Below are 144,179 nucleotides of genomic sequence, written 5' to 3'. Positions count from 1 at the left end.
TTCCCTCGTCCTCCAAATTGATTGGCTCAGCTGGGCCAAACAGAGTCCATTCCATGGGGATTTAGAGGGAGGGGAAGAGAGAGGGCCATCTACACTCAGAAGCCTTCAGTGGTCTTGTTTTCCTCCCTGGGACATACGAATGCAGAGGAAGCCAGGCTTTAGGTATAAAAGGAGGGTGAAGAAGATGAGAGGAAAGAAAGGAAGAGGAGGGACAAAGAGTACTGTCTCTAATCTCTTCTGAGCCCCAGGCCCCCTGCCCTGGGTTCTGTCAGACACCACAGGACCCTGATCATAAAGCCCCCATTTTGCCTAAATCAACACCTGGATATTTCTAATACAATTAAAAGAATTCTAAGAATTAAAAGCATTCTAACCACAGGGTCCTACCAATTCCAATCTGGTAACATGTCTTAAATCTTAGAGTTTATTTCCATCTTAATTAGCTACCCAGTCGGGATATCACCTCTCATGTTTGCGATAATTGCCGAGCTGGGGTTCATTTAGTTTGTCGCTTTTATGAGATTATTATTTTTGTAAAATAAATGTAAGGAAAAGAAACATAAGACATTAATGTCAGTTTCCTACTCAAACAGAGCCCTCATTCCTCAAAGTTAAACTCTGACTCCTTCATCTAATATTCAAGGCTCTTTAAGACTTCCAAAACATGATCCATATTCACTACTTGATGCATAAATTTCAAGTAACAGAAACCCCCACATAAACTGGCTTATAAGTAACAAATAACAGAGCAGAGGCTGCAAACTGGCTCACTCCATCATTCTAATCCTCTTCTTGGATCTTCCATTATTGAAGATGCTGGAAAGTCAAAGACCGCATTTCCTAGTCCTCCAAGTGCTGGGAAGGAAACGCCCGGCCTTTCTGGAAGCACCTCATGCCTCAGTCATTCCCTCTGTACCTCATATCCTTTGCCCAGCCTCCCCCCTCACACATATCTACCTTGGGCATCATTTCTAAGGCCGCATGGCCAAGGCCATAAATCTGTGCCCTTGTTTAGTGTGGCATGTCCTCTACCTCTAATCCAATCTCCCCTCTGTGTGTTCTCGGTACTCGCTCATTCGGCTTGACAGCTATTTAATAAACCTATTTGCTTTCCTTTGACATGAGGCAGAAGTGGTGGGTGTTGAAGAGCTGTGAGGCCCTCGTGGACAATGAAACCCTTTCCCACTCAACACTCTTCCAGCTCAGCACAGATAAATGGTGGAGAACTTGAAATTAACCCAAGCTATCTTCTTTTCTTAAGGAAAAAAAAATCACTGGAGACCCAAGAAGCAGGGCAAGTGTAGTAAGTGAAAGGGATGGCAGGAGAAATCACATTTCCTGGCTCCAGGGGCAGGGGTGAGCCCAGATCAGGGGCCTGTGAGCCTTCCCTCAATCTAGCTTTTATCACTTCAAAGCAGAAGGTCTTAAAGGAATGCCCTTTATGACTGATTCTGTCTTCAAAAGCATGAAAGAAAAAGCATATTTTCTTAAGCCCACTTGCTGGAAGCCAAGCAGTTTCTCAAAGGTGCTTGAGACACAAACCTGTGCAACCCAGATACAGTTTGATGTGACAGGCATAGCGCTGGAACCACAGTCAGCTGATGAGGCTGGGATTCTCACTCTGCTGCCTATGAGGTTTATGACTCTGGGCCATTTATCTCAGCTCTCTAAGCCTCAGTTTCCTTCCCGATAAAATGGGCATGCTGTTCACCTCACAGGGTTGTCATTAGGATCAAATAAGAGAACAAATGTGAACATTCTTGGCATATAGTAGTTGTTAAATGAATTGTAGCCCACATTATTTATTGCTGTTTATAATAATATGTAAATTTGCTCTCCATCCCTTCTCCAAATAACTGTCTATCCCTGCTTTTTATTGGTGTATTGTCTAGAATGTGTTTATTTTGTTTTCACTTGCACGGGCGGAGCCCAGGAATTGTTTCCTTGATGTCATCAGCCTTGATCTCAGGGTACAATATCATTTCCTACATTCCAATATCTCTTTAAGCAAAGCCAGAAGATGTCCATGCCAGGTTTGGGTTGTCTTTGTATAGTAAGGTTGGACTATAGGGCTGAAAAGTGTACAATGTCTCCTGGGGCAGGTGAGTCCAGCTGAGTGGGCCAGAGTCAGGGTTGGGGTCTCAGGTCCACAGCCAGATAGATTGAGCAGTTACTCAGAACAGCTAAGACTGGGAAGAGCCTATGGATTTGAGTCTAAGCTGGTCTTCATGGAGCAACAAAGATCTAAGCTTGAAAGTAGAAGTTTGGATGGCAAACCCACCCCACCCCCACAACAAAACAGGGGTTATGTCAACTTCCAAGAATGATGATTCCAAGTATACATTCAGAGACTGGAAGAATAATACTGAATGGTACCATGGGCCAGTGATCCCACTGTTAGCTGGACTAGGTTCAGGGCTTCAGTTATTATCTGGCTTCCATATACTCCAATTCTAACAGGCAGACTATAGTTGCTTTTGGGTTCTTAGGCATCAATGTCAACTCTCTAGATCAAGACCCTACGGTATCCAACAGTTTATACATATTCCCCTTTGTTCAATGCATGGCTATCTGAATAAATAGCCATAGGAAAGGACTAGGGAAATTGCCACTGAGTACACATGCTGTAGACTTGCAAAATTGTTCCTCCTGGGAACTTGGCCCATACTGAGTCAATGGGTTCCAGGTCTGAGAACAGCCAGGAATCTTGCATTTTTCTGTGGCTGCTGTCCACAGGCTCTGACCGTTCATCCTGGATTTCTTTTGATTGTACATATTAACAATATGTTAATATTAACTTTTGTTAATAGTTGCCTTTTGTTAATGGTTGCCCAAATATCTCTGCCTGAGGACCAATGTATTCTATCAACCTTCTCCATCTCTCTGCTTGTCCATCATGCTTGGTCCAGTCTCCATTCTGACCTTGCTGCTTGTTGTAATAATTGTGCCACCTGGCCTCTATTATTTTGGGATCTTATTATCCCCATTGCTTTCAAAGCCCAGTTCTGTAGTAGCATCTTTTTCTGGAAGCTCTGGTCTATGAAGACAGCCACCACTGAGCTACTCAATAATTCTAGTACACACTCACCAACCAGTACATTCTCTAGGCCCTCCTGCAAAATCTGTCAGTTGATGAATTTTCTGGCCTTATGAAATATATGTTCCAACATGCCCATTTCTCAGAATCTTTAGATGATTTCCTCCCTGTCTGTCATGGCAGTTCTGCCATTTATACTTCACTTAGTGGTGGCCATCATTTTTTTCTCAAGCATCCAATAGCTATTCCAGGAGCATATTAGCCCCATTTCCAGGATCCTTGCCATGATGTTAATGTTGGATCCTGGAGAATTCCCCATATTAATACACTCTCCTTTATTCAACTTCTTGTTCCTCTCTCTTGATCCTGCATGCTCAGGGCACAGACTCGTGCAAATGTTCCAGGATATTCTAGTACTTATTAGATCCTACAGATCCTTGGTGTAGTAGATACTTGGCACATAGCCCCTCTCAGACTTTGCAAGCCTAGCACCTCTGTGGTCAGACTATTTTGGGCTTTGACCCTTGTTATTGGTCTTGTTGACAGTAAGGGGGATGGTAAGGGAAAGGGAAAAGATCCTGCATGGAGATATTGTCTTGTAAGATATTTTCACTTGTCACTTCTGTATAAGCTTCAAGGAAGTTGAAAGAGCACCATTACTTAACGAGCAGGGGTGCACCACTTACAGTCAGGCAGGTTGAAGGTTATTTAGGAGTTCAGGATTCTTAGAAGTGTCTATTCAGGTATCCCAAGCCCAATTCTCAGAGTTCCCCTTCCTTCTAAACTAGATTTCTGGATTCTGTGAAGTCAGTTTTCTTTGAATCCACTACTCTTACAATTAAGTTCTGTACCTGATCCTTCACACTGCTCTCTCTCCTTTGGTTATAGGGTAGAGTTTCCTTCAATGCTGCCTAGGAGGTCGTCCGACCTTCATATTTTGCCTTTAGTTGGATAACCACCATAAGCCAGTCATTACCTTTCTCTAATGAATCAATGTGTACAGCAACAGCCAATCGATTACACAATCTTTGTGGTTACTACTTCCCTCATTCTATTCAACTTTACCACCTAATGCATTACATTGATATCTCAACCATGTCCACCACCAGTACAAGGTGTAACAATCACACCATATGACATGCTAAGTACTCTTTATGCTCTGCCTACCAACAGTGATAGGTTCTCATTGCCAGACAGTGGGACATTTCCAGCCCCCAAATCCCATTTTAGAGTCCATTCCTAGGACCATTTCTGGTTCTATTTTCTGGAAACAGATGCTTAAGTGGAAAATTTATTGCAGAAAGTTTACTGGTGCATACTCACAGATGACAAACTTGTAAAGGTGTGAAGGCAGGGCTAGGCAGATGGAGAAGCTGACCCACAATGTTGTTTTAGTTGAAGCTTTGGTTAATCCTATGAGGAGCTTTGGAGAAGGGATGACCCTTTAGAGAGTCCCAAAGTGAGACAAGGGGGTCAGACTTTTGAATCCTTGTATTGGACAGTCATTAGTTATGGCAACCTCCTACAAGGGAGATAACTGGGCAAGGCAGTTCCCTGATGGCAATGCCCAGTAAGAAATGCAGATATGGGCTATCCTGGCTGATGTTCCCAACAGTTGGGGCATGTCAGTCCCAAAGAGGACATCTGGGCAGAAGCACCATAGTCTCTACTACATCATCCCGCTTAAAATATAAAACATTTCCATCACCCCAGAAAGTTCACAGTACCCTTTGCAATCAGTTTCCATTCCCTCACCTTGCTCCCACCTCCACCAAGAGAAAACCATTGCTCTGTTTTTATCACCACGGATTATTTTTTGTGAGTTTTACAAGTTCCTATAAGTGGAATCACAAAGAACATAGTCTGCAGTGTCTGGCATCCATAATGGTTTATAGATTCAATCACATTTTTGTATATATCAGAATTTTTATTATTGTTAGTAGTATTCTATTATATGATTACACTACAAATGTTTCTACATTAACTTACTGATAGATCTTTTTTTCAGTTTCTTGCCACTAAGAATGAAACTGTTATGAACACTCTTGAACACGTCTGTGTGTGGACATATGCTTACTTTTCTTTCAGATAAATACTTAGAAATGAAATGATGGGTCATGAGGTAGGTGTATTAGCAGTTAAAGAATAAATGCTAAACAATGGACCAAAGTGGTTATAATATGTTGATCTTCTACCAGAAACATATGAGAGCTCCATTGTTCTACCTCCAATCGATATACTTTTGGTATTGTCAGTCTTTTTTTTAAATGTGTTATTTATTTTTGAGAGAAAATATGTGAGCAGGGGAAGGGCAGAGAGAGGGATACAGAGGATCCAAAGCAGGCTCTGCACAGAGAGCAGTGAGTCCAGTGCTGGGCTTGAACTCATGAACTGTGAGACCATGGCCTCAGCTGAAGTTGGACACTCAACTGACTGAGCCACCCAGGCACCCCTGGTATTGTCAGTCTTTTTAATTATAGCCACCCAAGTGGCTGTGAAGTGATAATACCTTATAGTTTCTCATTTGCATTTTCGTAATGAGTAATGATATAGAGCAGCCTACATATGTTTATAGACCATTTTTATATTTGGAATGTGTTCACGTCTAAAGACGTTTGTTTTCTATTGGGTTACCTTTTCTTTTAATGTTTATTTATTTTTGAGAGAGATAGAGAGAGACAGAGTACAAGCAGGGGAGGGGCAGAGAGAGCAGGAGACACAGAATCTGAAGCAGGCTCCAGGCCCTGAGCTGTCAGCACAGAGCCTGATGCAGGGCTTGATCACAAACCGTGAGCTCATGACCTGAGCCAAAGTTGGATGCTTAACCAACTGAGCCACCCAGGTGCCCCGAAATTGGCATTTTCATTACTGATTTGTAGGTGTGCTTCATATATTCTAGATGCAAGTTATATATATAGTGAATATTTCTCTCAGTCTTTGGCTTTCTTTTTATTTTCTTGATGGTGTCTGTTGATGAGCAGAAACTTTTAATTCGGATGAAGGCCAATTTATTTATTTTTTGCGGTTAGTGCTTTTTGTAGCTTGTCTAAGAAATCTTTTATCTAACCCCAGATGTAAGGGTATGAAAGTATTCTTTATTTTCTTCCAGAAATTTTATCACAGTATTTCAAGAGCAAGGGCATTTTCGATACTACCTTAGGCTGTTAAAATATAAGAAATCATTAGTAAACGTGAATAGTACAGAAAATGGGAAGGAGGTGGCAATAGAGTGGGAGCTGAGGCCAGCAGAAGCAAAGTGGATGCCCAACCCAGACAACCGAAGTCTCCAGAGTGCTGGGGGCACCCCCTCCTCTCTAGTTGTAATGTCAGAGCTGTCCCTCTCCATTAGAGCCAGGGAGGCCAGCTCTGCCTTTTAAAAAGGGGACCTGCAAATGGAATTCACACAGTGCCATGACCCTTGACGTGCCGTGTGGCAGGCTGCAGCCTGATTCGCATCCAAGTGCACACAACACATTCACAGCTGAGAGCTCGCCTCTCCTGCCCCGTCACACCTAGCACTTCCCCACAATTCCACAGCCTGCTCTCCCCAACAATGTTTTGATATGTGGGGCTGCCTCTACAAGGGCACTAGCTAACTTTGGGTTCCTGAACGCACCTATTTGGTGTTTTCAAGGAAATCAGTTTCAATTCTCTGTGACTTTGGCTTCATCCCTTCTCACCTTGGAGAATTGAAAACAGGAGGCAGCTGGTACTTACTGTACAGATATGACCCCCAAGTCCCTCAAATCTTCACCCCGGACTTTTATCTGAAGCCCTTTCAGAGTAAGATGAGGGAAGCATGTGCCCTGGAAATTGGGTCATTACAAGCCCTGCCCAAACCCTCTTCACAGAGAATCTGCCCACCCCCTAGTCCTTTGCTGCCTGGGCCATGGTTTATGTCGTGGGATACCTAAGCCACAGCTGATTGGCTCAAGTCAAGTCATATGAACCAGGGTCACACCAGGGCTGGCCAGCAATCTTCCAGTGAGTGACCCCATGAAAAGATAATATCTCCCTATGATCAGATTCTTTCCCTTGAGAATTGGAACTGAAACACACAGCAAGAATTGGCAACTATGCAGTCAGAGGTGAAGCATGATGTAGCAAGAAAAAGGTCAGGGTGTTTGAAAAGAACCATATATAAGACTAAGTGACAGAGGAGCTGAAACCCTGAGCAGGAGAAGCTGCTGGTAGAGAACAGAGCATGAAGCAGTTGTTGAGACAGGACCAGGGGTCCCAGGAAAGGACCGCAGCTTTAGACATGCTTCTGTTCCAGATTCCACAAACAGATGCCTGCTCAGGAATCTATCAACCTACTATCAACCCCCAAAGCTATGAGGTATCTTGTGAGGGTCTCGATTTTCATCTCCAGACGAGTGAGAGGGAGAGGGGAGAGGCGAGTGAGTGAGTTAACAAAATGAATCCGAGTGAAGTAAGGCAGGTAGTCACTGTTAACTCTCCAGTATAAATATTTCCCACATACGTCGTCTGGGGACACGTTAATGTAACCTCACTCCATTTCCACTGACGCCCTCTCATTCCACTTGTCTGTGAAATTCGGTGAGGGGCTATCTGTTAGACCTGTGAGGAAGGTAAATGCATTTTCGATGAGCTGGAGAACCTGGGCCATTGAACAGCAGCTCCTGCATTATCAGTTGTGTGTGTGCATGTGGTTGAAGCCAAATCGTTAAAGTGCTTACATCTAGAAGTATGGTAGGGCAATGGAAACTCAGAGGAACAGAACTGTGACTCTTGAAAATGGCCATCCTGCTGGGATATTGGAAAATCATATAGCATCTTAGCAAAATTCTATAGTGTCCATCCTGGGAGTGAAGTGCTTTTTGTAAATATCGCTTACTAAGGGAGTGACGTTCAGATAAAGGCCATGGTTATGTTTGCTCTCAGAGCAATACACAGAGGATGGGTATTTTCCAGATTGTGCTAAGGGAACACATGCATGCTTTGGATAGTTAGACTTCACTCAGTTTTGTGCATACGATGAACACAAGGATTTGGTCAGTAATGTTTACACACACACACACACACACACACACACACACACACACTCACACACTCACACACACACCCCTTAAAATGGAAGAGATATCAGAGAGGCTTGCTAATGATTGGCTAATGGGAATTAGATCTTCAGAAGAAAGCTCACAACCCACTGAGCAGGGGAAGTACCTCAACTAATCAGTGAGAAAAACCACAACAGCAATGAACATAGGAGTAATTTATCACTCTCCCTTATGCTGCAGAGATTCAGGACAATTCTCTGCCCTTGGTTTAGGGTGAAATGAGGAGAGAGGCCTCAAGTTGAAGACAAGGACTCCAGAGAGTCTTAGGTCTGTGTGTGGGCATAGCAGCCCCTACTCAAAGAAAGTTCGAGGTGGAGGAAATGTGAGCAACCCTAGCTGAAGTCCCTTGTTTAGCAGGTGAGGAAGATGCGGCACAGAGATCTTTATGCAAAACTAATTATTGGTTCCAAGTTTATTGGGCAGAGATCATGGATAATGGCATTCTATCTACAGCACCAAACAGACTAAGCCAAATATTGGGATAAAAATCACAGTAAAGATCCTGTGGAGGCCCAGATAAAGACTGAATGCTGGCCAGTGGCTCCCAACAGGACACAATTAACATGTTTATTTATGATGCTTCTGTTTGAAAGTCTGTATCCCAAACTAGTTTCTGTGGGTTCAAAGTGTGGTACACTGACAGCAACATCTGTATCACAGGAAGCATCTTAGAAATGCAGAATCCTGAACCCCAGCCCGGGAACTGTCTCACAGACTGACCTGTGACAGGGTCCCTCGGTGCTGCGTGTATACACGACCGTGCGAGAACACTGCTCCTACATGCCACGCCATGGCTCTTTTCCAAGGAAAGGAAGCTGGAGTCCCACCAGCTACAATTCAGCAGCAAAGGAGCCTGCCACGCTGGTTTTAAGTGTTAGCATGTATTAGTTTTATAGGGCTGCTGTAACAAACTACCATACATTTCATGTCTTAACCCAACAGGAATTTATTCTCTCATAGCTCTGGAAACCAAAAGCCCAGAATCAAGGGGCCAGAAGGTCTGCACTTGGTCTAAAGACTCTACAGAGAGGAACCGTCTTTCCTTCCTTGCTTCTCCCAGATTCTGGTGGCTCCAGCAGTTCCTTGTGTCTGCTGCCCTCTAATCTCTGTCTCTTGCCTTCACAAGGCTTACTCCTCTGTGTCCCAAATTTCCTCCTGCCTTTCTTCAGTGTGGACACTTGTCGTTAGGTTGAGGACCCACCTGGGTAATACAGGATGATCTTATCTCAAGATCCTTAATTACCATTTTTCCAAATAAAGTGGCATTCACAGGTTCTGGGTGGGCAAACATTTTGGAGGGCCACCATTCAAGTCGCTACTGCATTTTTGGGGGGTTAGTGAGGGAGATGATCTCCAGGACTTGAGAGAAAGGGCTGGGGGCTGCTTTGTTGGAGATGATCGTCTGCTGTCAGGGTCCCAAGTTGGATTCAGTCATTCAGCAAGGGTCCTCATGGGCTTTGATTATGAGAGAGAAGCAGAAAGAGAGGAGAGGGAGAAAGACATTCTTTTGTAGTCTCCCTGCGTCCTCACTAGAGGAAGAGCACGGAGAACACTGGATTAATTCAGGTTATCCTGAGAGTTCTGTGCTCTGGCAATGAGATTTAAACATTACTTGCATTAGAAGTCAGCCTAAACTATGTCTCTTTTCTGTCAGCCAACATTCCCCTCTTGCCCTCTCTGTCGAGGGGCTCCCTCTTTCTTCCAGCCTCTGCCTGCAACTGCTGGGTGCCCAGCCACTCCCCTGGGCCTGCAGACAGCCCTCCTCTGGCTCCCTCCCATCTGGGCCTGTCAGGCTAGCAGAGTTAGGTCTCTGCACTAATTAGGAGCATTATCACTTTGCCAAAAAGAACAGGAAAAGGCCTTGGTTAGATGTCCTGGACTTCAGGGATCCTGACTGCAGGCGGCTGAACTCTGGCATCTGCTTAACAGAACTGAAAACTATGGAGCTTCCCCCAGTGCTGTGGGGAGAGCTTTTCTCCAGACTCCATCCAGAATCCCCGAACCACGGTCAAGGACGGCACATGTCTACGGCGCAAAATTGGGGGGTTTTTCCCAATTGCTTTTCACTTAAAAATTTTTTTTTAATTACATTTTAAAAATTCTTAAATGAAAAAAAAACGTTTAGCATATGCATAATGTAAAATGTACCAATGTAACCATTTTCTCAACGTACATTTCCATGGCATTAGCCCATTCACAGTGTTGTGAGGCCATTGCCACCATCCACCTCCAGAACTCTTTGATCTTGCTGAAACTGAAACTCTGTGTCCGCTAACAACTCCCCATCCCCGTCCCTTGGGTCCTGACCCCCACCAACTCTCTGACCATTCTAGGTACCTTGGATAAGTGGAATCATGCAGTATTGGTCTTCTTCCATCCCGTTTATTTCACTGAGCATGATGTCCTCAAGCTTCATTCACATTGTATTATGTGTCAGAACCTCCTTTCCAAAGCCAAATATGATTCCATTGTGTGTGAATACCATGTTTTATTTATCTATCGATGGACATTTTGGTTGCTCGGGATACAGATTTTTTGTAAAGTAAATATTTACTTTAAGTTCTGAAATCACGACAGCAAGAGGAAGGAAAATTTTGTGTGGCCTGACACTGAGTAGTGAACAAAATTAAGGCCATCTTTGAAACCCACTGAAAACAGCTCAGCAAATTTGGAAAAGGAAAAAAAAAAAAGAAGTCACCTTTCTTTTTTTTAAATGCATGTAAAATGCCCCCAACTTTTCCAGAATGAGAGAAAGTAGGAGAACTCCGGGAACTTATGAGTTACGCTGACAGTTGGCTGAGTTATGCCATTTGCACCAAATAGCTAATTAATTCTCAGAACCAAAGGGTGATAAAACTACAGTCGCCATTCAAATGAGAGTGAATGATCTGGAAGGAGCTTTGAGAAATCTGAATCATGCCTCCAGGCTTTGGTATAGGTCCGCATATGTGAGAGGGGCAGGCTTTTTTCAGAATTTCAGAGTTTCTGAGATTTCAGAGAAGAGGAATCCTTCCTGAAGGGGCCTCTGATACCTGATTGTCCAGGACACATACCTTAACACCTCTTTGGGTATTAAGTGGAAGGCATACCGATCCTATTATTGCATTCTCTGAAAATTGCTTTAAAAAAATCTTTCCTAATGGAGACATGTTTACTTTATTATTTGTTTTTTATTAAGACAACTGGTATTTTGTGAAAATCTTGGGTTACTGAATTGCTAGTTGATTAGATGATGGATTAAAGGATGAATAAAAGAGACGTCTTTCATTTCAAGAAACATAAAATTATACATTGTATTTATTTTTCCAATGGATAATTTCTATCTTTCAATTTTACCAGTAAAAATATGTGAGAAGGAAGACTCATAAATGCTGGGACATGGAGTAACTCAAGTAATGAGGATTCCCCAGGGCATGATTTGCTACATTCCATCCTGGTGAGAGAGACCTCTGGGGTAATGTTGCACCATGAGCAAGGGAGGTGTGACATCTACGTGGCCAGGGTTAGTGGTCAAGAGAGGGTATTGAGTCACAGACTGTTGGGCCCTGGGAATACTAAAACCAGCTCCTTAGTGTCCCCATGAGGCATACTATCCAGACTGGTGCACGAAGCTAGGAAATACGGCCCCTCCTGCTGGTCTATCGTGCGGCGTTAAATGCACAACCAGACAAACCCAGGCAGTGTGCTCTCCAGGATCCAGCATCTTCCAAGATTTAGATTCCCAGTGCTCAGTGTAACCTTCTTCCTTCTATTTCCTCACCTATGAAATAGACATACACATGCCTACTACCCACCCTGTCCTGGCCTTGTTATTATTCTGAATCAATCCAGATTTGCCAAGGTCGTGGCACTGTCCACAAACACCAAACTTCCCAACAATAATTCTCCCAGCACTGTATTAAAAAGAAAAGTCATTTACGTTATAAAATGATTCTTCAGGCACCTTTAAAGGTTGAGTCTGTCCCCAGAGCTCAAAGGGTGGAGGGCCATGTGGGATATCTAAGTAACACTGCAACCATTTGGGTTGGGTCCAAATTGTCCCTTTAGAGGAGACCTGCCAGGGAGCGGGCAGTAGCCAGTGGCCAACAGCACTAATAGCATGAGCCATGGCTGTTGGCACCCACTTTGCTCCTTCAAAGTAAACTCCCAAAGCCAAGCTCCCATGTGGAATCTTACCTAGAGGGTGAGTGGTTGGTGGTCTTTGATGGGGGATGCCTTGAGTTCTCAAGTTCCAAAATAAAGGAAGCTGGGCAGGAAGGTCAATGTTATGCTTGGGAGTCTCCTCTACAGACCGCTAATTAGATCCTTCTTCCAGTGGGGACTAGAAAGGCATTTCCATCTATGGCTGTCTCCCCAAGGCTCACGTTCCTTAGGATAAATGGAAACCAGAAAGAGGAGTTCCAAGTTTCCAGCTGTAGAGAAATGGGACAGCTGCCTCCCACCATAATTAGAGAGTGGTCCCACAGCCTATGAGCACTTTCTCTCTGTGACTGGTTGGGAGACTGAAATGAAGTCCCATCATCTGTATTTGTCATTTGTACTCTGCTTATGCATTTTTCTTTGTAGCAAAGGACCCAGTTTGTTTTACACCATTGCTGTCACTGGAAACTACGACAGTTATGGCTACCACTTATTGTCCATTTTCCACATGCCCATCACTGTACCATGGACAGTACAGGCGTACTCTCACCCAGGAACATGAGGCTACACCCAAACTGCATGTTCTCCACCATGGTATCTGAGACATGATAGTGAGATTATGCTGTGAGTCGACAGTGGGAAAAACATAACAGTGTGTCTAAAAGTGTTGCTAATAGTCTGGCTGTTATCACGTGGAAAACGTGAATCAAGAAAGGGAGCAATCTTTTGGATGGCATACCATAAAAAGCCCTGTTCCAGACCAGCCAGCCTGACTTGACTGCCACCCTCTGTTAGCCCCCCACCCCCCACCTGCCAACATACACACTGTCATATTATTATGTTTTACTCCTACATTGACCCTCCAAGGCTCCATTCTGTCCTGGTCTGCTCTTTGGGAGAACGACCAAGACAAAACTAACAGTTCAACAAACAAAAGCAGCATGAAACGAAGGAAGGAGGTAATTCACTGAAACCCCACTCTGCCCCTAACAAGCTGAGTGACACTGGGCATTGGCTTTATTCCCTTGACCTCAGCTCTGCATTGGAAAAGGGTGACAAGAACAATTATAGGAGACAATGCAACGGACAGGCACTTAAAAAATAACTCAAAACACCACACTTTAAAAACGGATTGTACTTCAGTTCTCTGCAAAGTCTAGAACACTTCTTTACTGGTCCAAACAAGAAACCAAGGTAATACCTTTTCTAAATGCCTTTTGAAACCCTCATTTAACTTTTTATGAATGCTGTAAAGCATTAATATACGCTCTGTATCACCCATTTCCCACTCGGAAAACGTGTCCAAAGAGAAGATAGGTTTTCTGGTTCCCAGGAACGTGAACCTGTCTTTTGCTTCCCAGTCAAGCACTGGCCAGTCTCTCTGTGCTTTTCTTCCGGCCTTGCCCGAACACTTGGCGAGGAGACTCTGTCAAGGGGTTGGGCTGTGGGAGGTTCTATGAACATATTTCCTGTAACCTGACCAGTCTGAGATGCTGGGCTTCACACTGGGCTTTTCGGTGGCAGTCCCACCGCCCCTATCACCGCAGCCTTCCTGCCTGGCAGCTGCAGGCAGAACATTCCCCAGAGTTAAGGCCCAGCAAAACTCAACTCTTTCACCAGGAGGCTCTGGGCCTACCCTGCTTAATTGCTCTGGAGCCAGCCACAGAGGGTTTGTTTGGCTGGCAAGGGCGGGATTTTAACAACTGAAAAGAAAAAAACTAAGTTGTCAAAGACAAAGCCTGTAGAGTCCTGAGGGATTCCCAAGGGTAGCTAATTGGAAAAACCATTTGCCCCCTTTAACATCCCTCCACCCACTGCCGCCCCCAGCCTTATCCAGAGCAGTCACCCTATCTGTAAATGGCGACCATGGAAAATGTACCCTGGCGACTTGGTGTGAAAGATAGGCAAGGCTCCTAAAAAATCTTCTCGGAGGCTTATCACCTTCTTCTGGCTCCACAGCGGGCTCGGGCTCTGGGGCTGGAGGAAACTGCCTGTCTGTGAGCCTAGACAGGGTCTCATCAACAACTGATAAGGCCCTCTGTGAACAAGCAGGCGCTGTAGGGTTTACTTGCCTCTCAGATGCCAGAGACGTTTGTAGGAGAATATACAGGGTCCAATGACCTCCGCGAAGGAGGCCGGGCAAGCCCGCAGTGTCGGCCATGAAGCAGGGTGGTCCTCCCCTGACCTGGGAAAGGAGAAACCTCGGAGTCACTCCACAAGTCCAGGGACAAATATCCGATGGTCAGCTGGGACATCCATGCAACACTCCTAGGCCAGATGAATTAATCCCAAATACTTCCAATCTATTCAGACTCTAAACAACCAAAAAACTCCTGTAATCCTAAATTCTGTAAGCCTGTATCAAGGCAATGGATATTAAAATGCCCCCTCATATCAAAAGATCTTGAGGTCCCCTCCACATTGGACCACTAAGTTCACCAAAAGGTACAACATTAGGAAGGAAGAAATCAGATTTCATATCCCAACTCTGCCTTCTATCCATGTAACATTAGATAAATCAGCTTCCCCAGGAAAACGCAAATATTTGCTCAGACTAGCTCTCATTATGTGAAAGATTTATAAAGAAATGGTAGAACACTATATAAAGCACTGTTAATTAAAAATGCAATACTTGAACTATCTCCAGTGGTGAGTGTACTTATACATGCTAATCCTTTGAAAATCGTGCACTCCTAGTGAGCATGCTCAATGCAGTAGAGCAAATGCATACTGACTTCCTTGCATGGAGGAAGATAACAAAGAAAAGACACAGCTCATTTAAAGAACCATAATGTCTGGCATGTGCTGTAGTCAAGGAGCAAACTTTCTGTAATGGGGGAATCTGGCAGGAAAATTGTGAAGAACTCTTGTGGAGAATGGATCATCTGAGCCCTGAGATTTGGGTGATGGGGTGGCTTTTGAGCAGGCAGACAGTCCCAGGGAAAGCAACAGCCTGAGCAAAACCACAGAACAGAGCAGGGAAGGAAGCAGTCTGGAGGGCCTGCCCTGAAAGGGGTGATGAAGATAATCGGGAGCGTGGGGACAGGATGAAGGGACCTTGAACGTCAGGCTGAGGAGCTCAGATTGTATCCTGTAGGTGCAGAGAGCTGCTGAAGGTGCGTGAGGAGGAGAGCCCGTGCTGAGGCGGCCACCTGTGCGAAGGGCACAGGAGAGGCTGGAGGCTGGAAGGACCACAGGAAGCTGGATCCAGAGAAAGGCAGTGCAGGTGAAACGGAAGTGGCTGCTCCCAGGAGGAGTTTGCTGTGTGTTGAGTCTCTGATAACTCAAATATGTGCCATTTTCCTTCCTTTCTGGATAATTGGGGGAGGGGGGAGGTCACTCTACTCAGCAGACTATAAATGACTGATGGCATTGTTTCATAAACTGAGTTTTCACTAATCACATTGCACATTGTGGACAACTTCCCATGCATGAGAACAACCCTTTAATGATCACATGATATTATCAATATATGTATCATGTTTTACTTCACCAAACTTCATACGATGGGCAGTTATTTTGAACAAAGCTGTGATGAGCATTTTTGTAGTTAAAGACGTACATTCATGATAATATTCTTAGGAAAAAAAAAAAAATACCAGAAGGAGGTGGGCTGGATCAGGATGTGTGCACATTTTCAAGACTTGTGATGGGGTGCCTGGGTGGCTCAGTTGGTTGGGCGACCGACTTCGGCTCAGGTCGTGATCTTGCAGTTTGTGAGTTAGAGCCCCACGTCGGGCTCTGTGCTGACAGCTTGGAGCCAGGAACCTGCTTCGGATTCTGTGTCCCCCTGTCTCTCTGCCCCTCTCCCATTCATGCTCTGTCTCTCTCTCCTTCAAAAATAAATAAACATTAAAAAAAAAAAAACAACTTGTGATATCTACCCCTGGCTTTTGATATCTCTTACTGATGAACTCTCCACACACCTTACCGTTTGTGTCTCTGTCTACAGTAGATGCAGACTCATTTTCCCAATAGGACAGTCTGACAGTGGATGTTATCTTTCCCTTTATCTTTGACCATTTGATGGGGGAAAAGTTACACCATTATAATTTTCATTTCCTTGACTACTTAATGACTATGACTTTATGTGATTTTTTTTTTTTTTTTTTTTGCCCTTAGCTGTACTTTGTGGGGAGGGGATTTCTTGACATATCTTTTAAATGTTTTTCTATATTATTGTTTAGTTGTTTAAAAATGATCTACATTAGTAACATTAACCATTTGTCAAAAATATTGCAAATGCAATTTGCAGTTTATCATTTTGCTCTTGGGTCTTTTTTTTTTTTTTTTTTTTTTTTTTTGCTTATACGGTTTAAAATTTTTATGCCATTTTTTATACCATGATTATACCATAATCTTCCCTTATGATTTCTGACTACAGCATCATGTTTAAAAAGGCCTTCACCACCCCAAAATGAAATATAATTGTACTCATGATATTTCTTTTTTCTGGTGTTTTCCATCTTACAGTCATCTGAAAATTATTTTGGTTAGATTTTTCCTTAAGCTCCAGTTTCATTTTTTCCAACTGGTTAGCCATTTGCCCCAGTATCATTTACTGAATATTCTTTATCTAGTGATTTGAAGTGCCATCTTTATCAAATCTCAGCAATTCATTCCGGTGATTGGCATGTCTGTCTCTTTAGGTGCCAATACTATGTTATGTTGTTGCACTATTTAAACTTTACAGTGTGTCCCAGTATTTGGTAAGGCAAGTCCTCCTTCTTTATTCTTCCTTTAATACATTTTCTGTTATTCTCCCCTGTTTATTCCTCCAAATGAATTTTAAATAAGTTTATGTGTTCCAAAAAATAATGCTATTGGAATTTTGATTGGAATCATATCACATTTATAAATGAAATAACCAATAGCCCTGCAATACTGAGTTTCCATGCAAGAACATTGTTTATATTTCCATTTATCCAAATTCACTTTTATGTTCCTGAGTAATGTTATGAAGCTCATTACGCACAGTCACCACCCAGTTCTTGTTCATGTTATCCCTGAGTGTTTTAGATTTGGGGTTGCCACATGGGATTTTTTCCTGCTATATTTTCTAACTCTTGATCACTGTTTTATTAGAAAGTTATTGTCTTGTTTCCCTGTTAGCTACTAAATTATATTATTAATTTAAATAACTTTTCATTAGATTCCTCCAGACTTCCTGAGTGTGGTGGTTTATACTGTTTCAAGTTGATGAAGTGGGAACTATGTTTTCCAGAATCCCCTTCCCTGTATTGTTCTTAGTTAGAATTAACCAAAAGAGGCAGACAGACAATATTTGGAAGCGGAAAGGAAGCAGCAGCCTGTATTCTCTTAAGGTCGTCATGATGAGGTGTGGTGCCAGGCAGACGCAGGGTCACCACGAGCCCCCAGAACCCACAGACATTTAGCAGGAGATGCTGAGAAGCAGTAGCTACGTGAAGACACAGCTTTCCCCAGACCTCCCCATGTTCACTTTGGTGGCTGGAAGTGCTCAACCCCTGAGACTGACAGGTTGGTGACTCTTTCTTTGATCCTTCAACTTCCTCCTTGAATTTTCACTTCCCCAATTCTTTCCACAATTGTGTGATGCCTAATTACTCTAATAAATCTCTTCTCTAACTCAGTGGATCTGCTTTTGAACCCTGACTGATACACTACAAAAATAATCTTGGAATGTTAGCGTAGCCAGCCAGACTACAGGACTACCAGTTACATCGGAGTTTCAGAGAGAAGCCTGTTTCTCTCTGTCTCACTCAGCCCTCCAGCTCTTTATACAACAAAATGGCCCATCAAAGCAATTCACAAAACAAAGACACATATGCCCCTGACAAAGTCTTCTTCCAATTCTGAAATCAACCTTTCTTTCCAATCACACACATGCACCTGTGCATTTTTTGATACTTACTCAATAAGACAGTTGATGGTTCTGTAAGCACAATAGCACCTTGGGTTTAGCTTAGAAATAAACTTTCAAGAAACACATTTGGCCAACTTTGTACTTTTGCCAGTGAACACGGGTAAGGGCAGTGCTGGTGGTAAGAACTAGAGGGACCTAATTTTCACATCAACACCTATTTTTAGAGGAAGCAGACAGAGGTGACTTAGGCAAGCCTCAACTCCACTTCTGCCCTGGGCAAGCCAGGGGAGGAGATGATTGGATAATATTTTTTGTTTTTCTGAACTAGTCTTGGCACCTAAGAAAAAAGTTGACAGTCCCCTGTTAGGGCCCCTTTATGTCATCACCAAATCACTCCTGCCTCCATAAGAAAAACTTAAGCAGGACTCCAATCTGCTGTACAGACATGACCTCACAGGGTCTCAGATAGAGGGCCTTATTTTATGTTAAATGATTTCTTTTTCCTTTTTTGTCTTGCCACATGAGAAATCTGCTTTTAGAATGCATGGAGCGGACCGTCTGCTACTTCTTATTAGTGTAACTTCTGAGAGACCTGAGAAAACATGATTACAGCCATTGTTCAAACAAAGACAAACAGCAGATCCAAAAACAGTAAATGCAATGGTTTAGACCATGTTAGCTGCTTTTACAAATGTCAAAAGAGGGTGAAGAGAATTGATCAGTAAGATGGCTGCTAAAATACCTTAAATGAAAAATGCATCAATATATACAGTCTATGGCTTCCTAATTTTCTAATTCAGCATTTCCCTGCTTTTAGTTCTGTAGCTAATAGAGTTTCCCTGACTATGTTTTCTCAGTCCTTAAGGGAAGAAGTCCAGGAGTGGTGGAGGTCAATGTGTAAAACAGGATTATTGTAGATGGTAAATAATAAGTCAATGAGGTTTTTTTTTTGACATTTTGCAGTAATCTTTCTTGGGAGGAAAATACACATTTTTCTACAACTTGTTTATCAGTTTTTATTTTGAAAATAAATTCTTTGACATTAAAGAATTGCAAAAAATTCCTGTGGGAAGAACCACAGACTAGAAATAGCTTGCGCTGGACTTGGAACTAAGCACTGCACTGTGAAAGATAGTGTAATAGGATACATAAGGGTTTGCTAATTGGACTGGAAATTCATGAGGGAGAAGCTGATAACTCTGAAGTGATTTGGGAGAGAGGAACATGTCAGCATTGGAATAAAATGAAAATATGAGTCAGCATAAAGTGATTTTGGAGATCATCGGTTATGAATATACTTAGATAGGATGCCATTTTTGGCAACAGAGTTATTTTACTTTAATAAATATTTATAAATTGTTTTAAAAATCTTTTGTCATCTGCAGTGAGAATACACTGTGGGTATTTAGTTTGGGCATATTTATGTGTAAGAATGTATAGGAGGAGATGTATTTGATAAGAAGGAACAGCAACGTGTCTTCATTCAAAATAAATTGCCCTAAATTTTGGCTGGGTTTTAAAATAAATCCTAATACTTTTTTTTCCCATTTTTTTAATGTTTATTTATTTTTGAGAGACAGAGAGAGACAGAGCATGAGCAAGGGAGAGGCAGAGAGAGAGAGAGGGAGACACAGAATCCGAAGCAGGCTCCAGGCTCTGAGTTGTCAGCACAGAGCCTGACATGGGGCTTGAACTCACAGACTGTGAGATCATGACCTGAGCCAAAGTCACACACTCAACTGACTGAGCCGCCCAGGCGCCCCTCTAATACTTTAAAATATGCTAGAAATGAAGTTCAAGCTCAAAAGAGTGTTAGCTACTAGCTCTGTATTTAATATTGCCTAACTTCTCAATATATTAAACACGAATTTAATTAAATTAAAATTTAATTCAAATTTTTAATTAAAATCAAATTTGCATTTAAATGGTTTTAATTTAAATTTTAAAAGATACGAATGATAAAATCATACTGCATTTTATGCCACCAGTGATTCAGAGACTCCATCTATACCACCCAAAAAATGGGGCATGAGTCTTTCCTTCAATTACTAAACACAGCTGGACTACAAATGCCTACAAACCTCTCTGTTCTAACATCTTCCTATAGTCAAAGAACAAATGCTAGGTAACACGTGGGTAGAAAGTATGGTAGGAAACTTTCATTTCATTGTCCATGAGATAGGTAACCATCACAAGAAATCTTTATAGATATGCACAGACATAGGAAGAAAGTTGGTAGCCATGGGAATTATGCTTGTTCATGCATTTTATCAGTTGAATACCAGACAGGTGGACATCAGACACAGGGAGACATATCAACTTAACTGAAGAGACGCACATTAGTTGAAAGTCTGGGAATTAGATTGGAAACTGTGTACATCAATTAGCCTACAGCCGTAGATCTGAAATTAGACCATTTCATAAACAGAGTAAAAGCAGGGCCAAGAGCAATTCACACACCCATTGTTTAGAAAGATTTCACCGTACTTATGAGTTGTTCATGAAACACATGTCCATTGAACCTTTACTGTATGCCAGGCCCTGTTCTAGGCAATGACTGAGTACAAAGAAGAAAACCAACATTTTTTTAAAAAGTACTGCAATGCAAAGTAAAAAGAACCATATAATAAAGACTCAAAAGAAAAGCATAAACCTATGAAATATGTACTACAAGATTCAAAATAAAATTTCAGAAAACTAATTGGTATATTTATAAGAATGCAAGAGGGAATAATCACAATAAATAGGAGCAAAAACCCTGAAATCAAGAGAATAAGATTTAAAAGTAACAGTGTGCCTGTGTGGCTTAGTTGTTTAAGTGGCCAACTCTTGATCTCAGATCAGGTTTTGATCTCAGGGTCGTGAGTTCAAGCCCCATGCTGGGCTTCACACTGGGCATGGAGCTTCCTTACAAAAAAAAAAAAAAAAAGGTAACAAAAGAAGAAGGTTTTATAGACTGTAGGAAAAAAAGGAAAAAAAAAAAAAAAAAAAAAGAAAACCACTGAAAGTCAATAGATATATAGAACAGAGAATGGCAAATCACCATTTGGATAATAGTATTTACAAGGGTGATGCTAGAACTATTAGATAACTAGAAATATTACATAAAGCAATAATCAAATATATCATCTAATACAACTTTTATGAGCTGAAGAAAGACCTGAAGACTAAATGCACTCACTAAGTTCCAAGGAAAAATTATTGGAAATTTGCCTACACTTCTTGGCAGAAGCTTTGAATTACAAAAATAAATTACAAAATTTCTATTAGCAGGCAGTGAAACCAGTTTCCTACGATGGAACACAAATCAGGGTAGCTTCAAACATCTCTCTATGTAAATTCTAGATAACAATGAAGCCACATCTATAGATTTTTGAAGAAAAATATATTAGAACCTAAGAATTTTATACCTAGCTAAGTTGGCTTTCACATATGACCAAGTGAGAAATTTTCAGGGAGGCAAAAGTTAAAAAAACTATATGACATATATATTATTTTTCTTGGAAATAATTGAAGACATATTACACCATTTAAGAATTACAACAAAATTAACTTATAAAGTTTTGAGATGTGATAATGTAGCAATTAAAATAGAGATGCCAAGTAGAGGAAAGGAAACTATAAAGACAAGAGCATGCAACAACTTGGAAAAATATCAAAGGAATAATGCCGAGTTAAAGAAACCAATCTCAAAAGGTTGCATACTGTATGATTTCATTTATATGGCACTAGAAAAGTCAGTGATTGCCAGGGGTTAGGGATGTGGCTAGAGTTGGGCTACAAAGGAGAACATGAGGAAATTTTTTTTAGATGATATAACTATTCTGTATCTTGATTGTGATGATGGTTATGCAAATCTACATGTAAGTTAAAATTTAGAGGACTGTACTCCATAAAAAGAATTAATTTTATAGTATTATTTTTGTAAATGTTAAAAATTAAAAGATGAACAAATATTATGCAAATAAATAAAATTTACCTATTATTATCCATGTTTAGTCTAGAGTACAAGAATATTTCAGTGTTAAAACATTTCTAAATTGGAGCACTTGGGTGGCTCAGTCAGTTAAGCATCCGAATTCAGCTCAGGTCATAATCTCATGGCTTGTGGGTTCGAGCCCCACATCGGGCTCTGTGCTGAAAGCTCAGAGCCCGGAGCCTGCTTCAGATTCTGTGTCTCCCTCTCTCTCTGCCCTCTCCTGCTCGTGCTCAGTCTCTCTCTTTCTCAAAAATAAATAAACATTAAAAGAATTTTTCAAAAATCTCTAAATGTAGTCCTCTCTCTCAAAACTAAATACACATTAAATTTTTTCATCTCTAAATGTAGTCCATTATATTAATAGAAAAAAGTGGAAAATGCTCCAAATATATGATAAAACTTAAAACTCCTTCCTAACAAAACTTGTAATAAATATAATTCTTAAAACTAGTAATAGACTTCTTCAAAGAGATAATATCCACTGAAATCTATACCAAACTTTTTATATAACAACAAACAAGAGAAAGTTCTCTCAAAGTTAGAAATCAAATAGTAGTGCTCATTATTACAAATATTACTAACGTTGTACGCAAAATTATAACCTGTTAAAGGTGGAGTCCTCTGGAAGCAGATGCTGAGGCAGCACATGTGCAAGATATTTAAAGGGGTCAATACCTGTGAAGGGAGTGGGGAGGAAGGGAGACCGTGCAAAGGAGGAAGTACGAGGTTATGTAGTCCAACAGAGTCAGACTAGCCTGGAGGGAGTTCCCAGGCTCATGAGTTGAAATGGACCTTTATACCCCATCTCAATTGGCTATCTATTATGAGCTTCCCCAGAGGGTTTTTCTCCTTGTAAGCTGGTTCCCTGCAGCTGAGACCAGCCTTGGAGGAGCTGCAAGCTGGAGGCTCTTTGCTGCCCACCCTGTGTGGCTGGGGAGGCTGCACTTCCTTGCAGTGGGGTCTGGATGATGTGTTTCAGAGTCTACAGAAGGGGTCATCAAACTTTTTTAGTAGAGGGCCAAATAGTAAATATTTTAGGCTTTGCTGGCCAGAAGCAACATGGAGGATTTTATATAGGTATTTATTTAAAATCGTTTTGAAATGTAAAAACCCTTCCTAACTTGCAGGTCATAGGTGGTGGCCAGATTAGGACTGTGGGCCATAGTTTGCTAACCCCTATTCTACAACATAGCCAGTGCAATAAGAGAAGGGGGGAAAAAAGAAAATTGAAAGGAGGAGGAAAACTTACAATTATTTCTGATGTTATGAGTATCTTTCAGAAAAACCCAAGGAGCAAACTAGTAGAAGTCAGGAAAATGGGTAATTATAAAAGAACCACAAATAGTAAAATACCGCAGAACATGAACTTAGATCCAATTAGAGCCCGTGGTTCTCAGATTTTAACCTACATCTTCACGGAGGACTTTTAAATGAAGATTCTGGGGTTCCCAGCCAGGATTTTCTAATTCAAGAGCTTGGGGTTGTGATCCAAGAATCGATATTAAAAACAAGCCTCCAGTTGATCCTAACATCAGTGGTCTGCAGACCACAATTTAAGAAATTCTGTTTTAATCTTTCATATCAATCTCCTCCAATTTGATGCTTCTTAATCTTTAGGGGTGTTTTAAATACCTGTGAGAATTATGTGAAACTATGGGCACTCCCCCACCCGATCCACCTGCATACTAAGGAGTGAAAGAAGAGCCTCTCACTGCAAAGGATTATTTAAAGGATGGATTTTCACAGGGCTTTGCTAGAATAGGGGACTTGAGCTAAAATACTGGGTTACAGTTGCTCAAATTTTGAAAGACAATTAGGAGAAATTTTGCAGGGCAGTGAAGTGTAAACAGAGAACTAGCCCACAGTGGTGGAAGTGAAGTCTTTCTGTGTAGACCAATCTGGGTCCTCAGGGGGCAACTTTTTCCACCTTTTTTCTCCAACAACGTCCCCCACCACTACCATTTACAATCACAACCACAATATCTCTGTCCCATCTCGTACCTTGCCACTCACTATCTTCCAAAGCTTTGTGCTCCTAGAGGCACATTTAGCTTGTAAGCAGAAAGACCAGGAGGAGGAAGTGACAAATACAACAGGAAATCTTAGGGGACAGAAAGTGAGGGGAAAAAATTTGAACTTTATCTTAAAAATAATGGGCAATATTTAAATGATGGGGCAGATTGGAGAGTAATATGACAAAAGGAGTTTTCATGTCAATATAATGTCTTTTTAAATGAGTGAAGGGACATTTGCATGTTTTTATGATTATTACTTGGGACTTCCTTCACAAAATCTCACAGTTGACTGAACACTCCCCTCTGACCTCTCCCTCCTCTGGGACCAACTCAGGTTTAATTTAAGCTTTTGTTTCTATCTCTGCCTTTGACAGCTGAGAGATTAGCAGGGACTTGGCTAATTAGTATTTAACTGTTCGCTAATGTTCCAGTGGGTTTGTCGATCACAATCTAGTTTAAAATGGATTCAAAGTTTTCAAAATCTTGAAAAAGGATGCTGTGTCAGAACTGATTCAATTTAAGGATTAAAGGATTAAAGCAAGAATCAGATCTACCTTTATCATCTTTTCAGTCACATTCCCTCACAAAACGACATTTTGAGTTGGAAATATGCCCCAGTCTTCCTTAGATGCAGGGGCTATGGAATGGGAGTAAAGAGTGAATTGAAGGGTCTCCATGAAGACATGGGCTCTTTTGGATCTCTGTTTAAAGTAACCCTCCTGGGACATGCTCCCACAGGCTTCCCGGGTAGCTTAGGAGACACACCCAGAGATAAGCCTCATTATGTGCTGTTTATCCCCTGAAGTTTACTAAAACATACCATTCAACTTGATTGCCTTTTATTCATTCAGGCAGTCCGACATTCAAAAATACTGGTTTGTGTGTGTGTGTGTGTGTGTGAGCCAGGCAATGAACTAGTACTGAGAATACAGAGATGGAAGCTGATATTTTAGAGGGGAGTCAGATATGTAAACAAATAGCACGCTAAATACCACACACAAAAATAAACCAAAATGGATTAAAGACCTAAATGTGAGACCTGAAACAACAAAAATCCTAGAAGAGAACACAGGCGGTAAATTTTCAGACATTGGCCACAGCAACATTTTTCCAGATATGTCTCCTCACACAAGGGAAACAAAAGCAAAAATAAACTCTTGGGACTACATCAAAATGAAAAGCTTTTGCACAGCAAAAGAAATCGTCAACAAAACAAAAAAGCAACCTATTGAATGGGAGGAGATATTTGCAAATGATGTATCTGACAAGGGGTTTCGATCCAAAATAGAAAAGGAACAGATACAACTCAACACTGAAAAACAAAACAAAACAAAACAAAAAATGTATTAAAGCATGGGCAGAGAACCTGAATAGACATTTTTCCACAGAAGACATACAGATGGCCAGCAGATGCATGAAAAAATACTCAACATCACTGATCATCCGGGAAATACAAATCAAAACCACAATGAGATATCACCTTACACCAGTCAGAATGGCTAAAACCAAAAAGACAAAAAATAACAAGTGTTGGCAAGGTGGAGAAAAAGGAACCCTCATGCACTGTTGGTGGGAACATAAACTGGTCCAGCTACTCTGGAAAACAGTATAGAGGTTCCTTAAAAAGTTAAAAATAGAACTACCACATGATCCAGTAATCCCACCACTGGGTATTTACCCAAAGAAAATGAAAACACTAACTCAAAAAAAAAATATATGCCTCTCTATGTTTATTGCAGCATTATTCATAATAGCCAAGATATGGAAGCAACCTATGTGGCCATTGATAGTTGAATAAGGAAGGAAGACATGCTACACACAAACACACAGGAATATTATGCAGCCAATAAAAAGGATGCGATAGTGCCATTTGTGCCAACATGACGAGACCTAGAGGATATTATGCTAAGTGAAATAAGTCAGACTGAGAAAGACAAGTACCATGTATTTTACAATTTTTTACAACCAATGTGGAATCTAAAAAGAAACAAAGACAAATGAACAAACGAAAAGCAGAACCAGGCCTATAAATACAAGAAACACACTGATGGCTGCCAGAGGGGAGCGTGGGTGAGACTTGGGCAAAACAGGCTTCTAGTCATGGGAATAAAAGTCACGGCACAGGGAATATAGTCAATAGTATTATAATAGCAGTGTATGATGACAGATGGCAGTATGCTTGTGCAAAGCAGAGCACAACATAATACAGAGGTTGATTCACCATGTTTGTTGCACACCTAAAACTAATGTAACGTTGTGTCAACTATACTCAAAAACGTTTTTGAACCAATTACCAAGCTGTATGCACCACAATGTCTTACTAAGGTACATCAGGGAGAAACAGGAACACGGAAGGAAGACCTATTTCATGAGAGCTGTTTAGGAAAACTTCGGAGGAGAAAGTATCTTCAGTGGGTCTTAAAGGATAGGTGGGTATTTTCAAAAGGAAAAGTAGGGGCCGATAATTCGAGGCAGAGGGTATAGCATTTTCAAAAGCATATAAAACAAAATGTAAGGCTCAAGAGATAAGAATAGTTAGATCATGGGTGTTTTGTACGCCATGCTAAGGAATTTAGATTTTTATTTTGTTAGAGCAAGATGCTCTAATGTCAAGACATGCCGCTTAAGTAGCTGTGTGATCCTAGTTAATTACCTAAGCTTTCCGAAACTTAGGGCCTCATCTGAAATAGGGGCAACCAAACGTCCAAGTGCCAGCACGGTGTTTCACGTAGGGGAGGTGATTGTATCCTATTGCAATTAAAAGTAACTCAAAATAGATGTTCACATCTCTTCTGCATAAAAGTCCAGAGGTAGGCATTCTAGAACTGATACTGCAGCACTGCGGCCTTCAGGGACAAAGGCTCCATTACCTTAGAATATGGATTCTGTCTTCAGGATCTCCTCGTACCCAAGGTGGTTATCAGAGCTCCACTCGTGTCTGAGCAGCAAGAAGAAGGAAGAACCTCCCAGCGAGATCAGCTTCAAGCTTTAAGCAGTGTTCCTGGAAGCCCCACAAGACCCATCCACTTTCATCATACCAGCTTTCACGTGGCCATATCTTGCTTCGGGAAGCCTGGAATATGGAGACTTGGGGGGGAGGGACAAATTTTCATATGAAATAAAACTATGGTTTTTGCTGTTTAGAAAGAAAGGGAGAATGGATGTTGCGTAGCCCCTAAAGGTCACTGCCGTGGTGTTCAACACATCTTGGTTTTATTCCATCTTTGACAAGTCAGCACAGTTTAAAAGGAAAAAGTGAAGTCAAACACACTTCGGTTCATTCCCTAGATCTGCCACTCATTCACCATATAAACTTGGGAAGTCACTTTCGACATTCTGGGCTTCAGGTTTAACACCTATGAAAGAAAGCAGTAGTGCTAACCTCCCAGGTGATAGAATACTGGACACATGCAGGGTACTCAGCAGATCAAGATTCTTCCCCTCCATGTCTCTCTTACAAATCTGGCAGAAGTATGGGGCATCATGCCTAAGTACAGCATGTTAGTCAGCTGTGCACTTGTGTCCTTGGGAGAAAAACACCAGAATCAGAATCTTATGAGTGAGCCAAAACCAAAGTCATATGGAGAGTCCAGGTTCAGGATCTAAAGGGGAAGCCAGAGAAGGAGGCTCAAGGTGTAAGTCAAGAGAATGCAAACCAGAGAAACAAAAGCACAGTGACAGGGTACAGGAGACAGAATCTAGAGACATTCCTGCCTTTGGAGAAACAGGAATCGATATCCCACAGGGTGAGAAACTCTCATTTTGAAATATTAAGGGGCACTGTTAAGTAATAGCTTATATTAACTAAAGCCTAGAGCCTGTGTGGAATGGACCTGATATTAAACGTAATTCTTAGGTTCATGATCTGTTCCTGGTAAGCTCCCAGAAGATGGCAGAGTGACCCAAACACAAAAGCATCTAATAGTGGCATCTAGGGACTGGTGACTTTGAAGAAGTCTGTAAGCAACATGGAAAATCAGCAATTTACTTCACGAAGTTCTTAGTCCCTGTTATTTGGTTGCAAGAAACAGAAGCCTACACAAAGTAATTCCAATAAAAGGAAAGTTTATGGAAAGAATACAACGGCAATTTCATGACCATCTAAGATCAGAATGGACTTGGATGGTCTCTTTGGGAACCCATGTGGCCTGGGCCTTATCAGCTAGGAAGGAGGCTGCTACTCTGTCCCTCACTTCCTGCCTCTCTCAGCAAATTGCCCTTTTCTGCTTATGCATAACCTATGAACTCTCTCTTAACCTTAACTGTATGCAGCATTTCATTGCCGTGGTGATGACTCAGGCTCCGACTCCACAAACCTTTTCAGTTCAAAAGTCTGCCTCTTACAGCTACTATTTCCGAGTCTGTTAAATTCTAGAGGTTGAAAGTCTTCTTAGTTCAATGGAACCTAAGAATTGTTCCCCTGAAGTTGATGTCCACTTCGAGTCTAATGAACTGTGGCTACAGGGTTGCCTAGCTCTGTGGACAACCAAGTCTTCACCTGTTCTCCTAAATTCATGATGCGTGTGAACAAGAGTAAGCTCAAGACTTAAAGCTGTAGTTGCACAGTTAAGATGTGCCTCCTGGTATGAAACCTTACCTCAACAATCAGTATCGCCACCCCTCTGTTGCTGCTACCCCGCCACAATGACCCCTTTCAACATTACAACCCCCTACCACGATCACCACTATAGCTGCTGCTACCATCTGTCAAAAACCCAGGCTGGGAAACAAGAATTTCACTGTGAATAACCTACTCTGGCAGAGAGAGGAGGTAGAAGTGTGATTGGTGCCTACGAATTTCCCGATCACATCAATCCAATAATTCTCTATAATTATCTAGTCCTGAAAACTTACTGATCTTCTATATACAATGATCTAAAATGTGTCTGATCCTCCATATTCAATCAGTCATTAAGTACTAGAGGTTCTTATTCTTAATCTGCCCACATCTCTTCCTACTTTTCCATTCCTGCTGCTGTCATCCATCATTTCACAAATGGGTGATTACTGCTATTTCTTAACTGGCCCTCTGCCTCCAGTCTATCTCCCCTCCGAAGCATATTTCATGTGCTGCCAAATGAATCTTTGTAAAATATTGATTTCATTGCTTTTCTCCTCTGTTCACAAAAGCCAAAGTTTTCCACAAAGAACTAAAAGCTCTCAATCCAGATTACTTTTCACATCTTGTTTCCTGTGACCCTCCCCCTGAAACACTAGGATTGTTAGGCTAAGGTACTCATTTTTCAAACCTAACATGGCTATGCCCATCTCCACTCTGCCACTCACATGTGTCCTCTAGGTGATCTGCGACAATCATCTGTGTCTATACAAATTTGACTTACTTTTCAAAACTGGGCTTAAATCAAACATCTTCCATGGAATTTAAGACTCCTCTAACATTAAGGGACTCAGCTTCAAGATGACAGACTAAATCCATGTTAGACTCTCCATCTCCTGAGCTGTCAGAAAGATGACAGTAAGACAACAAAAAGGCACAAGTAACCCTATAACAGCAAATGACTAGAAAGTTACTCATCAACAGACAAGAGATCATAACAAATTTCCAGACGATAGAAGGTAGATGCAGAAGCATCAGTGGCTTGAAGCAAAACAGGGGAAACAGCAGCATTGAGGAAGCTGTGGAATCCAAAAGTAGCAGAGCCATAGAACCTCTTGACTCAGAGTGAACACATATGAGAGAAATAAAAAGCAGGTCTAAAAATAAGTGAAAAGACTATATACAAAATAGTAAATACCTCTATCCTTATACAAAGCTCAAGCAGGCAAGCATTTACCCCCAGCCAAAAAAACATGGGCATTTTTAAGGAAGGAAGGAAGGGAATAAAGGAGGGAAAGAAGGAAGGGAAGAAGGAAAGGGAGAAGAAAAGGAAAGGAGAGGGAGGGGAGAAAAAGAAAATAAAGAAGTTACAATATACCTGGAGTGAAGTAAGGCAACTACCGAAGGTGTGAATGCCTAAAAGTAAAGAAGTCTTCATCCTGGTTTTTGGAGGGCCTTCAGAATAATAGTTCTCTACCTGCTCATGTTAGAGATGGCTGCCAAGAACAAGCCCACACCAATGTACAGAGAATTCCTGATTTATCTTCCTAGTCCACACTCTTTTTTTTTAGTCCACACTCTTAAATATCAACAAACATTATAAGGTATCAGACACTTTAGGAAAAACAGCAGTTTGCAAGAGAAAGTCCAAGAGAACTCGAACGTGAACATAATTCAAGTTCAGTGATTTAAAAAAAAATCTAATTAATAGGCTCAGTGAGATTTGAGGAGTTATTTAATCCACAAATCCAGAAACAGGAATCTATGCTCTTGAGACCAATATTGCGCTGTATGATAGCTAACTTGAATTTAAATAAGATAATTAAAAAAGAAATAGGAAACTATACAAAGGAATTATCAGGGTACAAGAAAGTAGTTTCAAAAATTAAAAATATGATAGGTGACATAAAAATGCAATAGAAGCATTGAGGGAGAAGTCTAGAAAACCTGTCAGAGCATAAAAGTAAAGTGGCCAAGGGATGAAAAATATGAGCAATAAAGATAAGAGACATAGAGTAACAGGCCGGGAGATCCAACATCCCATTAAGAGAAGTGCAAAATAAAAGACAACAAATAAATGCAGAGAAAGCAATTATTAATGAAAAAAGAAAACCAGCACTTTACAAAGCTAAATATAGAAGTAAATTTCAAATTGAAAAGATCTACAAAATACAAAATTGAATGAATGAAAAAACCCACCCCTAACATACCATTGTCAAAAATAACTATCTTTATTTATAAAGTCATATAGGACTATGCAACTTTTGAAATATATATATATATACACACACACACACACACATATATACATACACACACACATATATATAACATATAACATAATACATATATACATATATATATACAAATTTAGTATTTATAATATTCATATATAGATATGTAGTATTTATAGTCTATGACTCTGTCAAAGTTCTACTAAGTTTGACAACTTTGAGCTCCCTCTCTGAATCTGCAAAATACTCATAGGAACTGGTCACCTCTCTGAGTTTCCTTCCTCCAGCATCTAGCTCTGGAATTCTCCACTGAAGCATTCAACTATTTTTTGAAAACATCTTGCCTAGGGGCGCCTGGCTGGCTCAGTTGGTTGAGCATTGGACTTCGGTTTAGGTCATGATCTTGCAGTTTGTGAGTTTGAGCCCTGCGTTGGGCTCTGTGCTGACAGCTCAGAGCCTGGAGCTTGCTTCAGATTCTATGTCTCCCTCTCTCTGCCCCTTCCCCACTCATGCTCTGTCTCTCTCTCTCTCTCTGTCTCTCAAAAATGAATAAACGTTAAAAAAATTTAAGGAAAAAATCTTGCCTAGTTTTTATCTAGATGTCCTCAGTGAAAAGGTCATTCTAAATCTAGATTGTCATTATTACAAGCAGAGCACCTCCATATTACCCAATTTTTCAACCGTACACTTGCATTATTTTGATTTAAATCAACAACAAACAAAATGGGGAATAGATTTACAAAATCACAATCTCTGTGGACAAAGGCCTAGAAATTTACCTTTTTAAAACAAACATCCTAAGTGACCTTTGTATATAATAAAATTTGAGAAGCACTTTCTTAAACCATCATTATCCACTGGTAGCTAAACACTGTTTGCTTCTCAGATAAATGAGCTGGGAGTAGAGCTGCAAAAGTGGCTTGGGTCACAAGAGACAGTTAATTTGGGGGTGTGGTCAGGGGCCCAGACTCTTATCAGGAAAAATGGAGATGCGGTGGGGGTGAAGGGTCAAGATGAAAAGCTCTGGTCAGGAGGAAAGACTGAGTGTCTAGCAAGTGTATGGATGTGTGTACTTCTGTGTAGAGAGAAAAGGCTGCGTTTGTGGGGAAACACCTCAAAAGACCCAAGTCTACGGAAAGGAATGAGGTCCTTTCCTTAGGGGAATGAAATCTGCTCCCTGCTGCACTTAATACACAAGTGTGAAAGGCAGAGTTTGTATAGTAGTGTACTCTGAAAAGACAGATTAGTCCCCTGCAGGTAGCCATAATTCCTTATGTGTATATTTATCCAGTGGTTCCAATAAAATTTCCATGACAAGTTAACACAGATTAGGTCCCAGTTAATGACAGTAACTCAGACTTCACAGATGGGACACTGTAACAATGAGGTTTGGCAGGGAGTGGGAAGCACCCCAAAATAAGACAAAAATAAGCACATATCCATAATAAGTGTTGGATGCCTTAATGAACAGAACAGAGGGTGGCATTTTTTTGCTGACAGCCCCCAGAACAAAGCCCAAGACTGCTGAGGTGGAAATGGCTACTCATTCACTGCTTCTTGGGCTGTGCGCCATATCTGGAGCTAGCCCATCAGTTCTCCTGCCCTTTTTCTTGAAGAAATAAAAACCATAAACAAGGATTCCAGCTCTCTCCTGCATGTTTGTTTTTGCTATGACTCTCTGGGAGACTGGCTGAGAAAGACAGGACATTGTTGGACAATCACTCAGAAGCATACCATTGCTCTGACTTGGCTTGTTCCTACTGCTTGGGATGGGGGAGAAGAGGGACGAACTGGTTTTGATGTTGTGTCTAGCAGGTATTAGGTGCAATCACCCTTGGCTTTGTTTTTTTCTTTTCTTTTCCTTTTTCACCATTATATATAGGGAAGAGGTATGGAGATAGGATAAATATCTGTCGTAAAAATCCTATTGAAATTTTTACCTTATATTTTTCATGCGTTGACAAATGCATTCTCATGCCCAGAGACTGAGAGAGAAGGAAGTTTCTCAGCCTGTCACACAGCCTCTGGTCTGCCCCCACAGCTTACTTGCAAACTTGCACAGCCCTCGTGGGACGTAGAAGGTAAGGGACACAAGACTGTACCTGATTTCACTAATACTCTTTGGTGCAAAATTCTGGGCTGAGGGTTGGAACACCTGAACCACTGTGTCTCTTTACCTCCCTTCTTTAATTAGCTAATACGCCTATTTTGTATAACTACAGAGAATTGTGGGGATATCTTAAAGCAGTGTCTTAACCTCTATCCAAAAGGTTGGCTAAGAGAAACATTTTTTTAAGAAGGAATCCATGAAGAATCTACACTGTATTTATTCTTTTGAATATTCTTGATCTTTGAATTAAGTCATCTCGTTAAAGAAAGCATTTGAGCATTACTATGTAGCACTCTTGCCCCCCGCCCCATCCCTATAGAACCACTCTTACTGAAGTATCCTTTGGTGTGCAACGTCATAGGCTCAGCCTATAATGAGGAGAGGGTGTCAAAATTGGCATCAAGTGTGGTGTGGTCTCTCCTTCAAGGGTGGTGTTCATTAAGCAACACCGCATTCATTTCAGAAGAAAAAAATTTTTTTGGCCGGTCTTAGTTTCAGGAGTAGCATATGCTAAATTGTTTTATTGTCCTGTTACTAATGTTGAACTAGCTAATCTAGTTTCCATTTTCATGTTGGTTACCAGAAAGCTGAGGTCTAAATTTGAGGTAGCGTAGCATAGAGGATAAAAGCAGAGACTTCTGGAACTAGACCGCTGAATGAGAACTGTGGCTCCACCAACGGTGCTCTCCCTCAGCCATAAATGGAAATGATTATAAAACAAACCTCATAGGATTGTTACCAAGAACAGTGACTGGTATATATTATAGTTTGTTAACAAAATACATTCTTCAATATGCAGCTTTGTGTTAACCTCGTTAATAGTTCCGTTGTATGCCCTTATCTTTGTTTTTATCCTTCTTCTTTGTCACCTAATTTCACCGTTCCAATAGCTAATATGCCATTATGAAATGCAGTGATTTTTAAAAAGAATTTCTTTATTTTTGGATCTTTAAGTTGTTAGTAATATTTCTCTATAATATATTTTATTGCAGTTGGCATCTTTGTACATAATACCTTTATATTTCTGGTAATTTCCTTGGAGTAGAATGCTCAGAATTAGGATCACTGTGTCAAAGGGTATGAATGCATTTTTAAGGCTTTTGATTAGTATTGCCAAAGTGATTTCCAAAAAAGTTGTATTCATTTATTATTGTTCTATCTACAATAAATAAAAGTGTTGATTTCGTCTTATTGCCATCAATATCAAGAATTATCTTTAAAAAATAATATGAAATCAGAAGCTATTTAAAAATTTTTTTTTTCAACGTTTATTTATTTTTGGGACAGAGAGAGACAGAGCATGAACAGGGAAGGGGCAGAGAGAGAGGGAGACACAGAATCGGAAACAGGCTCCAGGCTCTGAGCCATCAGCCCAGAGCCTGACGCGGGGCTCGAACTCACGGACCGCGAGATCGTGACCTGGCTGAAGTTGGACGCCCAACCGACTGCGCCACCCAGGTGCCCCCAGAAGCTATTTTAAAATGAGTCTTTCTCGGGGTGCCTGGGTGGCTCAGTCGGTTAAGTGTCCCACTTCGGCTCAGGACATGATCTTGAAGTTCCTGGGTTCTAGCCTCACGTCAGGCTCTGTGCTGACAGCTCAGAGCCTGGAGCCTGCTTCAGATCCTGTGTCTCCCTCTCTCTCTGCCAACCGCCTCATGCCCTGTCTCTCTCTCTCAAAAATCAATGAACTTAAAAAAAAATGAGCCTTTCTTCTAGTGTGATCAATGTTAGTCCCCAACTTCGGAAATTCCAAAGATCCAAGGGATTCAGAACTTTCTTTTCCTCACCTAAGAAGATATGTATAATTCAAGAATACTAGCAAAGGGCTAAAACCTCGAAGGCAATGTTATCAATTGTTATTTATATGTTATAGTTTATATAACTTTCGTGTGCTGCTATTTTCTGATAACAGTATATTAGCATTTTCCCAGATTACTACAAGGATTTGGAAAAAAAAATCATTGGTGTTAATGATATAATATTTTACTAGGTGAATATATCACATTTCCATTAGTCATTCCCATGTTGCTGGTCATTAAAACTTACCCAAGGTTTTCATTTTTATATATAATGCTGCAGCAGATGTCTTTGTGCACAAAGCTCTTCCATAATCTAGATGCTTTTCCTCAGACCAGATTGCCAGAAGTAGAATTATTGGGATAAAACATGAATGCTTTCAGGCTCTTGAGTCATCATCAAATTGTGCAAAGATCGTTTGAAAAACATTCTTAGAAACATAAAATCTGTGGTTTGGGGAAAAGGAAGGCTGTGTTTTCATTTTTTTAAAGAGGAAAGCATTCCTACAGAGGTAAATTTACAGTGAAGCTAATGAAACACGTCCCGCAGAGCTCCCCGCTTGCACAGTCTCCTTCCTACGCCTTAGACGATCACCAGTAATGTGCTCATATGGTCATATGTTACTTGATTGTTTTTGAAGTTGCCAAAGTAAGACATTTTAACCCAATTTGCAAGACTGCTGTCTCTTTCCACTCCATCTTCTACTTCATTACACCTCCCATCCGGTTGGTGGTTTTGAAATGTCATGGTCATTTTGGGGATATGCCCAAGAGGAAGTTGAGTACTTAATTTTGTTTTTGTAATATTATATAATTTTTTCCTAAAGACAGCCCTTAAAAATTGTACAAGCTTTCAAGCCTCACAAAACCTGCATTTGGCCCTGTATTTCTACTTAAGATAGGCAAGTTGAAAAGTGCCAGTATCCATGTACTAAACCCAATGGAGTTCATATCAAGCAGAGCTGGTTTTGAGAAAAGCCAAGAGCTGTGCTCTGGGCCAACTCTTGGATGCAAGAGCAGGATAAAAGCTCTGAAAACTGTATTTGTTGAAAGCTGGCTTTCCTGGACAGATGGAAAAGAAGTCTGCCAGTGGCTGGGCCTTTGAGAGGAAGAAAAAGGCTCCATCAAGATCCTGGCTCTGGATTCCAGGGACAGGATCTGAATTCCTTTCATCTGGGTGGTTGTGTTTACAGTCCCTGGCACCATTCCAGTGATCAGCCTAAAGGCAGGGCTTGCCATGGCACCATTCCGGGGCTAGGGCTCAGTGGCACCGAGAGTGCCAAACAGAGATTAGAGAATTGCCCTAGAGGTGGCTGGGATGGTCAAGACCCAAGGCATGGTCCACTGGCATGCACCAATTACATCCTTCAGGCCTTGATTAGGGAAAGGGAGTGAAGAAGAGACAGAAAACTTAACATTCTCATACATAACTCTATCCCCTATACAAAGTCATTTGTTTTCCCTTTGCTTTCATAGGACAGTAGATATGGGAATGAAGACAGATTGAGGAAGAAAAATGATGATGGGAGGGACATCTAAGGTATCTTAGAGGTGGAAGACAAGGAAGAGGTACGTAAAACAAACCAAAGGGCAAGCATATGCCCTTGATTGGGGGCGGGGGGGGGGGCGTCTCAATTCTTAATGTTCCCTCATATTGTCTTGACTTGGGGTTTTGAACTGATGGAACAGGCCTCTCTCCTTCTCAAAGCCCCATCTTTGCTATTAAAAGAAGGGCCATTGAAGAGAGAAGGCAGGAACTGAATTTGAGAGGGAAAGGGAGTAAGGGGACTCAGAAAACTGAGGGCCTGAGAAAGAGATCATAGGCTTAGAGAGTGTAGGTACAAAGCCACAACTTCTAGTTCTTGAATTTTGATTCATACATTAAAGCAAAAAGAGACTTCAAGTCTTTTAAGTGAGAACTTTGCATATATAATAATAATCAATTACACGCTACAGCTTTCTGGAGACTGATTTCAAACCTCCACTGGAGAGCAGTCTCCCTTGTCCCCAGCAGCCTGCTCTGCCCGTGCCTCCAGAAGCTGGACTACAACATTCCACCGCCACGTGGAAGGGAGACTCCAACCCAGACTTGAAGGATGCTACATCTTCCCTGGTCCGTGGAATGTAATTACCATTAAGGTTGAAAAACGAGGGTGATGAACAGTAGTGGCAGGTTTTTTCAAGTTTACATAAACACTGGCTGCAGGGAGATGGCTGGAACATTGGAATCAAAGCATCCTTGTCACATCAGTGCTTTAAATCTCTAAGCAACTCCTTGAAGATCATCTGGCCTCTGTGAACATGGCAGCTGATAAAAGGCCCCTCTAAGCTCACTTCTTATCTGCTCCCACAAGCACAGACTGCCCTAAAGCAGCATCCTGGGGAACCCAGCCACCCAATGGTGCCTGCGAAGTGCCTTCAAACCACAAGACAGGGGCAGGCTTTGGTGCAGTTCTGGTAGGTGTACTGGGTTCAGGAAGGCTTCCAGACTATGGAGTTGTCCCAGAGTAAATCACACTTCAGTCCCCTCCTAGGCCACATTTATTACATCTGGTCAAATGAACTCCTACCAAAAAAGCTACTAACAAGAAGCAAGAGGGCTACAGCCTGCTTGAGGAGAGTGAGGAGACAGACGAGGAATCTATCTGTGTCCTTTATCTTAAAGATCAGGAGATCTGTGACTTGAACAAAAGCAAAAACTGGGCCCAAGAGGTTTTCCCTAGGTCTTGTCCACCAAGGAATTCTCTGAAGTCCTTTCATTTTTGAACGGTAAATATGGTTGTGATCCCAGCATCCTCTGTGGGCCTTGTTTGGCAGCTAAGCTCTCTGACACTACTTTTGAGTATGATGTTAAATCATGAAGATAAACATGAAAGAGGAGGAGGAGTTTCTTAGCCTCAAGTCAGCAAGCAACCAATGACCAGTAGCCATGTGGATAGTTCAAGTGAGTGATTTCAGCCAGCTAATCCAATTTTCCCTCAATTAAAGGCCATTTCAGAAAAAACAACCAATATAAATTGCATAGTATAGTGCCAAGCATGTCATAGTCCATCAATAAATGTTGGTTCCCATTTAACACCTGCCCTGCATTTCTTCACTGTGCACGGTTCATGAATCATCTATGCTGAAAGGAAGGTATGACATATCGAAAAGCTGGGTCAAGATGCAAGGTTTTACTCCAGCTATCAAGATCTCTATTATTAGATCAGTTACTCAAATGAACCTTGGGAAAATTTCTAAAAATGAGAAAAAGTAAAAATCAGATGTAATTTCTTCACAATGGTGTGGTGCCTATTATTCCTAATAAAGGAACCTGAAAAGTTTCTAATGACACTAGCAAGTAGAGTATAGATGGTATGATATTTGTCCTTGAATCTGAGATTACAGCTTGACAGATTCTATCTTTGTGCTCTGATATCCACCCTTGGCTTTGAGATATTATATCTACGATCACGTAAGAAGCCTCACTTTGGCCATGTTCTTATCTTCTTTAAGAACCACACCAAAGCCATAGCAATTGTGAAGACTGCAAACACTGTTAAGCAAAACAACCATTCTAATTTAATCTACTAAGTTAATAAAAAAGCAATGATCATAAAAACAACTTTGAACTGTTTTGTCTAGTCAAAGTGGACAAGCATTGGGGTGCCTGGGTGGCTCAGTGGGTTGAGCAACCGACTTTGGCTAGGGTCATGATCTCATATTTGTGAGTAGTTCCAGATTGATTCCTGAGTTCCAGCCCCACATGGGGCTTGCTGCTGTCAGCACAGAGCCCACTTCTTCCCAGAGCCTGCTTTGGATCCTCTGCCCACCCCCTGCCCTGCCCCTGCTCACTCACACGTGAGTGCATACTCTCTATCAAAAAGAAATAAACATTAAAAAAGCAGACAAGCATTGATTCATTTTTCATTTACTGATTTATTGATTTCGTACGTTCTAGGAATTATTTTAGCTCTTGGACACAGAGATAAATAAGACAAAATCTCTAACCCACTGTCTCCCACAAACACACACACATACATACATAGGATTCTATACTCAGAAGGGGATACGTTCCTATAGGGAATGACTCACAATACCAATCTGATAAATAGCTTAGCAGAGATCTGCCCAAAGTGCTCCAAGATCACAGGAAAAAGGGTTGTCAAGACATCCAATCAAGGAAGGCTTTACCAAAGAGGTGAGCTTTCTGCTGGTCCTTAAAGCAATCAATCTGGTTTGCATGTCTAAACACACACTCAAGTAGCCAACCAAGCTGACCCAGACCTGCCATCCAGAGGGAAGCTCACCTCTTAGTGTCATGAGAATGTGATGGCAAAATGAGAGCAAAGGAAATCAGAGAAAATGTATTGTCATTTTAAAGGTACCCTCTAAGGTGCACTGCTGACTGTACCTCTCTTGCAAATACATCGAAAAGAAAAGAAAAACTTATTGGTAAATAGAGAAAAGGATAGATATGAGATAAAGCAAACAGAGTTCAATGTAACTGTCAAAATTAAGTGAGTAGATGGGTGTTTGCTATACAATTCTCTCAACCTCTCTCTGTGTTAAAAATGGTCATATTTTAATGCTAGGGAAAAATCAGCTGGTATAAATTTTCTTGAATGGTATGTGCAGTTTTAGATTTTATTTATATTTCATTAGTTGTCCACTGCCATGTTAAGTAGTCTATGAAAAAAAAAATTTAAGGACTTTATTCTACCTCGTTCTCTTGGAATCCCGTCAAGAGTGGATTAGCGATTTCATTTAGAAACTAAGAGATAATTTAAATTAGAATCTACATACCAGTGACAGTTTCCATTTAATTAGCCTATAGAACTTTAACTGTGAATTAAAAGCAGGTGAAGACTTCTATTTCAATAGGGCAAGCTAAGCACACACATTTGTCTCTTCCCTCTGCCAAAATCTGTTTTAAGTGACACAAAGTATATAATTTAAAAATAAGTTTATAACAACCTGGAAAACAAGAAAGGATACTACCAGTAGACTGTACGTTTTGGAAAATTTCTAGAAGTTAAAAAACTGCTCAGATCTGAAGCATCTGGGTGGTTCCGTCGGTTAAGCATCTTACTCTACATTTTGGCTCAGGTCATGATCTCAAGAACCGTGACACGGAGCCCACATCAGTCTCTGCACTGACAGTGCAAAGCCTGCTTGACATTCCCTTTCTCCCCCTCTCTCTGCCCCTTCCTTGCTGATGCCCTCTCTAAATAAATAAATAAATAAATAAACTTTAAAAAAATATTAAAAAAAAAAACCTAATAAGAATCAAATGATAGTGAAGCCAGAGTAGAACAAACCATAACACAAAACGGGCGGGGGTGGGGGGGTGGGAGAGGGGGAAGGCTGCTGCAGAAAAGAAAGCTGTTCTTCCCCAAATAGATCTTCAGTCTTCAAACTCAGAGAATATAAATGCAGAACTAGAGGAGACCCCGGCCACAGTGCAATTCACAGATCAATTAAGTAAGGAAGTGCTTGCTGAGCCCCTGGGTCTGTTGTCCCCATCCACCCCTGCAAATGAACAGAGAGGCTCCTTATAGTGTTTGCCTCCAGGACAAGGCCCTGAGAACACTTCCTATGGCTGCAAATCCCTCTTTGGGGGCCAGGAGGACAGGGTGTCCTAACATTTTTGAGTTTGAAAAGAGAGAAAAGTGGAACAGAACTCTTAAGTTCTAGTCCTACATAATGACCATGCAGGGAAACATGAGTATGGAATAAAGGCAGCTCTTCTAGAAATGAAAACACTGAAGTATTCTAGTAGCGGGGTAAAGCCTTCCTCACCTTGGCAAGCTTATGGGGCTCCAATGTGCCTTCGTCCTCTACCCTCAAAGAGATACATGCCCATCACCAGGCCCGATCTACGGTTATCCCTTTTAGTTAGGGAGAAACCTATTATGGAAACAGATATGCACAAAAAAGGAAATCTCACCAACTTTAAATACTCATCATCCAACATTTCATTGATAAATATAAATGAGCAATTAAAGATCACCAAACATTTGAAAAAGGCAGGAGTGACAGAGAGCAAAGACAGACAAGCAGAATGATCGATTTTGAAGAAAATAAAAGAGATGGAAAAATGGAAGAGAAATTTTAAAATTCTAACTAGCATCCTCTAAAACTTTCAGGAGGATTCATGAAACAAGAACTAGAACTAGGTGCTATTTTTAAGGTAGAAGTCAAACATGTGAAGCAATTACTCAAAAGAAACGCTAAAAATTGAAGCAATTAAAATGGACTACCCAAAGGCCAAATTAGAGATGTGGAATATAAAGCAAAGAAATGTCCCATAAAACAGAACAATAAACAAAGAAATGAAAAATATGACACAGAAGACTTGGGGGATATTTTTAGAAGCTCCAGCATCCACTTAGTAGAAAAGAAAGAGAAAACATACTGGAGAAGAGAGAAACAAGAAAAGAAATAACAGAGGATAATTTTATTTACATGAACAAAGATTTGGGACTTCACTATTGACCACTGAGCAAAAATAATTAATAAAGATGCTTATCTAGACATCTTAGACAATCTGTTAACTCATTTTAAAATGAAAGGAATGAATTACTTACAAAGAAACTAGCATTTGAGCGATGTCCCACTTCCGTTTTACAACACAGAATGCTAGAAGACAACAGCATTATCACTAATGTGTAAGGTAAAACAAAATAAATGTACTTTCATTTTTCAAAAAACTTATGCAAGGAAATTCTTCAGCAAGACAAAAAGTAAAATTACCAAAGAGGAAGCCTTGAAATAAAAAGTTTGGAGATAAGTAAAAACAATTTAAAATACAAGGCTAAAGGATTGTATTATGGTTATGATCTTGATGCCATTGTTTTAAAATATTGCAGCAAACTATGAAACAAAAGTGAGCAGTCTTGAACTAAAATGAGATATAATTTCAACTAAATAGAAATTTGTGGTGGCAGATAAGGAAAGTAAAATAAGCATATCTGTATAGAAAACCATATGTGTATCTATTTATGCATCAATAAATGTCAAAGTGTAATATTTATTAATAACTTTTCCAAGGGTAAGAATGGACATTCACCTTTACTGTTTAGACTTCCATGCTAATGGAATTTTTACAGCAATTTTGGGTTCCTTTTATAATTTAAGAAAATAATAAATACATTTCTAAAGATGTTCATTCAAAATTTAAGAACAATCACTGGAGTCATAGAATAATGCTCACCAAAGAAGCTATGTAGATGACAAGCATATGAAAAGATGTCATATCATATGTCATTAGGAAAATGCAAATTAAAACAAGAATGACATATCACTACACACCTATTTAAATGGCCACAAGTCAAAATACTGACATAACCAAATGTTGACAAGGATGTGGAACATCAGGAACTCCTCAGGGAATGCAAAATGGTACAGTCACTTTGAAAAACAGTTTGGCAGTCTCTTAAAAACCTGAATATACTTCTATATGATCCAGTAGTCATGCTTCCTGGAATTTACCCAAATGAGGTTAAAACTGTGTTCACACAAAAACGCACACAGATGTTTATAGCAGTTTTATTCATAATGGCCGAAACTTAGAAGAGACCAATATATCTTTCAGTAGGTGAAAGGATAAACAAACTGTGGTACATCCAGACAATGGAATATTATTCAGTGCTAGAAAGAAATGAGCTATTAAGTCATGAAAAGACATTGAGAAAGCTTAAATGTATATTACTAAGTAAAAGAAGTCAACCTGAAAAGGCTACATACTGTATGATTCCAATTACATAACATTTTGGAAAAGGTGAAATTATGGAGACAGAAAAAAATACCAGTGTTTGCCAGGGAAGAAGGAAGAAGAAAACAAAATTGAAACTATAAACTACTTAAATAAATGGTAATGAAATAAATGAATGGTAATGAAAACAGTACACTTTGATATCTTTAAAATGTGACCAAAGAGTATTCTGAGAAAAATTAACAGCCTGAAAATAAAGAAACCAAGCAGTCAATGAATGAGGCTAAAAAAAACTAAATAAGGAAGAGAGTAATTAAAATTAAGAACATAAATTAATAAATTATAAAACAAACTACCAGAGAGTAGATAATTATAAAATCAAAGGCTCTTATTTTATTTTATTTTTTTAAATTTTTTTTTAACGTTTATTTATTTTTGAGACGAGAGAGACGGAGCATGAACGGGGGAGGGTCAGAGAGAGAGGGAGACACAGAATCAGAAGCAGGCTCCAGGCTCTGAGCCATCAGCCCAGAGCCCGACGCGGGGCTCGAACTCACAGACCGCGAGATCGTGACCTGAGCTGACATCGGACGCTCAACCGACTGAGCCACCCAGGCGCCCCAAAGGCTCTTATTTTAAAGGTCAATTAGAAAGTTAAAGTTCTCTGAGAAAGACAAGTACTAAATGATTTCACTTATCTATGGAATCTAAAAAAACCTCAAACTTATAGATACTGAGAACAGATTCGTGGTTGCCAGAGGTGGAGGGTAGGGGCAGTATGTGAAATAGGTGAAAGTAGTTAAAAAGTACAAACTTCCAGTTATAAAATATATAAGTCCTGGGGATGCGATGTATAGCATGGTGATTATTATAATAATACTGTATTCTATATTTAAAAGTTGCTAAGAGAGTAAATCTTAAAAGTCCCCATCACAACAACAACAAAAAATTGTGATTATGTATGATGAAGGAGGTCAACTGAACTTGTGGTAATCATTTTGCAATAAATTCATATATCAAACCATTATGTTACACATCTAAAACTAACAAAATGTTATATATCAATTATATCGGACTTTTAAATAATTAATTTACAAAGTTAAAATTCTGGTGTCTGATCAGTAAGGAGAAAGAAAGAGAATATAAATAGGAAGGTAGTTAAATTTATTAGTAAATACTATAAACAAATCTACGAAAATATAAATTACCAAAATTGTAATTTTTGGAGATTGAAGAGCACTAGATAATGCACAAATGTAAGAGCAACTAAAGACAATTGCCAACCTAGAATATACAAAGAAAAACAAAATTTTAAGTAGCTGACTAGATATAAGAAAAAAGTGAAAAAATTAATAGCTTTCCTACACACCAATTCAAAACTGTAATATTAAAAAATGTTTCTTCGATACCAGAATCACACAAAGACATTAAGACCAATATCTCCCATAAACATGTTGCAAAAATTGTCAAGAAAACATTAACAAATCAAATCTAGTAATACAAAAACAGGATATATAGCACGACCAAGTGATGTTCTTCCTGTGAATAAGAAGTCTGGGAAAACCAACTTTTGAAACCAATCAGTGTGATTCATTATATTAACAGATTAAATAAGAAAAACCATATGATCATATCAACAGAGGCCAAAAAAAGCATTGGACAGAATTCAACATTCATTTATAATAAAAACTCTCAGTAAACTAGAAATAGAAAAGAATTTCCTCAACTTGGAAAAGAGAGTCTACAAAAATTCTGCAATTAACAGTATACTTAGTGATGAAAAACTGAATGCTTTCTCCCAAAACTATGAAACAAAGCAGAATATCAACTTTCACCATTCTTATTCAACATAATACTGGAAGGCTCAGCCAGCTTCATAAGGCAAGAAAAAGAAATAAAGACACACAGTTTGGAAAGGAAGAAAGAAAACTTTCCCTATCTCATAACATGATTGCTTATGTTGAAAATCCCAAGGATTCTCTGAAAAAAAAAATTACTAGAACTAATTGGGTTTATTAGCAAGGTTGCAGAATACAAGATCAAAAAACAAAAACCAATCATATTTCTACAGCAGTGAATGCATGAAAACTAAAATTAAAAACACGATGTCATGTACAATCACTCCAAAAATGAAGTACTTAGAAATAAATCTTTTAAAAACAATGTACAGGATATACATGCTGAAAATTACAAAAAGTTGATGAAAGAAATTGAAGATCTAAATAGATATACCATTTTCATGGATTAGAAGACTTAATACAGTGAAGATATTTCTCCCCAAATTGATTCATAGGTTTAATGCAATTCCTACCAAAAATCCCAGCAAAATTTCTGTAGTATAGACAAACTTATTCCAAATTTTATATGAAAATACAAAGGAACTAAAACAGCTAAAACAATTTTGGAAAAGAAGAAAAAAGTAGGAGAAATTCCACTTCATACACTTACTATATAGCTACAGTAACCAATTGTGTCCCCTTATTAAAGTTATTTTGAGAATTATAAAAGATTACATATGTTAAGAATTTAGATACCTTGCACATGGTAAGTGCTTAACATATGTGAGCTATTACTCAAACATTTTATGTATCAGGAAGTGCCATTTAAATAAAATAAAATGGCCACAGTCATACAGATAATAAGTATTAGAGCAAGAATCCGGACAGAATCCCACTGATTCTAAGACCCAGGTGACTTACCACTGTACTATAAACATCATCAGAAAGAAATTACCTTTCCACAAGCCACTCCAACCTTCCCACTTGAATCTTATTTGTCTATGGATGATAATGCTCTGAGGTCTCTTCAAATATCCCAATTTACAAATAGAATCGTCTGTGGCCCCAATTGGTCCTGCCTATTCAAGTCACTTTTTTATATTAGTTTTTTTTCCCTGCTAGGAAGTCAATCCAATGGTAATCCTTGACTCCTTCAGTAATGGGACTCTGATAGATATTTAAGGATCCAAAAGTCCCATTCTGTAAAACATAAAATGCCTTGTCCCCTTCCTATAAATGATTCATCACAAGTATTATCCCAACAAGCCTATGATCGATAGGAACATCTTCATTTGTGTGTAAATGACACCCGTCTTCTCGGGCCAGTGCTTTCTCTCACTCCTACACCTGCAGAGACTAAAAGAGATTAAGTGGGTCTTCTCAATACATCCCATGAAATATTGATTAAAGGTCTAGTTGAAATAAGTGTATTAATGTAGACTTAAAGCACTCAAGTGAGTAAGAACACCCCAAGGGGAAACATTTCTACAGAGCAAGTGAGACAAAAATTGTATACTTTGGAAATGGTGAGAATGTTCCTGGGTATACAGATCCTTTTTGCAATGTCACACAGCAAAGTAGGACTTTTATCAAATGATCCCAGTGATAAAAGCCTGGCCCTTGGAGAAGAGCTAAGATGGGAGAGAGGAGGGGGAGTTAAATATGAAACAAACAAGCAAGCAATGACATTATAAATTATTTCTCATCAAACTCACTTAAAATCATGAAACTTTTTTACTCTCTTTTTATTTAATCTCCTTCCCATTCCCCACCCCCATACAAATAGAAGCAAGCCATAAATGCCTCTAATTCACTGCCTATGTTTAGTTTCTTTGGGGAAAATCATCTCAGACTTAGCTTTTTCCTATTTGGGGGTACACTTAATTTCTTTTTTAGAATCCAGGGAGACCATTCATATGTCTTTTACTTAGAAATTATAGATTCAGTGGATGTAAGAGCTGAAAGAGGTCTTCTAGACCTTCCAATCCTTTACATTTTCAAATGGGGAAACCAAGATCTATACAGGTACAAAAGACTTATCTAGAGACTCACAGTTTGGTAGCACCAGAATCATGCCATCAGATTTTCCAATCTGGGACAGAGTGGGGGAAATGTCATCCTTCAGAAGGACAATCTCCTGAGATAAACACCAAAAGTAGAAATACTCCGCACCCACATCACAGCTCCAACTCTGCCCAGAAGGTTGAGAATCTGCACATGGCCACTTTGCTTCCAGTCACCAGGGATCAGAGAAGGAACGGAACACCCCTCAGGGCATCCTGGATGTCAGTACAATCAGCCCTGGCATTTGTCGTGTGTAAGGAGCCAGGGTAGATGGGGCTGAACTGGCTGGCCAGGCAGCTTGCCCCTGCCTCCCACCCCATGTGCTCCATCAGATAACAGGACTCTGAGAAACAAAAAAGGAAAGCTTCACAGGACCTTTTCTTATGACTTGTTTGGGTACCATCCAGAGACACAGAAAGGGGTTTCTCAGTCTGTAGTTACAAACAAGTCTTACTGTCTACAACTCCAATGCCAAGCTGCTAAATTGGGTCTAATTTTTTTTAAAACAAATTTAGCCATATTGCTCTATTCTAATACCTCTCACTATATAAATAGATGGAGTACTCCAATTAATAGATGAAGATTATCATCAGACTGGAGTTAAGGGAAAAAAAACTAGATATGGCTTACAAGATGAACACAAAATATATAAGGAACAAAGAGGGTAGAAGGTAAAAACCAATTATATATACCATAAATAACATTTTTACGTAGTCTATGAAAACAACAACAAAATGAAAGCTGGTATGGCCATATTATGATTAAACTAGGTTGACTTCAGGTCAAAAAAGTTACTATAGGTTAAAAAAAACACTATATAATGATAAAGATTTGGTCCACCAACATTGTATTTGGCTTCAAAACATCTAAAGAGAAATTTTGACAGAGCTAAAAGGAGAAATAGACAAATCTACAAGCATCTTCTGTATCCTTAGTGACAGACAAAGATCGGGAAAAACATGGAAAAGAAGACATTAGCAACATGATTTTGTACTTCAACCAACTGACAAATGTAGAACATGGCCAAACACACAACTTTCAAGCACAAATGGAACGTAATAAGAAGTGGAGGGCAATGTATACTAGGTCATAAAGAATATCACATCAAATTTCAAGTGACTGAAATCATGTGGAGAATGATCTCTAATAACAATGAGATAAACCAAAAAATTAAAAAATACCCATATGTTTGGAAATGCGAAATCATACTGGAATGAGACATTAAGTTTGACTATACTGCTAACAACAACAACAACAACAGCAACAACAACAACAAAACTACATTTAAAAATGTGTATGTTACAGGGGCGCCTGGGTCGGTTAGGCATCCGACTTCGGCTCAGGTCATGATCTCACAGTCCGTGAATTCGAGCCCTGCGTCGGGCTCTGTGCTGACAGCTTAGAGCCTGGAGCCTGCTTCAGATTCTGTGTCTCCCTCTCTCTCTGCCCCTCCCCTGTTCATGCTCTGTCTCTCTTTGTCTCAAAAATAAATAAACGTTAAAAAAAATTTTTTTAAATAAAATAAACAAATAAACGTTAAAAAATTTTTTTAAATAAAAATAAAAAAATAAAAATGTGTATGTTACAGCCAAAAGAGTTTCTAAAGAGGAAAATCATAGCCTTAAAATGAATATATTAGAAAATAAGAGAGACTCTCTTGTTTTCTCGGTCAGTTCTGCCAATTGATTTCTTTTTTTAAAAAGTGTATTTATTTAAGTAATCTCTACACCCAATGTAGGGCTTGAAATCACAACCCTGAGATCAAGAGTCACATGTTCTATCGACTGAGCCAGCCAGGAGCCTCCTGATTTCTTGATCAATTTTAATAGTCTTTTTCAAAAAACCAAACTCTTGGTTTTGTTGATCTGCTATATTGTATCTTTGTTTTCTATCAACTTTCTTTCTTTCCTCCTACTTTATCTAAGTTTATTTTGCTGTTCTTTTTCTCACTTTTTCAAAGAGATGTTTGTTTAGGTCAAATTGCTTCCTAATCCCTCCTGAAAATTATGCTGTAGTCTTCAAAGGAAGCCAATCTGGGAACTAAACAACATGTCAGTTGGTCAACACAAGTTGAAGGTGTTCATTAAGAATGTTATTCTTTTCAAAAATTTCTATTTTTCTAAGAAAGTTAAAAATAAGTGATACAAAAAGACTAACAGTAAAGTATCCTTCCTCACAGTCTGAAAAAAAATTAAGTCCATCAGAAAGAAATAACATGGACCAAAAAAACCACACAAGAAATATCACTAAAAAGTTGAATATTCCCAAGCAGGAAACAGAATTCACCCTTTCTGGCACAGATGGGTATATCCATGAGTCTACTATAGTGGCTAGAAGTAGCTACCACATTCTGTCCACCTCCACAAAAACATGAAAATAAGATGATCTGGAGGGGCGCCTGGGTGGCGCAGTCGGTTGGGCGTCCGACTTCAGACAGGTCACGATCTCGCGGTCCGTGAGTTCGAGCCCCGCGTCGGGCTCTGGGCTGACGGCTCAGAGCCTGGAGCCTGTTTCCGATTCTGTGTCTCCCTCTCTCTCTGCCCCTCCCCCGTTCATGCTCTGTCTCTCTCTGTCCCAAAAATAAATAAACGTTGAAAAAAAAAAAAAAAAGATGATCTGGAGCTCATTTGTGGATTTATGGAGACAAGCCATCCATACAGCTTAATATGACTTCAGTGTTCAATCAACAGGCCAGAGAGTCAAGTGGAAAATTCCCCAACTATAGCCTTCTTAGTCATTTTCTAAGTTAATGATAAGAATAAAAGAAATCACTAAAAGCAGATGAGACCATTTTCCCCAAGCAGACTTAGTCATTTCCCTTGACCCCTGAGAAGTTTCCAGCACAGCTCATTGCACTTTGGACAATTCCTTAACCATCCATCAGCTGTATCTAAAATAATAAAAATGGTAGAGAAACTGAGAACTCTTAAGTGTGACCATACCCATGCCTGTCACTTCAGCTTTGCAAAAGTTAAACTTCTCTTCTCCTGGAAGGTATTCAATAAGAAAAACATTCCTTGTGGTCTGGAGGTGATTTCTGCCTAAACAATGATATATAACTGACAGTACAGACAGGATATTAGGAGTCCTGTTTTCAGCTTTGTCACCACCAAAGTACACCAGCAGTGTATTAGGATAATTTCACCAGCTTCTGTAACAACTCCCAAAATGTTAGTAGTCTGATGCTATCGTTCTCACCCATGTCATGGTCCAATCAGGTGTCCAGTCTTCAATGTAATATTTTAGGGATGCCTGTTCTTTTCATCCTGTTGTGCTTCCATTTTGGGGATTTCCTGCGTCGCTCACCAGACCCTTTGCATTCACCTAATGAGTGAGAGAAGGGGATTGTGCCCGGCTTAGAATGGTACACATCACTTGTGCCCACATCTCATGTGTAGCAACATAACTCTCTAATATAATCACAGGTATTGTAAATACAACCAAAGTAATGAGACAGATGAGCACCTAGGCAGTCTGCCCTAGTAAGGAAGCACATCATTCAAGCTCTCTGGCACTCACTTTATAATGATACATAAAATGAGGTAGTGGAACAATAGAATCTCTAAGTTCACACTTGGTTCTGGCAGTCTGTAGTTCTCAAACAGGAGAATATCTCTAGCTTGGGTTCACAGACATGGTCTGCTCATAAGAGAAGAAGGTGTGTAACCACTCTGCTATTATCTGAGACTTTCCTTCCACTTCTAGATATGACATTTGTCTTTAGCACTTTCAGTAATGTCCAAAAAAGTAAGGGAATGCATGTGATAAAGCTGACTGAGCTATCAACAGCAAATCAGGGACCCTTCTAGCCCTAATGTTCTATAATCCATTGTGTCATGCTCCTTATTTAGCAAAAAAGTTGTCCAAGAATCCATGGGACTGGAAAAGCTGTATGGTTTCAGTAGCAGTTCTCTCACACAGGCTGAGCTACATGGTTATTGCTATGGTCGTAAGATAGATTAAGAGGCTAATGATGTTAGTGGCTTTAATATGTGTGTGTTTTTCTCAAGCTCTCCGAAGTCTGATTTTCTCTCTGGTTGAGAAACATTGCTGACATGGGCCTAAATTAATAATCTGTCCTTGATGTGTATCTGACTATTGCTGTCAAGATTTGAATAAGCATTGAAGTCAATAATAAATTTGAAACAACTGGTTAACTACCAAATAAATCAGCCCAATATCATTTCCTTTGGTTTCTTATGTTCTTTATTTTGTTTTACATTATCAAGATTAGATAGAGCCTATCAGTCCTGATGATGTTTTCCACTTTACTTTATCATAACAATTAGTCCAGCTCTGTTGTTTAAATATTCTAAAAGTCAATTTGAGAAAAGATTTAGATAAAATACTACATTTTTCGACTAGGATCTTATGACAAGAAACAGGTAAGTGTATTTGTTATTAGAGATCAAATGTGGTATCTTCACAGAGAGAACTATAACTGAGTATCAGAAAAAGAATCTACATGTCATTATTTAATTAAGTGGGGTTGTTAAAGAGTGATTTGCAAAAATAATTGCTAATACATCTTTTTTAAATACTATTTTCATTATCTTATTTTGCAGTTTGCCCTTAAATAAACAACTCTTTCTATAATATTTGTTTTTCCTATAACTAATGTATATAAACTGAGATTTACATGACTGAATTTTCTTTAGGATACCCTCCCTGCAGATTGACCATATTTCTGTCAAATTCTATGCATGCGTTACTGAATTTCTAATAGATTAACAATTGCCCGATATCACCTTGAAACAGAGCTGGGAAATTTGATTATGTAAGGGAACTAAAGCATTCTGATATAATTTGGAAAAGTTTTCAATAGCACAAATCTATTTTAAATGTTTTTGTAATATATGCATCTAATTACAGTCAGCTATAAGTCAGTAATTATATTCAGCTGAAATTCTCAAATCAATCAATGCATCATACTATATATATCATGGCCAAGTTACCACTACCATAAGAATGTAAGAGTAATTTTATCAATGAACATAACTTATTAAATTAATAATTCAAAGACTAAAAGATCATGATTCTCTTCATAGAAGCCAAAAAGGATCTTAAGAGTCAATAGCACTTTCTATTAAATAATCTCTGAAAACTATAAATAAACAGAAGGTATTTCCTTAACATAGTAAAAGACAACTTGCTTGGATCAATAGCCAACCTGAAATTAAGGGTTAAACATTATAGTGTTTGCATTATAGTCAAAAGCAAGCCAAGGATTCCCATTATCACTACTATTATTCAACATTGTACAGTGACTTTTTGCTAAAGAAATAGGACAAGAAAAATAAAAGAACTAAGTTTAAATATTAGAAATGAAGAGAAGAATATCAAGCAGGAGAACATCAACCCAGTTAATGCCATCTCCTTTCCATTTCTCCCTGGAGTTAGCACTGCCTCCCTGGATCGGTGGTTTAAGTCACACATCTAACCACTCATCTCTGAAGATTTTATACTTGGGATTTTAATGTTTGTTTGCTTGTTTCTTTTTTTAAGTCACTAGGTATTGGAGTTGGAAAGGAAAGAGATGAGGTAGTTGGGCCTGAGTTGCCCAAAGTGGATCCTTTGGACTACTGGCAGTAATGAGTATGATGTGGAAATGGAGTTTTGTAGCTAAATAAGGTGGGTGAATTCTATATAAAACAGGACTTATTTTTCCTGCAAGACTCCTCAGAATTTCCAAGTGCAGCTCTGTGTTATGAATATACAGGAAGGCGTATAGCACATAGTGTTCCCCAAAGTACCTGACCATGGAGACCCTCCTTGCCCTTTTCCTGAGCAGTGTCTCAGGGGAATCAAGGGTCCATAAAACAGATTTTGACAAACAGTCTTCCAGGCTTATCCCCTCATTTCACAGATGAGAAATCCGATGCCCAGAAGAGGAAGTGACTTGTTGAAGGAGATGCAGGGACTCCCTAGCCAGGCAGGAACTAAAAGCCATGTTTCCTCCCTGCTCTCTCCTAATTCCTGCCTCTCTGTTTGAGATGCTCCTGTAACTGCTTTCTCTCCACCCCCTGACCAGTATGGTTAGATGCTACATTAGTTTGCTAGGGCTTCAACACCAGAGATGAGGTTCTGAGGCTAGACGTCTGAGATCAAGGCATCAGCAGGTTTGGTCTCTTCTGAGGCCTCTCTCCTTGGCTTGCCCACGGCCATCATCTCACTGTGCCCTTACATGGTTTTACCTCTCTGTGTGCACATCCCTGTGGCCACTCTGCTCTTCTTATAAGAACACCAGTCATATTGGATAAGGACCAAACTATTTGAACTTCTTGTACCTTAACTACCTCTTTAAAGGCTCTACCTGCAGATGCTGTCACATCTGAGTACTGAGTTAGGACCTCAACATATGAACCTGGGAGGACACAAGCCATAACAGCCATAACAGATGCCATTCTCTATGCAGTGCCCTGTGGTTCTCAGTCATAGCTGCATCTCATTGGGTATGGTAGACAAATTTGGTATGTGTCTCCCCTCTCATCTGTGGACAATTTGAAACAGGAATTGTGTTTGTATTACTATCAAATAGTATAGCTCCTAGAACACTCTAGATGCTTAGTGAATATTGTTGAGTACATGAATTACGAGGTCAGAGGACCCAACTCTAAGCCTGTGCTCTACGACTTACCAGAAGTACAATTGCTGAGACAAATTGAGATAATAAGCACCTCCCATGGTTTTGGTGAGAGTTCAATAAAATATGTCCCTGGCAAAGTGCCTAGCATATGAAAAGAGCTCCGTAAATGTTAATTGAATCTGAGGTTGTATCTTCTTCCCAGCTATCTATAAAAAAGTAATTAATGACAGTAATTGCAAATGCTTAGTGATTAAATTGCTTTATAAAAACAATAATAATGAGGCATACTAATCTAGGCCACACAGATACATAAAGAATTTGCCATCAACAACAATATTCCACAAATTTTGTCTCACAGGTTGAAGCCAATTTCAAATCTAAGTAATTAAAGCCTTTAGCCAAGGACTCTGTTTCCTCCTGGCATGGCATGGAAGACATCATGTGACACCATCTTGGGCAAATTAATGAACAAAAAAAATGGCTTCTGGGGATGGAATGATGGGTCTGTTGCATTTTTGTCTGGGCATTCTAGGTCTAGGTGGTACAGTTGGCCAAGAACATTTTAAAACTTTGATGTTCCTCAAGGAAAAGATTCTGCTCTAGTTATAGTCAAAGAGACATTTTTTAGATCAAAGTTAGGCCACCACAAAAATCTGCAGAGGCATAGAAATTTATTTCCCCCGCGTATGAGTTAGTAATTGTCCCAGTAATGCTGCATAACAAACTGACCAATGCTGCTCAGACCTCCGGCTGTGGGGAGTAGAACCGATTAATGGCCCCAGTTGTTGCCCTTCTGGATCCACCCCCAAGTCAGTGAGGCCACATTTCCAATGAAGAGCACAGTCGTGGCACTAATGCAGATCCACTCCTTCCAGAGTGGACTCAAGGACTCCTCATCAGGCTAGCCAGAACTTCCTGAGCCCTCTGTTGCAGCTTGGGGCCCTACCCACTCACTCTTTCCTTCCTTCTTTGTTATACAGAGGTCAGTCCTGAGTCTCACTCTGAAGGATCTCCCTGCCTTCTTTGTCTCTTTCCTCTTTATCCTTCAATAGCATTTCACCTAACAAATCTCCTGTACATCTATTTCTGTCTTGGCATCTGCTCCTCAGAGGATATGAACTAACACACATCCCAAAGTTTAATCACTTAAAACAATGAGCATTTCTTTTTTGCTCAGAAGACCACAGGTTGGTTGGGTGGTATTACTGGCCTGAGTCTTGCTAGGTTGACCTCGCTGGGCTTGCTCATACATCACAGTCAGGGGGTGAGTCAGCTGGGCCCGAAACAATCTAAGATGGCTTCAACTGGGATGCTTAACCTTGTTTCATGTCATCTCTCACCCTCGCTCTTGTGCACGTGGCAGTCTCTCAAGAGATACGGTGTAAGTGCTCAGGCCTCTTAAAATCTGGGGTTGGAACTAACATCAACTTCCTTCTGCTGCATTCAATTGGTCAACAGAAGTCAAAAAGCCAGCCCAGATTTAAGATGGAAAAACAGACTCCACCTCTGTAGAAGGAACAGTCTAAAGGGCACGGCTATAGGGAGGGGTAAAGAATTGCAACCATTCTTGCAATCAATCTCTCACACCCCATTTACCAGCATTATCCCCAAACACATTGCCATATATGGGCCAATCACTGTCTTGGCCTTTGGAGAACAATCCAAGCAGACTTGGCTAATAACTATCTGTGGTCCCTTCACCTGGGCTTAGTTTCCCATCACAGAGTCTGGCACTATCCTGGCACTATCCTGGACAAAATTTCCAGCTGGAGTGAGCCATGTTAATTGATAAATGCAGCTTTTGGAAGGAGCTCCTAGTGGTCCAGTCTTCCTAGTGGGGAACTTGAAAAGGTTTACTCTAAGTGAAACAAGGAGTCTCTTTCCCGTCTGTTCCCTGTCACCCCGCATCAGTTTCAGGTCAGGAATGCTAAAAGAAAACAGGGCATGTAAGCATTTGAACTCAACCTTACTTTCCTGAGGAGCAAACTGTCAATTAGGACCAGGACCTGCATCAAAAAAGAGCAACCCAGCATGAAGTCCGTCTAATTAGTCATATGAACAGAGAGCTTCCCCTCCGCTTCCTCTAGAACATACGCTTGTCAGATCTTATAAGGGAGGCTTTACTCCCTGACAGGCTATTGAAAGGGGATTGGGCACAGGTAGCTTCATGTTAATACCATGAGTGCCCCTGTCCAGGCCACAAAACATTCTTCTGAAAATTACTTTTAGATTTCTTTTTGGCCTCGTGAGCTGCAAATTAATTTGTGAAGTGAGGCTTTTAATTATGCCTCGGAGATCGACCTATAAGGAAAACCGAACACACTGTCTCTGGTTCAAAACCCCGACCTTTTTTTAATACCTTGTCTCGTGTTAATGGGAAACTGAGCAAGATGAAGAATGCAGGGTGAAAGCTGGACATGGTCTGCTAATCCTGGGAACTGGGCTGTTTAGACTTCTGTACTTTATACTTTTTTTTCCCCTTAAAAAGTTTGTGTGCCACCGAAGGTCACCGGGCCTGTCATCAGAAAAGATTAGAGAAGACATCCACACTGCACCTTGATCCAGCCATTGCAGAAACGACTTTCCTACTTTTGAGGGTTTGGCCAGACCCAGACCTCGAGGAAGACAAGCCTGCTTGGGTATGATATCTTGTTATTGCCTGGATTCGCACAGTGGGTTGGCCTGACTTTCCACTGTGGGTCTGCATTTTATTTCAAGTGTCAGCTTTTTGGGCAAGTCACATCTCTGCATGTGGCTCCTGGCCCAATCTCATTGTGACCACATGACTATTAATGTGATTTGAATCACTTATTTTCTGTTTGGAGCTCATGCCCATATGCATAAAATAATTCTTTCTACTGTGGCCACTGGCATACAAGCATGCTTTTATTTTCTCTTTCAGCTGTTGGACAAAGATGCACATGGCATGTCTCATAGTATGGAGCATGAGAGGTAGAACATAAGCTCTGCTTCTTCTGACCGCGCCCCCCCCCCTTCAGATTCCCAACTCTCTTTCCCCTGAGAAAAAAAGAAAAAACTCTTGTTTTATCAATTCTAGCTGGCTTTATTACTTAGCTGGGTTGTAAACTCCTACCCACCCTTCGAGACCTTCTCTAGGAAGCCTTCCCAGGCAACGTTCCCACAACACTTGTCCCATGCCTCTGGTAGGGATTACCTCGCCGTGGCCATTCCCTTTCATGCCTAACTCACCTCTGTGTCCTTGGAAACAGAGCCTCTGTTGAGCCGCCCAGCCGTTGAGCCCAGACACCCGGAGGCTCACTATACCTTTGCCCCAGCAAGGAAGAGAGGGAAACCACTACATACAGATGAGACTTAATCATTACCACGGCAGAACGGAAATCATATACTCTGAAGCTTTTCCACAGAACTGCCTGGCACTTGGTAAAAGGTAGGCCACGTGGGCCTGCCCAAAGAAGATGAGTTACCAAGTCTGAAAGGCTCTCATCAGAAGGTAGCCTGGCTGCTGATACCCCTCAGAGTAGCATTCAAATGGAGCTCCAGGGGTGCCTGGGTGACTCAGTCGGTTGAGTGTCTGACTCTTGATTTCAGCTCAGGTCATGATACCAGGGCTTTGGGCTCGAGCCCCACATTGGGCTCTGTGCTGACAGCAGGGAGACTGCTTGGGATTCTCTCTCCCTCCGTCTCTGCCCCTCCCTAGCTCATACTGTCTCTCTCTCTCTCTCTCTCTCTCTCTCTCAAAATAAATAAATAAATAAACTTAAAAAAAAAAGGAACTCCAGGGTACCAGCATGGCTTTCTACTTCCAACCCTGATGCTTCAGCTGCCCCAGAAGAACGATCCACCTTGGGGAGGGAACTTCTCAAGGATACGGTTCACACCTGCGGCTCCCATTTCTTGGACACTCAGCCTCACTCTCAGCCCTGTGATCTGGCCTCAGCCCCACCTACTTGCACAAACCAGTCTCAGAAGTCCACCAATTACCAACCTAAAATCCAATGACCCTTTTCTCTGACGTAGTTACTGCTACCAGACCCCCTTTACTGTCTTGAAGTGTGTCCTTCCTCTGATAGCGACTCCCTCTGCGGGAGCAGCTCTGTGGTTTCAGTTTTCATCTCTTTGGGAATGCCTGCTGTGCCGCCATTTTCTGTAAAATATTTCTGTGTAGGATGTGTATGTGCATGTGAGTTAAGCTTAGTCTACACCCTAGACGCTGGTTCACTAGCAGGTGAAGAGCCCTAATCAGGAATCCATACCACTGTGTGTGCATGTGTGACCAGCACTTTTAACATTGTTATTTAAATCTGCATTACGGGGAGTGTTATTCGGTACAAGAGCTGTTAAAAAACATGTTTAATCAGTGAAAAGAGTGGCAAACGCGATACAAGTCTGGCTAGAGAGATTTTATGGGCTCTGCCCTTACAGAAAGAGGTACAGTTAGCTCTCTGGCTGACCCTCAGCTTACCACTGTGCTCACCCTGTGCCCATCCCCCCACCACACACACCTAATGGGTGACTCTGTTGCCTCATATGACCAATAGATTGTTTTCTCCTGGCATCAGAATATCATTGCATCTATCACATGAAGAACCTTTCAGGCAGGGCACTTGTCAGAGGGCCGGAGGTCAGAGCAGGACTTTTCCAAGCTTGCAGGAACATGTTGCATAGCTGTTGGATATAAGTGTTCATGAATCTATAAGGTTTCACTTTCATATAGAAGGTTGTGGGGAGGGGAGAAGCGAGCCCTTTACATAACCATTAATGCCTAGAGGTTATTCCAAAACACTAACAACTGTTATCACTACTCCTGTTTACATCACTTTGCTTCATTCCCACTCCGTCTGTGGGTCATTTGCACACAGATGTTCTAATAATCACAAACTCACAAACTCTGAAACCAAACTCACCATCATCTATTCCCTGACTTTCATGTCTCTGTACATGTCATTCTTCAATCCAAGGAGATATAAACACTGTGAATCATCTGGGACTTCTACCTTGCCACCTTCCCTCTCCCTTCCAAACCTCACCCACTCTCCGCAAAGACATCTTTGTAACCAATGACTCTCAAGGCCTGTTGGCCCTTCTTTAGAAATTTCTTTCTCATCTATCCCTTGTGTGACCCCAAGACCTTACATCTAGACCACCAACAGCTACTGTGTGTCCCATCCACTATGCCTGCTCTGTCTCTCCCTCTTTTCACCACCACTGGGTTGTCTTAAAGCTTACAAGGTCCCCAACTCGCCTTCCCTACAGAATAAATCTCTATATGAGAGACTCCCCCTCCTTGATTTGTCCTCACCCTGACTCTTTAACCTTGTAGTAGTGATATGACTCTTTTTCTCTGGAATTTCTTTTCACCCATATAAATCCTACTCATTCATGATTTCCAACTGGATCCAAGTAGGACCTCCCAGCCTGCTCTGAACTCCTGCAATTTAATCACATTCTAATCTGATAGTGCTAGGTGTTCAATCATACATCCTCCAAGGGCAGGTGCCAAGTCCTAGACTTCTTTGCATCCTCAGATGCCCAGCACATTCATAATTTATTGATTATTTACCCAGAAAACACGCTGGTACTTGAGATTTGATTTTATATAATTCATGTAATTCCAGATTCATATAATTCATATTCATATAAATATGAGTCTTCAAAAACTGGCACTGTACAACTCTAAATTATCTGGAGGGCATGTCTTAAAGAGTAACAATTTCCATACTCTAAGGCTGCTATCGTTTTCCTCTCTTATTAATAAGTCACTGTGATTCACCTGACAGAGATGAGATGGAGTCATCTCATAGTGATAGGAGTCTTGTGGCCAACCTGTCACCATGAACTCAAGAGATAAGCATTTTCCAGAGAACTTCTTTAGCACTAATTGGCAGCATTCGTGGCATTGCACTGACTATGCTAAGAGGGCATTTTCCCAGGGAATGTTGAATAAAGGGAAGGGAAAAATCATGATGTCAGCAACTCATTCTGAAGCACAGCTAGCATGCTTCAGAATAAATACTATAGATAATGTCTATAAAGCCAAATGGACAATAATAAACTATTTTAGATAGGGGGGAAATATTACATGTCTAATAAACGAATAGTATAATCCAAAATTATCTGATTGAATGATATTATAATAATTATTGCCATTATTAATGGCTATCACTTATTGAGCATCTATGGGATGTCAAGGTACTTTATATATATTTTGGAATTTTACTCATTACCACAGTTCTGTGAGATGTGTTTTATTATCCTCATTGTATAGGTAAGACAGCTGAAGTTCAGAGACGTTAAGTAACTTAGTCACAAAGATTCTACACCCAGCAAGAAATGGAACCCAGCCCTCTATTGTATCTGATATCATATTCTTTTGAATATGTTGTTCATCATTGCTAATTAATGCATTTTTTAAATTATAATATGAAGATATATTGAATATGAGGGTGGTCTAGTGAGAGCATTCATTGCCCTATTGATTAATAAGGTTGATTCATACCAGCAAATTATATCATCACTCAACATGAGCTTGTTTTACAAAATACCTTTCTTGACCACAAGAGTTGATTTAATTACTTATTTGCCATGACCATGGGTATATCATTTATTTATCATGACAACGATATTAAACAAAACCTATCAGTCTGTCTTAGATCATACAAAAATCATAGTTTTTTTCTTATTTAATTCACTATTTTTTAAATATAATTTATTGTCAAATTGGTTTCCATACAATACCCAGTGCTCATCCCAACAAGTGCCCTCCTCCAAGCCCATCACCTGCTTTCCCCTCTCCCCCACCCCCCATCAACCCTTAGTTTGTTTTCAGTCCTTAAAAGTCTCTTATGGTTTGCCTCCCTCCCTCTCTGTAACTTTTTTTCCCCCTTACTCTCCCCCATGACCTTCTGTTAAGTTTCTCAAGATCTATATATGAGTGAAAACATATGGTATCTGTCTTTCTCTGCCTGACTTATTTCACTTAGCATAATACCTTCCAGTTCCATCCACGTTGCTGCAAATGGCCAGATTTCATTCTTTCTCATTGCCAAGTAGTATATATAAGCCACATCTTCTTTATCCATTCATCAGTTGATGGACATTTAGGCTCTTTCTATAATTTGGCTATTGTTGATAGTGCTGCTATAAACATTGGGGTACATGTGCCCCTATGCATCAGCACTCCTGTATCCCTTGGGTAGATTCCTAGCAGTGCTACTGCTGGGTCATAGGGTAGTTCTATTTTTTTTTTTAATTTTTTTAATGTTTATTTATTTCTGAGATAGAGAGAGACAGAACATGAGTGGAGGAGGGGCAGAGAGAGAGGGGGACACAGAATCCGAAGCAGGCTCCAGGCTCTGAGCTGTCAGCACAGAGCCCGACACGGGGCTCGAACCCACAGACCACGAGATCATGACCTGAGCTGAAGCCGGAGGCTCAAGCGACTGAGCCACCCACTTGCCCCAGGTAGTTCTATTTTTAATTACAAAAATAATGGTTTACAAGTCATGTGAAAATAATAAGTCCCTTATTTAATAATTATATCTTTTTCAATGTATTCATACTTACTGTTGGTTATAGGGAGAGGGCTGGATCTACAGTAGACTCACTATATTAGCAAGACTTGTCTTTGATATTTTTTAAATGCTTTTTTTGGAAATACAATACACATATGATATAGTACATATACCATATGTGTACAGCTCAATTAATTTTACATGATTACACCCTCGTGTAATTGTTACTCAAATCAACACATAGAACATTTCTAGTACTTCAGAAGCATTTCTCGTGTCCTTTCTCAACCCGTTAGTACAACCCCTCTCCCACCCAAGGAACTCCTAGGTAGACTACTATTGCCACAAGAGCAAGAGGAGACTTTTGCCTAACTTTTCATCAAAAACTACAGATGCCATAAGATAAGGGAATGACATCTTGAAAGTGATCAGTGAAAAAACTAGTGAAAATAACTTCCAAAAATAATGAAACTGTCAGAGCCACAGAGACACTAACGTGAACTGTGGCCACATTGAAAGTGGGATCCCAGATGGGGTACTAAACAGAAAAAGGACATTAGATAAAAAGGAAATCTGGATAAGACTTCAGTTTATAATAATGTATCATTAATAATGGTGATGATGTATCAATGTTTGTTAATTATTTATAACAAATGTACCGTACTAATATAAGATGTTGACAATATGTGAAACTTTGTGCGGTATATTTGGGAACTCTGTGCTGTCTATGCAATATTTCTGTAAGTCTAAAAACTTTTCTGACGACTGGAGTTAGGAAAATTAAATAAAGATGAAATAAAGACATTTCAGACACAAACACAAGCTAAGAAAAGTTATTGTCGCCAGAACTGAGCTCCAAAAAAATGCCAAAGCAAGTTCTTTAGACCAAAGGAAAGTAATCTCAGATGAAAGCATAGAACTTCAGGGGAGAAGGAAAAGCACCGGAAAAGGTAAATGTATGGGTAAATTTTCAAAATATTAATTGTTTAAAACAACAATAATGATGTCTTACGGAGTCTATGAAATGTATAAAGAAAAATATATGATAACGGATCATGGTGCTTCTAAGAATGAAATAGTCCGCCTAGCAAAATATTACTTGGTTTATAGTTTCAGAAAAATTGTAAGCTTAGGAGCATAGTTCTGACTTGTGTTGCACAATAAGAGATAAAGAAAACCATTCACCCAGTTCACAAACCTAAGCCACCTGATAGACCCAGAGCCTTTGATCAGAGGGAAAAACAAGTCCCTTTCCCATTGCCTTAAGTATATACCATTAATCTTCCTCCACACTTTTCCCAAAGGGACCTACAACCATTTAATTAAGTGACAATACACTAGGAAGAGGAAAAAAGTAACTTTTCAAAAGTTATTATGGCACTGGCTTTCAGTTTACATTTCACTGTGATCCACTAGGCATAATAGGAAATTTATGTAAGTCTAAGGTGGTAAATAGAGCTTGGGACCTGGTCAGTCTTAGAATAGGCCTAGAAAACCGGCTTCCACATCCATGTGTTTATTTCCCAGTAATTGCATATTTGGAAAAGACACTAATACTAGAGAACTAGGAGAATATCTTCACTGGCTCCCTGACTGAAAGTGAGGGATTATATGGTAGGGAGGGCCATGTTGAAGACCCTGGAACTATTCCTTTCTACCAAAATAGTAAACCAAAAGTAATACCACATATCTGGAGGAATTGCAAAGATTAATGCTATCATATAAGACTTGAAAGAAGCAGGGGTGGTGATTCCTATCCTTCTCCATTTTAACCCAGATATAGAATGGCCAGATACAGAATGACTCCATTTACAGAATGATGGGAATTATTGATAAGTTAATAAAGTGGTTTATAAATTGCAATTGACGTCTGGAAAAATGTAAGAGTCCCTAGAAACTAATGATTTGACAAATGTTTTTTCTTCTATATCAATTAGCAAATTCAACCAGAAGCAGTAACTGGTAGGAATAGCAGTGCACCTTCACTATCTTGCCTCAGGGTTATGTCAACTCTCTTGCTCTTTGTCACAGTATTGTCCAGTATATCTCTGATCATTTGGGCATTCCAGAGAACATCATGGTGGCCGACCACATTGAGAACATCATGCTGACTGCACCTGGTGAGTAGTAAGAGCAGGTATCCTGGATGCCTTAGTAAGACACACACATTCTAACAGATAGAAGATAAAACCCATAAAAATTCATGAGCCTGCTGCTTGGTGAAAGACAAGTAGAACACTTTGGTGACAATGAAAGGTAAGTTGATTCATGTTGCTTGCTGATAAAATGCTTAGTGGGCCTCTTTATCATTTTGAAAGCAAGAGCCTCCTCATTGGAATTTGCTACTTCAAGTTTTTTACTGAGTTACCTGGAAGACTACTAGTTTTTAGAGGCCCTTTAATTTCTCCAGGTTGTGATGCAAGCTCCTCTGCAACTCTCAGAACTTCTGACTTTGCAGATATAAAAGTGCCTCAAGTGTCTATTGCAAATCAGGATGCTATATGGGCCCTATGGCAAGACATATTAAAAAGATTCTACACAGCCTTCTAAATTTTGGAACACAGCCATATCTCATTCTGCTGATAATTTTCTCCCCTTTGAGAACAGCCTCTGGCTTATTACTGGGCCCCGAACACCTAACTGCAGGACACCAAGTGACTATGCTACAGAGTCACCCACATTAATGGCTCAGGTGTCATTTGAGCCATCAAGTCATAATGAGCCACATTAATGGCTCAGGTGTCATTTGAGCCATCAAGTCATAAATTAGTGTGGTCACAAAAATTATCCATCGTCATCAAGTGGGAATGGTATATATAAATTTGTGCCTTTGCAGGTCTGGAAAGCTCAAGAAAATGCTTGAATATGTAGTTGACTTAGGCTATCTGGGAATTTCTTCCATGTAATACCACCCTTCCCTCAGTCCATTCTTACGGTCACATGAGGAGTTCCCTATGACCAGTTGTTGAAGGAAGGAAATACTTGGAACTATTTCACATATAAATCTACACAATAAGTTGAAAATTACAGCTGCCACACTAAAGTTCCATTCTAGGGTGGCTTTATATTCAGTAAAGAAGGGAAGTCTTAGAAGTGGAGTGAAAAAATCTTTAAGCAGTACATCTGGTTGTCCACTTTGCCTGGAAGGAGAGATGTCCTAAGGCATGGTGAATCTACTCTTACTCATAGGCAGTATCTAAGTTTCCCAGCTGATCAAAGGCTTGGGGAAAAAAATGAGGCTGACTGCAAGAAAGTATATGGAATAGGTAGGTTAACAACAGAGTGTGAAGATATTTGAGTCTCCTGTGAATGCTCTTCAAAGGGCCTCCATGACAAAGACTCAATATTCAGGTGAAAAAGGTGGCTTGTTCAGTAAATGAAAGTCATCCTCTTTCCTCAGCTACCACAGTGCTTGCTTGCTCAGTGGGCCCTTATGCAAAATTGCCACGGGCCCATGTACAAAATGGCCATGGTGGTACAAGGAGAGACAATTCATGAGACTTACCTTCATCCAATCTGATCTGGATACTCCATGGATTCACCTTCTCTGCCCACATTGCTTCTGCCAAAACCACCACCCGTGGAATTACAAAATGCTTAATTCACCATTACAATTCTAACCAAGGAACTCACTTCATAGTGAGAAAAATCTAGGAATGGAATCACTCTCATAGAAGTTATTGATCTTACAATATAATCAGCACTCAGAAGCATCTGGCCTGATAGAATGGCAGGATGGCTTACTGCAGATTCAGCTACAGCACTAACTGGGAGATAAACACCCTGCAAGACTAAAGTAGTGTATTCATTTTTATTGCTGCTGCAGAAAAATCATCACAAACTTAATGGCTTCAACAATGCAAATTTATCATCTCATAGTTCTGTAAGTAAGAAGTCTGACATAGGTCTCACTGGTGTTATGTCTTTGGTAGGACAGCCTTTCTTTCTGTAGACTCTGGGTAAGATCAATCCCCTTGCCTTTATCTAGCTTTTGGATGCTGTCTGCATTTCTTGGCTCATGGTTCCCCTCCTCTTTATTCAAAACTATTAAAAGAGTCCTTCTCACATATCATTACTCTGATCTTGCTTTAATCATCACATCTGCTCCTCTGATTCTCTTCCATGCTCTCTTCTACTTTTAAGGATTCTTGGGCCTATTGGGCCCACATGGATAATTCAGGATATTCTCCCTAATTAAAGATCAGCTTAGTAGCGACTTTAATTCCATCCATAATGTTAATTCTACTTTGCTATGTAGGCTAACATATTCATATATTCCAGGGATTAAGAGATGGGCATCTTTGGGAGGAGGGGTGGCATTATTCTGTCTACCACAGATGTTATCCTGCAGGATGTAATACATACTCTGAAGCACAATCAATATATGGTGCTGTTTCTCCAATCCTCCATAATACAGAGGTCAATATATGAAGAAATGGAAGTAGGAGTGACCCCTTTACACTTAAGGAGTGGCCCCTTTACACCCTCTTGAAGAATATTCACTTCCCGATCCCAAGACCTTGGGCTATGATTATTTAGAAGCCTTGGTTCCCAAGGGATGAAGCTTCCACTAGGAGACACAATGTTTCTACTGAATCTGCTTCTGAATCTATGCTGCTCAAGGCATTGAGCCAACAGAAAAAGAAGGAGGTAGGATGCTGGTTGAAGAGTCAGATTCTAATTACCAAGGAGAAGTTGGGTTGCTGCTACATAATAGGGGTATAGAGAACTCTTTAGAACTGAAATTCCCTGGGACATTTGTTCTATATATGTTTAATGGAAGGCTACAACAGTTCAATAAGGATAATAAATAATACTAAGATCTCAGGAACTTTGAGTGAAACTTTGGATCTTCCCACCAAAAAAAAAAAAAAATCCCTGACTAGCTGAGGTGCCAGCTGAGGTCAAAGAGAACATGAAATGGTGGTAGATGAAGAAAATGATAAATACTAACATGGCTTCCAGTTACAGAATGAGGTCTGTAGTAACAATGCATGTTTTATTGCTCTATATATTCACAAAATTATAATGTAATTAATATAATACTATATAATATTATATAGCTGTACAGACACACAGTGATTTCTTTTCCTTCTGCCTTCTGCTTCTATTATTTGAGTAGGGAATTTGGTGGCTCTTTATTTATAGATTACCAGACCGTAAGGAGCCATATCTGATCCTAAAGGGGATAATTGTATTACCTGACAATTCCAGATTTTGAAATGGGTAGATATGGACTTTGACATGACTGATGGAACTTTGTGTCTCCCCATAATAGGAGGGTGAGAGTCTTCATCTATGTGAATGATAGACACATGAAGTTGATATTGTTTGGGAAATAAACATGGGTAGGAATGTGATAACAGATACTGAATAGCAAAAAATGGTGGACTGCGTTTTTGGACTGTTTGCTCTCAGATCCATTCCCCACCCTTCCCCTGCTCTGTTTCACAAGGGGATGACTCTAGCAAAGTATATTTCCAAGGGTTTCCAAGGTTAGCCAATGGTGGGACTGGCAGATAAGTAAGGCCAGCAGAGGGGGCAGAGCTAAAGCATTTATCCCAGTTTCTTTCCACTGAGGGTAGCAACTCCAGAAATAGCTGCTTCTTCTCTAGCCATGTTGCTTTTATTGTTCTAGTCCCTGGCACATGACCCTGGTTTCTCCAGTCACAGGGACGATAGCAGCTTCTCAGTGTTGCTCACCTGAGTTGCCTCCCTACTTTCTGTTTGGCTTTTCAGCTCTCTCAATCTCTGTGACTGGGTTCCCATCTTAAATTCCCTCTACTGAGCCATCCAGCATGGGCTGTTTTCCTGAAAGAGCCTGACTAAACCATGTTGCTTCTCAGAGGTTCCTCTTCTCTTTATGCTACACAGTTGCCTCAACTGTGTGCTATGATTTGTCAAGGGCAACATCAACTCAAAAATACACTTCATTAGGTTAAATTACCATATAGGGACGTTTTGCCTTTCAAATCCTTACCAAAGCTGAGCTAATGAGAAAGGGAATGTGTGCCCAACAGGCTTTCTTTTTCTTGGTCAAGTTCTCTGAAGTTAAAAAGAAGTCCTCCTGACATCTCTGCCTCTTTCTCTCCCTGTTAGAACCTGTATCAGTTATCTATTGCTGCATAACAAATTACCCCAAAACAGCATCTTAAAAAAAACAAACACTTATTATTTCACACTGCATCCCTAGGTGGGGAATTTGATAGCAGCTTGTCTGGATGTTAAAGGCTGGCTACCATAGAATGACTTATGATCAGTCATTAAGAAAGATTAGCTTCCTTCTCTTTTGGATACTTTATATTTAATTTTTACTCAGAAAGCTGAGGCTAGCCAGGAAAAGAGGAAAATGGAACATGATTTAATGTTAAAATGGTCATGTAAATGTTGTTAGTTTCAATAAACCTAGCTCAACCTCTCAAAATATCTTTTGTTAGGATTTATAATTTTCAAAGGGGAATTTTATATCCTTTATTTCACTTGTGCCTCACAAAATTACCGTGAACTTTACCACAATTAACTGAAAGAAAGAAAAATACTGTGAGGAATGTGAAGTAGACATCTTCCTCTACCTTTCATAGATGAAAAAGTCTGAGCCTTGCTGGCTTGCTGAGGTTACTCAAGAGTTGGGAGAATTCGGTTTTCGGACTTCTAGTCTGGCAGGCTCTTTATTACACGTTGCTACTTTATCTTTGAAATGTAAACCAATTCCAAATTCATTTGGGTTTTGTTTTAAAGCAGCACTTTGGGTAGGACCCACAGTAGTAATTTTTACTGGTGGAAAATCACTAACGTCAAATAAGACTCGTAATTGGCCTTATGGATTCTCTTTCCAAAGCAATAGTTAAAGTGGTTATCTCCCTCTTAAGAGGGACAGTCTGTGTACTTAGCAAATCCACATAATTTATTCTAAGAGGTCTGAGGGGATTTTCATTTTCAGGTTTCTTTTACTCTGTAGCCTTTTAGGCAAGGAGACTAATCATTCCGCATCGAGGTGAGCATCAAGTCAAGAATGGAGGGTTCTCTGTACTCACAGGCTCCAACCCTGACAAGTTAGTTGTATGGGTTTGGGGGTTGTTATTATTATTGATTTTTTTTTTTTTTTGGTGAGAAAATACTGCTTTTCTCCACCACCACGGCTTAGTTAAATAAGAGTTTAACTATTTAAGAGCATTTAAGATAGCCCTTCCAAAAACATCATTGTTCACTTTCATCCCCTTGATTTTCTCTTTTTCTAAGAAATTCTGCTAATTTTTTTTAATGTTTTAGTTATTTTTGACAGAGAGTATGTGTAAGCAGGGGAAGGGCAGAGAGAGAGGGGGACAGAGGATCTGAAGTAGGCTCACAGCAGCAGGGCTCCATGTGGGGGCTCGAACTCATGAACGGTGAGATGGTGACCTGAGCCAAGGTCAGATGCTCAATGGACTGAGCCACCCAGACACCTCAGAAATTCTGCTAATTTAAATAAAAATAAAAACACCCCTGGGGCGCCTGGGTGGCGCAGTCGGTTAAGCGTCCGACTTCAGCCAGGTCACGATCTCGCGGTCCGGGAGTTCGAGCCCCGCGTCAGGCTCTGGGCTGATGGCTCAGAGCCTGGAGCCTGTTTCCGATTCTGTGTCTCCCTCTCTCTCTGCCCCTCCCCCGTTCATGCTCTGTCTCTCTCTGTCCCAAAAATAAATAAACGTTGAAAAAAAAAAAAAAAAGAATATTCTGTTAAAAAAAAATAATAAAAAATAAAAAAAAAAAATAAAAACACCCCTCAGGATCCAATGTGAAGCAACCCAAACTGAAGTTCCCCAAGATGCCCTAGGCTTCTCTGCAGCCTTTAAATGCAATGTTCTCCTCCACCCACGTCCTCATTTCCCATTGTCCTATCCCTCCCCTTTAAGAAGCAGACAGTACTGACAGGCCTGGCTTGTATGACCACATGCGCAGATTGAATTATAAAGCTGGCTTTGAGTCATTAACAAGTATGAAACAGAAGAAAACAAGTAGTGCTTTTCCATCCATGTGACCCACACAGTGTCATAAACGCTGTTTGAACAGTGTGTTTGACACATCACATATCACAACGCTGATTCCCCACTCGGTTTGGGGCCAGAGTGTTCTATTTCCACAGCTGCTCGGTCTCATCCTTCAAGGCCCCTATGTTGGCTGCTCCTTGCTGTCTAGGACCAGAGTCTGATTCACATTCTGTAAACCCCAAATCCCACGTCTAGTAAAGTTCTCTATTCTCTTCTTTCTCCACTAATATAATAGCTACATAGTTTTGGAAGTTTAATTCTTTAGAAGTTAGTAAAGTTGGAAATAAAATAAAAAATTCATGATGGATACACACCAAAGAAAGGAAAGAAGGGAGGGAAGAAGGAAAGAGGTCAATAAAGAAAGTGCTTAATGGGGTTTTATAGAAAGTTTGCCTTACTACTACATGAAAAATAGATAAAAACCCAATCCTTGCTCTTTAAACCTATCTGAACACTAACAGATCTTGCAGGTCATAAATGCATATCCTGAAATGGGAAAAATGGAAGGGCTTTGCTAACAATTAATATGCCTAAGTCACTGCCTTCATGTGAAATCAAGACATGGTAAGGAGAGTTAACGCCCTGGAGATTAACCAACAAATAAATAATCCTTATGCTATAATAATTAGATAATTAATGACACTTAAAAAATATAGTATTAATCCATCATTGGACAAAAAGCCACCCACCTGTGCCCTGAAGCCCATTGTTTGGCTAATACCCAGCCCTCAATGAATTTGTCATTGAATCTCTGTTAAAGCATCTGTATCAGTGGTTCTCAAAAAAAAATCACAGATTAAATATCTGCCTATTTAATATGCAGATTCCCATCCCCCAGCAAAGAAACTTCTCATTCAACAAGTGGGGGTAGGCCAGAGGGGACTTCCTCTCAGGTTTCTGATACAGGATATCCAAGAATGACTGAAAAATTCTCCAAATGTGGTCCACCTCTGAACTTATTGAAATGCAGAATGTCTGCACTCGCCAGACTTACAGAATCAAAATCTGCATGTCCACAAGATCCCCAGGTGCTTTGTATGCAAAGTACAGCTTGAGAAGTACCATTCCAGACTAAGGGTCAGCAAACTTTTTCTGTAAAGGACCAACTAGTAAATATTTTAGGCTTTGTAGGCCATGTGGTCTCCGTCACAGCTACTCTGCTCTGTCGCTGTACTGCAAAAGCAGCCAATAAAGCAGGGGTCTGCAAATTATGGCCAATGTGCCAAATCTAGCCAGTTACCTGTTTTTACACAGCCTGCCAGCCAAGCATGGTCTTTACATTTTTAAGTGGTTGAAAAAAAATATCAAAGGAAGAATAATATTTTGTGACATGTAAAAATTACGTGACGTTCAAATTTCAGTGTTCATAAATAAAATTTTAATCAGAACATAGCCACATTCATATGTTTACATATTGCCTATGGTTGTTATTATGTTACAATGACAGAGTTGAATAATTGTGATGGAGACCATATGGCCTGTAAGCCTAAATGTTTACTATCTGGCCCTTTACAGAAAAAGTTTGCCAACTCTAGCAATAAAACTTTATTTGTGGACACTGAAATTTGAATTCATATCATTTCCACATGTCACAAAATATTATTATTCTTTTGGGGTTTTTTTTCCACAACCATTTGAAAATGTAAAAGCCATTCTTAGTTCTTGCGATGTACAAAAACAGGCAACATCTGAAGCAACCTGTGTTCTGCAAAGCTTCATTTGGGAAACAGAATCCAGGTTTCCTGAAAAGAACAAAAATCTTCTCAAGCAAAGATTCCCAAGCTCTACTGTGACGGATACTAATCCCACTTCTCCTTAATGAATTCACCTCTTTGCTGCTCTCAGTTACATGGTTTGAGAGGACTTCCACTATCCCCAGATTCCAGGGCTAGACCCCTGATTTGGTTAAGCCAATCAGGGTACCCCATCCTTTGATCATGATTCAAGGGACATGATCCTAAACCAGGTCCAACGAATGTAAAGACATTTCCTGGGTTCATTTCCCTATAGGTGCTACTGAAAGAGAGAGACCCTAATGGGTGCAAACAAATCAGAACGTAGCCATGAGACCTGCTGATAGACATCTCGTGACCCCAGGAGAAAGCCTGCCTAAAAATAGCACTAACAGCAGGAAGCCAGAGAGAGAAATGGAGATTTTCTGTGAGCCTTGGAGCTCACAGGCCTTGGAGCCTGTGAGCTTCATTAGAAGCTGTATCTAAACTGTACACGTGGGGGGGTAACAAGTTCCCTTTATTGTTAAACTAGATTGATAAGGATTTCCCATTGTTGGAAACATAGAATCTCTTTTTTAAATTTGTTTATTTAAATTCAAGTTAGTTAACATGCAGTGTAGAATTGGTTTCAGGAGTAGAACCCAGTGATTCATCACTTATGTATAACACCCAGTGCTCATCCCAACATGTGCCCTCCTTAATGCCCATCACCCATTTAGCCCATCTCCCCAAGCACCTCCCCTCCAGTAACCCTAGTTTGTTCCCTGTATTTAAGAGTCTCTTATGGTTTGCCTCCCTCTCTATTTTTATCTTATTTTTCCTTCCCTTCCCCTATGTTCATCTGTTTTGTTTCTTAAATTCCACTTATGAAACGTAAGATCTTAATTGATACACACAGGACTTCAACCCCCTTTACTTAAAGTTTTGTTTCCAATACTTGCATTCTATCTGGTCATATGTATATCCGGACCTCTCCGCCCCTTCCCCAACAAAGAGCAAACCAATCCTGAAGGTCGGTCAACCTTAAAATCCAGAGATGACTGTTGTGCAACCCAGACAGGAAGGAACTCTTTTGGAAGTCAAATCTTTGATGTCAAGGGCAAGACTCCAAATTATCTTCCCTTCTCATACTGTAACTGCAGAATTCAGGTGCAATATTTAGAGAAGTTGTGTGGTCTTTGTGATCACCACCGAAAAGCCCAATATGTGTGGGCCACGACTCAGAGAATGTAGTGGCATAAATTAGGAAACCAATGATAGATAATGAGAAGGCCTTCCTACTCCTAAGGAGGGCTCCTGTCAAAGGGGTCAGCATTAATGCAAAGTCAGGCAACCTGGGTCCAAAGATATGGCCAGCAGCATGACTTTGGACACGTCACTTCCTGACCCAGCTTCAATTTTCAATTTCCTCATCCATAAATAGGGAAAGAGGGGGGACTTTAGGGACTATGCTTGTCTTTTCAAACATTCTAAAATGTCTTGGTTCCTGCTGTGCTAATCTCAGCGAAAGACCTCACCTCTAGCTATGCCCTGTCTGTGATGTGTCTGTGTGGTGGGGTGGGACTTGCTGGTGGCTTTTCTTTTTTGCAAGTTGCACAGAGTCAGTCAGTCATGCTTTTCCAGTATTCACCTTTGAAAGAAAACAACAGATGTGTCAGAACCAGAAGCCACCCTTTCTGATTTTTTTTTTTAACGTTTTATTTATTTTTGAGACAGAGAGAGACAGAGCATGAACAGGGGAGGGTCAGTGAGAGGGAGACACAGAATCTGAAACAGGCTCCAGGCTCTGAGCTGTCAGCACAGAGCCCGACGCGGGGCTCGAACTCACGGACCGTGAAATCATGACCTGAGCCGAAGTCGGACGCTTAACCGACTGAGCCACCCAGGCGCCCCCACCCTTTCTGATTAAGAGTGGTGGGAAATTATAAAAGTTACAGGTTTCAATGTGGGACTTTTTGATTATTCACAGATGGCTTCTCAGAAGAGGTGAGAAGCCCTTGTTTCTCTTTTGCTCTGGTTGAATCTAAAGCTAGATATGGCCAATAGGAGGACTGGAGCGCTACGAAGAGGACTAGAAGTTCAGAAGCTTCTAGGAGCGCTTGGTTCAGAAGCATATTTATCCCCCCCTCCCCCAGACAGGCACGAGGGGCCCTAAGTCCAGTCACTCCGGGTGGAGCCAAGAAATACACAAACATCTTAAGTGCTTTGGACGCAGGTAGACTTTGAACCACATACTGCAAAATATCACTGTCCGAAGAAATGGTTTTTTTTTTTTTCAAAATGCTTAAACAATTGTTGTAATAAACTCTTATTTTTTAATACTTCCAAATAACTTGGCTCATTAGAGCATCACAAAAGTCTGAGAAGTAGACAGTATTTATTACAAAATAAAATTCATGAAATTTATTTTACAATGAAATGATGTGTCCCAAAGCACCTCCCACAGGCTTTGACATATATTAGGTCTCACTAAATGTTAGTTATACAATATAACTAACAGTTGTACAAGACAGTATAAGAAGCATGCAATCATTTTTAATAAAAGAGTAACTGTGGCTCAAAGGAGAAGTGACTGACAAAAAGTCATCCTGAGGAGTAGAGGCCCTCAGACTCCTACCAGGTATTGTAGCCTCTACCCCTGGGTGCCTCCTTAGAAGCAGCAAACACCGTGAGTTTGCTGTTTGTTTTCCTCCAGACTCATTGAGTTCCTATCCTCTTTGAAGTGTTTTTAGAATTGTAGAAGAGTAGAGACTAAAAGTACTGGGAGATGGTGACATGGGAGCCTTGGAGAAAAGCAGACAAGAATTCAAACCTATCACCACCTACGGGCAGTGTGATTTATATAGTAAGTTACAAAACTTCTCTTAGTTTCCTCATCTGTAAAATGGGGAGGATCAAATGAGATAATACAGGTAAGGTGCTTAGGATATTGCCAGGCACATACAAGCACTTGAAATAACTTAACCGTTATTATGAGCCATGTGTTTACATGCCAGACGGAAAAAGTCAATCCAAACGCAAGACTAGGCTTTGGGGGAAGCAGGAGAGCTGGGGCCAGCGCTGGCTGAAGTGGAGCACAGTCCTTAAGGATTGGGCTGTGTGCCCAAACACATCCCACTTAAGAACCATTTATAAACATTCACTACTTAGAAGGTCACTTTAATAATTAGTCTCGCTTTGCTAATTACACTTTACTGATTAGAAACTACCCTTGACAATACTGGGTTTGCTCCCAAGTGCTAATTTTTTTAGCAGCCATCTGAAAATAATAGTGCCTGATTTTGCTGTCTGCCTTTTATCTTAAATGGACAGTGTCAATAGGGCATTGTGATGGGAATGCAAAGAGGAAACTCTGGAGGCTAGAAGGCACTGTTGAGTGATTCACACTCCCTTTCCCTCGCATTTCCAGCCTGACGTTCAGCTCTGAACGTGAGTCCAGTTGCCTGTTTGTAGAGAGATTTAGTTTAAGAAAGAGAGAGAAAGGAAAAGAGAGAGACAGAAAGGAAGGGAGGGAATACGGAAGGAAAGAAGGAAGGACGACTGTGGTTTGCAAAATCATTTTGCTAATAACAAATAAATGACCTGTGCTTGAGGAGAGCCTACTCTGCTCAGCATTCTGTATGCACCCTTCATTTATGTGCGAAACAGTGCCGCAGTGCAAGTGCTACTGTTTCTTCCATTTCATAGCTAAGGCAAAGGAGGCACAGAGACAGCAAGCGGAATGCTCAAAGTCACACAGGTTAGCCAGTGGCGGAGATGAACCTGGAACACCAGTTAGGCGTGAATAAAATCAGCATATCGGTAAGCAATCTTGGACTTCTTTGAAACATTCAACCTCACTTCCTCTCTTCCTCTCCTTTTTAAAATTTTTGTTTATTTTGGGGCGCCGAGGTGGCTCAGTCGGTTAGGCGTCAGACTTCCGCTCAGGTCATGATCTCACAGTTTCAAGCCCCGCGTCGGGCTCTGTGCTGACAGCTCAGAGCCTGGAACCTGCTTCAGGTTCTGTGTCCTCCCTCTCTGCCCCTCCCCGGCTCATGCTCGATCTCTCTCTGTCGCTGTCTCTCAAAAATAAACACTAAAATTTTTTTTTAAATGTGTATTTATTTATTTATTTATTTATAGGGAGATAGCAGGGGGGGGAAAGGCAGAGAGAGAGAAACAGAGAGAATCCCAAGCAGGCGCCACGCGCAGCGCGGAGACCCACGCGGGGCTCGATCCTACCAGGCTGGGATCATGACCCGAGCCAAAATCAAGAAAGTCTGACTCGATCGCTGGGCCACCCAGGCGCCCCGCTTCCGTTCCTTTTTAATGAAGAAAAAAAAAAAAAGGGGGGGGGTAGGCTTTTTAAAAAGGCGGACCTATTTCTAGTGTCATAACAGCAGTGACGATTTGTGCGTGCCACGTCGTCCGCATAACATTTGAGACGCATCATCTTAGTTCATCTCCGGACAGCTAATTTTCGCGACTACCTTGGGCGAAGTAGCTTTCGGAACCCATTTCACAGAAGAGAAACCGAGGTTCCGGGAAGTGCAGCGATTTGCCCCAACGTCACAGCTAGTAAGGGTCGAGTTGGGAGCTGGAGAATAAAACCCGTCAGCCTGAGAAGGGCTGGGGAGAGACCGCCCAAGCCGCTGCCAGACCCCGCGCCTCGGCCTCGCTCTAAGCGCCCCAGAACCCCCGCAGCGGCGGCCCGACCGGCGGCGATCTGGGGGCCCAGCCCCCACCCCGCCCTGCGCTAATGGGGGTAAAGCTCCGCCGGCGCCATCCTGCAAGCCGGGTCTGATAATAGCCCTGATTAAATGGCGGGGCAGCCAAGGGAAGGCCCCCGCCGCCGCCAGCGCCACCGTCACCGCCACCGCGCAGACTAAGCGGGGACCCGCAGTGGCGGGGGCTCTAACGGGGACGTCTGTGTCCCAGTCCCCGGAACCGCGGCGGTCCGAGCCGAGGGCGCAGTCCCTGGCCTCGGGTCCTGGCTGGGAAGCGCGTGTGTGGGACGACGGCCCGAGCGCCGCGAGAGCCGAAGTGGGTCTGGGTTAGCCGTTCACAGGGACCCGACGGCGTCGCCCTGGGAGGATTCTTTAGGAGTTAGAGTCCACTTCCAGAGTCCCCAAGTGGTGGAACTCACTAATTAACACCGGGCGTAAGTTGTCCCCTTTACTCTGATGTGCCTTGGCCTCTCCTAGCGGAGGTCTGGGACTGACGACCGTCACAAAGGGTGGGGTGAGTTGAAGGAAGAAAACCAGGACATCTCAGACTCGAGAAGCGGGAGTGCGCCTCGCTGGCCCCTTCGCCCCGCGCGCATCCGCGCTGCTCGGCTGCAGAAAGTACCCGCTTCCTGCCATCACATCACCCTCAGTGGGGTCGCTGCTCCCAGTGAGCTCAGCCAACGCCTGGCTCTGTGCGAACCTCTCCCACTAAGGACAATCCAGACAGCCCAGCTCACACCGCCGGCAAATGACAAACCTGGCTTCGAACCTCCAAAAGTTGGCAGTCTACCTCCAAAAGTTGGGGTATGAGGGCGGTAAGCCTGCACAGTCTCCAGCCAAGTGGTGCGTGATCTCCCAGCCGGCCACGCCTCCATCTCTACCCCAGCCACCCCGCCCACCGCCACCCAGCCGCCGACTCTGCAGTCTCCGAGGAACCTACAGATTACTCGGTAATTGCCCCCAGAAAAAGAAAATTACAAAGGCCGTCTGGTCCCGAGGTCCACGTGCGACGCCGAAAGACCTTTACTTGGCCTGCCTTCCGCTCTGCGCTCCTCGAGGGTGGACGGCGGTCACGCCAGTCACATCTGCCCTTGTTTGGAGGAACAAAGTTCCTCCTTTGTTGTACGTCTGGCGGACAACAAAGACTTGCACGTGTTCCCGGGCCCCGGGGGCGCTATTTACAAATAGACCAGGAAAATTGAGCCCTCCCCTCGGAACTGCCTCTGCTTCCAGAACCGGAAACCAACCAAGTTAGTGATAGAATTCGATATGCGATGGAGGTTAAGATTGAGGAGCGATTGGGTCACACAGCCCAGGGTCGTCTACTGCTCCACTATGAAACTATCCGTGTGCCCTTGAACAAGTGAGTTAGCCTTCCTGGACTCATTTTCTTCAACTTTAAAACGCACACGATTATGCTACCCGACTGATGGTGTCAACATTATAGGTTTCTTGGGAAGCCTGGCACATATCAAATTCACGATAGAAGCTCTTTGTAATGCACTGAAAAACTAGCTTCCAGGATTTGAATGCAAAACGCCTTCAAACTAGGTGAGTTAACGGAAGACTGCAGCGGAGAGGCCAACGGTGGGCCTCCAGCCTTTCTAGTGAGGGTGTTCACAGCAGAGAGGCTGAGTGTCCGAGCATCTGAAGGGATGCTTTCCACCTGGCAGGCGGCATATGGGTTTCTCTTCCACCATAGGACTCCTGAGTGAGACGTAGAGCCTCTACAGACCCCAGCGAGAAAGCTGTTTCTTACATTCGTTGTGTGCAGGGTGGAAATTGGGGCTCTTGAACACTCTTCCTGATCAGAGTTGATTTACATCATCCCTAAATTGAAGAGGAGGCTTTTCCCAAGTTCCAGAGATGGCAAATAGTAATGCCTATGAAGTCCTTTGCCCTCACACGGACATTATACCATTTAATCCTTGCAAAAACTCTCCATGTAGATGTTCCCATCAGGAACTATATTTTTAAAATGTGGAAAAGGATTCAGCATGGCTTGCTCCAAAGCAGTGTTTCTAATGTCAGACCTCAACACTTTTCTTCTGCCAGGACTTTTATTAAAGTTAATTTTTCTGCCTTATTTTATTAACATTAAGCCATATGCCCCTTTATTTTATGAGCTCAGTGTTGACGAGAATGTAATGTATATTCTTCATGTTGGTGCTTTTTTTTTAACACATCTCTAGCTGGACTTTGAAACCTGGAGGGACAGGGATGGTATGCAAACTGTCCAACACTAACCTCACCCCAACAAGCTGTGCCTGGTCCAGAATGAATGAATGCCTACAGATAGATTGGATTAGCTATCTCTGCTCCTTGCTTCCTCAAGTCTTCATCACAATTTCTATTTCTTCTGGCTTTTATATGCTTCTTATTGGTGTCTCCCACCAGACTGCATGAGGAAGGAATTAGGGTTCTAATCACTGGTCAATTCCTGGAACCTAGCACAGTACCCAGTCCAGAGTAAGTACCAGGTAATATGGGATGAATGAACAAACACTCTGCATTCTTTATCTTGTGTTAGATGCACACATCTTTGCTCCCTTACATAATATATGCTTCAAGTCTTCTGAAGCATGCTCACATGGGAATAGGAACGCAGATCTTACTGGGTGTATTTTGCCCTCCCTAAGGAATAAGATGAGTTTAATCAATGGCTTCTGGGGTAACTTGTAGTGGGAGCTGGCAGCGGAGACATTGGAGGACTACTTCCTGTCTGTGTCTTCCCCACCTCGTCTCCCAAACCTCCTGAAAAAAGAGCAGATAGACTGTCACCAAACAGCTAGCTCTGGTTCCTGAAGAGGGAAGGCAGGAAGTGCTCCAGCAATCACCAGAAGGGACAGGGAGCAGTTGGTTGCTGGAAGGCTGGATCGTCTGAAATGTGGCAATTGCTTTAAGTTTAATTAGGTGACATCTCCAAAACTGACGCTACTTTGCCAGAGGAAGGGCGCTGGCAAGCTGTAGTTGCTCTTCTGCGGAAGTTGTCTCATTTAGGTTTGGGTATGTTTTTTAAACACCTAAGAAGCCTAAGCTCAGGAAGCGCGCCTTCGAGCCACCTGTCTCGCTGTCCCCGCAGGGCCCATGAGTCCGCCTGGGCATACGTGGGCACCAGGCCAACAGGACCTTCATCCTGAAGCAGGGGACTGTCCTCTGTCCGCTTTTCTCCTGCTGCTGGGAGTTTCCGCTTAATCAGTCCGGAGTGTACCGTAATGGCAGGAGCGACGCTTTTCCAGCTAGATATTTGCCTCGGAATCCCCGTTGTACCGCTTACATCAGTGTAACTTGGTTCAAATTCTTAACCTTCTTGACAAAGTTGGGACTAGGGTGAAAGCCCCAAATTTAAGTGTCGACAAAAGTCTCAGTAATCGAGAAACAATATTTTAATGCAGTAATTTAAGAAGTCAAAATTCATGCAAAAATTCACAATGCACGAAATATCTTAGTTTTAAATAGAGGCAGGATCGGTCTTCAGCCAGGCGGTTGGGAGCGGGAACACCGTGACCGCGCAGGAACAGCATTGGCGGAGGAAGGCGGGGGCGCGCGTGGAGGGAGAGAAAGGAGGGTGGAGGGGCGGGGGGAGAGTGGGTCTGGATGCCTCGCCCCCGCGGCGTCAGGAGAAATCTTTCTATGCTGTTCTTAGGATCACCTTGCGAGTTTTGCACCCAACTGTGGCTCACGGGTTCTTCTCTGGTCAGGGGGAGGCCTGAGGGGCGCCAAGGGCCTTTCAACCCTGCAGTCGCGAGCTCACGAGGGAAGACCTGGGAAGCGAGTGGTCTCGGGAAGGAGCCGGAGGGCCGCGGCCCCAGGGGAGCATCCTGTGAGGGGTCTCTGAGGCCCCACGCCTGACCTCTGGCCCCCGGCGAGGGGAGCCGCTTAGTGGAAACCGGGGTGGGGGAGGCCTGCGGAGCGCAAGAGCGGGGGGCACCCACCGCTGCAGGCCTCCGCTAGCCTGGGCCTGGCTGGGTAACGTCGCAGTACGGCGGGCCCCGGACCCAAAGGACCTTTCCCTTCACCACCTGAGGACACGGGCCCTGGAAATGGGTGCGGCCCTCCCTAGGCCCGCAAAATATCTCTTTCCTTAGTCTCACAGCCGGTCTCAAGTGTGCAGTCCCGGGCCAAAAGCGCACGCACGCACACCACCCGGGACCGTCAGATGACAACCTCCGGCCGCACCCCTCGAGGAGCCTTGCCCGTAAAGTCTGAGCTGGGCGAATGCGCCTCGAGCGCCAGGCCCAGGGGCCTCCGGGTGGGCCCGAAAGCCTGGAGGCTTGCGGCCCGGGCTAGGGGGCGCTTCAGGGGGATCACTCGGGTTCAGGAAAACTTAACCCCACCGGGGTGTGCGTTTGTGCGGTGGCCCCGGGAAAGGCTCAGGCTCGCACCCCTGCAGCCCGGCGGTCAAAATCCGAGGCCTCGCCGCGCGCTCCCTACCCGGCGCGGGGACGCGCGCTGCTCTCTCCCCGGGGAGGTGCTTCAGGGGCCTCCCGAGCGGCTGCGGCCGCCCTCCCTACGCTGCTTTGGGACTTTTCTGTTGGGCAAACCGAGTTTAGGAATCCAAAGGCACCGTTACTGTCGCTTTTGAAGCATTTTAAAGCAGAGAGAGCGGAAAGGAGCATGGGAACGGGGATTTGGGGCCAAGTCCGCGAGTAGCTCTGCCCGGGTGCCCAGAAGCACGTCTCCTTTCTCACCTTCTCTCCCGCTGTCACCCTCGGGTGCACGGCGGCGCTCTCGGTCTGGCACCCGGTCCCACAGCCCTCGCTCAGCTCTCGCTCCTGGTGTTGGCGGCGGGTGACCAAGACCAGCCGGGAACCGGTCCCTGCTGCGGTCCGCGGAGGGTTCTGCGCTAGCATTCGTTACGCGAAGGACCGTTGGCCAAAAAGTGGGAATCTGATTACTCCCTAGGCTGTTTTCTGGGACCACTAACTTTTGAGTTCCGGAGACGACAAATGAGAATTTGAAAGGGTGGCGTGCACGAAGAGACATCTTCCAGTTCTCCAAACTCCGTAGAACCGAACTCAGATGTATTATCAAAACGTTTCATTCTCAGGCTCCAAAGTTTAACGGGATGTAAGGAATGGTCCATTATCACCATGTGACTCCTCTCCCCTGTGCACATTCCAACTGTCTATACAGTTAACTCGGCGAGACTATGAGATAGATACATCTCTAAGATCGCGAAGTTGCAGTTCAAAATTTAGACATAACAAAATTCTGTACTGATGTTTTACGTGCTTTGGTGTTACTGTTAAGGTTACCTGTGGTTTAGGAGCTTTACACACATTATCTCGTTAATCCACGGGGCCATCTTCCAGGTAGGAATACATTATTGGCCCTGTTTTAATGAAGACGGTGAAACTGAGGCTTCGAGAGGCTTAAACAACACCTCCACAAAGTCTCAGGACTAGCAAAGGCTAAAGTCAAGATTCAAAGCCTTCTCCAGGTCCGATTGCACGTTCCAGTATCCCAAAGCAGCTCCCGCCCGCCTGTCGTCGGCCTGAGCAGGGCCTGGAGAGAAGCGTTCCGAATTAACATATTGCTTTGTTCCACCCCTTCGGCGGCTTTACCTGTTAACCCGCTCTAACACTGAGGTTTTGAAGGGACCTCAGAACTTCAGCGCTCTCCCCTTCGGGATGGCTTTAAATCACCCTTTGACAGCGTCTCTCTACCAAGCACCGGTTCTCCGTTTTTATAGCACCATATTGATTTGCAAAGGCAATAAATCTAAGAGAAGGGACAGTATCCCCCCCACCCCCGATAATTATGTTGTAGTATACATTTTACTGCCACGGTTTCAACACCATCAAGATGCATAGCTTGTTAGGGATCCCCAAACGGCCCACCTCTCGCGCCCGGGTTTGTTTAAAGTGGCCTTTTCAGCTCCTCAGGTTTGCCCGCTGTCTCCCGCGCGCTCACTTGGCCTTCTTGGCTTTTTGTTTTACGTTTAATACGAGGACTAGTCGGAGTTCCCTGCCCACGAGAGACCCAGAACTGGGCTTCGGCGTGGCCGTGGCAATTGAGAAAAAAAAAAAAAAGTGGAAGCTGATTGGAGGCAAGTCAGCTTTGCCCTCGCTGGGCCAGTTTAAAAAAAAAAAAAAAAAAAAAAAAAAGGCCCTGTCATGAAATTTTTAAATTTATTAAAATTCCATCCTAAACCATTAGGATAATTAAGAAAAGAAACGGGGTTTCTTCTGTGTAGAAAAGTAATGGCAACTTTTAAAAATTGAGGTATAATTCCATAATAAGTGTTTGAAAACCAAACGTAGCCAACAAGATCTTTGCCACCCATTTGAAGCATATAATAAGTTCTAGACTGACCATGACATCACCCCCTGCGCCAATAAAAAGTTAAAAACAAAGAAGAACCCTGTCGTCAGAAATCTTCCCTTCTGAGATAGGGAAGGAACCCCTGTGATCCTTACGTTCAAGAGGGAAATGTCACTGGTGCACTGAGATGGGGTATATGCTGGGGGGCGAAGTGGCCTTCAACAGCAACCACGAAAGGTCTGGGTTGTTCAAAAACAGTCAAAGACTAAAGGCTTAAAAGTGAAAACTGATCCTTAGGCACACCCGGTAGCTTAGCCTCTATTCTTACTGAGGTTTCATCCGAGAGCCTTTTGCTCTCAGCTGGCGTTAGCTCTAGGATCGATCTCCCCTGAACAGCCCGGACACAGCTGCAGGGCCAGGGTGTGACCAAACCGGTGGCCCGGAGTGCGGGTCCTGCGCATAGGTCTGCCTCTAGCCGGCTGGGCAGACTGGAAACGAGATGGTCCCCTCCATGCCAGACCTGGTGTTTCCCTCTCAAAAGCAAGTGGAGATACGCTACTCACGGTGCAAACCCCTTCCAGCAATAAAACCTATGATTTTACGAATTTCCCCAAATATCTGCACCAATACACTTCGTACATGAAGACGGATATCAGAATGCGTTTCTTACCACCTGCATGCAGCACCATGTTAGAAACTATTGATACACGTTGGCAAGAGTGGCTTAAACCACGACTCCCCCAGATGTCATCATTTCATAAAAGTTCTCAACCTTTGACTTTTTTTCCACTGTAAGTTTATTTCAGGACGGCAGCGGGTGCAGTGAAGGGAGAAAAAGGTTGGTGGGAAATGGAAGATGTTTTCTTTTTCTTTAAAATGTTAAGACCCACCAAGAGGCTCCTAATCGCCAGACCGGCTGGCTGGAAAGGAGCGCAAATATTTACTTGTACAGCTTGAGTGTGTGTGTCAGCCTGAGTTTACACGGCTCCTAGTGAAGCGGATTACCCTGCGAATTCGGAGAATTTGAGTTATTCAAGCTGAACAAGGCCAACAGGACGACCCCCATAAGGCCGTGGGAAGTCCTTGGTCGCAGCCCAGTTTGCGAAGGCAGATTCCCTGTCCACCAAGTTCAAGCACTGTAGATCTCTCACTCTCCCACTGCGTGTCGCCCGGTCCCCGCAGGGTGCACGCCCGGGCCCCCGCGCCGGCCCCGCACCTTCCCTTGGGTGGAGGTTCCACTCCCCAGAGTCCCTTACGGGAACAGGAACAGCGCGTAAGTGGCGCACTGGTGTGCAGCGGCTGCCGTGGTTCTGAGAGCAGCAGCCTTTGCTAAATGTCCCCATCCCTCTCTCAGCATATCTTTTGCAGGGCTGTGTATCTCCAGTCCCACTGTCAAGCAGACAGATTTTGGAGCCCAACGAGTGAGGGCACCCAGCCCTGGGAACTGCCCAGAGAGCATAGGACCTGGCCCGTACGTGGTGGCTCTGTGGCGCGGGTTTCCGCTCTACTTAAAGCTTCCCAACGTTCTTTTGGAACTTTGAGCACGCTCAAGAAAAAGAACGGAGAAGCAGGAACTCCCCCAGGCTACTTCTGGTCTAGGTTCCCGCACTGGGCCACTCTCGGGATCCCGCGTCCTAGCCGCTTCAAAAATACCCCCTCCCAACTGCGCGCAAGTCCCTTCCGCCCTGGGACTTCGAAACCAGGCTAGGCGAGTCCGCGGCAGCTCGGTGGTGGCACTTTTTCCGAACGGGTGCCAGGTTCGCGGCTGGCTGCTGCGCGAGGCCGAGCGGGCACCGCGCCCGGGGCGCGCCCTCCCTGCCCAGCCCGCTGCCCCGCCCCCGGCGGCGGAATCAGGAAGCGGTGACGTGGGGAGGCGCTGACTGGCTGCGGGCCGCTGGGATAGCTGCCGCCAGCAAATTAAGGCGCAGGGCTGCGAGCGCCCGGGCGCAGTGTCCTCCGCGCAGCGCTGTGCTCCGCACGCCGGCGCCGGTGCTGTCCGGCGTCCGCCCCCTCGCTGCGGAGTTCCACCCGTAGCCTCCTTCCTGCAGCTTGGGCCGCTCCGGCTGTCCCCAGCGCGTGGACGGAGGAAGGACGCACAGGGGTGCCGCGAGACCCCCGGGTTTTGCGTGCCCGATGCTCATCTCCAGCTTCCGGCGGCGCAGCCTGTGGTCCTGCGGAGCGCCCCAGGGTTCGCGCACCCTGTGGAGCCCGAGGCTGGTCCTCTCCTGTCCTCTCCGGCTAGTGGGAAGTCTCTGCGGCTGGAGGGCTTTGCAGTGAGGGACAGAGGCCAGTGGGGAGCTCTTGTCCGGTTGGGGCTGACTCATCTGGAGTTCCCGACTCCGCTGAGATTGCAATTGGAAACTTTGCGCTCTGTGTTGGTTTTTGTCTCCCTTGGGGAAGCTGGACGGCAGTTCGGCAGGCCCCGTGCGTGGCCAGGACCGCACACTGGGGGCCATGGAGTTCACGGCGTCGCCCAAGCCACAGCTCTCCTCCCGGGCCAACGCCTTCTCCATCGCCGCGCTCATGTCGAGCGGCGGCTCTAAGGAGAAGGAAGCCACCGAGAACACCATCAAACCACTTGGTAAGTCGGGCCGCCCGACTGTCCGCCTAGGGCGGGAGCGGGCCGCCGCGCATCTGTCTGTCCCTCCGTCCCCTGCCTGCGGGAGGCTTGAGAGGGTGGCCGCCTTTCCCTGCTCTAGGCAGCTTCTGATCGTCAGGCCACGGGCCCCACGCCGGGGTCGGGAGATTCTTTTCTTTGGGGGCTTCACAGACAACCGGTTTCGCATCTCGGATGCTAGCCACTGTCTCTACCTATTCGTCTAGAATCCCCAGGTCAAGTCGTACTTGCGCAGGAGAGTGTGTAACTTTGTTGGGACCAAAAGAATCAGAGATAAATAATTAACCCCTTTTAAGACTCAACAGAATTTACCATGCGTGTAACACCTGCGTGTGCATTTGATCCCGAGGAGACTCTTAGCGACTTAACAAGAAACTAGTTGGATTTTGTTTTTCCTTTGACTTGAATAAACAGAATTAACTCCTTAAAGCCACTGCCATATGCTGTAGAAGAAGCCAGTTGTCCCCCCATGAACCGTTTTCTTCACCGGAGCTCCAAACTTATCAGTGAGACATCATTTTGTAACCGCCATCACTTTCAGTGGAGGTTGGCAAAAACATTAGCCAGTAACCATTTTCCAAATTCCTCAACTTTTAGCTATACTGTTTATTTAACAACCTTTACCATTTATAGAAGACACTAGGCTTGGAGTAAAGGGAAAATAGGGATTATGTTCCCCTCAGCACAAGTGAACTGTGTGGGAAAGAGACTGCTAGACTTGAGTATTTCAAAGTCCCTTTACAATTAACAGAGAAAGAAGTGTTCTCATCACCTCTTGGGTCCCCAGGAAAAAATTATTTTACATCCTGATCATCTGATAGCCTGAAAATGGTGAGAAACATCAAATAGCAAACTTAGGGTAATATATTTTTTGACTCTCCCCTGTGTTTTTTCTTTCTCTCTCCCTGTCCTTTCCAACACTTTAACATCCCACATCTGAAACAGCAATCCTAGTATGAAAGACAAAGGGTTAAAGATGAAAAATAAGAGGGCTGGGCAAAAAGAAAAGAAAGCTAAAATCCCCAGAGCAACTTAGAACCAAGGAAAAGGAAACAGGAAGATCTCCAGAAAATATAATGTCAAAAAGTCTCCCCTCCAAGGTTTCACTCACTTTCCCTGGTTCTTCTCACCCGCCTGAAATCTGCCAAAAAAAAAAAAAAAAAAAAAAAAAAAGAGGAAACAACCAATGAAACAAACCCAAACTGTTTACAGACATATTAACCACCAATTTCAAAGTTATTTTGGTGGGACAGCCCAACATTATCCACTCCTATTTCGAAGGCCTCTGAATTCTTTATGAACTCCCCCATCACAGTTCAGTAGCTAGCAGGGAAAGAGCCCTTCGGGTTAATATTCCTGTCAGAATTACAGACAGCAGACTGGGAAACATGACATTTTCAGTTCCACTGTCATTTCAGTATTGCTTTCTTTTCTATTTCCTGAGAAAACTCGCTTTCTATCTCAATTCTAAACTATATAGCCACCACCTTCTCCCCCACCGCAAATACACAGTCTGTAAAATGAACCTCTTTCCCCTGGGCTTATGAGACGGGCTCTGAAAGACCCAGAAGGCATTCTTGTCCTTTCCAGGGGCTAGTAGTTCAACAGTGCAATTAGTGACTTTGAGCTGAGGACTCCTGCAAGAGAAACACCTAGAGGTTCTGTTACAGAGAATATGGTACTTCGGATGGAGAGGTGTGAGGTGTGGAAGCAATTGTGGGGTAGGGACTCAAAAGTGTATCAGGATTGCGCATTTAAACACGTAAAATCTATTTAGAAGAGCTGCCTTCCTTAAACCACTAGAGCATTTCTTTCAGATCTTTTTTATTGAGGTACCCTTGGCACATAACATTTGTGTTGCAGAAATTCGGTATCATTTTCTTCTTCCTCCACTTTCCCACCCTGGCTGATCTTAGTCTGGGGCTTAGGGAGTCTACCTTTTCCAATTGTCGGAAAAATAAGAAAATTTCTGAAGCTACGTGTTAATTCTCTATAAAGACATCATGTGAATGTGTTTATGAAAATATTTGTTGAAAATAAGATTTTGCCCTGGCGTACTTTTCATTCTTTGAACTTGAAAATTTAAGGCCAAGATACTTAATTTGATTATTCTTAATTTAAAATGTTACAGTGAGTTGGATTATTATTGTAAGAGAAGAAAAGGTAAAAATTCCCTGCTTCCTGCTTGCCTGCCCTAAGCCAAGGAGAAATATGGGAAATAAAATGCTTTATGTGATACATAACATATACATGTCTATATCTACATTTAGAACTTGTTTCAATTCCTTGGCACTTAGAACAGTGTTGTTTAGAGATCAGTTTCACATTACAGATTCAAGTAGTTTCTTTTTTAAGGGATACAAGATAATTGGGACAATTACAAAAGTCCCCCTGTATTCCATCAAAGTGACTGGTGTAGTCCTAGGCCCTTATCAGCTGTGGAGTAGAATGTTTGGTTCATAGGCAGTGGTATTCCAGCCTGATGGTGGATGGTGTTCTTCCTACTTTAAATACTCTGCTAGCCTGGGTTGAGGGTTGTTTCCCTCACTTCCAGGACCTTTTTGAGAGAAAGGGAGAAAAATACACTGCCCTCAAGACATTTTTTTCACACCTGTTCCCAAAATGGCCTAGCGAGCCCACTTTTGTGATTTAATAAGCTATATGTTAGAGTCTTTCGTAAGATCTCAGGCTGGGAGGGATATTGTAAAATTGCCCTGATATTAAAGCCTAGCACACTGAGAGCCAGGCAGAGAAGTGAAGCGACTTGAGTTTTTCGTTTTAACCGCATCCCCACTTTTCTTCCCTTCCCTTCCACCTTTCCTTTTTTCTTGTGGAGAGAGGGCTCAGGACTGAAGGGAAAGCTTCTCTCAAAGTAAGGAAGATGCTGACCTCTTCGTTCCCTTTGGTCTCCCTGGAGAAAAGTCTCTCCTGGTTGTCAAAGAGGCAGGACTGGCAGGAGATCCCACAAGCTACAACGTCTAGAACTTGACAGGGATAACAGTAGGAATACTTGCTTTTCATCTTTCATGATCACCTCCTTTCCCTTTATGCACTCCTTACATTTGTACTCCCCAAAGTGGCTTTCATAATGTTAGTAACAGGCCACAGTTCTAGAACTCATTTGGTTCGGTAAGCAAGCACTGGGTATGTCATTCCATGAGAATTTATATAGTGATGGGTTATCACGGCCTTCTTGGAGTTTCTGAACTTCACTTTTCCAAAGTTGAGTCCAGTACCTGTTTGGGTTGCGCTGTTCTCCTTCCTGTGTCTTTGCTTGACAGCGTTAGCTGTCATTCTCCATTCTCTTTGCCTGCAGAACAATTTGTTGAGAAGTCCTCCTGTGCCCAGCCCCTGGGTGAACTGACCAGCCTGGATGCTCACGGGGAGTTTGCCGGTGGTGGCAGCAGTGGCAGCCCCTCCTCCTCCTCTCTGTGTACTGAGCCGCTGATCCCCACCACCCCCATCATCCCCAGTGAGGAAATGGCCAAAATTGCCTGCAGCCTGGAGACGAAGGAGCTCTGGGACAAATTCCACGAGCTGGGAACAGAGATGATCATCACCAAGTCGGGCAGGTAGCGATCCGTGGTGGCGGTGGGGCGCTTGGTGTGTAAGGGGTACAAGGATGACAGTGGCGCCCCGGGTGGCCTCGGGTGTTCGCTGGAGCTGGGTGAAACCCCACTGGTCCAGAGCACCGAGAGGAAGCGTCCCTTAAGGAGGGCTTCTTTCTATCAACTTGCTTTTGGAAAGAGCTGCGAGACAGACTTCTGAGCATTTATTTGCTTTCTCAGGATCTGGCCATGGAAAACCCCATGGTGGCCGTGGCCTTGATGAGAGGGATGTGGGGACCAGTGATCTGCCATCTGGGAGGGCTTTGGGGTGGCGAGTTGGCATCTGGAGGGAAGCAGGAATCTTGCTGGGGGTGTAGGGCAGGCTGCTGGGTGCTTCGAGGGAGGCAAGTAGCTTCCCTTTTATTGGCCTCAATTTGCAAAAGCTGCCAGTTCCCATTAAAAACTAAAATTAAAACCTGCACAGAGGAATGAAATTTGAAACTCACACTGTGTAGGATGGAGTGCTGGTGCGGCGGCCCCCTTGGTGCCTTAGTGAGGCAGGCATGGTGTAGTGCATGGGGGTGCAGGTGGCTCCCCAGGCCTGGGACAAAGACTCTAAAGGTCAGTGGCCTGCAGCCCTGGTCACTCCGGCTCTGTAGACTCTGGGAAATACCCGCAGGGTCTCCCGAACCCAACCTGCCCTAGATTTCTGTGGCTGAACCGAGTTTTCTCCCTGCAACCCTAGAGGGTTGGGAGACTGGGTCTGCTCCAGAGACTTTGGTCTGGGGGAGTCTGACACGTTTGATAATACAGCATACGGATTTTCCCTACTCGAAGACCTTCCAGTATTAAAAAGCAAAACAAAACTTTTCACGCAGCAAAGGGGACTTCTATGATGGTGACACCTAAAATTATGTAGGTGTGGGAGAAGGAGGGTCTCAGTACTCAAGTCTCTGTGGAAACAAAAAGGGTGTGAGGGTCAGTGGGGAGGGAGTAGGACCTCGCCCTTTTATTCAGTGACTCATTAGCCTCCAGGAAGGAGCTCCAGCGGATTCTCTTTGTCTCCTTGTGTCAGGAGGATGTTTCCCACCATTCGAGTATCCTTTTCTGGCGTGGATCCTGAGGCCAAGTACATAGTCCTGATGGACATCGTCCCCGTGGACAACAAGAGGTACCGCTACGCCTACCACCGGTCTTCCTGGCTGGTGGCTGGCAAGGCAGACCCACCACTGCCAGCCAGGTTTGTGCCTCCAGATTTTCGGGCAGAGCAAATGCAGTGCATATGAACCCTGAGAGCAGAATGTGTCTGGCTGGTTGAATTTTAAGCAGTTCTGTTTTTACAGTGGTGAGCTCTGGTAGAGAGCATTCCCAGCCCAGAGGACTGACTACAAAATATCTGAGAAAGGCGGAGTTTGTGCACAGACGGAAAGTCATCTTTAATTGTTTCTTTTTTTGTAATTCATTTTCAAGCTTTCCTAATTTCAGTTAGAATATTCATAAGAGATCCAAACCTATTTCATATGGCACGCATCATTTCTAGCTGGCTACTTAACACCAGACTGAATAAACCTACCGCTGAAGTGGTTGCCCTAACATCCTTTTGAGAAGAGTGCATTTTAGTAAAGTGGTTGTTCGTAGTAAGTACTTCTTAGTAATATGGTAACATCTGCACACAATAAACATCATTTTGGTGAAATGCATTTGTTTTTGACCAGTAAGGGACTCAGAAATTTTATGTAAGAAAAGCAAACTCTTTTTTACCCCTTCTCCATAATAAGTTCAGTGGGTGGATGTAATTCAACAACAGGTTAATATTATTTTATGCAAAACATTACTCAATACGTTAGGGATCATATATGTTTATTTTTGTGCTGTTCATTGGTAATGTTTTTGAAGGAGAACTCTGTTTAAAAAATCACATGCTGCTTTTTATTGTTGCTGCTTTGCCCAAATTAGCCTTCTAAGGCGGAGGGGGGGGGGCGGGGAAAGCATATATTAGCTTATGCAAATAGTAATAGCTGAAGTTATAGGAATCTAACTGAATACTTTAATACGAGCAAAGGATATTAGCGGACTTTACAGTTAGGGTTCTAAAGCCAAGCCTTGCTGATTTTAAGTTGTTTTATGATTACCTAATTTTTGTAGTTTGTTGGAAGTTCCTATCAGAATGAATAATTTATTTACATGTACAGACTTAGGAACTCTGAAGTTTGGTTGATTCTTTGTAAGTATCTAATCTGGAGTTTTAATCAAGGCACAGAACCAACACAATTTACACATACTAGTTCAGATGGAATATTAAGCTTACTTAGTCACTGATCACATTATTGAGCTTACGGGATGCTAAATACACTGGAGAAAAGATTACAAGAAGCCTCTCAGAGTTTTCCATTCCCACAGGAGACTAGGAAGGACATCTTCCCAACCCTTCCAAATCAGTATATTAAATAACATACTAAATAGCAGGCCTAAGACATTTTACAAAAATGTTACACCCATTTTTTTTTAAATAGAGCAAGATTCACTGTCTTATAGTTGGTACTAAAATGATTATATTAATTTTCTTTACTCTTTACCATTAAAGAGCTGATTCTTACTACTCTCAAGCTTACTTCCACACTTTACAAAATCTTTTTAAATGAGAGACAGAGAGAGAGAGAGTTTTAGCAGTATTCTAACCATTTTTACAATCAAATCTTCTTTTTTTCTCTCCCCAAAGTCTTTCCTCTAAGAAGTTAATCCCTCTTATTTAGCATCTGTTTTCTTCCTATCTAAAGGTATGAGGAGCTGGTGCAGGCCAGCAGGACTTTGGAAATATGACATGCCTTGTTTATGTTACTAATCTGTTCTGGTTGGAGAAGGAAAGCACGTACCAATACACTATCTTAACTGAAGCATGTTTAAGCTATTGCTGGAATTTTAAGTCCTGGGGGACTTGAGAGAGGAGGGGCTTCCTGTATGCTTTTTTTCATTCATCTTCAGTATATTTATACTGATATTAAATAAAAGTGTTTGGTGTGTTATAGGATAGAAATATTCTACCAATTTTAAACAAATATTCTTTATTATTATTAAAACAAATAGTGCTGTGTTGCATAACTCCGTAAGGGAAAGGTGAGGAACATGGGAGGTGATAATTTTTGTATTAATGGTAGAAGTTCCTTGTGGTTCTTATTCCTTGAAACATATTGTTTCAGACCAAAGTTTACCAGTCAGTTGTTCCTAACCAGAAGAAATAATACTGGACAGTATCATTTGATCTCCACAATGGCAAGATATATACATTATCTAAAGTAACGTTATCTTTTCTTTTTTTAAAAAATAATGTCATATTTTCATAGAGGACCTTTTGTTGTCTTTAAAGCAATTGATATTTAAATAAGTTAGTCTTTATTATTGTGAAGACCCATGTTGAATTGATAAAGAAGGAACATTTCATGAACTTCTAGGACTTTAAATATTTTTGAACCTTTTTTGGTGGGGTAGGTAGGATGTGGTGCTGGCCCGTAAACAACTTTATATAGTGATAGCCTTGGAGGGGTATACTTGAAACGTTATCATTAAGGAATATACTTCGATTGAAAGGCATTTTTAAACACTCCTCCAAAACCAACAGACAGACAAACATACACTGAAAGCCTTTAAAGTTCTTATATGGGTCTAGTAAGAATTTCTAATGCTGTTAGTCTTTTTTGTGCTTTGCTTCTGGCGGGCTTTCACATTTCAGTACGGCTACCTAATTCTTCTCTTAGTCCTGTTTGTGACAAAGCATGACATAGACTTCTGGTTTCGTTTCTTTTCTTTTCTTTTCTTTTCTTTTCTTTTCTTTTCTTTTCTTTTCTTTTCTTTGTTTCTTTCTTTATTTTCTTTCTTTCTTTCTTTCTTTCTTTCTTTCTTTCTTTCTTTCTTTCTTTCTTTCTTTCAAAGAAACACTGCAAGGACATGTTTTGTGATTTTTTTTTTCCCCCACTGATGTTGCCCCAACCATAATATTTATGTTTGATTAAAAATATAAAGATCCTATATAAAATTGAGATATAAATAGCCTGCTAAATGGATAAAGGGATTTGTCCTATTAAATCAGGGATACTTCCTTTTCTTCCTTGAGTTTTGTATCTCCCCTGACTTCAGACAAGCTTGTATCCAGTGGATACCAGAATTTGAATTTACAGAGTTATACTTTGTGTAATACTTTGCAGATAGAACAAATGGCCTCCATCTAACTGTGAGTTTTCTTGCACGTAGCAGCTGATAAGTGATAAATACATGGTAAATACATTTTTTTCCCATCAAAGCTTCCCCCCCCTTTAAGTTGTATATGAATAAACACATTGAATAATATGAGGTTTACCCTCATATTTTTTCACTCTCATCTAGTGCGCACTTAACTAGATAAAAGTCATAGTATTTAAGGTACTAGAAGAAATAACAGACTGTGATCTGTGAACTATTAAAAGTTAGGCAGTCCGCTGTAGTAAAATTACTTTGTCTTATATTTATTTATTTATTTTATTTATTTATTTTTTTAAATTTTTCAACATTTATTTATTTTTGGGACAGAGAGAGACAGAGCATGAACGGGGGAGGGGCAGAGAGAGAGGGAGACACAGAATCGGAAACAGGCTCCAGGCTCTGAGCCATCAGCCCAGAGCCCGACGCGGGGCTCGAACTCAGGGACCGCGAGATCGTGACCTGGCTGAAGTCGGACGCTTAACCGACTGCGCCACCCAGGCGCCCCCTTTGTCTTATATTTATAAACTTCTGCATCATCTTCAAGTTTAAATGAATGGGTTCTTTAGAATTGTTTTGTCTTTTATGTTCTTTATCCCTTCATTGTTCTTTTTACTTTTAGCAGTATTTACACTAGGAACTTGTTACAAAATTAGTATAAGCTGGTCTCTCTTTTGAAAATACCCACAACAGTAATAAGATTTTATATTTTACAGAAACAGATCAGTAGTTGATTAGATAGATGGAAAAATACTCACCTTTTACAAATGGCTAGCTGAACAGACAATAGAAAATTTATTAGGTAAAACCCCTTTTAGATCACTGGTACATAAAGAAACATGTTTAGATGTTTTAGATTTATTTTGATGTTGTTGTATTATTAAATTTGAGATTATGTGGGGCAAATAAAATTCACCAATATGAGGTTTTTGCATTCCTTTAGAATCAGAGTATTTTATGACCCACAGAGAACAGATTTTAAAAATATATTAAAGATTAACAAAATCTCTCATAATTTTCTTAGGCTGTATGTACACCCAGATTCTCCTTTTACTGGTGAGCAGCTACTCAAGCAGATGGTGTCTTTTGAAAAGGTGAAACTCACCAACAATGAACTAGATCAGCATGGCCATGTAAGTACAGTGCCTTGGATTATGTGGATTCCCTGGGATGGAATGGAGGAGTCCCTCAAAACTTCCTCTCTCTAAATCTCTTCCTCCCCTCCCTCTCCCCATCCCATCCTCCATCTGTGAGTCATTCATTGAAAACATCCATTTGTTCTTCAGGGAATTTTGTTTCCTCTTCTTAAGACATCACTTACAGGGATGCTGTGTGCCATTTCTATGCAAGAGAGTCAGGGACCTATGGCATTATGAATGTCCTAAGACTGCACCAACCAAACAAAAGGAATGTGCATTCTGGATGCTACTGTAGCCCATTCTTGGGTTAAACGTCTAGTTTCTGTCAGTGATATGTTAGATGACACAGCATAGGGGGAATAGGACGGACATCTCCCTTGGGGGTTTCCCAAAGTGTGTTTATAGACCACGTCCATGGGAGATGCAATAGGACAAAAGGGTTTTATGCCCAAATAAATTTGACGAAGGGCTCTTTACTCATTATATACCCCTGCTGTAGAGAGTCTTAGGAATATTAAGGCACAGAGAAGTCTTGAAATGAAAAACAAAACATTTGATCTTATGTCATAAGGAGTTCATCAAAATATGGAAAAAGAGAAATTTGAATTCTGGGCTCATATCAGTAATTAATAGCACAAATAGCCATTGACGCAGGGCTTTACACATTTGGTAAGACTACTTTGTAAGGAATTGTGATGTTAGTCCATGCTCTTAAATAAAGATTGACATAAAAATTGTTTTAGATTTTATGCTAAAAAAACTTTAGACTTGCATACTTCTTTTTGATAAGAATACTGGGTTTTTTGGTTTTGCCTCAATTGCCAGAAAGCACATTGGTATTTCATTGGTTGCTTCCCTGGGCTTAGATATTCTATCATTATTCTCTCTCTTACCCCTTTATTAAGGCTCTTGTTACTTCAGGTTTTAGTTTTTATTGGATCTATGTACTTTAGAAGTTTCAGAACTTTCCTCAGAAAGGATGGTTATAAGTAGATATATATTAGAGAGTTTTAGACATGGTTTCAAATTGGAAAATCAATTTCCAATGAAATTGGAAGCAAACAAATCACTTCAGACGTTGCCACCATCCATTCGCCCACAAGAGACCTTGTTTATCATGACCAAATCAGAGTAACCGGGTACTCATGAATCTGCTGTTGTGATGTTGCAAGTAGGTTAATAGGTTTCTGTTATTTTATGTATTGGAAAAGATAATTGACTTTTATCTTTAAGACTGTTGGTATAACTGTCCTTTTCTGTTTTTTTAAAAAAGATGTTTTCATTGATGGATTTTTTTTTCAGGTTAAAAATGAGGAGTATCTGAGAGACATTTTCTGTAGGCCAGATCATTCTTAATGTCATTCATATTAAAATTTCTTGGACTCCACTGAAATCTTTGCAGGGAGAAATGAAATTTTTAATGGTTCTGATATTTTCCATATGTGAAGCTTTAAGAAGCACTGTTTGAGTCTTTCCAGAAAGACTTGAGAATTCATTTTGAAATCACCTGTCCAGAATTAATATGTTCTCCTTTTAATATCAACTTCATGGGTGGGAATAGCACCAAGCTGGATTTCAGGAGCTCTGGGTTCTAGTCTGATTATGCCAAGATTAGACCTTGACAAATTGTTTAGTCTTAGATGATTGTTAATATCCATTTTAGCTTTAAAGTTTTATTATTTAATGTAACCCCTTATCACCATAAATAGTGTGTTCTGAAAACTACAAGGCAAGATTTTTAGATCCTGTGTAGTTTAGCCAAGTTCTTTGAATTAGTCCGGAAGAAGCCCTTCTTACAGATGCATTTTTAGTTTTATAACAGGAAAATTTTTTACTTCAGGGAATTTAGTTCTTCAGTGAAGCAAAGTTCACATTTCTTTTAGTGTTCCTTAACCCAATGAGATCTTGAGCAGATAGTCAAGGAGCCCTGGCTCTGAGATTCAGTCTGAGGTTGGACCCTCTCCAGCACCTTTTCCCGAAGGAAATTGACCTAGGGATGGTGTAAGTATGGGAGAAGGGACATTATTTAAAGCTTAGGGCTTTGTCCGCTGTGTATGTGTGTGTGTGTGTGGGGGGGGGTGTGGGTGTGTGTGTGTGTGTGTGTGAGAGAGAGAGAGAGAGAATGTGTGTGAAAATTATTTGTAACTTCTTATTACAACATATAATGAATGCCCAGCGTTTTTCTTATATCAGTTTTAAGAGTTTACTTTTGTCACTTTGAATTTATTCCAGTTTTTTGTTTTATTTTGTTTTGAGTTTATTCCAGTTTTATGAGTGAGCGTAAATATCTTAAACTCCTTGGAATAAATGTATTATATAAAGAGATGACTTTTTTAAAGTCTATTTCAATTCATTTGGAGCTCTCATTTGTTTTAGTTATTCCTCTTCAGGTTTGGGATCATAAAAGGATGGCATGTTCAAAATTCAATGCCAGTTAATGCCCTGTAACTTTAAGTTGGCTTATATCTCAGCACAGAGAGAGATTGATTCTATATTAGTTATCCCACAGTGACTAGTATTTAACTCTGCTAAAGTAAACCAGCAAAAATACTCATCTACCACACCCATGTTAGTCTAGAAGATGCATCAACACTGCCATGACCACACTCCTGCCACACTATTTATCACATGCCGCCCAGGAAAGTCAGGCTCTCTGCTAGGCCCTTGGGGTGAAGGGCATACAGTGTGAGCACTGTTATCCTAGGAAGGACATGCCCAATTTTGCAGATTTAGGTAGCTGTCTGAGCGGCAGTGGGGAAGATGTAGAAAATCCTTTATATATGAACGTGAATTTTGTTGCTTGGATTTCATAATGGCGAATCATTATATTTTGTTTAAAACATTCGTGAGAAATACTGCCTTGTTAATCAAGGTAGACTTATGATTTCTAAGTATTGGGCAACTTTTACTAGCTATAAAACAGAAGATGGTCATCACTGTTATTCATGTTTGGTTCATAACAGTGAGTCAGGAATCAACAAAATTGTCAGAAATACTACTATGACTACTAAGGTTTACTGAACACTTCCTATTTGCTGTGCAACTTATGAGAGTTAACATCATCTTATCCTCACCACAACCTTGTGAGATTAATAAGTTTTTGTATTTGAGAAAACAAAGTTGGAGAGGCGAGATCACTTGGCCCAAGATGAAGGAGCTAGAAAGTAACAGTTTCTGCACTCTAAGATCTAATGTCACGTAGCCTTTCTTAATTCTTTTTATTCCCCTCTACTACCATAAATAACAATCTGTCCTTCTGGAATAAAAGTTCTTACTTTAGAAAATTTAGACATACATCCTCAGTCTAACCAGACTAACAAAATATATTTCAAAGACTTGATTAAAAAAAAAAAAACAAACAAATAAACTTATCCTTTAGATGATTTTCCCCCCATCAGTTTAGAAAGGACCCTTGAAGCAACTTGTATTATTTACACTTGTTTTGGTAAAATGTGATTTCACAACTATGTTTCTGCAGCATCCTGTGAAAATGAATTGCCTTAAGAATGGAAACGGCGGGGTTGTCTGGGTGCCTCAGTCAGTTAAGCATCTGACTTTGACTCAGGTCATGATCTCAGGGTTCGTGGGTCCAAGCCCTGTGTCAGGTTCTGTGCTGACAGCTCAGAGCCTGGAGCCTGCTTCCAATTCTGTGTCTCCCTCTCTCTCTGCCCCTCCCCTGCTCATGCTCTGTCTCTGTCTCTCAAAAATAAATCAACATTAAAAAAAAAAAAAAGAGTGGAAAAGGTGGCTTCTACTCTTAAAACTTAAATTCAAAACTGTAGATTTTATGGTTCTTTCTTTGCCTCATTGCAATTTGGCCTGTTTTGCAATATAAATACTTAATATTCAGTACTTCCCATCTCTTTGTTGTAGATAATTTTGAACTCCATGCACAAGTACCAGCCGCGGGTGCACATCATTAAGAAGAAAGACCACACAGCCTCGTTGCTCAATCTGAAGTCTGAAGAATTCAGAACATTCATCTTTCCAGAGACCGTTTTCACAGCAGTCACTGCCTACCAGAACCAACTGGTGAGTTTGGCATTCACCATTTATGTCCTAAATAAGGTAAAGATTTAGGAGCTGCTTTCATTTTCGTGGAGAGAAATGAAATCCCAGAACTCAATATCGAAGTTGACTTTGGTGAATGCTATGGAGTATCAGCCCCAGGACCTCTAAGTGTGTTGAGTGACCATGGCTCAAAGTTATGATGGTCTGTATTATACCATCTTGTCTAGAATCTTTATACTCTTGGTCAGGTTGTTCACTGCCCACTCTCCCCCGCTAAACCTGCCCTATCTGCCTTCTCAAATTTTGTTCTTGAGAAAATCACCTGCTTCCTTTTTCTCCTTCTGGTAAAGCCTCATGGTGTATATATATATATATATATATATATATATATATATATATATATAAAGCCTCATGATATATATATATCATACCTCATGATATATATATATCATACCTATATAGCTATTTCTTCATAAAATTTAGAGGTTCAGTTTTTTTGCTACACTAACACACATATTCCAGCCAACTATCCAAACTACTGATATTTTAGACATTTTGTGAAGCTTATTTAGTGTAATTTAAGGTAATTCTAGTAGAATGATTTCTTTAGATAATAAACTGGAGCATGTAAACAGTATATATTTAATTAACATCAAGACATCTAATTTATAATATTGAGTTTTATACCTTTTACTCTTTGGCATATGTCACATTTCAAGCTTATGTATTTCTTCATCTATAAGGTTTAGTCCAACTCAATAAGTAATTATCAAAGTCTTAACTAAGGGCTAGGTACTGTTAGATACATTCCCGTATATTTTCTTCTTTTTTGGTCAACATAACTTTGAAGGCTGGGGGTAATAGGAACATTCTGTAGTGAGGAAGCTGAAGCTAAGAGAGGATAAGAAACTTTTCCACAGTCACAAAGGACCAAAAGTAGAATTCCTTTTGTTCTAAAAGGAACTCATTAAGTTTACTTGACAAATTTGGTTGTTTGTGGCCTCTCTAAGGTCTTTGTATCTTGCTTTTATTTGATTAGTTTCAAGATAACCAGGACTATTGCTTTCCTCTTGTTTTGATGTTGTTTTATTTTGGGTGATGAGTGAATGAGTATTTGTAAGGTGTGCCTGGTAGATGGCTCAGAGTCCAGAGTGGGATGGTCAGCCAGAGGAGGTATGGTATTAAGTCTCTCAGGAAAGAGCTGGGAGCCCGGGGAGCCCTACACAAATGAGGAAATGGGAGCCCAAAGAAGGGATGTGAGCAAAAGGCAGGAGTGGATGTGTGTCTGAAAGACATAAGCACCTATAATTTCTGTGACTGCCATTTTCCTTACCTGTAAACTGGGGCTAAGAACTACCCAGAACATCTTGACCATTGCTGTGAGGATCAAATGAGGTACTGTGTGTAAACATGCCTTGGAAATGGTAAGGCACTCTATAAATAAGGCATGTGGTTACTATTGGACTGTCTCTGGAGTGTGCAAAGAGGATCTGTCACCTTTGGGATTTTAACACATTAGTGGCATGACCTGAGCCAAAGTCAGACGCTTTAACCAACTGAGCCACCCAGGCGCCCCTTTAAAAATTTTTTTTTTAATGTTTTTATTTGTTTTAGAAGGAGAGAGAGAACATAAGCGGGGGAGAAGCAGAGAGAGAGGGAGACATAGAATTTGAAGCAGGCTCCATGCTCTAAGCTGTCAGCACAGAGCCCGATGTGGGGCTTGAACTCACGAACTGTGAGATCATGACCTGAGCCGGAGTCAGATGCTTAACCAACTGAGCCACCCAGGCACCCCTTTTTTCTATTTTTTTTTAATGTTTTCATTTATTTTTGAAGGAGAGAGAGACAGAGCATGAGTGGGGGTGAAGCAGAGAGAGAGGGAGACATAGAATTTGAAGCAGGATCGGTTATCTCTTAAGGTAACAACACGAGAGTAGATACTTTCAGAGAATGCCCAAGCTAAAGAGTTGGGTATAGAATGACGCCTACGGAGGTCTACAACTTTAGTACTGTTTCTCTGAGAATCTGAAACACTGACACCAGTGATACTAGGTTTTCTTTGAGGACACGTGTAATACGGATTTCATAGATTTGGAAAACATTCCTGAAACATTCACTTTACACACATTGAATTTGTAGCATTTGTACTATAAAACATTAGATTTGTACTACTATAAGAAACCCATTGATGTTTGAGAATCAAATAGAAACTTGTCATGGGAAAACTTCATTGCTTTTATCAGAATTCTCTGTAAAGAAAACCAAAGCAAGAATAGGTAAATTGTGGGCTTTTAGTGAAATTTGCAAACTGAAGAAAATTGAAGGGAAGTTTCTAAGAATAACACCATAGATTCAGTTTAGTAGGTGAAGGAGCAATCCTGCATAAATACTGGTAGCACCTCTCAGATCATGGTACAATGGGATAGGAGGTTTTACCTACATAATTATAATAATAACTAGTATTTGGGTACTTACTATGTGCAGGGCACCACTTAAAGTGCATTGTCCTAGTTAATCTTCACAAGGATATTATGAAATAGGAACAAACTATTTTTATGTTACATTTTACAGCTGGGAAAATTGAGGCGTGGGATTAAATAATTCATCCAAGGTGACCTTACTGCTCCCACCACAGATTTAAATCCAAGGGGTTAGACTCAAAGGTCAGTGTTCTTCACCTCTAAGCTTTAGGTGCCCGGTGTCCCCAAGAAAGCAGAACTTTATCTCCTCTCAGCTTGTGACCCTCGTGGACTCGGAGACATCCTTTTGAGAGGATTTCAACTCTTTATGTTAATTTTTTAAATTTCTTTTCAGGAAGTTCTCACTACTTACCTGCTGCATGCAGGGCACTGTTCACTCTGTAGAGCAGCTAGTGTAATGGCATAGTAATCATCCTAAACTAGCAGCTAATAGGAGCCAGACATTTTAATGACACTCTCTCATTTAATTGTTTTCCACTGAACTTCCTATTTAGAAAAATTTTCAAATACTCAACACTGGTGTTTACCCAAAGAATACAAAAATACTAATTCAAAGGGATGCATGCACCCTGATGTTTATAGCAGCATTGTCTACAATAGCCAAATTAATGGAAACAGCCCAAGTGTCCATTGACTAATGAATGGATAAAGAAGATGTTATATGTGTGTGTATATCTATATATACACATATACATTCTTTACCCATTCATCACTCGATGAATATATATGTATAAAATGGAATAAAAAGAATGAAAAGAATGAAACTTTGCCATTTGTAATGACATGGATGGAACTAGAGAGTACTATGCTAAGTGAAAGAAGTCAGTCAGAGAAAGACAAATACCATACTATTCCACTCATGTATGGAATTTAAGAAACAACAAAAACCAAGAGAGACCAACCAAGAAACAGATTCTTTTTTTTTTTATTAAAAAAAGTTTGTTTAATGTTTTTATTGATTTTTGAGACAGAGAGAGAGCATGAGCAGGGGTAAGGGCAGAGAGAGAGGGACACACAGAATCTGAAGCAGGCTCCAGGCTCTGAGCTGTCAGCATAGAGCCCGACACGGGGCTCAAATTCATGGAGTGTGAGATCATGACCTGAGCTGAAGTCAGACGCCCAACCAACTGAGTCACTCAGGCGCCCCAAAACATTGATTCTTAATTATAGAGAACAAACTGGGTGGTTACCTGAGGGGAGGTGGGTCAGGATCTGAGTTAAATAGGTGATGGGGCTTAAGGAGTGTACTTGCTGTGATGAGCCCCCGGTATTGTATGGAAATGTTGAATTACTATATCATACACTTAAAACTAATATTATACTGTATGTTAATTAAAAAAAAAAGACTAAAAAAACCCCCAAATATCCAAAAGTTAAATAAATGGTAAAATGAACCTCATGTATTCTGCACCCAGATTCAGCACTTAACATTTTGCTAAATTTGCTGGACCTCGCCTGCCCTGTTTCTCTGTATGTACTTTCCTCCTCCCTTCAATCATTTGAAACTAAGTTGAATACGTCATGATACTTTCCCTGTAAATACTTCTACAAGTATATACTGACAATAAGAATATTATTTTTGTAAGCACAGTGTCTTTATCACAGCTGAGAAAATTAATAAGAATTATTCCTTAATATCTTCTAAAATTCAGTTCATACTAAAATTTCCAGGATGGACCAACAAATTTATAATTTGTTATAAAAATTTATAATTTTTCATTTACCCCCTCTGAACTAGGATCCAACTACAGTTCATGGTTTGGGTTTATTAGTTTTAATTTAAATTAAAAAAATCTCTTTTTTTCTCAGTATCTCATTTAATTCTGACACTCGTCTCCTGGAGAAGACCCCATGAGACCCATTTTGTAGATGAAAAAAACTGAGGTTCTCCTTTTTGTTGGCATTGCAAGCCCAAGGAAATGACCATTGACAGTGTTAAGGTTTGGACAATGAATTTGTAAAATACATTAAAATAGACTGAGATACTAATAAACACACATCCTGACACTAGTTTTTCATCTTGCAAATGTTTATTTCTAATTGAGATTATAAGTGGGCTTAAAATCCATTCACCAGTTACTAGCTATCATTCACTGCATCATTAAGTATAAATATTAATGTGATTAGTATATCACTTCATTGCTAAATAACCTTTAAATAGGAGTGATTAAATTCAGAACGAATTTTTTCAATAGATCCTGCTGTGACTGAGTTTATTTCTTTACATGTACTGCTAAACCATAATTCCCATGCCATGTATATATTTGAAATTCAGGTAATAGTGGAAGATTTTAATTTGGTATACTAATAAGCCAGTTTTGTAAATGGTTCATAAACCTCACAAGACCAATAAAAATTCATGTGTTCAATAAACACATGCGGGATGAATAAATCAGTCTGGGGGTTAATGTTTTCCTTAGTCTTAAGCAATTTTCTAAAGTTATCCTTGATTCTTTCTCAAGCCTCCCCACCTCTACTGCATTTTCACAGCTATCCCATGCTTGTGTACTATTTCCCTACAGCAGATATACAATAAAGTAAATATATAGGAAATAAACACGTACTTAGGATAAGTATTAGAATTTTTTGTGCACAAAGAATAGAAAGAAGAGAGAGATTTAGAAGTTCACACTGAGGCTCACCTTTGTATCTCTTTAGATAGCACTGTTACTTTTATATCTATTAAAAGTGAAATCAGTTTTCAACAGAATTTGTGAAAAAGCTTCTCCTGTATTGTGGCTGGTAGTTTTATTTGTAAGTAATGAAAATGGGACATTTTTTGTTGTTTTTTTTTTCCCTCTAGTTTTCGTGAGGAAATGATTGCATTTCCTTATGTTATTAGATAAAACCTAAATACATTACACTTTCAACAAACTATTTTATAATTTAAGATTTAAAGGTCATACATTGTTTTTGAGCAGGCAGACCATTGCTGTAGAGTTGAAGTGTAGGTCAGGTTTCATTTTTAAAATGCCTTTGGACAGATCTTTTCCTGATAGTTGGAGAAATGGTCTCTGAGGGCCAGCTGGATTCAGAGTCCAGTGATATTACATGGAGTAGTAACCACTGGGAAAGGTCCCCTTCTCCTTGGTGCAGCTGGCTGTGTCAAAATCTGCTCTTCAGTTCTGCATACATTTATTATCTATAGATAAAGGAGATGTTAAAAGAGTGAATTTTTCTTGGTTAAGATATGCATTATGTTTGGGGTGTCTGAGGGACTTATTCGGGTAAGCATTCGACCCTTGATCTCAGCTCAGGTTTTGATCTCAGGGTCATGAGTTCAAGCCACGTAATGGGCTCTGCACTGGGCAAGAATCCTACTTACAAAAAAAGAAATGTATTCTATTAAGATAACAGGTGAAGAAACAGCAGTATATTCTGGCCTGAAGTAGTCAGCGATTTGCATAAATGCAGGCACCCACCAGACTGCAGGAAGCCTGCCCTTTAATGCTTTTCCTCACAAAATGAAAAACGCTGCTTTTAAAATTTGTTTTTAAACTGTAAACTATACCTGTAGTTTCATTTTATTTCTAATGTATTATGTTTGATCACTATTTTGGGACCCTTTTGTAGTATTACCCTTGACACGGATGATATTGTTCAACAGTGTTGGCATGTCGTGGCAGGGATTCTGTGTTAGAGAACAAATGAAATGATGTCCAGCTTAGATCACCGTCTGTAACTCAAGTCCTTTCTCTAATCAGTTCTTGGATGGTATAACTTTTTCAGTTATCACAAATTTCACAAAGGGGTATGCAACTCTATCTTCAGAAATAAATGTCTTTCAATGTAACTACTAGTTTTTATTGGAATATCCATGGAATAAAATCTATGCGTGACCTTTTAAAAATGCATGATTACCTAGAACGTTAAAATCTTGCTATTTAAAAATTATTTTATTTTAAAATTAGAAAACAAAATAAAATGCTATTTGTGTCAATCCAAGAAGAGTTTTGCTAGCCCATCACTGGCAAAAAGATGAAATCGTATTTCTGATTGCTTGTTCTTGAAGCAAACTTCAACAGACATTTCTGGGGTCTTATTGTTAACACCCCAGCAAACTCAGAGACCAGTGATACCCGCTGTGGACACGGTGGATGCATTAGGAAATTTAACTCCTAGTCCTTGTGCTGCTAATCAGGTGTTAATAAAACCTGTTCACGATTGTAGTGGTAATCCAGGGCCCCCATACAATTTTAGTATCATCAATTCAGCTTTTTTCCTTCTGACTTCCAAAAGCAGTTATTTTCCCTGAAATTCGATAAAATGGTCTATAGAGAAAAGTAAATAGCTGGTTATTGTCTTGAGCTCCTTTTCTAATTAGCACACTAAAGTCAAATCATTGCTATAACCAATTGGTAAAACTAGGTGTATGAGAGTGCCTTGTACTATTCTTGAATCTTTCCTGTACTTTTGAAATCCTATCAAAATGTGAAGAAAAAAAGCTACCATTGATCTGCCTGGGGATTATGAAAGAGGGAGTGAAAAGATGTTGGAACTAGAAAATTCTGGGGTGCCTGGGTGGCTCAGTTGGTTAAGCTTATGACTTCAGCTCAGGTCATGATCTCACGGTTCTTGAGTTTGAGCCCCGCATCAGGCTATCCTCACAGAACCTGCTTTGGATCCTCTGTCCCCTTCTGTCTCTGCCCCTCCCCACCTCGTGCTCTCTCTCTCAAAAATAAATAAACATTAAAATAAAATAAAATAAAATAAAATAAAATAAAATAAAATAAAATTCTAATACTGAAAGAAAATCCCAAAGAAATCTGAACACCTGTTGAATGTGATTCACTTCTTCAGAGTCATGGCAGTAATATGAGATATGGTGACGTATCACTCGAGCAACACACACATGCTGAGAGTATTTATTCTCTACGACAGTCATCACGTTCTGAGCCACTAGTCTTTACCTTTTGAAAATAATGAAGAAGAGCGAATATAATTTTTAAAATCCTTTACAGGGACAAAGCAGATCAACAGCCTTTTAATCATTATGCCAGATAGATCATACTTTCTATTAGTTTGTGAAGACTCAAACAAAGCTTGGTAGTCACATTTGGAATGGTTGTAAAAGAACTTCTTTCAAAATTAGCTTTTCCATCAGATATCTGCCATTGTCTCCGTAAAACTTTATTCACTTTAAAAATTTATTGGGGCACCTGGGTGGCGCAGTCGGTTAAGCGTCCGACTTCAGCCAGGTCACGATCTCGCGGTCCGTGGGTTTGAGCCCCGCGTCAGGCTCTGGGCTGATGGCTCAGAGCCTGGAGCCTGTTTCCGATTCTGTGTCTCCCTCTCTCTCTGCCCCTCCCCCATTCATGCTCTGTCTCTCTCTGTCCCAAAAATAAATAAACGTTGAAAAATAAAATAAAAATAAAAAAAATAAAAATAAAAAAATAAAAATTTATTCTTTAGGTTATGGGACTTGAGCCTGAAGGAAGCCTTTACTGTCCTACCTCACAGTTTTGGTTTGAAATTTTCATCTGGGTTTGGTTCACCCTTAACATCACTAGCACTTCAGTGACTATGGTGCCACCATCTTTAGTGGCCTGTAAGTCACCGTCTGTTCTGGGAAGCTATGTATCCCTCTGCTTTGTGCCTTGGAATTTTAAGCTCCATTAGGGCAGGGACCATGTGTTCTTCAGTTTTGCACGATCCAACATTTAGCATAGTACAGGATAGGTAATCGGTCCTCGTTAAAGACGTGTTGATGAATGATTGTGAAAGCATTTTCGTGAACTATAAGGCACTTTGGAAATAGAAAGCGTTTTAACTTACAGTTATTCAGTAGAAAGAGACATAGCTCCTATCTGAGGATTTAAAACTCTTGTTGGCGTTTTTAGAACATAGGAGTTGCTTGTGCTTTAGAGGATGTTTACAGTTTATTTCAAACAAATAAAAAATTTCTCCTTCATCCTGAAAATTGACCTTCAAAATTAAATCCTGGGGCGTCTGGGTCATTCAGTCGGTTAAGCATCCGACTTCAGCTCAGGTCACGATCTCACGGTTTGTGCGTTCCAGTCCTGCATTGGGTGAGCTCGAGCCCCACTTCAGGGTGAGCCCCACTTCTCCCTCTCTCTCTTTCTCTCTCCCTGCCCCTTGTGAGATTCTCTCTCTCCTCTCTTTCTCTCTCAGCCCTTTGCTCACTTGCCCCCCCCAAACAAAAATAAAACAAACAAACAGCCCAAACCTAAATCCTACTCTGAAAGAAGGACTGACACAGACTTGACCCTTGAGAAATCCATGGCTATGGAAGTGGTGGTGGAGAGGTAGAGAAGGTTCTGTATGAACCCTGGGTGGCCATCAACCAGGCAACCTCAGAGGTCCTGGCTATTTCTTTATATGCAAACTTAAATTAGCTGTTGTTATTCACTAAGAACAGTTTTCTTATTTTCTTCCTTATTTACCAATGTCCATTAACTAAGCTGAAAAGGAAATTAGTAATTTTTTTTTTTGGCTGCACTAGCGTGAAAAGGCTAAAAATAAACATTTGTGAGATATTGTCGAGTACTCTTAGGACTTAATAGTATCCAATGATCAATCTTATATCCTGCCAGTGTTCACGGCAGAGCAGTGCAGTCTCTGAATAGGATAGTGCAGGAAGTTCTAGTTTACGTGAGACAAACAGCTTCTTTGCAGCTTGTACGTTGGTTAGTTCATATTTAGAAAACTCAAAATGGAAAAAATGCCTTTCTTTTGTAATGAAAAAAAGCAATTCTTTAGGTGTTATTTAAAATGAACAGCAGATACACTCTAATCAGAGGAATAGTTGCATTTTGGCATAAGAGTATTTCAGGTTATTTTGATGTTTAGTGCTTACGAGGAGGATGTGCCTCAATTGTAACTTTTTCTTCAGGTTAAGACTGTTCTGTGCATTTCTCTCTAAAGATTTACATGGGTTCTTGTTTTGATACCCATGGCCTATGACTCTGTTTAAAGGTGTCTGTGGTTCTAATTCAGATATCTATTAGTCGTGTCCTGGTCCTCCTGGGTTCTTTTCGGCTCTAATCATGAATTTTACAAGTCAGGTATCTTTTAATCGGTGTTTCTTTTATTTTTTTGCTTCTTAACCTGATGTCTATTTCTTTGGATGGACAGTACATACGATTTAATGGATCTTTTTACATTAATATTAATACTGTGGGAATTATGACTAGGACATTGTAGGTACTCAGGACTTCAGACTATGATTCTTATTAGGGAATTTTTTTTTTTTCCTGTGTAAGCACGGAGTCTATAAATAGCATTGTACTGGAGGATAACAAAAGACTGATTCTAATTTGGTCAGATGGAAAGGGGAGCAGGGGTAAATTATACTCTGAAAGTTTTATATCATGTATTTATGTCATGGATTTCAATCTAGTATTGAACATGAAGCTATTATTGGCCATTTTATCTTTGCATCCATTGTGGTATACGTATGTGCCTATAGGATTCACAAATGATGCTGCCAACTCAGCATGAGGCAACATTCTTGTTTCTATTCCTCATCACCCACCAGTGCTGGCCTAGACAGCTCCCTCACTCACTGCCCTCTTCAATACTTCACAGTGCAGCCACAGTGTTCACAAAGCTTCACCCCCACCATTTGTCTCTATACATTGACCTTCAGCCTGTTCTCCAGGACCAGCCGGTCTCCAAATCCCTCCTCTCTGAGGCCTTCCCTGATCAGCTGTCCCACTCGGCTGTGATCCATCCCTCCTGCGAACTTCTCTGTCACTTTCCACCCTTCCCACGGTCCTGAGAGACATTAAGTTTTCTTGGGGTGTCATGGAAAATGAACAAACTCAAACCTCGGAAATGATACTGTCTTGTTGCCCATTCATTCCTTTCCAGATAACCAAGCTGAAAATAGATAGCAACCCTTTTGCCAAAGGATTCCGGGACTCCTCCAGGCTCACTGACATTGAGAGGTAATGAGAATTTTCTGTTTACTTTTTTGTCCAGATAAGATAAAAAAAAGAGCGAGTTTGTAGGAACACACTCCTTTCAACGCCAAAGAACCATAACCTTGCTGTAGATAGTCTCCGATTCGCCACCCCACTTCCCCTTCCACCTATAAACCCTTAGATATGCAGCTGCTTAAGCTTTGACAGCTGCTATGTCTGCATCTGCTCTGTGCTATTTTCCAAGGAAGTGGTTTTTTTTTGGTTGGGACATTTACTCAACTGTAAAAAATAGGGTTTCTTCATTATCAATGACTCAATCCTTTTGATGATACTAAGCTTCATGTCTCAAGTGGCAATCTGTAGAGAAATGGAATTTTGATAGCCTTTGCCTTCTGAAGTGGACATATTTGCTAGCATGAAGAATATGAGTAGTTTGGAATGTCGAAGCAAGGAGATCTAATTTAATTCAAGGCACATATTTTACCTATGGTGTAGACTGCGTCTATGTTGTAGGAGAGACATCAGATCTCAGGACCTTTAAGAAGACAAGTGACAATCGTGTGCCTGTAACTTCACTTTTTACTTAATTGAAATGGTTCACACATTGCGAGGCCATCTATGTGATGAGTAATGACTATAATGAGATCCATAGCTTGCCCATAGGAATGTCAAAAAAATGTGTGTTTTTCATAGGGAGAAGATTTTTCAACCTGATTATTTGTAACTCTTACACCTACTATGTAACTTTCTGTACTTTTTTTTTTTTTTTTTGTATGAGAACATTTAAGTTCTCCTCTCTTTGCAGATTTCAATTATAAAAAAAGTGTTATCAACTCTAGTCACCATGTTACACATTAGATCTTTAGACCTTTTTTATCTTCTGAACTTATTCTTTCATGTGGCCTGAAGTCTTTGACAGGTGGTGTACCCTCACCACTAGTCTTTAGGTTTAATTTACCTCCAAATCTTTGTGTAATTTCCCTACTAACTGCTACACGTTTCTGTCACACCCTGTGTTACCTACCATATGGTCACGTCTCCTGACCTCCGCACTTCTTTCCAACCTGTCCTGGCAATTGCAGATGAAGAACTAATTACACATTTTAACAACATCTTTCTGATCCTTCCCTCAGCCTTCCCAAGTGGCAGAGCATGGGGGGTGGGTGGTTTTGAGTTGGAGAAACAGATATAGAGACTCAGTGGGGAGGTGGAGAAGCCAGCAGGATAGGCTGAAAGTGGGGCAGGTGCTATGGGATTTGAGTAAAAGAGAGACATTAAGTGGTTGGGGAGCTTGACAAGTGGCTGTGGGTGCTGAGATCAGGGAAAGAAAATTGAGCTTGTGGTTGAAAATCCATTGCACGGGCGCCTGGGTGGCTCAGTCAGTTAAGCGTCCAACTTCAGCTCAGGTCATGGTCTCGCGGTCCGTGAGTTCAAGCCCTGCGTTGGGCTCTGCACTGACAGCTCCGAGCCTGGAGCCTGCTTCGGATTCTGTGTCTCCCTCTCTCTCTGCCCCTCCCCCACTCATGCTCGCTCTCTCTCTCTCTCCCTGTCAAAAATAAATAAACATTAAAAAATTTTTTTAAAAGAAAAGAAAATCCATTGCAAACTGCAGAGAGACTCCAAGTGGGTAGCTCTCTAATTAGGTGGGACAAAGGCAGGCAGACAGGCCTTGAGACTGAAGTCAGTGAGAATGTAGCATCAGCAGTGTGGGTGACAAATGAGTCCATTTGCAAAGGCTGCTCTCATTCAAGCGTGACCTTTTTCATTTGTTTCTGGGACGCCAGAGGCACTGATGCAAAGGAGATGTGTACAGGTGGAATCATAAGTGAACTTGTCTGTTTAAGTCAGGTAGCAGGTAAGAATGAAGACAGTGGCTCAGTGGGGCCGTAGTGGTGTGTTTTTGTAGTGTGTGCCCTATCTTCTGTCTCAAATCAAAGGATGGGTATAATATACTGGGGGACAAACTCATCAGTTAGACTCCCAGCTCTGCCTTTTACTGGCACAATGATCCTGGAGAAGTCTCCTAGCCTCTGAGTCTGTTTCCTATGGGAACAATAACCCTGCTCACTTCATAGGTTTGTTATGAGAACCAAGTAAGATAACAGTTATGAAATACCTTATAAATATAAAAATATGAAATAATTATATTATTATTTTTTGCCCCATCTAAGTGTACTTTAGTAGTCTTAATAAACTACTCCTAGAGTAAAAATAGCCTCTTAGTTGCACGTGCGCTCATGAGATGTGAGTCCCCAGACTGACTGCCCTTTAGAACAGCAGATTTAATAATACATGCAGGCACATTTTCCACTTATTGAATAAGCATCCTGATGTGGGAAGCAGTCACATGAACGTGAAGCTGAGTAGCTTTCAATGGTCTGAGAGCAAAAAGAGCATCTTCTGTGACCAGCTGAAAGTTTGCAAGATGACCTAACTAGTGTGAAATTGGCCAAGGTTTGGATTTCATTTCCAGGTATTTAAGTCTGAATTTTCCCTAAACAGCCTTTGGGGATGGGTCAAATCAGATCAATTGATCTTTAGAGACCTAAAGAAATTAAATTAGTCTGGAGTCAGTTACTGCACTAAACCATCTAGTAATTGAATTGCTCCTTGTAACTGATTGAAAACAGCCCTATCTGTAACAATAGAGGAGACTTTTCTTTATAAGAGATCTGAGAGAAAAACACATCTTTTTATGACATGATGACAGAAATTGCACTTTTCTAACCTAATTGAATATGATGTTATAAATATGTGATCTTAATTATTTTAAGTTTCCTGTTCTAGATTTACAACTACTATATGGGACACCCAAACAAAAACGCCTTTGGGACTGGATCTGTTTGCTGTATACCTCTATTATAATGTTATTTCTTCTACGATTGCATATGCTTTTGGGATACTGTATAAGGCATTACGCTTTTCTTGCTCTCATTTTACTAGGTTCTGGTCAGATACTTGAATGTCTAACATGCTTCACATGTAGCCTTACTCCTCAGTGACAGCATCTCCCTCATTTCTAAAAGGAAACCCACCTCATTAGCAAAAGTAGAAAGTATTTTCATTGGATACTTTGCACAGCTTAGAAGCAAACCAAAGCCCAAAGGGATTTCTTATTTTTTTTATTTTTTTAAATGTGTATTTAATTTTGAGAGAGAGAGAGACTGCGCGTGAGCAGGGGAGGAGCAGAGAGAGAGGGAGACACAGAATCCAAAGCCTGGAGCCTCTGAGCTGTCAGCATAGAGCTTGACGTGGGGCTCGAACTCATAAGCCGTGAGATCATGACCTGAGTAGAAGTTGGATACTTAACGAACTGAGCCACCCAGGTGCCCTAGGGATTTCTTCATATAACCACATTCATAGTTATTTAGTTCAGGGAAAGAAATACCTGCTGGTCTGTCAGATAATAATAAACAATCTGTCAAGCTGATGTTTTCTTGGCGGGGGGGCACTTTGTATAGTAAGTGAAAGCACAGTGTTGCCTCTGAGAAAGGAGAAATAACTGGGAGGGTTACTAAATGATTTCTTCAAAATTAAGTTTCTTTTATTAGTTTTTTTTTTTTTCAAAGAGAGTTCATGCTCATTGCAGAAAAATACTAACAAGAAAAAAAAGCATAAATACGTAACAAATCCCATTCACTCAGTGGTAATACTGCTAACAAAAATTTATATATTCTTCCAGGTACTTTCCTATGCATTTACTTCCTTTAAAGTTTACATACATACTGTTTTGTTTTTGTTTTTTTTTTCAACGTTTATTTATTTTTGGGACAGAGAGAGACAGAGCATGAACGGGGGAGGGGCAGAGAGAGAGGGAGACATAGAATCGGAAACAGGCTCCAGGCTCTGAGCCATCAGCCAAGAGCCCGACGCGGGGCTCGAACTCACGGACCGCGAGATCGTGACCTGGCTGAAGTCGGACGCTTAACCGACTGCGCCACCCAGGCGCCCCAACATACATACTGTTTTTAATCATTTCCCCTTAATATCAGTAGATGTTTGTCTGTAGTATACTTTTCAATAGCTGCCTAATTTTCCACTGTGTATGATCATTTATGTGACCAATCCTATATATTAGTTATTTACATTTCCCACTTTCTATTATTATAAACAGGGCCAGGAGGAAAATACATATCTTTACCCATATTCTTCATTATTATCATAGGATAAATCCTAACAAATGAAAATACTGGGTCTAAGTTTTAATCATATTTGTTAATCGTTAAAAATTTGGGAAAAACCTAAATATTCAATAATAGAAATATGGTTTAATGAATGTTTATAGTCATGCAATAGAAAACCTTTTAAAAATTGTGGTAACATTGCAACCTAAAGTTTGCCATTTTAATCATTTTTGAGTATAGAATTCAGTGGCATTACGTATATTCACAGTGTTGTGCAACCATCACTAATTTATACATTTCTAGAATGTTTCCATCATCCCAATCAGAAAGTCTGTACTCATTCACTAGTAGCTCCCCATTGGTCCTCCCTCAGCCCCTGGTAATATCTGTTCTACTTTCTGTCTCTGTGAATTTGCTTAGTTTAGGTACCTCAGAAAAAGGGAAAGATACACGTTTTTAACGCTTTTCATACATACTGCCAAATTTCCCTCAAGAATGATTGTCCATGTCATGGTCAAGAGTGCCCATTTCTTGTACCTTTGTCAAACATAATCACTGTCTTTTCATCTTTGCCAATTTGATAGGTGAAAATTTGTCCTTTCTTTTGTAAGTTGGCCTGTTTGTCATTAACCCTCTCTTTTTTCTTTTGTATTGTTCATTTTTTCTCTTACTGATCTATACAAGCTACTTATGTAATAGTATTTTTAGTATTTTATATATAATATTTAGTATGTATTAGTATTTTTATTGTTTATGTATACTGGACCACTTTACCAGTTTGAAATTAGCTTTTTAAATGTTTTCGATAGAGTATTTTATCACCAATCTGTTTTTCTTTTACTTTATGATTTCTATTAAGAGGCCCCCTACTTCAGAATTATATAAATATGTAAATGTTCAACTGCAGACTTCTGTCACCTTACAGCTTTCTATTTTTTCACTTAAAAAGTCATGCAGTATTTATTTTGATGTAAGATATAAAATAGACATGTGTACTGTACATTTTTTATAAGTGGTTCCAATACATGTATTTACTAACATATTCCTTTCCCACTTATTTATAATTCCCCCTATCATATATTAGATTCTTACCTGTAGTAGTTTTTATAGTCTCTTTATCAAACTTCCAGTATTGCATCGTTTTAATGTTTATAAATTGATAAAATATATAAAAACTGATACTTAGATATCTGATATGACAAACTCCAAACGTTTTTACTTGTTATTTTCAAATTTTCTTGCTATTCTTTGACATTTATGCTTCCAGTCTTTGGAATCATTTTGTCAGATCTTCCCCCAAAAAAGTCATTGGAAATTTGACCGGGCTTATGTTCCATTTATATAATAAGTTGGAGGAGAAAATTGGTATCTTTACAGTATTGGGACTTCCTTCTGGGCATATGTCATATGTTTGTCCTTTTACTAAAATGTCTTTTTGTGTTCCTTAGAAGTTTTGAGATTTTCAAGTTTGTAAGTCCCAACCATATTTTCTTAGGCCCCAAATTTTCTTAGGCACATAGCTAAGTCTACTAGAGCTACACTGTCCTATTTCACCAATGGCCCTTGACCATAGATGGCTTGACCATTGATGGTCACCATAGATGATGTCAAGTGAGGACTTGAAATGTGGCTATTCCCATTGAGATGTGCTGTCAGAACAAACAAACAAACAAACAAACAAACCCCATGATGTTGAAGGCTCCTTGAAAAAAGAATGAAAATATCTCAAAAGTTGTTTTAAAATATTGTTAGATATTAAAATAATATTTTGGGGGTGCCTGGGTGGCTCAGTCAGTTAAGCATCTGACTCTTGATTTTGGCTCAGGTCATGATCTCACAGTTTGTGAGTTCAAGCCCCATGTCGGGCTCCATGCTGATAGCTTGGAGACTGCTTGGGATTCTCTCTCTCTCTCTCTCTCTTTCTCTCTTTCTATTTCTCTCTTCTTCTCTTCACCTGCTTGTGCTTGTTCTCTCTCTCTCTCTCTCTTTCAAAATAAACTTTTAAAAATGATACTTTGGACATATTAAACATATTAAAATTAATTTCGCCTATTTTTTTTTAAATGTGACAACTAGACTATTTAAAATTACATATATGGCTCACACTACCTTTGTACTGGATGGCACTGCACCAGAGAGATTTTTGGGAAGAGAGAGCTTGCTTTTGAAAGTAGAATTTTTAATTAGAATCTACCTAGTATAGCCTGTAAAAAGCTATCGATTCCTATCCGTGTTGGGCATACTGCCATTTTGATGAAACTTAAAAAAAGAGTTTTAATAATTTTTCCTTTTAGTCTCTTGAGTTTTCTACTCAGATTGCTGTATAATTTGTAAAAAAAATGATAATTTTATCTTTTTTCTTTCTTATAGCTATACTTTTAAAAATGTCTTTTCCTTGTTTTACTACACTGACTAAAATTTCCAAGACCCTATTGAAAAGTAATGATTGTAGTTGGCATTATTCTCTTGTTCTTGACTTGTTTAGCAATGCCTCAAATATTTGATCATCATATATGGTTTTCATTGGCAGTGGGTTTCAGATGGATATTCTTTATCATGTTGAGGCAATACCTTTCTATGCCTAAATAATTTTTTGTTATCCTGAATATTAAATGGATTTATATTTAATAATCTTTTAACATCTGAGACAATTTTAATTATTTTTCTACTTAAAAAAATTTTTTTAATGTTCTTATTTATTTTTGAGACAGAGAGAGACAGAGCATCAGCAGGGGAGGGGCAGAGAGAGAGGGAGACACAGAATCTGAAGCAGGCTCCAGGCTCTGAGCTGTCAGCACGGAGCTCAACGCGGGGCTTGAACTCATGGACTGTGAGATCATGACTTGAGCTGAAGTCGGATGCTTAACCGACTGAGCCACCCAGTCACCCCTATTTTTCTACTTTTAAATAATAATATGAATAATTATAGTCCTGTTGTCTATGTGGAGCTATCAGTTTATTTCTGGAATAAATCCTGTCTGGATTTTATCTGGTTTTCTTGTAATCTGTTGCTGGATTTAATTTACTCCTATTTTCTTTAAGACATTTTATCAATTTTTTAACAGAGATTTAACTTTGTTTCTTCTTCCCTTTTCTGTCAGTTTTTGGTATCAGGTTTCTGCTAGTTTGTTCAAATGAATTGAAATATGTTCCTTTTGAGTCTGGATCAGTTTAAAAATGCAAGGAAGTTTTACAGTCTTGAAGTACTCTTATGGGGAAGACTTGTTTAACTAGTTAAGTTCCATAGTTTATCAGAAATATATATTAATTTCTATCCCATTTAATGCTTTTTGTCTTGGATTCTACTTTGCCTATTCTTACATTGCCGTACTTTTTAAGTTTTTGCTTTCTTTTATTTGCCTTTTAGTTTTTAAAAATCTTTGTCACTATAGCAATATACTCCCTCTCTCTTGCATCATCAAGTATCCTGACATTTGACAATCATCTCTAGATCCCATTTGTCTCTTGAATTACTAATGTTTTCAATTTCCTGCTCCTTATAATAAAGCTCCTTACGAGTTGTGTCTATTCTCTTCCCTTTGTCTTTCCTACCCTGCCTTTCAGGCTTTCCCCCTCTTCTCCACCAGTCCGCCCTTGTCCAGGTCACCGGTGACCTCTCCATCGCTAAATCCAATGGACAGTGTCAGTCATCGTCTTCCTTGTCCTGTCAGTCAGGTTTGACACTTGTTCATTCTCTCCTACTTTCCTCTTGGCTTCTAAGACCTCTCACTCTTCTGGTTTTTATTCTACTCCATTGGCCATTCTTTCTCCACCCCCCGGTTGGTTCTTCCTCTTGTCCTCCATCTTTAGACAGTGATGTGTTCCAGGCCTTCATCCTGGGACCTCTCTTTCTCAATCTGCACTTCTTTCCTGGGTAAATTGACCTGGTTTCATGATATTATATGCTGATCACTATTAAATGTACATCTCTGGTTCTGTCCTCTCAGATTCAAAGATCTGACTGGCTATTTCTTTTACTCTTCCCTCTCCCCATAAAGGGCTTCTCAGATTTCACACATCTGAGACAGGATGCCCAGTCATTGTCTCCCACACCTGCTCTCCCCTTACCCTTCCCATCTCAGCTGTGGGCAACCACATCCCTCCACGGCTCTGGCCAAAAGGCTGGCAGTCATCCTTGGCTCTTCTTTTTCTTTCTCTTCCCACATCCAAACAGTCAGCTAATCTTTCAAGCTATGTCCGGAGGAGTCCAACTGCTTCCTTACCATCTCCACTGCTACCACCCTTCTCTGAGACACTATCATCTCTTTAGTAGATTATTACACTAATTTTCTCATTGATCTTTCTACGTCTACTCTTACTGCCCTTAGGTCAATTTCTAGTACACCAGTCAGAATGGTGTACTTTCACTGTCGAGGAAAGGGAATTGGACCATATCACTCTTGCTCAGAGCTCTCCAGTGACTCACCTTCTCATTGATAGTAAAATCCCAGTCCAGACATGGCTTGAGAGGTCTTATGGAATCTGGCCCCGACCTTCTCAGTTCTGTCTCTGAACTCATGTACCTTCCTCTTGGTCACTTTTCTCTAAGCATGCCCAGGCCTCCGCCTGGAATGTGCTGCCCCCAAATCTGAATGGGTCTGAGGCTTTGTCTTTTGTTTCCTACTATATCCCTAGGTCCTAGAACAGTGGCCGGTACATAGTATAAACTCACATATATGTTGAGTAAATAATGATGTTGTCTTTTTAAAAATAACAAGAGTATCTGTATTTTTTAAAAAATTTTGTCTGAAGGTCTTTGTGTTTTAATAGAAAAATGTAATCCCTCTTCAGTATCGTAATAATTGATATGTTTGATATTTCTGCTCACTGTTTAATTCAGCTATTTGCTTTACATTTTATTTTCTCTTCTTTTGTTATATTTATCACCTTACCCCCACCCACCCCTTTTATTATAGCTGAACTTCCACAGTCAGGCAGTGGGCTATATACTTTACACACTTGATTTTAGTCACTCGTCAAAATAAGCCTATAATAAAGAACCATTATCATCCCTGTTTGGTAGATGAGATAGAGGAAGTTTGGAGAGATCGGTACTTTATTCACACAATTTGTGAGTTGAGCTTCGCACCCACCATAGTTTCTATGAAACCAAAGTCTTTGCTCTAGTGTTAACTGTATTTCTTTTTAATAATTATGCTTTCAAATTCGAAAAGACATAATTGTAAAATTGACATTTCTGTTATTGTCAGAAGCTATATACTTTCTTTTCTTGTAAAATAGGAGATATTTAGTATATGATTTTTCTTTGTACTACCCCCTCCCCCTCCATCCATAATTGTGGTTTACATGATTTGGGATTTTTTTTAATGTTTTATTTATTTTTGAGAGAGAGTGTGTACAAGCAGGGGAGGGACAGAGAGGTGAGGACAGAAGATCTGAAGCAAGCTATGTTCTGAGAGCAGCAAGCCTCATGCAGGGCTCAAATTCACAAACTACAAGATCATTACCTAAGCCAAAGTTGGATGCTCAAACAACTGAACTACCCAGGCGCCCCCGATCTGGGGTTTTAAATCCAGATTTTTATTCATGTATCTTCTTTATCTTTTTCAAAAGTTTTTTTGTTAAGGATGACAGTACATCAACTATAGTCATTTAAATTGAATTCTAGTCATTTCACTGTTTATTGCTCATTTCTGTAGTCTTTCCAATTATTGGAATCATGTTCTGACTTTATTCCCAGTTGTTGGTAAACGTTGAGAAATTGGCTGGGAAAGGATGTGTGCATCCTTTGCTTTATGAGTTCTTGTTTATCCCAGAGGATCTGCCAGCATTATGGTAGCAGTCTTTCCCCCCAGACCCTTTCAACTGTCCTTTGCCATCTGGCTTTTAAATACTGTGGAATAAAGGCTGGTGCCACTGCCTCCCCTTTGTTGGAAACTTACCTTTTTTCTCTCTGTCTGGATAAAATGCTTTTAGAATATTTTCTTTGAAACTCACAAATTGGCCAGTATTTATCTGATTGTAGGTTTGTAAAAATTAGTGTTTCCTCTATAAATAAACCCTTTAAATTGAAAACTCAGGTCGTTTTTCAGCCCAGGCAGACTGTCTTTTCATTCTTCTTTATCTCCTCTTTTTGCTTCTAAGTGGCCTGCTCTATTCATACCCTCCAAGGCTCCTATTATATGTACATTAGTTACATCTCCCAAATCTGTTCCCTGTTTCTCTTATTAATTAATAATTTTCATCTCCTTAACTTTTTTACTCTGACGTTGGGAGAATTTCTTATATAAGGTTTCTCATTTGTTTGATTTTGTTTCCTGCAGCATCCAGTGTTCTGTGTTCTGAGTTCTTTTAGGATGTGGTTATTGTTACTTTGACATTCTGAGTATACTTACGCATCCCGATGGTTTCCTTTTCATGCCCGTTAGTGCCTGTTTTGTTAATATGGGGTCTTAAATCTTGCTGAAAATTTGAAAATATATATTAGACACTAAAATATTTCTTCCTGTTTCTTGAAACAAGTCTGTTTCAGAAGAGAGCACTTGTTCTGCTTTTATCTTTTATTTATTTTTTTAAGTTTATTTATTTATTTTGAGAGAGAGAGAACACGAGCATGAGCAGGGGAGGTCAGAGAGAGAGGGTGACAGAGAGAGAGAATCCCAAGCAGGCTCTGCACCATCAGCACAGAGCCCGACGCACGGCTCTATCCCATACACCCTGAGATCGTGACCTGTGCTGAAATCAAGAGTCAGATGCTTAACTGACTGAGCCATCCAGGTGTCCCTTTCCCTGTTTTTAAAATTAGTTTTCTTCTTTTGAAATGCCGAATGTTTTGTTAATGTCCAATTACTTTTCCCCAGCTCATCTACAGAATGGGATATCTGATTGCTTAGTGTTAGGGAGTTGAGATTAATTTTGAATAAAAGCATGTGGATCTTTGTTAAATCTTTCAGGTACAGACCCAAGAATAGGGTGATAATTTAATTTTTTTATAATATTTCCACTGTGGAAGTATAATTATTCTGTTTGGGGTACAGAGTTGTGGCAGGTGGATTGGGGGGGAGGGAATGTAGGAAAGGGAGTTTTCACCGTGCAGTGACTGAGCTCCCCTCTCAGTCTGCCTCAGCACCTAGAAGTTAGCACCTCCTCCAACCAGCCGCCTTGCAGCCCTCCCCCAGAGTCAGAGTGAGCAGAGCGAGCCATGGCCATGGGCCCACGGCGTTCAGTGTATCATAACCACCCCGGGGTTAGCTGAGAGCCTCACTCTGGGATTCCTTAGTCCTAGCCTCCAGAGTGTGAGAAGCCGCTCCTTGTCAGCTGTTCACAGACCTGGCTTTATCATTCATCTCTGCTACTCCAAGGTGGGGTTTAGGTGAAGCTCTGACCGAGGACTTCCCTTTATTCCCTCCCCAGCTAGCTTGCCAGTGATGCCTGACACGCTGCTTGGTGCTTCCCTCACTCCTCTCCTGTTTGTGGCTAAACCGTGCATTTGGCATTCTACCTGATTTCCTGTTTTCTCAGTCATGTCATTGGGGCAGAGAATTAAATACATAGGCTTATCTCACCTTATTCATTCAGGATGCATACTGAAAGTCTCTATAAAATAAGTTTAAAATCCCCTGGCACTGAATACAACTTTCAAACACATGAAATTTGGACAGAAGCCCAGAAAGAATCAGGCCTTTTTGCTCAGAGCTCAAAGCCACTGTATTAATTTAGATGAGGAAGGAAACTTCAGGAAAGTTGCAAATCTGATATTCTGGGAATTGATGGAAGTTTCATCTGCATCAAGCCACAGAGCAGCCAGTGTTTTGGCAGCTTTGCTAAAGAGGCTCATATTTTGTGGACAATTTCTGTGTCTTTCGTGATGACTTACAGTTTCAAAAAGAAAGTGATGTTTGGTCCTAACACAGCTCTCAGCTTGCTTGTAGAGTGTCTGAGGCAGTAAGGTGTTCATTAGAAGCGGTGCAGGGTCAGTGGGGCCTATCTCTCATCAGGTAAGCGGCTTAGAGCAGGGGTTGGCAAACAGCTATCTGCCACCTGTTTGGGAGAGGCCGCAAGGTAAGAATGGTCTTTACCTTTTCCAGCGGTTGAAAAAATTAGAAAAATAATACTTCGTGACATGCAAAAGAATATGAAATTAAGTCTTGTTGTCTATAAATCAAGTTTTACTGGAGGACAATCACATTTTTCTGTTCATGTATTGCATGTGGCTGCTTTCATGCTACAGTGACCGAGCTGGGTATATCTGACAGAGACCATAAAGCATGTGAAGCTTTAAACATTTACTGTTTGGCTTTTTTAGAAAAAGTCTGAGGATTCCCGGCTTAGAGCTTTAAGGGACGGCGGAAATATTAGCAGCGGGGAAAACTCCTACCCAGCAATTTTATATCCATAGGGTGATGTTTCCTCTCTGTGGGTTGAAATGAAGAAACTCAGAATTTCGTTTTGAGCCTGTCAACAAAACTGGCGAGATCTGATCTCTGCCAACACCTTATCCTTCCTGTCTTTGCGGTGGTGGTTGAGACGTGCTCGCAGGGTCATTTTAGCAGGTGTAGTTCAAGCCAGAAGAAAGATGACAGAGTAGGGTAACCAAGTAACATCCTGGATATGCATACTTTCTAAGAATTTCTGCAGATTTCAATCACCTATGGTATTGTTACCCATTTTCTAATTTTGTACCTCAGCTATGATGAAGAATTGGAAAATAGGCTGTGATTTTTTTTTTTTCTTTTTTCTCTCCAAGCACCAGAAACGTTCAGGGCCTTTAGAGAACAGCATAAAAGGCTTTTGGGAAAGCAAGTGTTAGAAAGACTCCTAACACATCCTCATCCAGTTTATTGTTAGGGAATTAGAAAATATTTTTTTGAATATTTTTCAGATTCACATTTTAAAATGGCAAAATGATGTATTTGAAATGTGTAAGAATCAGGCACTCAAACTTCAAATAAGTAAAATGTGAGCCTCCACCTTTCCACTTATGCTTTCAATTTGAAGGGTGTGTGCACACACGTGGGCATTAAAGATAAAATCATAGAGCGCCTGGATGGCTGTTGGTTAAGCACCCAACTTCGGCTCAGGTCATGATCTCACAGTTTGTGGGCTTGAGCCCCACATCAGGCTCTGTGCTGACAGTGGGGAGCCTGGAGCCTGCTTCAGATTCTGTGTCTTCCCTCTCTCTCTGCCCCTCCCTCACTCACACTCTGTCTCTCGAAAATGAATGAATGTTAAAAAAAAAAAAAAGATAAAATCCACCATGAGTTCAAACAAATACTTTCCATTTAAATTCAGGGTGATAAGGCTTTAGTTAACTTCTTTGACCTTACACCTGTATCTTTTCTCTCATGCTGAGAATCCAGTTCTCACTAATGAGGGAAACGATAGATTGTTCTGTCATTACTCATGTGCTTTATCTCACAGTGTGTAGATACACAGCGATCTCACAATACACATGTCACATACCTCCAACAACATGGCACCTAAAAATAGCTAAAATTCTTGTTGTGGTTCTTTGTGTCCTTAGTGTAGATTCTACTAGGGTGTTTGTTTTTAGCTTGTTTGTTTAGTTTCTTTTCCGTATTTTACTACTAGAGTATTTTGAAGTCACTTGGAATCATTCCTGTATGTAGTTATGCTTACTACCCAATGATACACATTTAGGTTCACTTGTTTTATTGTATTTTCTGGGTTTTTTTTTAAATTAAAAATGTAATTTTCTTACACAATTACTTAGTAAATGATTTACTTAGTTTCAAGACAGATCTACAGAATGTTGCTTATTCAGAGGTGTCAAGATTCTATCCTATCCTTTCCACCCTATTTCCTCCTTCTATAAGTAACCCTAAAAAAAAAAAAAGCACTGTTTTTTGTGTTTTTTACTATAAGAAGATACGTATTTATATTTTTTCCTCTTTTTCTTTTTTGTTTAAAGTTTATATATTTATTTTGAGAGAGAGAGAGAAAGGGAAGGGCAGAGAGCGAGGGAGAGACAGAATCCCAAGCAGGCTCTGCCCTGTCAGTGCAGAACCTGACCCAGGGCTTGACCTCAGGAAGCATGAGATCATGACCTGAGCCGAAATTAAGAGACAGACGCTTAACTGACTAAGCCACCCAGGTGCCCTGACTCCCTTCTTTTCTTAAATATTAACATACTCTACACATTTTCTACCTCTATACTATGTGAGTATAAAATATATATGTGATATACATATTAATACATTGGAGTTCAGTTCAGTTGTATTGCTTTGTTATATTTAAATAGATAAATAAGGCTTTTATGTGAATAATCTTTTACTATGTGGTCTATTTTATTAGCAACCTTCTTTTTTATAACTTTTTGATAACTATGAAGGTTTGTACTCTTATTTTGTCTTCCTGTACACTAATATTTTTAAAAAATTCCTAGTCTCCCCTTTCTAATTTTCTCTAGGTCCCCTACTGTAAGCAGTATTGAAATTAACTAGTAACTTAATTTTTCCCCTCATTTTCTCTATTTTTAAGCATTGGAAGCAATATTCCTTTAATCTCAGTTAATAAATAATTAAAACCTTATTCTACTTAGCATCTTCCCTCCCCATTCTCCTCCCATTCTTGAGAATTAAACTTGATTTACCTTGTCAGAGTATATGTTCATTACACAATGTATTCTTTCTTATTTACTTATTAAAGATTTTTAAAATTTATTTTTATTTTTAAAATTTTTTAAAGTTTATTTATTTTTGAGAGAGAGAGAGAACGAGCAGGGGAGGAGCAGAAAGCGAAGGAGACACAATCTGAAGTAGGCTCTAGGCCCTGAGCTGTCAGCACAGAGCCCAGTGCGGGGCTTGCAGTCACAAACCATGAGATCATGACCTGGGCTGAAGTCACGTGCTTAACCGACTGAGCCACCCAGTCACCCCCATATTCTTTTTTATGGCTTAATCTTAGTTCTTCAAGTAAATATAGATTTAATGCCCACTGATACATTTTATATCAGTGTTTCCCAGTCATTTTGATTGTCTGAGGCTCTTTTTTCCCCACTAGGTTCCTCTAGAAAGGCTCGTGGGGCCAATATTCCTTGTCTTTTGCATGCACATTACAGTGTGTGGCCTTTATTTGTGAAAGTCGGTTTGATTTGGTAGATAATCCTTGCCTCACATTTCTTTCCTGTCATATCTTAATTATGCTGTTATTGTCTCCTGATATAAAATGTCACTTTCACACTCTGATGGCCATCTAATATTCCTGTCCATTTAAATGACTTAGTCTTTTTTTCTGGAATGACCAAAAGATTTCCTTCTTTTTCCTTTGTTGTTAATTGTCCTTGATCAAAAGACAGAGGGGCATCCCTACTTCCCAGAAGAGGTTATCTGGACTTGTTGTGTCCCTGTTTCCTTCACTCATAGATGTTGTTAAGGAACAGAAAGAAGGTGGTATCAGTCCTTTGAAACTTTACTCATTTGCTCCTCTTGTACTTCATGCTTCCTTATAGGGAGTCGTTGTTGGTGTATAATCCAAGACTCTCCCTACACTGAATTCTTGTAAGCTTCCCGGTGGAATCATTTTTGAGTTAAAAGTGGTGCTGATAACTGTAGAGTCGGAGAGGTGGCAATCCGCGGGTGAAGTGAAATGTGAGGACTGTGTCTACGTCCTGGGTCCCCTCCAGACAGCTGGCACTCACACTGTTTGGATGGACTCAGTGGTAGAGCAGAATGGATGTCATGCTCAGTACTCTTTCCAGATGTCCGATAGTAGAAGTATTTCTTTAAAAATCCTCCACTGCCTTTGAGTTTTGGATGTAATAGTTATCTTTTTCTTGAGGATTGGTCTAGAGCAAGACTAATGCAGTATACTTTTGTGCAATTAGTTCATGTTTCCTCTCTGTCTTCACTTTCCCCTACTTAGGATATCTGGTGGTATGTGGGCTTTCTTCTAAGCATTTGGGCTAGCTTTGGAAAAAAGAAAACTGTGACAGTCAGGGCTCCTGCAGTCAGGCATTTTGGAAGTGGTTACTTCAGCCTAATAGCTGTTACCTAGATAGCCAACAACGTAAGTTCTCATATCACTCTCATATCCTATCTTTAGAGAACACCAACAGAATAGATTTAGGCAAAGGAGAGAAATATGTATATTGGGAGGATGGGACTATACTAGCTAAGAAAGTAAATAGATTAAACTTCAGCTGAGTTGAATAGAGAATTGGTTATGGCTCATAAAGTTTGCTAATTCCCTTAATCTTTCACGAGTACAACTATCCCTGAGTCTTATGGACACTCTTAAAAGGCACACTCCAGAGTGTCTGTGATGAAGTAAAACTGAAACAGAGTTTTAATGAAGCCTGCTAAAACAAAACAAATCCAAAAAACCCTCCTTGGATATTGACGGCGGCGGCATATCAAGATACTTGCAAATAAACATGCTAAAAATAGTAAATGGCAAAAGCTAATAACAATAGTCTCTGCCCTTTGGATCTGCCCCTGCTCCCAGCGACCTTCACTGTTCCCCTGGGGCCCACTTTCGGTCACAGGAGCCACAGAGCAGGCCAGGGCTTCTGCAGTAGGGGAGGACAGAGGACCTCTGTATCGCCTCTGCATAGAGGGACAGGCCCCAGGAATATGACGTTGCTCAGAATGAAGAGACAGAAATCAAAGAGTTAAAAATTGAATTTTATCTCTGAGACTGTTGAGCAACATATGATACTCCAATCTTGTATAAATGAAAATGACTTTGTTTTTAATTATTGGTATATACTTCATTCTTTCTTAAACACAGAGTGAAACATGAGAAAAATATTTTAAATTGTATTCATACCTGTGTGCCATGACATTTTGCAGTTGAACTTCCAAAAAAACCACCTTAAACCTAGCTTTCTAGGAAGTATGTATTTTGGGGCTGGAATGATTTGGGGAGCCATCCAATTAATCTGTCATTACACCAACGAAGCGACGAGGGCCCAGAGCCTGCAAGTGATTTGCTCAGGTCACACAGTTAGTTAGTAGAAGATCTGGGGTTAGAACCCAGGGTTCTTTACAGCTAATGGACTTTTTCAAAATGGCTGTTTTTAATTTTTCCTTTTTACATATTTAAGGATTCATAAATTGTTAGAGCCATATGAATCTTAGAGATCATCTAATCCAGCCTCCTCGTTCCCTACGACCCCCTCATTTTGTAGAAGGAATCAAAGCCCAGATACAGATGAGGAATCTGATCACACAGCTTCATAGGAAAGAAACAGTTATATGATTTCACTCATATGTGGAATTTAAGAAACACAACAGATGATCTTAAGGGAAGGGAAGGAAAAAGAAGATAAAAACAGGGAGGCAAACTATAAGAGGCTCTTAAATATGGAAAACAAACTGAGGGTTGCTGGGAGGTGGGTGGGGGGATGGGCTAAATTTGTGATGGGCATTAAGGAGAGCACTTGTTGGGATGAGCACTGGGTGTTATACATAAGTGATGAATCACTGGGTTCTATTCCTGAAGCCAAGGCTACACTTGTATGTTAACTAACTTGATTTTAAGACAAACAAAAAAGTCATCTCCAATGAGGAGACTTAGTATAAGAGCCTGAATGCATAAAAGGAAAGCGATTTTCTTTGGTGACTGGATTAAAGTCTGCTTTCAAATAAAATCTTAGTTGAATAAAGTAAAATAATCTGTTGACAACAACCTCAAAAAGGAAGGGATGGGGGTTCCTGGGTGGCTCAGTCGGTTGAGCATCCGACTTCGGCTCAGGTCATGATCTCACAGCTTGTGAGTTCGAGCCCCGCATCAGGCTCTGTGCTGACAGCTCAGAGCCTGGAGCCTGCTTCGGGTTCTGTGTCTCCCTCTCTCTCTGCCCCTAACCCACTCACATTCTGTCTCTGTCTCTCTCAAAAATAAATAAACATTAAAAAATTTAAAAAAAAGGGATGGCTTTTAACAGAATTAATTTTTTTCAACTTATAGTTACCACAGAATTCCTTTAACTATCAAGCAGTGTTTCTGTCCTTAAAACGTTAACTCATTTATCCACAGTTTCTAAGAGAAAGCATTTCTTTTATAAAGCAGTGTTAAACCGGTGACTTAGGTAGTTAGAGTCACAGAGTTATTCACAATTGGCATTTAGCTGTGAATTGTCCTCGTTTTTTTACCTGCTTGTAATTTTGTATCTGTGTATGAAGGATATTTGTTCCCTGCCTCACAATTTACTAATGTTTATTTAGAGGCTGAGTGATCTGTACTTTGCTTGAGACCTTTCTTCTAGTTGTCACAGCCGTAAGACTTAGAAACTAAGCATAATAGTTTTGGGGGTTTTTTCATTGGTCCAGTTTACTTACTTAAGTTGCTAATGATGATATAAAAACAAATGCATATTACCACTGAAAAGAAAAACCAGTAGGATTAAGTGAAATAAATAATAATAAACTGGAGTCTAAAAGCTTTTTAAAAAATTAAAGTTATTTTGTTTTTCCAAAATGGATTGTATTATACATTTCAGTTCTCAAATTAAAATTAATGATTTATAATACATCTTAAATTATATTATGTAAAGTTCTCATTTATTAAGTACTTTGTGGAAGCTACAGATATTGATGATATATTGTCTTCCAGTAATTTATAACATTATCTGCATAAATCTTTGGGAAAATCTTTGTGACAAGGACTTATTTACAAAGGCTCAGGAAGACGATATAAGCTTGAACAAATTGAGGAGCAAGAACAACTTTAAATATTTTATTTCTTAGAGATTAGAATTGATTTTAGTGGACTTGACATTTTCTCCCTAAACATAGTTTTTTTCCAGGTGTGTATTTAGGAGAGAAAGTTAGAATATAAATTGAAATAATATTTAATTTTCTCCCTGACATGTATAGTGTAGGATGGCTTCAATGAAGCATGGCAAGTCAAAGCTACTGGAAGTCCTAACTTCATCTAAAATGATCATGACTCTGTAACCAGCTTTAGGAGCACACAATCTTGATACCCAATAATAACAACAAGAATTTATTTTTATCTGTAAACATTTATTGAATGCTTATTATATCCCAGGTACCAATGTAAGTTCCCTATGTGTATTAAATCATTGAATCTTAATAATAACCTTAAGAGCTAGACCATATTAATATTCTCATTTTACAGATGAGGAAACTGAGGTGTGGAGAAGTGAAGTAATTTGCCCACAAGCACACAACTAGCAAGTGGCAGAGCTAGGATTCAAGCTAAGCAGGTTCCCACCAAGCATACTTGTAACCACCACATTAGGGCAGTGGTTCTCTAGGTATGGTCTCTGGGTCAGCAGCCATAGCCATCTTCTCAGTGTGTCCTCACATGACTGAAAAGCAGAAAGCCACAGAAAGCCCCACCTCCTAATTCCATCAAATTGGGAGTTAAGATGTCAACAGGTGAATTTTCGGGGGGACACAGACATTCAGTTCATAATACACACTAAAATTTGAGAACCACTGCCTAGATTAAGTATTATTCTCTCTTTGTTCAAGGGCCAACGGTGCAGTAGTAGAGATAGTCATGCACGCACATGATTGTGATCAATCTAGAAAGTACAGTAAAAGAAGAATATATTAAGTATAGTGGTGGTGCAAAGGAGAATGTGAGGGAAAAAGGAAGGTTTTGCTTTTTGAACCTTGAGAAATTTGCACTATAGTTTCAGAGGTAGATGATGGGCAGTCAGTTCCAATACTCATAGAGTGTTTTGGTTTTGCTTGTTTGGGGTTTGAACAAACAGTGACTTCAGACAGGTCCAAACATTTTGGCAGGATATCAACATCATCATTGTAGCTACCCTTTATCTTGCCCACCTTCTGGCTATGATAGTGCCTCTCACATGTATATTATTCTTGGGATTGATGGTTACATTATAGTCAAAAGAGATCTTTTAGAGATACCGAAAGTAATCATGTATTTCTCTTACCTAGAAAAATAATTTAATGTTAGATTTTTAGAAAGGCCGGTAATGATACTTCAGTAAAGATACCCATTTTATTTATCTACTAGATCCAAAGGAAGCCTACTAAAGTTACAGTCTCTTTCTTTAGGCTATAAGAGAACTGAGCATTACAAGACACTCATAGCTTGTGATATCTAAATCACTTAACCCATTAGGTGAGTCATCCCTTATTTTTCAGGGTACAGTATTTTAGAAGTCCTTGCAATAGGGCTTCTAGGCCTAAACAGGTTCTTTGCACTTTTCATTCTGCTAGAAACAGGGATTAGACATAAAGAATGGGGGCTGTCTACTCTTTGCAACATCTTTGAAGAGATGGCCCTGATATTGCACCACTGTTTTCAATCACTTAAAAGGCAATAATTCAATTATGGCACCCTTTATATAAGACCTGCCATTGCTTTCATTCACTTCCAGGCCTGACACAAGTAAATCACTTCGATAAAATCCTTTTTTCTTCTCCCTCCTAGGGATGAAAATAAGTAATGATACTAGTGATCTACCAAGGACAAAGTGAATATAATGTTCTTCTTATAGAAAAGCAAGGAATTTTATAAGGCAGTGACTCATTATGTTATTTGGGAAATGATTTATCAGGTTGTGTATGTGAAAGATGTTTAAGTGATTTTATGCAAGGATATTTTTAGAGAAACAAATACTGCATTTTGTTTTTGAATTTAAATGCTTGGATAGAACAGCTTATATGCATAGGATGGGGAGAGGAATATACCTCAGAGATATACCATCCATAATGGGCCTATTGAAGGCCATTCCTTTTAACTACACAAAGAGAAAATGTTTTCTAGGGTATTTGAAGCAAGTTCCTTGGTGAAAATAACCACCTATGTTCATTTTAAATATTAACTGTATGACACATGGCTCAGACTAAAAGGACATCCGCTTGAATGTATGTTATACTTTTAATTTTAAGGATTGCTAAGCTTACTTGACTATTAATGACCCAGGTTACCCCAAAAGACAGTAACTCTCTAATATTGTAGTAAAATAAGTCCTTGAGTAAGTGACATCTGCTGTTAAGGTTGTGGGGGTCCAACGTTACCAGAGTGTGGACATATAAAAGTTAAAATATGTGACAGTTGGGAAATTGGTTAATTCGGGTCCCTGTCCTGCCAAATTATCCTTTTCTATTAACTTCTGCATTTAATATATTTACTGGTGCCTCTTAGTACATGATAAACTATTTTCATTTCAACAAGTCTAACTCAGAGGATTAAACAAGTCTGTACAAGAGATTTTTAAAAATAGGTTACACTTTTAAACAAGCGATATGGACTCACTTAAGCTTAACATTTTACCTTTTATGATAGGTATAATTTTATAGAAGAACTTCAGATAGGGGCGCGGGGGTGGCTCAGTGGGTTAAGCATCTGACATCGGCTCAGGTCATGATCTCACGGTTTGTGGTTCGAGCCCCACGTCGGGCTGTGTGCTGACAGCTCAGAGCCTGAAACCTGTTTCAGATTCTGTGTCTTCCTCTCTCTCTGTTCCTCCCCTGGTTGTGCTCTGTCTCTCAAAAATAAATAAAACATTAATTTTTTTTTAAATACTGCAAATAACACTCTAGTCAAGTTCTCTGCTGACTTTAATATTCTGTCAACAAGAAGAATCCTCTAATTTGGATCTCATTGCTCTGAATTAAGATGATTCAGATGGGTAGATAAATTGGAGAAAAATATAATCTGAGAAAATAAAATATTTTACCTGCTTTAGGTATACTTTTATAGGTTACTATGTACCTCCTATGTGCCAGACACTGTTTTGGCCAGTGCAAATACCTTATCATATTTAATCCTCATAGTTACCATTCTTAGCACTAGTCCCTGCTTTATTCTTCCATAGCACTATTATCATTATCTAATGTGCTTCACATTTTTCTTAATGTCTCTCTCTCTCTCTCCTCTTGAGCCTCCTTCCCTGTTAGGGATTTTTATGTTTGCTTACTGCTATAGAACAGTGCCTTGTTCATAATAGGTACTCGATAAATATTTTTTGGCTGGATTAGTGGCCCTGTAAGGCTAGTATTCTTCTCAATTTACAGATGAAGAGAGGTTAAGGAAGTAACAAAACTAGAATGTAAAAATAGTTCTAGGTGGTCCACCTACTCATCTCATTTGTCCATTTGATAAATGATTTTAAAGCCCATGACATTTCCAATATACTACTCTCTACCTTCAGTGCATTTACTATATTAAAAAATCAGCATGTTAATGACAATTTTTATCAATTCATTATAGTAAATCTACGAAGTATTGACGTTAGTTTGGCAGTTCTTTTTGTTCATTGGTAGGGTAGTATTTTCATGATATTTTTATAATTTCTATTAATTTTGAGTAAACAATACATATGCCCAAAGTTCAAATGGTACAGAGGAGTATATGGCAAAAAGCATCCATCACATACCACTCCTCTGTTCCTGAACTTGTGTGCCCGTTGGAGTCACTTGGGGAGCTTTGACAATTACTGTAGTCTGGGTCCCACCCCAAGAGATTGTGGTTTACTTAGTCTGTGTGTGGCCTGGGATTTGGAATTTTCAGAAGATCCCCAGGAGGGACTTTGCTTCAGGTAAAGTAGCAAGTATACTCTCTTGCCTTAAATAACTAAGAAACACATAAAATATATGAAACATTTTTTATGACATTGGACATTAGGCAACAAAAGACAGTAATCCCCAAGGGATGGGAATTAAATGAGGTAAGCCCTATGATGGCACCAGCTTTATAGTCTAAGAGAGTATCTAGGTCATGGCACAAGGATGGAGAATACAGGCAGAGCTTGGCAGATTTCCTGAGGTTAGCAGTAGGACCTTAGAGTCTGATAAGATAAAACATTGAGAATCCACAGGATAGATTATAGGATAGGAGAACTGCAGTGATCTTCAGGGGATCCCTCGGGATCCCTCTTCAGTGTTCAGCTGAGATCTGGTTAGCATATGCATCTGAGGAAACTACCAGAGGCTGGGAGTAGAAAATCTGAAAAGGCACTGTTGGTGGGAATGCAAACTAGTGCAGCCACTCTGGAAAACAGTGTAGGGGTTCGTCAAAAAAAATTAAAAAATAGAACTACCCTGCAACTCAGCAATAGCACTACTAGGAATTTACCCAAGGGATACAGGAGTGCTGATTCATAGGGGCACATGTACCCCAATGTTTATAGCAGCACTATCAACAATAAATAGCCAGCACTATAAATAGCCAATTTATAAAAGAGCCTAAATGTCCATCAACTGATGAATGGATAAAGAAGATGTGGTTTATATATACAATAGAATACTACCTGGAAATGAGAAAGAATGAAATCATGCCATTTGCGGCAACATGGATGGAACTGGAGTAGTATTATGCTGAGTGAAATAAGTCAGTCAGAGAGGACAGATATCATATGTTTTCACTCATATGTGGATCTTGAGAAACTTAACAGAAGACCATGAGAGAAGGGAAGGGGAAAAAAATAGTTACAGAGAGGGAGGGAGGGAGGCAAGCCACAGGAGATTCTTAAATACAGAGAGAGAACAAACTGAGAGTGAATGGGGGGTGGGGGGGGTGGGGGGGGGTGGGGATAGGGAAAATGGGTGATGGGCATTGAGGAGGGCACTTGTTGGGATCAGCACTGGGTGTTGTATGTAAGCCAATTTGACAATAAATTATATTAAAAAGAAAAAAGAAAATACTTGAAAAGATTAGAGGAAACACTGCCTAGTATTTATACAAGGGTGGGAATAGTGCCTGTTCTAGCATCTAACGGGTGGACTAGAAAACCTTGTGATTTGCAGGGCATTTGATAGAATTTTCAGAAAGGTTTTGTGTCAGTAGTGAGGAAAATTTAATCCTAGACCAAACAGTGTTCCAGTCTTCCCTCAGATATCTTGAAAGCAAGACCCAAAAGGATCAAATTATTTCCGAGTAACTTAATTATATTCCAGAACAAAACTCAGTAATATTTATAGAAATACAAAAACACCCAGCACCCAACAAGATAAAATTCATAGTCTGGCATCCAATAAAAAATTATCAGAAATGCAAAGAAATATGCAAGGAAAATATGACCAATAATGTGGTTATAAATTTATCAGTTGAAAATAAAACTGACACAAATATTATAATTACTAGACAAAGACATTAAAACAATTATTACAACTATTTTATATATTCAAAAAACTAAATACAGACATGGAAGATGTCCAAGAGATTCAAATCAAAATTCTAAAGATGAAAACTACAATGTATCTAATGTATAAAATGTATTAATCCCACTGGATGGGATTAATGACAGAGTAGACATTGCAGATGAAAAGACTGGTAAATTTGAAGACACAGCAATAGAAACAATCCAAAATTAAACGTAGAGAACAAAGAGAAACTTTTAAAAATGAAGTGCATTTTCTAATATATGCATAATTGGAGTCCCTGAAAGGCATATGGGAGTTGAGGGATAGGAGAAGAATTATGTTTAAGAAATAATTACCAGAATGTTTCCAAGTTTAATGAGAATTTAATGACAACTGGAAACACCATCCAAAGAAGCCCAACAAACTCAATCTCAAAAACTTAAAGAAATAACATGAGGGAGAGCACATCATAATCACATTGCTCAGAAGTGTGATAAAGAGATAAAAATTGAAAGCAAGCCAGGGAATTAAAGACGTATTACATTAAAGACATATTACATTAAACATAAGGTGAGAGTAGATTTCTTGTCAGACAACAAAGTAAATGAGACAGTAGAACACCATTTTTGACGTATGTGTCAACCTAGAATTTTACACTCTGCAAAAATAACTTAAAAAAAAAAGAATAAAATGAAGACATTTTTCAGGTATACAAAACCTGAAAGAATTCACCATCATCAAACTGTACTACAGATATGTTAAAATAAGTTCTTCAGGTAGAAGGAAGATTAGGTGTCAATCTAGATCAATACAGAGAAATGAAGAGCAGTGGGAATGGTAACTATAAGGATAAGTAGATCAATTTTTCCCATATTATTTACATCTTTTAAAAAATAACTGTTTAAATTAACCATAATAATATAATGTAGGATTTATGTAAAAGTAAAAGGTTTGACAAGAATGGCACAAAAGATGGAGAAATGGAAATATATTATTGTAAGTCTTACAGTGTACTTCAAGTTGCCTAGAAGATTGTAGTAAAAAATATTTACTATAAGTACTAAATCAACCACTAAAATAACAAAAGTAAGTTATAGCTAATAAACCAACAAAGGAGATGAAATGAAATAATAAGAAACAACCTAAAAGAAGGCAAAAAAAAAAAAGGAAAAAGTAAATAGCATATGAGAAGGTAGGATGCAAATAGGTGATAAAGATGATAGACTTCAACCTAAACATATTTATAATCACATTAAATATAAATGCACTAAATACCTCAATTAAAAGGGAGAGATTGTCAGTTTGGATTAAAAAGCAAAATCCAAATATATGCTGCCATATAAAAAATGTGCTTTATATATAAAGACACAAGTTGAAAGTAAAGCAATGGAAAGAATATACCTATATTAACACCAATCAAAAGAAAACTGGAGTGACTACATCAGTATCACAGATTTCAGAGCAAAGAATTTACCATGGATAAATTAGATCATTTCATACTGATGTAGGCATACCACATTTTATTGCATGTCACTTTATTGTGATTTGTGAATACTGCATTTTTTGCAAGTTGAAGATTTCAAGACTTCAGTGGAGGAAGTAATTGCTAATGTGGTGGAAATAGCAAGAGGACTAGATTTAGAAGTGGAGCCTGAGGATATGACTGAATTGCTGCAATCTCATGATAAAATTTTAACAGATGAGAGGTGCTTCTTATGAATGATCAGAGAAAGTGGTTTCTTGAAATGGAATTACTTCTGCTGAAGATGCTGTAAAGATTGTTGAAATGACAACAAAGGATTCAGATTATAAACTTAGTTGAAAAAGCATCAGTAAGGGTTTGAGAGTATTGATTCCAATTTTGAAATAAATTCCACCATGGGTAAAATGCTATCAAATAGCATCACATGCTACAGAGAAATCATTTGTGAAAGGAGGAGTCAATCTATGTGGCAAACTTCACTGTTGCCTTATTTTAAGAAATTGTCATAATCATGCCAAACTTTAGAAACCACCACCCTGAAAAGCAAAAAGATTGGCTTGCTGAAAGCTCACATGATGGTTAGCATTTTAAAAAAATGAAATATTTTTTAGTTAAGGTATATATATTATTTTCTTTAGACATAATGCTATTGCACACTTGATAGACTACAGTGTAGTGTAAACATAACTTTTATATGCACTAGGAAACCAAAAAATTCATTTGACTTTATTGCAGTATTTGCCTTATTGTGGGTGTTCTGGAACTGAGTCTACAGCATCTCTGAGGTACACCTGTAAAGGTTTTAATTCATGGGGAAAACATGCAATCCTACGTATTTATGTGCCTAAGAGACCTTCAAAGTATGGTACATGAAGCAAAACTGATAGAATTGTAAGGAGAAATAGAATAATACACAATTATAGTTGTAGATTTCACTGTCTCTCTTTCAAAAACTGGTAGAATGAGTAGACAGAAAATGAGTAAAGATACAGAAGATTTGAGCAATTTTGTTAACCACCTTGACCCAAGTGACATTTATAAAATGCTCCATGCTCTATCAGCAGAATATACTTTCTTTTCAAGTGCACACAGAGCATTTACTAAGATAGGCCATACTCTGTGCCACAAAAAGAGGGTCCCAATAAATTTAAAGGCATTCAAGTCACCATACAGAGTATGTTCTCTGACCACAATGGAATTTTATTAGAAAGCAATAGCAGAAAGATAACTAGAAGATTCCCAAACATTTGGAAACTAAATAACATATGTCTAAATAACCCAAGGATCATGGGAGATATCAAAAAGGAAATTAGAAAATATCTTGAGCTGGGCCTCCTGGGTGGCTCAGTCAGTTAAGTGTTTGAGTTGGGCTCAGGTCATGATCTCGCACCTTGGGAGTTTGAGCTGCACGTTGTGCATGCTCTGTGCTGACAGCTTAGAGCCTAGAGCCTGCTTCAAATTCTGTGTCTCCCTCTCTGTCTCTCTGCCCGCACTCCCCACGTCCCTGCTCAGGATTTCTCTCTCACTCTCTAAAATAAATAAACATATTTAAAAAATTAAAAAAAAAAGAAAATGTCTTGAAATGAATGAAAATGAAAATACAGCCCACAAAACCTTGTAGGATGCTGCTAAAACAGGAAATTTATAGGCTACATTCCCACTTTAGAAGTGAACAAAGGTCTCAAATCAATGACTTCAGCTTCCATCTCAAGGAACTAGGAAAAGAAGAGCAAATTGAACCCAAAGTAAGTGGAAGACAGGAAATAATAAATATCAGAGTAGAAATAAGTGAAATAGAAAACAAGAAAACAATAGAGAAAATCAGTGAGACCAAAAGCAAAGAAGATTAATAAAACTGATGATCCTGGAGCCAAACTGATTAGGAAACAAAGGGAGAAAACACAAATTACCATTGTCAGGAATAAGAGGAGTAACATCACTACAGATTCTACAGATACCAGAAGGAGGGATAAAAAAGCAATATTATGAACACTTATAAGTTCAATAATTTAGATGAGATGGACAAATTCTTTGAAGACAAAAACTACCAAAACTCACTCAAGAAGAAACAGATAATCTGATGGTTTTGAATTTGTAACTAAAAATATTTCTGCAAAGAAAAAAAGAGATGTGAAAGCATATGTCCTTTTTAAAAAAAAGTACACATGAATATGGGTAGCAGCTTCATGTGTAACAGGCAGTGATTGGAAACAAGGCAAATATAGATCAAAAGGTGAATAGGTAAACTATAGTATACACTATGGCTTGGAAAACAGAATGCTACTCAGAATAAGAATGAACCATTGATATATGCTCCAAAATGACAAATCTCAAAGTAATTATGTTGAGTGGAAAGAAGCCAGATAAAAAAAGAAACATGAGATATGATTGCATTTTATATGATTTTAGAAAATGCAAACTAATCTGTAGGGACAGAAGTCATATTAGTGGTTTCCTTGGCAAAACTTGTTGGGATGGGGACCAGGGAGCATGAGGGGCATGAGGAAACTTTTGTAGGTGTTAGGTAGTTTATCTTACTTGTAGTAGTGGTATCATGGTCACATCAGCCCAAAGTGGTCAAATTGTACACTTTAAATATGTGCCACTTGTTGTATATTAATTATACCTCAATGTAATTTTTCTTTTTTAAGAGCTCCATGTGTCTCAAATGGATTTGTGACAAGTTTGAAAATCAAGACAAAGTTGGGAATCATTGCTCCAGTCCCTCAGGTCCCTGGTTCCACCCTACAGAGACGACCTATTCTAGGCAGTTTCCTGTTCTGAAACTGGATCATTCTGGAAATATTATTTCCATATATTATGTATATATAGGCATATGCAAACATATATATTCCCTGTTTTAAATTCACAAATGGTGGGGCGCCTGGGTGGCTCAGTCGATGAAGCATCCAACTCTTAATTTAGGCTCAGGTCATGATCATGGTTCATGGGTTTGAGCCCCACATTGGAGTCCATGCTGGCAGTGTGGAGCCTGCTTGGGATTCTCTCTCACTCTCTCTCTTTGTCCCTCCCCTGCTCATGCATGCTCTCTCTCACTGATTCTCTCTCAAAATAAATAAATAAACTTAAAAAAATTAAATTCACAAATGGTAGCATACTTTATACATTTTTCCTGTAGTTAACTTTTTCACTTACTATATCTTGGAGTTCATTCCATTGCAATAAATATGGAATGGTTTCACTTTTTAAAATATCTGTATGTGAATCTATTGGGTATAGATCCCAGTCATTGTGACTGCCTGAGGTTGGTACTATATGCTTATTTTAAAACTTTTTGGAAACAAAGATGTAACTGGATAGTTGCTAGAATTAACTTTTCTTTTAGGCTTGCTTTTAATTTTTTTTTTTTTCAACGTTTATTTATTTTTGAGACAGAGAGAGACAGAGCATGAACGGGGGAGGGGCAGAGAGAGAGGGAGACGCAGAATCGGAAACAGGCTCCAGGCTCTGAGCCATCAGCCCAGAGCCTGACGCGGGGCTCAAACTCACGGACCGCGAGATCGTGACCTGGCTGAAGTCGGACGCCCAACCGACTGCGCCACCCAGGCGCCCCTTAGGCTTGCTTTTAAATCCTCATTTGCAAGCTACATAATCTGACAAAACGCTTTCATGAAACTCTGAGTATAGAAGTTTTTTAGAAGGCCAAATTCACTACAAGTCAATATTTTTTTTAGCAGTAAAGTCTGTATATCTATGTGAAATGTTGACAAGTACTACATTTTGAAAGTTATTATGACATTCTATTTGCTTTCCTTGTCCCCTCAATGTGAAATTTGGTGTTTGATTTGTTCTTAATTCAACACAATTTCTTCAATTTTCTAATTCTTTTTTTGTCCTTTGATGGTTAACGCAGTGTTGGTCTTTAGGCTACAGCTATTCTGGAGTTGTATATTGTGTAAGCTACCTGTTATGAACTTCCATTTCTGGCGAAAAATTCTTGGGTTAAATTCTTTTTTTATTTAAAAATTTTTTTAATGTTTATTTTTGAGAGAGAGAGAGAGAGAGAGAGAGAGAGACAGAGCATGAGCAGGGGAGGGGCAAAGAGAGAGGGAGACATAGAATCTGAAGCAGGCTCCAGGCTCTGAGCTGTTAGCACAGAGCCCAACATGACACTTGAACTCATGAACTGCTAGATCATGACCTGAGCTGAAGTCAATGCTCAACCGACTGAGCCACCCAGGAGCCTCTCTTTGGCTAAATTCTTGCTGACTTTTTTTTTTTTAACAGCAGCAAGTGCAGCAAGTCAAATGGGTCAATACCAAAATAATTCTTGCTTTTAAAATTAATTGCATTCTTTAGTTGATAGACTATGTTTCAACAGGAAGACTACTTTCAAAGTCAATGGACCAATTTACTTGGGGGCCTCAATTTCCTAATGGCCATTTTATGTGTCCTTCACAGGTTTTCTATAATTTTCCATCTTAAAGAAACAGGAATCTCAAATAGTCCATTATCCAAACTACCCATATTGTCATATAATCTATGTACTTACTAGATTTATTAGTGAGTATTGAGTCTTTTCATGACTAATGATATTCTGAACTTCTGGCCAGCATTTCATCAGATGTTGAATAAATGCAGTTCATATCAGTTGAGTATTTGTTTTATATTCATTAGCCGATGAAGTCAGAGATTCATTGCAACTCCTCATAGGAAACTCACTCATTTTTCATTCATTAAACTCTACATTCCTATAGTCTGGTGTCATAGGTTCTTGTTCACCTCTTTGTCCTTCATTTTATAGAATTTCAGGGGATTGTTCCTATCCTATGCAGTTATGGTTGCTTGTATTTATATGCCTGATGTCATGTTTCCAAGCAGTCTACAGTGGCACAAACACACATGTTTTGAATGCCGTCTTTCTTGAAGCGGGGGGTCTTTTGGCTGAGAAGATAGTTTTACTGACTAGTAAATTATCTTTAAGACCCGTCTCCATCTCTGAGTACTTTTTAGTTTATTTAGGATCTGTTATTCTCTAACCTAGGGAAAGTGTGGAGAGCCTGATCCAAAAGCATTCCTATGCCCGCTCACCCATCCGTACCTATGGAGGAGAAGATGATGTGCTGGGGGATGAGGTTCAGACAACACAGAATCGAGGTAAGACAGCTTCCGGGCTACGTAACTGCTGCGAGCAAGAGCACCCAGAATGAGGAAGAGGCAGGTAGGTGATGAGACTCCTAGTCCTCAGCGTGCAGTCTGTCCCAAAAGTATTTCAGGAGTCTCTTGAGGAAGGGGCAGCCCTGGAGCCTGATTTTCATACAGGTCATTATTTTGCCTCTGAGTCTTTTTGTTCGTTTGTTTAATTTTTTTAATGTTTATTTATTTTTGAGAGAGACAGAGTGTGAGCGGGGGAGGGGCAGACAGCGAGGGAGACACAGCATCTGAAGCAGGCTCCAGGCTCTGAGCTGTCAACACAGAGCCGGACGCGGGGCTCGAACTCAAGAACTGCGAGATCAGGACCCGAGCCAAAGTCAGACGCTTAACTGTCTGAGCCACCCAGGGGCCCCTGCCTCTGAGTCTTAAGTGATTGTTCTGCCTGATGGTTTCCTGTGGTTTGTTTTCTAGTGAAAGGACGCCCAGCCTCTGAGTCAGGGCTCAGGAGTTATTTGTCTGTGATCTACCACCAAAGAGCTATTAGACTTTGGGGGCAATCCTTTAGTCTTACTTTAGTCTCAATTTTGTCATCCGAAAATCAGGGACTATATCTGTTCCACTTATAAGAGGTTCCAGGAATATCTTATTAGGACCAATGACTAAAATGGAAAACCCTTTTAAAAAGAAAATTTTCCTAGTGAAGGGCATTATGTAGAGGCAGTGGCCCCAGCGGTGACAGTAGGGGAGTACTGAAAAGTTCCTCTGTCCCAAAGACTCACAGAGGAGCCGTCTGCATCTGGGAGTCCAGAGAAGAGTAACCAGACGGTGCTTCATGCTGAGCATAGGGATGTTTGTGTGAGGAGAGAGCCCTTTGTCATATTTTTATGTCCTTTCTATGGAATAGCATAATCTGTCAAAACATAGGACATCTCTTATAACTAAATCCAAATGAACTACTGGTAATTATACAGCTGGCAAATCCAGCGTCAACTTTTGTTTAAATTTGTGGATGCTGTGATGTAGGAAAAATTATTCTTGCAACTAGAAAAAGAAGCTAGAAAAAGAAAAACATTCTTGTGGGTTTTCACAAGGCCTTTAGAAACCAAGTAGCTTTGTTGAGGCTCGTATGTCCAGCCTTCCTTATAGGGATGCTATAGAGTTTAGGACAGGTACCAGCTATTTGTAGCTCCTTTTGTTTTTTAAAAAAAATTTTAGTTTATTTTGAGAGAGAGAGAGAGTCAAAGAGAAAAGGAGAGAGAGAATCCCAAGCAGGTTTCACGCTGTCAGTGCAGAGCCCAACGTGGGGCTTGATGTCACAAACTGTGAGATCATGACCTAAGCCCAAATCAAGAGTTAGACACTTAACCAACTGAGCCACCCAGGTACCCTCTGAGCTCCTTTAAAGGGAATCCAGTTGGGGCGCCTGGGTGGCGCAGTCGGTTGAGCGTCCGACTTCAGCCAGGTCACGATTTCGCGGTCCGCGAGTTCGAGCCCCGCGTCGGGCTCTGGGCTGATGGCTCAGAGCCTGGAGCCTGTTTCCGATTCTGTGTCTCCCTCTCTCTCTGCCCCTCCCCCGTTCATGCTCTGTCTCTCTCTGTCCCAAAAATAAATAAACGTTGAAAAAAAAATTAAAAAAAAAAATAAATAAATAAAGGGAATCCAGTTATTCCCTTCAGGCAGAATACTTGTATTTTGACCATTCTCCAAGAGCATACAGACCATCTAATGAGTTAAGTCTTTTTCTATTTAGTAAATTCTCTCTTCCTTATAGTATAAATGGTATCTTCTTATCTGGAAAGGTAGTGCTGATTCATTGTTGACGTGTTTATCTTTTTAAATTGCAGATCTATTATGTATTCTAAAAAAATAAATCAATCTGCACAGATAATATAATTCTTGATTTGCACACTGAAATAGGGTTTCTAGTCTGATGAGTGGTTTTTTGTTTCAGGGTCGGCCTTTACGACATCTGATAATTTGTCCCTCAGCTCCTGGGTCTCTTCTTCTTCCACTTTTCCTGGATTTCAGCATCCCCAGTCCCTTGCTGCTCTCGGCACCAGCACAGCATCCATAGCGACACCCATTCCTCACCCTATACAGGGCTCTTTGCCACCGTACAGCCGACTTGGGGTGCCTCTGACCCCGTCGGCCATTGCCGGCTCCATGCAGGGGAGCGGCCCGACATTCCCCTCCTTCCACATGCCCCGGTATCATCACTACTTTCAGCAGGGGCCTTATGCTGCTATCCAAGGACTGCGCCATTCCTCCGCGGTGATGACACCATTTGTATGACTCTTCTAAACCTAGGAGAATCCAGATCCAGAATGTGCAAATGGGTATGAAATGTGGGAGAGGGTGGGGGGGGTGGGATGTGGGGTGTGGAGCAGGGGCTCTCCAGGAGACATGGGACCTATTAAAGAGGAGAACTGGACTCACAATAAAGCCTACTGCTGAGGGAATGCACCACAGACCAGGACTCATGTGTAGCTCGGAGAAAGCTCTTGGGTTCAAGAGAGAATCAGTGTCAAGTTCTTAGCCAGCCTAAGTCCTACAACCAATAGGATACTAACTTACCCAGAAAATTGAATAACACAAGGCAGAGGAATCTGAAGGTGCATTATACCTAGCAGTTAAAAATGCTGTGTCAGCGCAGTAATGTATAAAATCAACGTGTAGAGGTTATCTTTCTGCTTTCCACAGGTTTAAAGAATCTTCAAAGAGGCAATATGTATAACATACCGACCATAATGCATAATGACTAACTTAAGTCCATTTCTCTCTGAGGAAAATGAGAGCCAACAGAGAAATATTTGTAGTGCTGAAGCTTAAGCATGTTTAGTTTTCCTTTGTATTAGTCTGCTGGGTAAAGGGCTGAGATAATGCTAACGCATCCTATTTTGTGGATGAATAGATGGTAATGACCTTACAAAGCTCTTTTTGTAACACTGAAGGGCCAGTATCTGACAAACTCTTTCTCAGTCTTGTCTTTTTCTTCCTAATTCTCTTTCTTGCAATGACTTGCCATTTACATAGAAAAAACCTACATACAATTTTGAAGCAAGAGCCTCTATGTGTTACATTACACAATTGAGGTTATATTTTTCTGGGCTGCATTCTAAGTGCACTGCTGACTCATTCACTGGGGAACACTTCTAAAGCCTCTACATGATGACACGGGAGGCTTTCTCTCAATCTGCAGTACCAAGATGGTTGCCCTGTCCTGAAAGGAATTTCTCTGCCATGGGTACCAAAGGCCCCTTTAGTTTTACTTCAGCTTTGGGAGACCTTATGGATGGTAAAACACACCGGGCCAAATTCTCATTTTTGGTAAATCTGCTTTGTTATTAGATTAGCTGTTACCACCGATTGACAAAGATTTATGAATGACCATTCTGAATGCCCGTATAGCCACCACTTAACCTATGTTCATGAAGCATTATGAGTCATACAAATGATTTGTCCTTCTTTCTTACTGTTCTGTTCAGTGACTCCGTTATCATTTTCCTAGTCCATTATATGAAATTGTATGTCAACTCAATGACTCTCTGACTGAAACACTGGCAGTGTTTATAAGTCAATCCAAAGTATTTATTCACTTTGAGTTCTTATTGTTTTCTTAAACCTTCCTTTAATGTTTAATAATTAACTATATTTTAATTATATATAATCTCTATATTTAGGGGGAAACATGTATCTAAGCATTTGAAGTCAGGGTAGTATTTGGCATTTTGCAACTTTAATAAAGTTTATAGTCCTTCAACTTTATAATGCTTTCTAGCTGTAAGATATAACCTGTCTTCTTTAGAAAACTCTCCACAACTCTATTTTATCCTAATTAAATTTTGTATCTACTTTGTTCTGACTGCAAAAGTATTAAATCTGTTAAAAGAGATGGGAAATATCACTGCTGAGAGTAGAGAGGGGGGTAAATGCAATATACTTATCAGAGTGCATGGGGTTTTATTTAGTTATTTTGTTAGGCTTTTCCATATCAAATGCCTTTCTTGGGCATTTCTAGTCTATGAAACAGGGCATAATGGCATAGCCTGTCTATGTGATGCCATTGTTGTTGGACTTTGCAATTGTTTTTCTCCACTGTGTCCCGTAGTTTACTTACGGAGAAGCATGGACTGTCTCCCCAAGCATCTCAAAGTCCTATGGCAGACACTGTAGGCTAATTTCTAACTTCTTGCATGTTATGCTATAGTATCCACAGGTAGTTTGTTTTCAAACACAGCACAGATATGCGTTTATTTAAAAAAAAAAAAAAAAAAACGGCTATAAGTAATGTTTAAGTATCCATAGAGCTTAGGATAGGGATTTGATACTTAATAGTTGGCCTGCTGCCAGTGCTCCATTTAATACACAGTACTGCTGCTTAAAGCAGGAATAACAAAACTAGATGCTATTTAACATGATGCTACTCGATATTCTGGTAAATTACTGGTCTACTACAGTGAATCTGTATCTGAGTTTTCTTTTCAATGAGAATGAAAGCATCATTTTAATACTATTTAGACATTTTTCCCAACTGACATATCTTAAAGTAGGTTTGTTTTTGTAATATGGCTTTACTTCAGTATTTCCTGACTTCATAACTTTATTTTGTAATTATGCAATATAAAACTAAAAATAAGTAGTGTGCTTAGAGAAAAGCAAAGACTGAGATACCAAAGCATGCTTTTGGGAAATAACACCTGAAATTCTAAATTGGATTTTTTTTAAAGTATTTGGCATTATTTGAAAGAGGAAGAAAAAGCACAAGTGACATGGAACTTAACCTGTGATTAAAGTCACCATAACTGTGAGAACCAAGGGTAGAAATTTACCCCAACCCCAGGGTCTTTCTAAACTATTCTGGTTGCTGATTCTTACTGAACTCCTCAGGTATTTAAGATTTTAAAGTCTAATTCTACCAAAAGTAATTGCAAGAACTAGATAGTTAGTGGGAAAGCCAATCGAATAATTAAGAGCATGAGTTGCAGACTATTTGGAATAAATGTAGGGTCCCCTCCTGCCCCCACCAGGTATATCACAGTATCGAAAAGCATGACTAATGTGCAGTGCTGCTACAAAGAGGCCCTTCCAGAACTGCTTTGTCTAACCTGAAGGAATTAATTTATAACTCTGTAGGTTCTGCATATGTGATTTGTTTTTAGAACACTTATCAATAATGCTGAGTAAGTTCAATTATTTCTTTTACTTAACAAGTCTCCCCCCTCCTTTGCCGACCCTTAGCGGTATGTAAGTAAAATCTCTCCATCTTGTATCTAACATATCACAAATTATTAGGTTATAAGGTCTGCATTAATGAATTTAGGTTGCACCGCTGGTTTGAGTTTATAACGAAGGTTTGTTGTTATTCCTAGCAGGTGGGCACAGAATGGGAGATATTAAGAAGATATTGAGAAAAACGCTGTGTAGGGCTATACTATAGAAGTTACATTAACTTCTGGGGTATTCCAAGGTCTCCCCCCTCCCTCACTCTCATCCACATCTCTGTCACTGTGCTTCTCTAGCCACAACATCTCCTGCCCCCCCCCATGCAAGAAAAATAAAAAGGACACCCTCCAAAAGGCCAAGAAAAAGAATTTTTAGAAGAAAAGATCACCATTCCCATACCTATGAATTTTTCAGAGAGATGTTGGGATATTTAATCCATTTCTGAATTTCATGTTAGCTTTTCAGGCATCTTGCTTATATTTAAGCTGAACCATATTGAGAAAAATGAGCTTCAAGAAGGACTTTACCACTCCATTAAATATGCAGTCAAGCTTAGCCATGACTCAGCAACTAAAGTTCAAAAAATTCAGTTATGTAATGTGCCAGGGTCACATACTGCAAGGAAAACAATATTTTTACTCAATCTTCCATTGACTAAGTAAGGAAACTGTTTTTGTTATTAAACATATATGGAATTGATAATTATTAGAAATAAAACAATATTATACTGTAAATCTAGACTGGAAAGAAATAAAGCACTGGACAGAAAGATTTTCAGCTGGCTCCTTTAGGCAGCTTGGGTGGAGGATGGATTTTACATGTTTTTATATTATTTCAGAATGCAAGGATTTTATTTTAAACAGGCAAAGAGAAGGTTACAAATTCTTAAACGTTTAGAAAACCATAAAATAATTTCTTCACTACTATTCCATGCCAGTTATAAAATATTCTAATACTTATCTTTCTTTGGCATGCTTAAATATGCAAAATTTCATTTATAAATATTGATAGGCAAATAATCCATAAGTATTTTCTCACTCTTCTTTCTCTATCCCTTCCTCAATTCCAATCCCCTTCCCTGATAATAAGAAAATAAAAACATTGGTAAAATAATACATCTGGACAAAAAATACAGTTTGGTATTTTACTTCTGAGACATTAAAATACGT

The 144,179-nt window shown here is 40.4% G+C and overlaps 1 protein-coding gene across 1 annotated transcript; it reads left to right on the top strand.

Moving 5' to 3' along the window:
* Positions 1 to 83,175: 83,175 nt before the first annotated feature.
* On the top strand, positions 83,176 to 143,336 carry TBX20 (T-box transcription factor 20). Its single transcript, XM_045495292.1, has 8 exons — positions 83,176 to 83,723; positions 87,076 to 87,331; positions 88,383 to 88,547; positions 92,562 to 92,670; positions 96,550 to 96,708; positions 107,001 to 107,077; positions 137,678 to 137,790; positions 139,739 to 143,336. Exons 1-8 carry the CDS (start codon positions 83,597 to 83,599, stop codon positions 140,077 to 140,079), a joined length of 1,347 nt encoding a protein of 448 aa, XP_045351248.1. The 5' UTR covers positions 83,176 to 83,596; the 3' UTR covers positions 140,080 to 143,336.
* The last annotated feature ends 843 nt before the right edge of the window (positions 143,337 to 144,179 follow it).

Source organism: Leopardus geoffroyi, chromosome A2 (assembly GCF_018350155.1).
Source record: "Leopardus geoffroyi isolate Oge1 chromosome A2, O.geoffroyi_Oge1_pat1.0, whole genome shotgun sequence".
NCBI lineage: Eukaryota > Metazoa > Chordata > Mammalia > Carnivora > Felidae > Leopardus > Leopardus geoffroyi.
Note: the sequence above shows the minus strand (reverse complement) of the source record. Positions and strands in the feature narration are given on the sequence as shown.

Bases quoted from the DNA above. Each gene is read 5' to 3' on its own strand.
- TBX20 (XM_045495292.1), top strand. From the start codon at position 83,597: ATGGAGTTCACGGCGTCGCCCAAGCCACAGCTCTCCTCCCGGGCCAAC. The intron at 92,671-96,549 runs GTAAGTACAGTG...TCTTTGTTGTAG, and splicing joins AACTAGATCAGCATGGCCAT to ATAATTTTGAACTCCATGCA. The intron at 137,791-139,738 runs GTAAGACAGCTT...TTTTTGTTTCAG, and splicing joins TCAGACAACACAGAATCGAG to GGTCGGCCTTTACGACATCT.